At 40.0% G+C, this 125,597-nt stretch overlaps 6 protein-coding genes across 9 annotated transcripts in view; 4 read left to right on the top strand and 2 right to left on the bottom strand.

The window, feature by feature from the left end:
* The first annotated feature begins 8,085 nt into the window (after positions 1-8,085).
* LOC138200823 (voltage-gated inwardly rectifying potassium channel KCNH7-like) lies at positions 8,086-46,931 on the top strand. 2 transcript variants are annotated; one of them, XM_069153733.1, is made up of 15 exons: positions 8,086-8,475; positions 8,813-9,043; positions 19,426-19,581; positions 24,885-25,325; positions 26,547-26,758; positions 28,368-28,793; positions 31,375-31,774; positions 31,977-32,176; positions 34,597-34,849; positions 37,181-37,386; positions 37,561-37,648; positions 37,807-37,968; positions 39,175-39,331; positions 41,734-41,914; positions 42,981-46,931. In XM_069153733.1, the coding sequence occupies exons 1-15, from the start codon at positions 8,400-8,402 to the stop codon at positions 43,305-43,307; spliced, it is 3,516 nt and encodes a 1,171-aa protein (XP_069009834.1). In that variant the 5' UTR covers positions 8,086-8,399; the 3' UTR covers positions 43,308-46,931. The 2 variants fall into 2 exon arrangements, with proteins under 2 accessions (XP_069009834.1, XP_069009833.1); XM_069153732.1 differs by lacking the exons at positions 37,181-37,386; positions 37,561-37,648; positions 37,807-37,968; ... (1 more) ...; positions 41,734-41,914; positions 42,981-46,931 and having other exon boundaries at positions 34,607-34,797.
* A 249-nt stretch (positions 46,932-47,180) lies between these two features.
* Positions 47,181-59,354, top strand: ifih1 (interferon induced with helicase C domain 1). The gene is made up of 16 exons (XM_069153731.1): positions 47,181-47,722; positions 48,064-48,235; positions 48,542-48,688; positions 49,261-49,311; positions 51,103-51,329; positions 51,940-52,150; positions 53,667-53,884; positions 54,482-54,583; positions 56,309-56,432; positions 56,562-56,777; positions 57,122-57,378; positions 57,466-57,615; positions 57,746-57,907; positions 57,989-58,182; positions 58,274-58,367; positions 58,758-59,354. Exons 1-16 carry the CDS (start codon positions 47,288-47,290, stop codon positions 58,953-58,955), a joined length of 2,958 nt encoding a protein of 985 aa, XP_069009832.1. The 5' UTR covers positions 47,181-47,287; the 3' UTR covers positions 58,956-59,354.
* A 699-nt stretch (positions 59,355-60,053) lies between these two features.
* Positions 60,054-68,533, top strand: fap (fibroblast activation protein, alpha). The gene is made up of 26 exons (XM_069153556.1): positions 60,054-60,169; positions 60,350-60,431; positions 60,804-60,893; positions 61,002-61,096; positions 61,187-61,261; positions 61,384-61,436; positions 61,626-61,698; positions 61,919-62,039; positions 62,118-62,272; positions 62,439-62,536; positions 62,657-62,786; positions 62,929-62,967; positions 63,059-63,157; positions 63,255-63,325; positions 63,421-63,474; positions 63,680-63,804; positions 63,969-64,019; positions 64,885-64,983; positions 65,659-65,728; positions 65,817-66,011; positions 66,194-66,248; positions 66,337-66,436; positions 67,425-67,483; positions 67,596-67,668; positions 67,853-67,926; positions 68,117-68,533. The coding sequence occupies exons 1-26, from the start codon at positions 60,167-60,169 to the stop codon at positions 68,216-68,218; spliced, it is 2,241 nt and encodes a 746-aa protein (XP_069009657.1). The 5' UTR covers positions 60,054-60,166; the 3' UTR covers positions 68,219-68,533.
* Positions 68,534-69,091: 558 nt separating this feature from the next.
* On the top strand, positions 69,092-70,729 carry gcgb (glucagon b). Its single transcript, XM_069153555.1, has 4 exons — positions 69,092-69,157; positions 69,277-69,382; positions 70,057-70,212; positions 70,444-70,729. The coding sequence occupies exons 2-4, from the start codon at positions 69,288-69,290 to the stop codon at positions 70,562-70,564; spliced, it is 372 nt and encodes a 123-aa protein (XP_069009656.1). The 5' UTR covers positions 69,092-69,157; positions 69,277-69,287; the 3' UTR covers positions 70,565-70,729.
* A 1,481-nt stretch (positions 70,730-72,210) lies between these two features.
* Positions 72,211-105,379, bottom strand: LOC138200821 (sodium-driven chloride bicarbonate exchanger-like). Its single transcript, XM_069153730.1, is given in 33 exon segments — positions 72,211-73,461; positions 74,227-74,315; positions 74,447-74,511; positions 74,603-74,722; positions 75,236-75,409; positions 76,411-76,479; positions 76,596-76,847; positions 76,935-77,096; positions 77,682-77,795; positions 78,044-78,205; positions 78,521-78,626; positions 78,758-79,003; positions 79,277-79,410; positions 79,513-79,687; positions 80,530-80,633; positions 80,754-80,900; positions 81,708-81,795; positions 81,925-82,082; positions 84,950-85,038; positions 86,901-87,086; positions 87,341-87,501; positions 87,948-88,086; positions 88,199-88,351; positions 91,526-91,607; positions 94,691-94,755; positions 97,936-98,009; positions 98,044-98,064; positions 101,543-102,328; positions 103,034-103,095; positions 103,421-103,579; positions 103,868-103,989; positions 104,222-104,376; positions 104,621-105,379. Coding segments are annotated over 32 exon segments (5,298 nt in total). The 5' UTR covers positions 105,313-105,379; the 3' UTR covers positions 72,211-73,461; positions 74,227-74,239.
* Positions 105,380-120,340: 14,961 nt separating this feature from the next.
* tank (TRAF family member-associated NFKB activator) overlaps positions 120,341-125,597 on the bottom strand; it is a 6,622-nt gene continuing 1,365 nt past the window's right edge. For 2 of the 3 annotated variants that reach the window (XM_069153726.1, XM_069153727.1), the window contains 7 exons: positions 124,788-124,929; positions 124,404-124,512; positions 124,166-124,236; positions 122,736-122,794; positions 122,496-122,614; positions 121,456-121,853; positions 120,341-120,794 (listed from right to left, as the gene is read on the bottom strand). In XM_069153726.1, the coding sequence (XP_069009827.1) occupies positions 120,624-120,794; positions 121,456-121,853; positions 122,496-122,614; positions 122,736-122,794; positions 124,166-124,236; positions 124,404-124,512; positions 124,788-124,886 (1,026 nt within the window). In that variant the 5' untranslated portion in view covers positions 124,887-124,929 and the 3' untranslated portion in view covers positions 120,341-120,623. The other variant, XM_069153728.1, reaches the window with a different exon arrangement.

The raw sequence follows: 125,597 nt of genomic DNA, 5'->3' as shown, positions 1-125,597 counted from the left end.
ATTATTGAGTTCCTAATGCACTGAACTGGAGCCTCTTTTGTTACACTTAACTGCTGTTAATGTACTATATAGTGTGTGCATTAAAAACAGCTAAGGCAGAGAGTCACATCCGTGGACTCACACCTTTTCTAAAGCTTTAATGCCAAGTTCAGCCCCGAGTGCTTCATTCCTTGGACATCAAAATTCAAAACCTCTGCTTTATTTTTAGTTTGCAGATTACAGATAATGGAATTTGTGCTGCTCAGACTACACTGGATGATGGTGAAGATCTGAGAGAAGTACAGTACACCACAAGGGAATATTCATTAAAAAAAAAATGCTCAGGCAGCTGGTATTGGGGTAAAAAAAAAAGAAAAAGAAACAACACTTTCGCCTTTCCGGAAAGAAGCAATGAAGCAAGATTCAAAGCCTCGTGCCTCCTCTTCTTCACTCTTAATGATTCAGTTACACATAACAGAACCTGCATTTGCTATAGTGTGGTGGGTGCTTATCCCCCCACTGAAAAGGCAGGCATGTAGCTGTCTGTCCTAAATATTCTATAGGCTCTGAACTTGCTTCATTATTTTTATTCCTGGCACATGAGATGCTTTAGAAGTACTCGAAGATAATCTGGGCTAGGTGTGTGTTGGCTTCGAGGTGACGCATGACAACATTTCTTTCATTAAGTTTGGATGTGAAGAAGTACTTATTTTTCCTCGTTAGCTGCTCTCCAGAGACGGCGGTGTGGAAACAGACTACTCACAGTAAGACTCCCTCCTGTGTTCTGCCAACCAGTGATAGACATTCAAACTATTAAGCCATTTTATGATACTGAACACATCTAAGCCTAATCAATCATACCTATACCGTTTATATCAGCCAGCTCAACCTACTGCCTAAAAAAAAAAGTCAGCGCCCAGTTTATTTCTTATTATAAAGCAGTTAATTGACAGGAGTTATGATACACACATTTATAACAGTTATGGGAAAAACACCACCATTAAATGAATACAGGGAAAGTGCCTACATCGCCAGGCGGAGCGGGGCGATGGCACATCTGCTGGGTTACGCCAGTTTCCATGGAAACCTTTGATCACAGAGGGGATAACTGAAACGACGTAATCACCCCATTGAGCCCTGCCAGCAGTTTGACAACAGTGGTAATGAACTGCTCCTCCTAAAACTTGGCAAGAGGGTGGCAATAGCTGGAGCTTTTACACCCAGATGACATTTGTTTTACGACTTTCTCCTGGAGATCCAGTGACGGTGCTGTCACGGTGTCCTTCAGGAATATACTGCCATGCACCATGATATATATAGCATTTTAAATTTATTTAATCACAGCAGGAAAAAGTGAGAAGCTCTGGAGGAGTAGAGACGTCTCTATAATTTGTCATTTGACTAACTGGATGTGACTCATCATTATCAGCTGCCAAATCAAGTACTATTAATGTGAGTGTATAAATGCGATTAGGAGTGAGCTTTTCAGAAACAGCTTTAAACTCTTTACTCAAAGGTATTCAGCACTGTTCGTTGCAGCAGGCGGGAGATACACAAGAGATGTTATTTATTTCCAATTAATGATTCATCTGTAGTCAAATCAGAAGGTCATCAAAGTGATTTGGAATCGGGTTTTGTTTTGTCAGCATCATCGTTGTAATCATTCATAAAGATGAATTGTTTTATAGCAGGGAAAAATCCAGTCATGGTGGCCTTTGCATGTCACCTGGCATTAGACTGCCCCAGGGTAAACCATCTATAATGATGTTTCGCTGTCACCTTGGAGAGCTACAGCCACTGGCAAAAGAAAACAGCATACTGCTGATGCTGATGACCTCAGTGGGAAACTCCTACCATTCGGAGAAGATGAAAGCTTTCAATGGCATGTCAGGTTGTATTACATGTACCCTAATTATTTCCCAGTGTGCGTGATGACTGATGTTACATTGATGTTTTGTTTGGTAATCGGAGGGAAATTATCTCTAACTGGAATAAATACTTCCTCTACCTTCTGTTATTTTCACACAGTGCTTCCACGTATGTTTAATCCATAAATATAATTTGCCCCCAGCAGGATTTGCGTGAGCTTTATGTATCAGGACTAATTCTCCTTCCACTGCCAGCCTGATAAACAACAATGGACGTCTGACCTACAGATGATTCCCTGCTTCGTGATGAATCAGCAGTCACGGCCCAGACAAAGGCGAATGGTAAAGCGAGGCGCACAAGTGGCGATTCGCCGTCAGATGACTTCGTAGCCTGTTTGTGGGTGTCAACATATGGTCCCTGTGCAGAGAGATTGCAGCTGTATTAGCACAGGGCCAAGCAGCGGTGACGCTCAGCACAGATTCTGCAGTATTACTGACCTTGCCAATTAATGAAACATGGGATGGTTCAAAACAATTGTTGTGCACAAGGCAGCCGGAGAAATGAACTGTTGATGTTTTACATAATTTCCTCTAATTTCTTAGAAACCATTTGTTGAAGCCCATTTTTTTCAGCCTACGTGATAGGTCTAGCATTTTTTTTAATAGGACCTGAGGGACAAAGCACTGACCTCTAGCAGATTAAATGATATTGAAGTCTCACTAAGCCAAAAGTGCTGGGTGGCCTTTTTTTTTTTTTTTCTGACATTGGGGGCAGATGGTGCAGAACGTGTGCAGTGGTGTATGGGGTAAGGCACAGCCACAGAAACAGCAATAGCACTCTGGTGTTTTGCAGTAGTGGATTACTCTCTGAGTCAGGGCCCTAATGGTTTATATGAGCAATGTGTAAGCCCTGTAACTGTCCTCCATGGGTGGAAGTGTTTGGGCCACAGCAGCAGACAGTAAAAGGTGGTGAGAGAGAGAGAAAGCGAGACTGAGAGACAGAGCACTGCTGCCGTGAGACCTGGATTAGGCTCTGGACGCTGGATGCTGGATCCTGCTGCCGATGCTCAGATTGCTCTAAATTCTCAGAGATTATGTGCAATGAATGAATGAATGACTGAATAAATGAATGGCAGTGGTGTTTTCGAAACAACTGCATAGCATCTGGAAATGTTAGTTTCCTTTAAAGCTTTAAACAACATTTTTCAATAAATCATGAGATATCTGTATTTTTAGTGTAATAACGTGTGATGTATTTGTAATATGACACAAAGTTGATTTCTATGCAGAAGTTGCGTTTCCACTTTCCCCCTCCACATAGTCGAGCTCAGCTGTGAAACCGTTTCTGTGCCGAGCAGGTAGACATTAATTCTGTTGCTCAAAAGATGGATGTTCTCTGACACACAGGTTTGAATCTGGGTGCTCCTTCTTCACTAAAGTACTGTCCTCCCTTTAAGAATCGCTCAAAGCTACAACTATTGTAACCCAACAGACCAATTACAGGCCACAGAGTGATGAATGCCATCATCTTATTCACTCGCAGACACGGCTGCATGTCACTGATGGAAGATTTAATGCTTTCATGCATCTTGTTTGAGTTGCACCAGTTAAAGATAAAAGATTAGCTAACATGCAATTAGAGTAAACGCTCTCTTAACATCAGCATAATAAGACCTGCATGGTGCAGGTTTGGGGGTTTAATATTGTTCCTCTGAGCTGAGTGGAGTGCTTTCAGTTCTGGTCATCAGATTACTGATCTCAACTTCTATCCTTCTTACTGTAAATTGCACAGCCGTCATCTCTGAGATACAATATTTAAACCTCCTAACATTACATCATGCAATACACTCAAACCACTCAAAATGAAATGTATATGATCGTATCTTTTGTCACTAACTATCAATGAAAGGTCAATCAATGTTTCCTCTACTGCTTGAGATAGCTGTGGTAGAAGAACATATCTGATTTAAAAGTATTTCACCTCACGGTGCAGATGCAGCGTGAGGTGATGCAGCGTGAGGTGAACGAGCGTGCTGAAGTATCTGTACACCACAGTACGTCTTCACCTGAGGCACGCAGCTCTTCATGGAACATTATTTCCCTTGTGTGCAGCTCTGTTAATATCACCCCTCACCCGCCCATTGCTCCTCTTTGCTGCAGTCAGCATATATGCCAGTAGAAGTCAAGGATGTTTCTACATGCGAGATGCACACAAAAACGATATTTCTCACATTTGTCATGACGCGTTAAGTAAAAGTTTAAAATCTGGGTCCTTTCATGGACAATCAATCAAGTGAATCTCAGGATGCACAGTTAAACAAACAACAGTAAAAACATTATTTTCTAACTTGATTGTTGGTGAGTTATTGCTGTCCTCTAAAAGGTTCAACTACGGCTGTTTTGTGAGCAACAGATACGAGCTGCAGAACCGGTTTGATGCAACGGTGATTTGATCAAATACAGCAGACAAAGCGCAGTGGCCTGCAGAGGTCTTCATTTATGGGTACAGGAGGAAGAGCACGGCAAGATTATCCGATATAGTATACTTGCAAAATCAAAAAACTAAAATCCAAGCTGACTTTTGAAGTTAACTCTTTTCCCAGAGCGATGCAAAACAAGAGAGCAGATACTGCCACAAGTGTTTCCTCCCCAAGCTTCAAATGTAGGCCAATAAAACAGAAGACAAAAAAAGATCTTGAAGTGTTATTTCATCCTAAAACGCACATCTAGAGCCGAACACAAGCTCACGAGAAATACAAAGTCAGTCAACAATATCAAACACCAGCAAAGGTTCATGCGCATCATCAATACTGAACAGTATTGACATTTTTTTCAAACAAATGATGGCATGCAATGCCCCAGAAAATCCCCCAAACTTAATCACATGTTGGATGGTAATTTGTTTAATATTTATAAATATGGAAGTCATTTTGATATTGGAGAAATATGTCTGATCTCTGGATATGATTATGTTATGTGTATTAATACGGGTGTGCTCTCTCTCAGTTGGCCAGATGTTTGTTGAGCTCGAGCTGAAATACTGAGACAGATGTTTCAGGTCTGTAAGTGAGGTTGTGCATTATGCAAACCTTTTTGTTTTTTCACCGCCTGTCAGAAGGCTGCACAGATTACCTGAACTTTTCTGTCTCTGCTTTATGAACCCATTCATGAAAACACAACAAAGAAAGTGCTCATGTTTGTTTGTGTGTGAGAGAGAGAGAGAGACAGAGAGACAGAGAGAGAGAGAGAGAAAGGGAGAGCGAGAGAGAGAGAGAGAGGAGAGAGAGAGAGAGAGAGACAGAGAGAGAGAGAGAGAGCGACAGAGAGAGAGAGAGAGCGACAGAGAGAGAGAGAGAGAGAGAGACAGAGAGAGAGAGAGAGCGACAGAGAGAGAGAGAGAGAGACAGAGAGACAGAGAGAGATAGAGAGAGAGAGAGAGAGACAGAGACAGAGAGAGAGAGAGAGATAGAGAGAGAGACAGAGACAGAGAGACAGAGAGAGAGAGAGAGAAAGGGGAGAGCGAGAGAGAGAGAGAGAGAGAGAGAGAGACAGAGAGAGAGAGAGAGAGCGACAGAGAGAGAGAGAGAGCGACAGAGAGAGAGAGAGAGAGAGAGACAGAGAGAGAGAGAGAGCGACAGAGAGAGAGAGAGAGAGAGACAGAGAGACAGAGAGAGATAGAGAGAGAGAGAGAGAGACAGAGACAGAGAGAGAGAGAGAGAGAGAGAGAGAGAGGGAGAGAGAGAGAGAGAGAGAGAGAGAGAGATAGAGAGAGAGAGAGGGAGAGAGAGAGAGAGAGAGAGTGAGAGGCTGCAAGGACGTAACTGCATATGATTAAGGTATGCGTCAGCTCCCAGAGGACCTGCAGGACCATGGACAGCACCTCAGTCAAACTCCCCTCATGCTAATGTAAACTTTGTACAGCAACTTATCTCCAAACCAAAGAAACTTCAAAACAAAATGTTTTGAAAAAAAAGCAGCTCATTTCATCATTAACTGTGAAAAACAATCCCAGCATGAAATGTGCCCCAAGAGAGAAACTATACATATTAAAGTGGTACCTAATGAGCACTTTTTTGTGCAATCAGATATATTATACTGTGTTGTATATTAAAATTCTACTTTTCATGCAGCATAAATGTATTTTACTCCACTTATATATATGACCTTCTGACAAGCCCAGAAACAACAGCCTAAAACCTGTTAACAAAACAGTGTGGCTGTATAACAAAGATGTATCACATGGGCTTTTCTTGCTGAGAACCAAAAATGTTTTCTGGGTTGTGGGTTTGCCTCCTTTACATTAGTGTTTCCCCAGCTGGCTCTGCTGAGTTCATAGACTTTATATCGGGATTGTATCATACGGATTAAAATCTCTGGGAAGGAAAAGTTTGCAAATATAAAACCGCAATAGATTAAAAAGTCTTTATACAAAGAGGAATAATTGACTTGCAGTTTGTGTCCGTAAAAAGGTTCACTAATGGCACTTTTATCTTGAAAGTTTATGGGCAAAGTACTCAAAGGCTTTTTTCGTTGCAGTATCGCAAGTGACCATTACGACGAATTGGCAGCAAGGCTCAGTGGTGGCACTGCATCCAGCTCCGTCAACATATCCACGCTTGTCACTTCAACACAATGTGAGCGACAGTGAACATATCAGACACACACTGTAGAGCAGATGCATAATTAACTGAACCTAAAAGTGGCACCGGTTCTTCAGCAGCTGTTGTGTAAACAGTTTTAGAAAAGGGTGACTGGTGCTTAAAAGTTTCAACCCACGTGTGCCAAAAACACATCTATGCTGGATTTACATCATCACCTGACTTTATTATCCTCTTCAGCACCATGGACAGCAACTTTAAGAAGCCATTGGCGTCTGAATGATGCCTAAAGTCCCCCAGAGCTAAACAAGTATTTTCAGCTATATAAGACAAATAAACCTCTTCTCGGGTTAAAACTAAATCAAACTACGCTGAAAATAACACGAGATCATCAAAATCTGAATTGTTGAGGTGTAATGTTGTAATATGCATTCCCCCCCCCCCCCCCCCCCCCCCCCCCCCCCCATACAGATGAAACAAAACTAGCAGTGCAGTCGGGGAGATGTCAGTCGAGTGCAGCCTGTTTTCGGTTTGCTGCCTTTCACTGAACCAGATCTGACGATGTTTTAAACGTTTATCCATTTTCAGTTTGCTTCATGTTTTAATGACCGTTTTTAATGCTTTAATCACTGTTTTTAAAATGTCCTTTTCTTTTGCCTTATGTTTTGATGCTTTTTTAATTGCCTTGCTGTTGAAATGTGTTATACAAATACACTTGCCTTGTATAGACCCACACAGTCTTTAGAAAATGTAAGATCGGTAAAAACACTATGAATTCATGGTAGGTGTATATATAGGCCCTTTGACTGTGTTATAGGGAAATATGAGTGTCTGTGAAAGTTGTTTTGTACCAGTTTCATTTATGTGCTCAGTTATGAATTAACCCAACCTTGCTTTCAAAATAAAACAGTATTGCAATTTCTAGTGTTTCCATTTAGTTTCTATCACTCATGCATGTTAATTTAATGTAAATTGCCAACCTTCAGTTAGCTTCATAAGACAGGAGAATAACTGGCTGTGTCCATGACTAGCAAAAAAGAAGTACACAACCAAGCTACTCAACAAAAAAAAAAAAAAAAATCAAAGAAGCATATTTCCCACAGTGCTAAGCCACTTTTCTTTAATAATTACTCATTAATTTATTGGTTAGTAAAAATGATATTTAATAATTAACCTGTGGTATATTTGTCAAATCAGTTAGTGAATCATAATAGTAGGACTTACTAACATTTGTTCATAAAAAAGTGTTCTCTGTGGAAGTCAAACCATGGACTATAGGAATTGTTCCACTGGCATGTGATGGTCTTCATTCACTAATGTTAAAATCACTCCTAATTACGACTAACATCAAAGCTTACCGTGCAAAGTAGGATTTTTGTATGATTGCACTGAGCTTTAAGAAAAACTGGAACAATAATGTCGGATATCGTGTATAGTTTAAAATCACTGTATAAAAGTGTTGTCAGTATGACAGGCAGGATCATGTTGGGTTTTTCCGGGCAGCATATTGTAAGCGCATCTATTCCGATAATGCTCAGTGTCGCTGCACGCGGTTGGGACTTATCCATCCCGAGGTGGAGGGAACTAAGCCCCCTGAGAGCAACGTCACTCCCCCCGGCACGTTAACCACCGGCCACTGTGTGCGCCCAACAAACCGCGACAGAGGACGTCAGGCTCGCGCGCATCCTCAACACGAGATGCTCCGCGAACCGACTCCAACTCCACCGATCCTCCCTGATTCCGCGCGTGTCGACGAGGACGCGTTCACACGCTCCGGTACACGAGCGGGATAAATAACCGGTCGGAGAAGTGGGAAGGTCATTTAAAGTGGAAAGAGTGCTCGTCGAGCATGAGAGGCTGCGCGAGGAGGAACCATCACCGAGGCAACACTTGAACTTCGGGCTCGACTTGTGAAGACGCGTTCACTGGACATCGTGGAATATCGTGCAGAAACATGCCTGTAAGAAGAGGCCACGTTGCGCCACAAAACACATTCCTGGGAATAATTATACGGAAATTCGAGGGGCAGAGTAAGTATCGTCTTCATCTAGTCACCCGAAAATGTTCTTTTGGGAAGGATCTACTAAAGCAGTGGAGACACTTCCATTTATTCTCAGGTTCTTTATTTTAACGCTAATTAGTCAAACCGTTAAATTGTGATTTTGCCATCAGAATTTATAGAAGACAAACAAAAGAGGAGATGAACAAAATGTTTTTCTTATTCTACACAATCATTGAAAGTGTTGGTTGAGTGAACTTAATCAACTCGATTGCTGATTGCTTTTATTTGTTTCATTAAGATGTACCACAGCAGATTGAGTTCATCCATATTAAACGTGTATATTTTGTTCTTTTCTTTTCATGCAGACCGGAAATTTGTGATAGCCAATGCCAGGGTGGAGAACTGTGCAATCATTTACTGCAACGATGGCTTCTGCGAGATGACCGGCTTCTCCAGATCGGACATCATGCAGAAGCCGTGCACCTGCGACTTCCTGCACGGTGACCTGACCGACAAACAGGCCATCGGCCAGGTGACGCAGGCAGTGCTCGGGTCTGAGGAGCGCAAGGTGGAGATCACCTACCACCGGAAGGATGGTGAGTTCACTGACCTGGCAGCTCCAGAGCAGAGAGCTTTGTTGTCCTGAGAGAGGACCTCCTCCTGAACCCACTTCATGATGTGGCCTGTCAGCCGGTTACTAACGAGCCAGAGTCCTCAGAAGATGTACAGCCCTGTAGAGGAAAACAGGGAGAGCAGTCAGCTGGGAAATAACTCTTACCTGCAAGTTTATGCTGTTTGATGCTCCTCATAACGATAACCTGATAACGGTGCAGAGACTTCAGAAGGATTCTTGTACAGCAAAATAAAACATATTACGCAGAGAACTAACAATTAGTGCTGCATTTAATATGCACATTGAAGTGGGGTCGTTTAGTGATATCATTACTCTTTGGTTCCATGTATGTAAGTATAATTAAATATGAAATACATTAAATACAGTTGGTACTTGTGAGAACATATTGCAGTAAAATTACAGGACACGTCTACTGATTCACAGCATGTAACAAAAATAGTGTCTCCTCTTAGTTTTATATTTAACATGCATCATGGAATAGGAAACATGGAGGATAAAACAATAGATGCTATATCAGGTCATAAGAAGAACAACAGTGTTTGTGTTGATGGACTGTGAGAAGCTGTGTGTGTGGGGGGAGGTGGAGGGGGGGTAGGGGGTAGGGGGGGGGGGGTAGGGGGTAGGGGGGGGGTCACCTGCTGCCCTGCTTTCTCTTTCCTGATTCCACCACTCAGTACTTGTTCTGTTTTACACGTTTCCGATGCCCTGGCTGTAGTTGAAGCTCCATGGAGCATTTAGTCATGTGGCCTGGAACAAAGGTGTCCGCTTGCTTTCTGTAGACGGAACATCAAACCGCTGACTTGTAGAAATCGCTGCGCATGTGATTACAACTTCGCATGCTCTCCTTTCAATGGCAGACTTGTGTTTGTCATTTATTTGTTGGTATGAGTCAGAGAGCATTAATATGATGTTACCAAATCCCCGGTTTGACCACCTTCCTCCATCAGCTGGACACACTCCATCCTAACATACTGCTCTGGTGGATGTGCCTTTATTTTTATATTAGATTTATTTTGCACCCGTGTTTGCTCCAATTTCTGCACAATACAGTTCCTTTCAAAACATATTCTTTACTATACTGATAACTTCCTATGCTTGTACAGCCATATGGTATATGTTGAGTCTTAAGTTGGAAAAAAAAAGGGGTAATATTTTATTTAATCATAAGGAGCCAGGGCTTAAATTTTTAATTGTGAGTTTGATTAGATTCTAGGCCATGGATACATGTTTAATCTCCCATCAGCAGTCCTCAGCTCAGTCTTCTTCTTTTTGCTAATCATGAAGAAACCAAAAGCCAGCTGCTACACTGCTAAAATAGATTTCTTTCAGAAACACAACACACTCCAGGGTTCGTTCGTGAGAGCAGCTCGGTTTACGACGAGGAGAATTTTAAAGCAACTTCATTTAGTTCCCCGTCTTCTCATCTGACATGCACGCTCTGAATTCCATCCAAACGGCGGTGATGTTTGAAGCGTGGCGGATGAGAGCAACAGAAACCTTCCAACATAATCGCTGCTCAAAGTCCCTTTACAATCCTCCCTGGTGTGCATCACGGTTTCAAGACACAACTCTTAATACTCCTCAGAGGAATTTGTGGTGAGCGCGTGTGCTCATGAATAAAGATGTCAGGGCTGACAGCGCCCTGACTGGGAATGAGCAGCTTACAGAGGAAATGCATTAAACTGGTATGGAGGACACAATTCACGCTCTCACTGCTATATGGGAAGGAAAGATTCCTGCCACCCTTGAGAGCAGCAGCCTTGTTGATTTGAGACAGTCTGCAAATTGAAGTTGATGGGCGGAAAGTGGATGTATTCCATGTTTCCTCTCCTAACTGTATTACAAGTTAGTTACCGGTCCTAATGCAAATCAGCTAATCCTTTGTATTAAAGCCCTCCATTTTCCATCCACCTACTGTATGTTACAAATCATAAAATAAGCCATCCTTATGTCAGACCGGGTACCAGCCTTCTATTTCTCTCACTTTCAGCCACTCTAAATATTGCTTGAATTATGATCTTCAGATGTGCCTTATATGCAATATATATATATATTTATATATTTCAAGGAATCTAAATATGTAATTTGCTTTTCTCTCCCGTCAATAGCCAGAGGGAGAAATCTTAAAAAGTACGATTCTGGATTTGAGGAAGCCGTGTGACATCAGGAGCAACAAAGCTTTGGCTCTTTTCACTAAAATGGCAAAAAAAAAAAGTTAAGCTGCTTATGTGTATGCTTAGAAATTAAAAGTAAAGGCCTTTGCTGTGCTCATGGTCACATGACATGACCATGTGGTGACCATGAGCACAGCAAAGGCCTTTAGCACTTTTCATTTGTTCCCCTCAGTGTGAAACACCAAGACAGGTTGTGAGAGAAGTTACCACACATGCAGTCTTCCACCAGCTATGATACATAATCAATGAGATAAATGCTTTCCCTTGATGGCTTTGTAAAGCTATCCTATTCCATGGGGTGTAATAATACTTTGTACCTGAATGAGTCTTAACAAAAGGAAGCTGACACCGTGGAGCAGAGAGAAGTTAAATGGATAATGGCTACATAACAGCGGCAGCTTAGCTAGCCGTGCTGAATGACATGTGGTATGCGTGGGTGCTGGGTTTCATAGGTGACTCCCCACCGAGGGGACGGAGGGGACGGAGGGGACTGAGGGGACGGAGGGGACCGAGGGGACCGAGGGGACTGAGGGGACTGAGGGGCTGTGTACCCCTGCTGAGGGTTTAGTGGCGGGGGCTGGAGGGTTGGGGGGGGGGGGGGGGGGGCAGAACACAAGACGTGCTGCAGGACACTTGGATGACGACACTCCAAAAGAGCACATCCATTTTTCATGCTCAGTCCTCTTTGGTGCAGGATGAGGTGAAAACACAGTTTTCTGAAATCTGATTGTCCAAGCAAATATATCATCAGTATATACACACAGTATATACAGTATATATATATATATATATATATATACATAAAGTAGAGTGAATAGTTTGTATGACATGCTATAACTTAATTAAAGTAAATTTCTGGCGCTGTATCGGCCAGCCAGTTTTACTGGTCGATGTTGGCCGATGACAGATACGTCGCTATCAGCATCTATGTTGGCCAATATGTAAACTCTGTTTCCAGAACATAATGCAGAAAAAGATGCTTGAGTAAATGAAGTTGTCTTTTTTCATTATAGTTAAATATAATTATTAAATATCCAGTGAAGTTCACTGAGTCCTCTGAAATCTGTGGACAATAAACTGGACATATCCTGCCTCCTTTATGTATCTTTATCACAACTGTTTGATGTCTACAAATAACCTTGCTGCCCATAATTAGGAGGTGAAACTAATTTATTGGACCATGAGGAGGAGAAATGGAGCTTTGAACACTAATAATACAGGTATCACTCTGCATTGGCTAGGACTAGAAATCCATGCGCTATTTTCATCTTTTCCTCTCCATACCATCTGTGTTTATACCATCTGTGTTTTTCTCCTAATGAGTTACTGTATGTTAACTTACATTTCACCATCCACGGCATCCAATCTGCCAACATTTGTGCTAAATTAAACAGAATAAAATATAATGCAAAAAAATGTCATGAATTGATAAATGTGAACACAAATGAAATTCTGTTTAAGTTGGAGCTGCTAGTTATCCCTGATGGCTCTGAAGACACTGATTGAAGATGAAATTAGACCAGGCTGTGTAGCTTGCGACGGTCTCACTGAGGCGAGATATATTGCCACAAGGCCCAAGGACCCTAAACAAAGGGTTAGCTTGCATGGCCTCTGCCTGCATGCCCTAGTCCTGACGGGCTATGCCCCAGTAATGTTGTGTATTGGCTTAAGCAGAATAACCCTAAAAGAGAAACATGTCAGATTTCGTTATACAAGCCGGAGTACCAGGCAGTAGTTGTGGGGCTGTGGTTAAAAGCTGCAGTTGTGGCTGGTACATTGGTAGAAAGATACCAAAAAAATATTACTCATGTTTCTTCCTAAAGCAGATCAGCTTATGCAGATTAATATGAAGCCTTGATACATCAAAATAGAAAAGCAAATGAGAAATAGCTACTCTTTTCAAAATAAGATCAAACAACGTATAAGAGTCTACTATACAAATATATACACGATGCATTTATGCATGTGTCTTTAAGATGACCTCTGTTTGACCTGTGAGTCATCATTGTAATAGTGTCCAAAGGATCACTTGATTAAGCAGCAATCTTTTAATAATTGATGATGGAAATAGAAACTACGGTAATGAAATTTCCATCATGAAAAGGGAGCTAGTCTTAATACACTGTCCATTCATTCAAGCAGGTGTAAATAACATTTCTTGGCTCACGAGGAAACACTCTGTATAAAGGTCAGCGAACGAACCAACGTTCAGCCCCTCGCTGATACAAACTGCTTTACTGTCAAAGATGTTAACTATGTCGAGCAGCTATGACCATGATTGGATAATAATATGCTGTGCTGAACGCTGGAGATGACACGGAAGGTTGAATCGCCGAAAAGCTAAAAGCTAAATATCCAGCCGTCTTCAGTGGTACATGTTCTACACTATTGCTCACATGGATTTCATTTTATGTTTATGTCACCGACTTATAAACAGTCTCTCTTCAAACGGATTTCATGAGCTGTTCGGTCCTTTGAAGCATACTGACATCTGAAGACGGGGTGCAGAGAGCAAACACCGCGAACTGTGATACTAACAAACGTACAGTGATGCCAATCAATGCCCACCGTGCTGGTTTTATTAACATGAACATGATCAGGCAGGGAAAATATTAAGAAAAATAAACTTAAGAGGAGCAGGCATACAGATCTTTTTTATGAATTATGCAAGTTATTGAGAAGTAACATGAAAAATGAACAATACCCCGGCAGGGACTTGAAAGAAATGTTGTTTTTAATGTTACATAAAGCTTCCTTCACAACTGGAACATAAGGATGAATTTATTTTTTCATGAGGAAAACTACCGTAATGGAATTCTCCAAACTGCAGTTGTGCTCCAAATGTAAAACACAGTGGTATCATGACGTGTAAATAGGTCAAATTAGAAATCTGAAATCTTCCCTCAAAGATTCTGGAAAAGAGCATACGGCTTCTCCTAAAACTGGCTGACCGTTTTGTTTATCATGACACTTGTTCAGAGAAGTTCTGTCACCCTCGGCAGTTTGTTCCTCTGCAGGGGGCGGCGTCACAGATCTGAACTAGCGGGGCGCTCGGGGAGCGCCGACCTCCGCCGAGGCCGACGGCCCACTTCTCTCTGATACGCAAATCTGTAAACACAACCCCCTTTTTACATCTGGATGTTTTCTCTAAAACTATTAGACTTGTGTCAAAATACGCTCGTGCCTACCTGAGGCCACATATCCGAGTTCTCCCCTATGAAACCATATGCTGTATTAACTCTATTATATTCCAGGGTTATTGGTGACTATGAACGTGGATTGTGAAATGGAGTCATCCTATTTCGAGACGAGCTAATGTTTTGTCACTATGTGACTTTACCAACATCTACTGTATTTTTTGTATGAAATTTTGTCCAATTTGATCTATAAAGCACAAAACCACAATGCACATCATCTCGGGGGTTGAAGACCTTACAGAACCCCAAAATACAACAAGTCACATATGAGGACACATTTGGCGACAGTGGGGAGAAAAAACTCCCTTTTAACAGGAAGAACCCTAAAACAGAACTGGACTCGGAGGTGGACGGCCGTTTGCCTCGACTGGTCGTCACGGGTTTGTTTGATGCTTTCTTCAAACCGTCCCCCCCGCTGCTGGCGACCTGGCGGGGGACGGCTAACGGCTACACCGGGTCAGCTCAGCTGCTGCAGCCGTGCTTCGTTACCACAGCTAATGGGATGTAGAGCCGCACTTCCAGTTCAGTAACCCTCGCCTTCGAGGAAGGAAGGTGGAGCAGACAGAAGCTTTTGGTAACTGTTGAGCTTGCAGATCTAAAATAGCACGATAAGTCTAGAACTAGCGAGACATTTAGGAACACGTGTGCATGAATAAATCACGCATGTGATACAAATCAAACTTTACAGATTTCATGTTGGTGAGCTCAGATTAATGAGCCACAATAAATCTGTGAAGAGCAGCACCGCACAGTGCAACGAAGACGTGACGCAAAGGACCGAGAATCAACATGTGTAGCATCTGGTAAATATAGCGGGTTCTCCAACCGACATCCTTCCACGAGTCTCTTTCATATACGGCAAACAGACAAACTGCCCACAAACCACAACCTTCCTGGTGGACGTAATAATGGAACCTTTTCTTATGAATTCAGCTTTTATTCAGATATTTGTGGCTTTAGTTTGACTTAAAATGTAAAGTTTGACTTTGATTGATTGTGTTATCAAAAACTGCCAAATAATGACATTTGGTTTAGGCTCCCATGATTCTTACCAGGTCTGATATTATCTCAATTTTAAATACAGTAATAAACAATGAGTTAGTTTACACAAATATCATTAAATGCTAAAGATATTTTCAGCATTAATTAGCGATGAAACCTAATTGTTGAAACTGCATAAAAATAGAGACCAAATCAAGTCAGCTTGGGGTTCATTTAATACTTTCCAGCAGAAAAGTGGACTCTGCCTCTGTGGGAGGTCAAAAAGAAGATGAATAACGTAGTTGTCCTCAATCAGTGGCTGCGGCCGCCTTTCTTCAGGCCAGTAACTCTGATGATCACATGGTGCACTGCCACTGATTTTAGGAAGAGGAAAGAAAAGCTCTCCCTGTTCTCCTCACAGAGCGTCCTTGTTTACCAGGATCGGAGCACGGTCGGCGTTTACTTAAGTGTACATACATGACGGAGAATATGATGTTGTGAGATCGAACTTAGATCCACACAGCTTCTGCTGATTCAGCGTATCGCTTAGAAGAAGCTTTCCTCTGATCCATGTTGGTAGAGGTGACATTCAGCAGGACACCAGATGAGAGGAGACCCCCATGGCTCAGCCTTTAAGCATGACCATTGTTTCCCCATCTGGTAAGGTATACTGCAGTCCAGAAATATTTCTGCTGAATTTAACTTCTTGGCTAAAATGCACACTAGGTCTCTGTTGTTATTAACAACGATTACTATTAACTGCTAAGTAACATAACTACTCATTTACTACTCCTATTTTTCAGATGGGTGGTTTTACAGCATTTTTCCTCACATACAGCACCTGAGAGTTCACTGATAATGCTGCTACATCATTATTCCTTTAACTGACTACAAGACAAAACATGTTTGTAATATCTGCAGTCTTCTATAAAGAAAAAATTACTTAAAATTCCCGTCTTGGCATTGATTAAACCCCCAGAAACTCATCAAAATTACATATTTTGAAGTTATTTCAAAGACAAAAATGCCCTAATGTCTCAGAGGCTCCGATGTAACCGTAAACCTGGACCTATGTTCAGTCCCTGCCTCCCTCCACCACCTCCCCCCGCTCACCAGCAGCTCCACTGCAAAGCCCCACGGCGCATGTTATTGGTTCCTTGAGTATGTGACGTATGAAACCTTGGCGGTCTGAGTCCGTGTTTCTGACTGTCACTGTAGTTCTGAAACAGAAATGCTCAGCCACGGCGTTGACTGCTAATTTTGCTGTTGTTTTGTCTTCTGACAGACCAAAGAAACATTAACAAGGTCAACAACCTGATTTTCACTGGTAGTGCTCTTTAAGAGAATGAAGACGGTATGTTTACTTGTAAGTATGCGAACATGTAGCAGGGATGCCCGAATGCTGCCAAGAAAAAAAACTATTTCTAATTTATATGCTCTCTGCTGCATTCAGTGAACTTACGTAATTCATATTTAATGGACAGTTCATTGCTGTAATCAGAAAAGCTGATGGCTGAGTGGTTAGGATGCATACAACATGGGTGGAAACGCTCTCAGCAGCCGAGTACCCGGTTTCGACCTTCGCTGTATCAACTGTTCTACACACTTCTACTGCAGCTGTCAAATAACAAAAAAAACAAAATGTAATCTTAAAAAAAAAAAATTAAAACCCTTAGAGTAAGCTATATTGCTATATTCAGAAAAATGCCTTCCATGCTTGAGATGTTTCTCACATAAGGAATAGAAATGTTGAAGTCCATAGTCAGCTGACTTCACCACCTTGCTATATATTGAGGTAAAGCAATCATTGATATCTCATTCAGGGAGGTGTCTTGTTCCTTTTGAAGGCTATAATTTCAAATTACTTGCCATTGACAACTCGCATATAAAAAGTACCATAACTTCTCATTCATCTTATTATTTATCTTATACTGAGGTCTTACATTTCTGTTCCTTGGCAATACCCTTCTCAATATATTGTACACGCAGACCAAGATTTACTGGGAAAACTGCTATTTGCACCCTTTACAATGCATATGCAGTTAGAAACTTGACATCAGATGTGTGATGTCATCATGAATACGCCGTGCTGTTAGTGATATACTTGGAAATGAGGCGATGAACAAAACCTGGGATCCCCTGATAGTTAGGACACATTACATATTGAATAATGTCATCAAAGCGTATTTTTCTGGCTGGAGAACTTTGCACATCATTTCTACATTCTCTCTACTGTCTACTTTAGAATAAAGTTTGAAAGAATGACTGAAAACATCAGTCAGTGCAGATTTTTTTCTTGAGAAAAAAAAAACGTTTGATGCTTTATAACCCACATTTTTTATTTATTCCGGATTAATCATAAAGTTGTTTCTAACATACTGTCTCATTGACCAACTTTTCCTTTGTCTCTGAAAAAAAGAATGAATCGATGTCAGTACCAAATATGTTCCCTTTTACTGAGACAGCGTAGAATTAGGTGAAGGATTTCTGGGAAATGCAGGAAAGTGCTTTTTATGAAAAGGGGATTTTGTGGGGAAGGACTCGCTGCTGTCTAAGCCGCTCTCCTACTTTACAATGAAACATCACCAGACACCCGTCACACCAGTCAAAATGGTTGTGTGTTGTACACCTGCTATTATCCACATATGGCACATGGTATTCTACTGTATGTTGTAGTTCTTCTTACGGTCAACTAATTCGATACCATTGAAACACTGAATATGGCCTAGTCAAACACTTTTGTTGTTTTCCATCTGATTAAAATCACATTATTATACTGTCGGTGGTGACAATGCAGCATTACCTCTGGGAGTTTTGATGCAGAACTCCTTCCAACAGAACTCTGGCATGTTGAGGCAGACCAAGCTTGTTATATTTAGTCAGACAGCAAGTCTACTGCTAATGAATGCTGCTGGCAGGATGACACTGAGCCCCGAGGAGATTATAGTGAACACTGGTAATATGTGTCCTCTGCGAGCAGGAGCGACACAACAAGTCAGACAGAATGACAGACAGACCTACATATGACAGACAAAGGAACAGTGCTACTATTAGACATTTTCATTTTATAGCCCAATTCCAATATACTGCTACCTTTATTATCATTTATGTAAAAAAAAAAAAAGAAAGAAAGATTCAATTAGACTTTATTTGAATATGTAATATAGTTTTATATTACATGCTGAAAACTGTCGTAGATTCAGAGAAAACAGAAGAAATTGTCAACATATCTTTTTCCTGTAGAAGAGATGGTCTCTGTTCCTGGATGTCACCTTTGCTGTAAAGTGGAGATTGTGTTATTGTTCAGAGTCCAGTGGGTAGAGAGTTTTATTGGTGGGTTGTTGTGCCCTCGGGCGTTAATAGCTTCTGCTAACACAGCTATAACCAGCGCGGTTGAGAAATTGTGATATTCCCAGGTTTCTGCGCTGCTGCCTCACACGATGCTTATTTTTAGTGATTATTCCTGTGTGCACACTGCAATCCCTTAAATTGGCTGTAATCTGCCCTGACTGTTAGATCTGTTATACTAAACCATGCTGCTGTATGCTGTGGCTGTTGCATTACACTGACAACTACTTCTGCCAGCTTCGTCATGTTTATGCTCCGTCTCGTTCATTAAAACACGCCTGGAACATGACAGAAGTAGGCTTGCAACGCAGATGAGCACGCACATTAAACATTGTTGAACCTCTGGGCATACTTATTTATCTCAACTATCTTATCTGCTCTGACATGCAGGCATTGACCTTTAAATCGGTTTAGCTTCTGCTCAGTTTTCCTCGACGTTCATGGGAAACCAGAGAAAGGTGCAAGTAATTTAAAAAAAATGTCTAATTAAAATTCTAAATAATGGCCTTTAAAATGACTTGTGTGATTGTGACAGTGCTTGTTTATGAACCTCTCACACGCACAATAACCCTTTTAAAAATGCTAAGCAGACAGGCAATGCATGAATCAGCTGTTTTGGCACTGACTCTTTGTTTCTCTTTCAGGGTCTGACTTTCAGTGCACCACTCACATAATCCCAGTGAAGAACGAAGAGGGCGTAGTGATGATGTTTATCTTCAATTTTGATTGCGTCGCAGACGAGGGAAGTGACAACTCCACGGAGAAGATAAGCCCCACATCTCCCACAAAGTCAGACCAAAGTGAGTATTTGCTATACCACTACATCAGTGACGTACTATATGTACCACGATATACGTTCCTTATTATAAAGTAGCTAAAAAAGCACTTTGATTTCACTACATTTGTCTGAATTTCATCTGCATTTACCTAATAAATTACTGTACACCAGGATTTTCTGGGCAAAAAAATAAATATGCACAACATTGCATTTCATGTGAAGCAGTTGTCATATTGTTCTACGTTTCAAAATTAAACCTGAGCACATTGCGTAACATAAAATACAGACTTCCTCATCTTGAACGAAGGATAGTATCATAGTTAGATGGATCAAATTGTGAAAACAGCCCAAAGCCCACTACATCTGGTCGACACTAATTAAGCACGGGAGATTCTGCTCCCCGTCATGAACAGTCTAACTTCCAAACATGAAGCCAGCCTCTATTATTCTAAAAACTGTGCATTATTTAGTTTGCAGTACAATGCTGTTTACATGTACAACGATGAAATGTACCATGTGCATGCAGGGAGGGAATGGTCTGCTTACATAACCTTATCTTGTAGAAAATGTTTATTGAGAGGAGCGTACACCACATCTCTCTCAGTTTTTATTTGAATGTGTGTCAGGAGGTGTAAAAGTCTGAGACATTCCTGCTCCTTTCTGATTGGAGGCATTCAGCATCTCTGTGAGCAGAGCTCAGCTATCCACTTCACTCAGGATGAATTCCTGCAAGGCTCTGACATTGTGCTGTACTGCGTGTTTGTTTGTGGTAAAGTGTGTGCATGCAGGCATGCGTGTGTGTGTGTGTGTGTGTGTGTGTGTGTGTGTGTGTGTGTGTGTGTGTGTGTGTGTGTGTGTGTCATGTGTTTGTTGTTAACTTTGCTAATCAGAGTTGATTGCTTGTGACGGTGCTTCAGCAGAGGAACCTGTGGGTAAATGAGACAGATAAACATATGATGTGACTTTAGATTAGAGGAGTCAAAGAGACGAAGAGTCAGGACTACATGCACACATCACACTTACAGTATGACCTTAACATTGTCTTTGTCCCTGAGCAGCCCTCCACTAATGGCAGGGCATCACCGTGCAGCTCTATGCTATACTTGGTTTGAATGAGATTTAAAGAGCGGTGCCAATCATTTTGTATTGAGGCTGCATGCTACCGGACTTTATTATGTGCAGATATTTTCTTATATATTGAGCATTTCCACACCACATTATCATTATTTCTCTGGTTGTGTTTAACAGCATTCAGACCATAACTAGTGTCGATAACAAAAACTAGTATGGGCACTCTTGCAAATGAAATTTCTTTCAGGTCATTAGGTCGTGAAATCAGCCGTCTCGTTGGCAGAGTAACTTTGACACTTCACTGCTTTAAGAAAAATAAAGAAACCTTTTTTTGGTAAATAATCAGGGAGAAGATTTCCACATAGTCGAGCCCCGCGTATTTTTGTAGGAGCCTCTGAAAGGTGATTTTTGGACATATAGGGGAGCTAATTATGATCCGGTGTTGACAGCAAAACTGGCAGGTGTCAACTCACACAATACTGAGTGTGACAGAGAGTAATCCCTCGTTCCCTAAACTGCCATCTGAACCATACTGTTGACTAAATTCAGCGTGCCTTCAAGGCCCGAAGGGAGATACAAGAGTTAGAAATTACTCAGCAGAGAGAAACGCTGCTCAGAGACGGTTCAAGCAACAACTGAATGTATCATACATCGTACAATATGATCATTTACATTAAGGTTTACATCTTTTGGAGGGTTTCTCCATCACTATGCTCACATCAAGTTATTCCCACTAAATTATGTTTTTAGTCAGTGACTAACCCAAAACAGGTAAATAGGACATACAGGCAAGAACGAGGAAGAATCAAATTGAGTGCAAATACATTTAAGTTGCAGAGTAAATATAGAAGTTTGTCACTTTTATCTGTGTTTTTCTGAAACTCAGCTGGAATCAGTGAGCTCTCAAATAAAATCCCATCCCAGCTGGTGCCTTCAGTATAAAGGAGGGTCAGTTCTACTGTTCAGGCTCTTCACCACAAATCTAATTCTCTGGACTATTATCCACAGTTTAAGGACATAGCTGGATCATCAAACATTAAAACTCAGGCTCAGGCAGACTTTTTCCAGTACATTGTCCATATCACTGCCACTGTTGCTTTAATCCTCCTGTCAATCTCACGCTCTATATCTTGCCCTCACTTTGGAAGAAGACCATGAGAAGCTCCTTCACTCGGCTCAAGGAGCACAATGGACTCGCAGGTGCTGATTCTCATCCTGCTGGCCAGTTACACTCAGCTGTAAAACATCCTACTGACAAGACTGGACATATATTTTGGGGAGAATATAGGTTGACGTGTATCTCTCAGTATTTTACTTGTAAGAAATTAGCCTCCCTTGTGAGACATTTCCATCGTCCAGGCGATAAGATAATGAGGCATTTAGAAGTACTAAATCGTGGACAACTGGAGTCTCTGTTTTGGAAAATATTTCATCACTGAACCAAGTCTGTGGGAAGTGACCCATTTTTGGACCATTCACAGCTAAAAGGATCATCACAGGAGGATCATTAGGGCCAAACATGACCTGTTAAGATCACATGACAGTTTTTCGTGAGTCATCCGAGTCACAGGAATTAAGGTGTGAAATAGATTAGAACCACCTCTGAAGAGATGTGAAGACAGCACTGAGCTGATAATAGGCTTGTTCAGGGAAAGCTTTGGAAGGTAATAATACAGCAATAATATAACAACTCCAGAGAAACAGCAGGATGAGTAATACAGACATTCTATAAAAAGATCGAGTGTCCAAGAAACTCGGGGGGGGATTTTTTTCATTAACTCAATATCCTGAAGTGTTTAAAGCACAGCAACTCAGGAAGATACCTCTGCACCCTAATAACTATAAAACCAAATGGAAGCACAACAGTAATGAGCTGCAATTCAATTCAAGCAAGAACATAAAGCCACATACGTCAGCAAATTTAACATAGTCCAGAATGGGAGAGCCAACTACTCCTTAACAATGATGAGGGACACCTGCAACGTCACATAATTGTGACACACACACACTTAAGAGTGTGCTGCTAACTTCATGTCCATTCGCAGAAGAGATTCTTGCTTAAATATGAATCTGTCGAGAGAAAAATCATCACAATGTCAATGCAAGTCATCACAAATGAGATGACTGGACAAACAAAATAGCATTTCGCAGCATGCCTTCTTCCTTCATAACATTTGAGAATAAAGCCACCGGCTGAAATAAACCAGTGACGTGTAGAAACAATAGACTATTTATTTTGTAGTAAAGCATGTGGTTTTGAAACATTTGAATAAAGACATAAATAAAAATAGGCTAAGACTCAAAACCAAAAGTCTTGTACACAAAGTGGAAAGGTGGCAATCAAAACCTTAGCAGTGGATTTCCCAGACACATGGATAGTGTGTAGACTGGATGACAGTATATAGCTTAGCTTACAACGGCTTGCCCTGAAGGCTCTGCTTGGACACCTGACCGCCACTGGGCCCTGACGTGATGCACCAGTGGACAAAAGTTATTCCACTCGTTATATGTCTTCAAGACGAATTCATGCCTCGTGTTTCATTTGTTTGTGTGGCTGAGGAACACCTTTCTAGTTTCACTATTTCAGCTGAAATGTGATAATATATTGTTACTTGGATATTTACAAATGCAGTTTTACTGAATTTGCAGGTTTTTTTTGGTATTCAATCAATCTTTGCCTTCCCCGTTTTCTCTTTAGCACTTAATGTTATGGTTTTTTTTTTAACATTCCTAAATATCGTAGGACAAATATAGTATGCCTACAGTTTAGGTTTAGGTTAAGGGCCTACAGCTTGCAGCCATGCTTGGAGCTTTGTAAAGCATTATGGGTGCATGCTATGCTCACAAGGACAATGCTAACATGCTGATGTTTAATAACTACTGTAATAGTTACTATGATCACCATCTTAGTTGGAGCATTGAACATTAGGTAATTGGCCCTTAACATGATAACAAAGGTTGTTAATATTATGGTCAGGAAGGTTTCTGTACTGCGTCCATTTTTATACCACCTATGGGTGACAAATAGAGAGAGTCAAAATATTAGGACTATTGTGGGACGTTTCATACCAACAATTGTTCAGTTAGTTCACATGAAGAGAACCCCAATGGAATAGACGGTGTATTTCAGACCTTGTGGAAACAACACGCAAATACACATTTGTTCTATTTTTATAGGTTACATTGGCAAACTAAAATATAGGAACAACAAGTTTGGATAATACAGTCTACTGCTAAATTCCTTTATGTAGTTCCATGCTATATTTTAGGGCATTATATGTGTGCCAGTGATGACATTACTATAAAATATTGTCTAATTCATATGGAAAGATGTTTTTATAACTGAAATATGTTATAAAGGCATTATATAAGCATTCAGCCTTAGCAGTAGTCCAATGCATTCCCAGTAGACAGTCTCCCTGCAGAGAAGAGACAGGAGGGTCGTCCATCTCCTGGCTCACAATGCCATCAGGTTCCACTCCAGGAAACTTGTCGAGTGTCATGCCTCTATTGTAAGTGGCTGTAGTTGTAACATCAGCACATTTGGCCAGGGAATGGAAACAGATGGCAATGATGTTACATAAGGAGGTTGCTGAGGGATGGAGGACTCACGAGTGAGACAGGGTTCACTTTCACCGCTCTCTATTGTTAATGAGGCAAAACTTTTACTTTGTCCCAAAGGTCATTAACTGTTGCCAGTGTCCATTTAAAAAAAAAAATTGGCTGTGTAAAAAAAGGTGTTCTTGTCTCAAGTAAAGGAGGCACAATAAGGAAAAGTTTTGTTTTCTCCCGTCTATTTGCACTAAAAGGAGAGACAGTATGATATAATATAGTAAAAACAAATCTCTTGCACTTAGTCTTCATTTTCAAAGATCAGTGTAATTAAAAAAATAAAAGATGTGGAGCACTAGTTACAGAAATTGTTGCAGAACTGGCAAGAAGTGTATAACGGGATGAATACATTATCCTGTAACAGATTAGTTTGAAAAAAGTAATCATAGCATGTCACACTTATGAAACCAGGACCAAAATCCACAATTTCCATCATTAATTAGACATGTTTCATGTTTGACCCTTGACTGAGGGTATGTGATGTGAGTCTCGTGTTTTTCAGGCTGAAGAGGGCTGTTATCCAACCATGAATCTAATTGCTCATTATGTAGGAAAAGGATTTTGGGACAATCCTATTTTTTAGTGCTGTCCACTGAAAACTGAACAAGGTTTTCTCTAATTTCATCTCAATTCAATTTTTAGGGAGGAGTAGATTCTTCCGCTTCCGCCGAGCCGCTTTGAGCCTAATGAATACCAACAAGCAATCCCTTCCACAAGAGGACCCAGATGCTGTCCTGGTGGACTCACCCAAAGAGGATGAGGACTCGGTGGCCCTGGAGAGCTTCCCCTCACCCAACAAGAGCATTTGCAGTCCCATTGAGGCCAATGACACGCATGCCCTCATAGGCTCCAGCCACCACTCTTCCCAGGCCAGCGTGGGTCCTGAACCACTTGACCATTCATCGCCTAAATTCCCCTGGGAGAAGCTGTACCAGACAGAGCCACACCAGTCCTCTACCTCGCTGTCAAACACCTTCCCTAGAGACAGCATTAACAGCATGAGGAGAGCCTCATCAGTCCATGAGATGGAGGGATATATCTCTAGTTCCAAAAGCATGTTCAGGGATCGGCACACAGGTGAAGGTACGTACTGCAATATGTGCTACAGTTCATATCTCAGTGATTACTGCATGATACCGTCGTGGCCCAACAACACATTATGATTGACAGCATTATAATGCAGGCAATCGTTAACTCACTAATAAGATAGCTGGGTCAACAAAATAATGCCAAATAGAGTTATTTTTCTTATCAACCTTTTGTATTTTTAAAATGTTTCTCCTTTAGTTACTCTGTCCACTAAATGCTGCCTTTAGACAATAGTGACCATTTCAGAGGTAATCATGTATTCCCGCCTATGATTTCATTGTTCAATCAGCATGAATGCTCCTCAGAAATCCACTTTGGTTGAAAAGGTTGAGTGGGCTTACTGCACCTAATTATGTGACATGATTGTGTACTTAGACCAGTGAAGTCATTTTGTCACATCAGTTGTCTATCAAATAATGTAATAATAGTAATAATTATTATAATGCAATCGCATACACATCGTGTCTGCTGTCATAAAATGCCACTCAAAACATTGCCTGTGGATTAACTTGCATGAATCCTGTAGATGCTTATTATCTGTTAGTGAAATAACTATTGTTCAAAGCTACTGCACAGCCAGCCAAAAAGGAACATCTGATTCTTTAGACACTTTCTCTGCACTCAGAAACTCTTCGTTGCCACACATGATATTCCATATAAAATGATTTCAGTCAGAGATGTACTTCTGCCGCATACACTTTACTTGATGTATGCATAACAGAAGAACACAGTATAGGTCCAAATTTTTAAAAGCTTGTCACAATTTCCTCAATTTTTTTTTAATTTGTTCTAGTTTACAGATAACTTCAGTTCCCAAAAATATTAGCCAGCTGTGTTGTTGTGAATTTTCCATTTGCAGAAGAAAATAGCAAATAATCCGCTGTAGTTCCCCCACTGATGGCAGACTACATTAGTCAGCTGTGCTGTGTAAGAAAAGTATACGAGGCTATAAATAGACCTGCAGTAAACAAGCTCTACTGTTATGTCAACCCTAAAACATGGAAATGAGGTATAAAAATCAGCTCCTTTAATCTTATGTACTTTCATGCATACAAACCTGAAAAATGATTAATCATTATTTCAATAAAGTGTTCATAAACAATATTTACATCTAGATTATTTGCATTTTCAAAACGTATATCCTCAGTGTCGTTGAGTGAACCAAGATGATTTGACCAAGAGCACTCATGTGAGCTCTCTGCTGTGTCCCGCTAGGCCCTTTCAACCATGTGAAGTCCAGCCTGCTTGGCTCTACCTCTGATTCCAACATCAACAAGTACAGCACCATCAACAAGATGCCTCTGATTGCACTCAACTTCTCAGAGGGGACTGATAGGAAGACTCATTCTCCTCCGACATCTGAGAAAGCCATCATAGCACCAAAGGTCAAAGACAGAACACACAACGTCACAGAAAAAGTCACACAGGTGGGTTTAATATTTTTGTATCATATGGGTCGTACTGTGGCATCTAGTCAAACTCATCAGCTACCATTGGGAGACTTGGGGTTCAATTCTTATTCATCATTAGGCCTGTATTTCAAAGAACACAATTAGCAGTGTTTGTAGGTGTCCCCGTGATGATTGCTGATGGTTCGGATGCGTCCAAGGCAGGTTGTGGGTTAGAGTAATACACTGATGTCCAGCACATGTTAGATATTTTTTGCTGGCAGGTGAAATAAAGCAGCTGGTATTTCCATGTGCTAGTGAGGTAGCTCCTGGCCCGTCTGCTGACATCCAAAACAACAGTGGAGAAGTGACATTATCCTGGAAAAGGCATTCTTCTCAGAGAAAGTGGGGATAATAGTGAGCTGCAGGTAACTGATTCAGAAAGGGTGAAAGAAAATTCCACTGATCCCTTCTTGAAGAAATGTATTATTTAATATCGTTTTAAGTCAAAGTTTCATGACATTTTAAAAGTCAGCATGGATTCAGTGTTGTCATACGGTAAAAAAAAAAAAAAAAAAAAAAAAAAAGAAAAAGGTCATATTGTGTCATAATTCCTTTCTGACGAGTCTGGCAGCAAATACCAAGGAGAGCTAGACATGCTAATATTCATCAGTCAACGCCTAACTATCTAATACACACGTTTCATGATGTAAGGCAGAAAGCCAAAATTGTACATGCTCATATTCTTGGGCTTAAACTTTTCTGTCAAATAACAACAAGTTTTTATTTAGAAGGAAAACAACAGTACAGAAAAAACATTGCTGGTAGTACCTGCAGGCAACGTCAGCAACAACCAAGCAAAAACAGAAGCTCAGAAACCTTAAACCTCTTTCGACGCAGCTTTCTCATTCATAAATGAAAAAGAACCATCACAGTGATTAAATGCTTTCCCTCCCTGCTGACTTTCATTTGGAGTTTGGAGACACTGCAGAGATGTGAACGCTGCATCTGCTTCCTGACTGCTAGCATGGGGAAATCTATAATTCATGCGTTGAAGATAGGGTAATGTGCTGAAAAGAATAGAAAGACCCGGTGTCCCTCATCCTCACTCCTACACTAGTTTATGCCATAAGAGAAGCATCTCTCTTTGTATGCCACGGGTTATTAAGCCAAAAGCAGGGGACGGCGTGGCCTTCCTGCTGAATAATTTACCATCTGGCCAGAGATCGATTATGGGGGGAAATTAAAACAAATGTTTGCTTACAGAAATGTAAAATAATACCTTTCAGTACAAACCTACATAGCTTATCATCTGAACAGTAAAGTGACTTTTCCGAACGTAATGCAATGTACCTCTTGCAAATGTAGAACAAGTTTGCGGCACTCCCATTATTCATGGTGCCTGGACAGAGACGTAATGGCTGCCTTTGCCTAACACAGTCTGACTGCAGAGGACACATCGGGTGTCACAACTGCTGTCAGTTCAGTCAGTCAGTTGGAAGTCTGAGCTGTATAAATCACCTTGTGGACTTGGGACCGTCTCTAATCAATTTATTAGGGGGAGAATCATAAAAAAGAAAATAAATCTTTAATAATATCGGTGAATTTTGGCAAGTAAGAGGTTGACCCTGCCCTACCTCTCCTCCAGGTACTGTCACTCGGAGCTGATGTGCTGCCAGAGTACAAACTCCAGACAGCCCGCATTGACAAGTTCACCATCCTCCACTACAGTCCCTTCAAAGCTGTGTGGGATTGGCTGATCCTGCTGCTGGTCATCTACACAGCAATCCTCACTCCCTACTCTGCTGCTTTTCTTCTCAATGACCAAGAGGAGCAGAAGAGGCGCGAATGCGGATACTCCTGCAGCCCTCTTAACGTGGTGGATTTAATGGTGGACATCATGTTCATCATTGACATCCTCATAAACTTCAGGACCACTTACGTAAACCAGAATGAGGAAGTGGTCAGTCATCCAGCTAGAATAGCAATCCATTACTTTAAAGGCTGGTTCCTTATAGACATGGTGGCAGCAATACCCTTTGACCTTCTTATCTTTGGCTCGGGATCAGATGAGGTATGTTATCTTTAATTCATATATTGTTTTTACCTGTTTTTTTTTACCCTCCCACAGAGTTTTACTGCACATCCCCCCACCCTCCCCCAAGCATTTTCTAACTCCAGACTTGTGCCCCTGGGCCACGACTTAAAGCCTGAATCTTTCTGTCTCGGCTCTGAAAGGATTACTTTAAATTACATGTTATTTTTTCTTTTTCTCTGTCTTTCTTTCTTTTTTAATTTTTTTTATTTGTATTTTTTTGGAATGGTCCTCATTCTAGAATCCATTTACACGGATTAATGGCTTACCAAATGGCAATCAATGATGCATTTATGTGAGGAGCAAGCCAGCGGGGCTGTGTGCACAGCTTACATGCAGATGTGAGATGGCCATTGGTAGGCTGGCTGCCAGGCCTGCTGGCTTGTTTGTTGGTAGGATATGTCCCCTAAGGCTCTGGATCCACTTCAGGGCTTTATCGTGCTTTGTAGGCACTCCATTACACCAGAAAAGCTCCTGATTATAAACCATAATCATCTTTTCCATCACTGCTGCTGAGTCAGTTCAGTGAATGACAACAAATCAAAAGGAAAATGGACATCTGTTTCTATCGCAAGACAGTAACGAACAAAACAGTCCTGGGACATTTTGCACCGTTATTTCCCAGTAAAACATGTTCTCATTTACCTTATCAAGACTGTTCGCCACAGCTCACTGGATTTTCAATTGAATTGTTTTTTTTTTTTTTTTTAATTAAATAAAGAGGAAATACTAACTTCTTTTTTTTCCCAGGTCTTTAAATAAGTTGACATATACTGTGATGACATGGCGATTAATGACATCTATTTTCAGACCGAGCACACAAAGTCCCCCTCCAACCGCATCCTCATTCAGAAAATAAAAGCAACCGAGATAGTGGCAGATGGTTTTCACAAGGCTCATTTAATTTAGCAGCTTAATAAGACGGTTTTAACCTACAAGCGCTTAAATAAACCTTTTGATTAGAGTAGTAGTCGAGTTGCTTTCAAAACAACTTAGCCTTACCAAAAGATTGAACATATTGTGAAAAGCATTATGAAAAACTGGCATCATGCAGTGTTTTGTGAAGAACAATTATTATAGAATTAGAAACAACAGATTTATTTCACGCTGTTTCACTGCGAATCTGATGGAAAAGAAGTTGAGTGCTTTGTCCCAACTTGAACCCCTAAATGTTGTTCCCATTAGAGAAGAACAGAGAGAGAGCTGCTAAGCAGCCATATTACATCATCGCCTGTGCAGGTACATTTAATACTTTAATACCATTCAATTCAACTTTTGATACTGCAGATATTTAAATGTAGTTGTTGTTTTTTTAGTTTCTGGTTTAGATAGAGAACAAGAATAAAATCCATCACTAAAACATGACTACTTTATGATCAGCTGAGAAGCACACAAATGCAGATTTAATATCAAACTCTGCGACAATTGGTTGTTTCACTGTCAATCGACTTGCCAATATCCCTAAACCCTAATATTGACCCTCCCATAACAACCAATGACTGCCAGGACATCCCACATGCTCCCGCTGATCCAATCTAACAGCCGCCTTAAGAAAAAGTTAAAAGTTGGCTTGGACAGTTTTCTTGTTCAAAATATAATTAATTAATATTTAAATTAAGTGTTAAACACAAAAACATTGGTTATGACCTTGACACCAAACAAATGTGTTGCGTCAAGTTCATAAAACATTGGCACAGCCAGATTTCCTCCGTTGTTGATTGAAAAAGAGTGCAAAAGATGGTTTTATGTTACACTATAAAAAGGTTGCAAACCTTATAGACGTACACATATTCTTGCTCATGGCATTGTTGTAACAAAGGCAAATTCAGTCAGCAAAGCAAAATAAAAAGATTTTAAAAAGCCAGTTTTATTTACTTGTGGAGATGCTAATTTCTCCAAAAAAAAAAAAGTGCTGGCAGTACTGTGAATGACAATGCCCGTAATATTGGAAAAATTCAAACTAGCATTTCAACAACTTTTATTTTTTTTCCACCCAAAGATCTGGATTAGAAAGATGTCGAATTCTTTCTCTCCTTTGCTTTACCTATAATAAAATATAGTATGAGCAAACTGCTTCAGAAGAAAAGTGTCTTTCTTGCGTAGATATTGACTTCATTTTCAAAGGTCATTCTGTAACTGTCAAGTAAATAAACGTCCACACTAATGGAAATGGCAGTGAGAGTTGTTAAAACATTTCTTGAAGACACAAAGGCAGCTCCAACCTCCCTGGGACTCATCAAGTGAGGGACACTTCTGCTTCGGGTTGAATAAATGAGAATTTATCTGTGGTGTCTTCACTCCTCTGTTAATTTGCCTTTGACCAAAGAACAGTGAGGAGCGGCCATAATAGGGTCTTTGCCTTTTTGTCTCCCTTAAGGAAACTGATTGTCTAAGTTTGTGAAGTGACTCTTGATTCGTCACAGCTTTAGATTTGTTGGTAATAAAAAGAAAACATAAGAACTTTTTGTATGGTGCAGAAATGTCCAACACTGTTCAGTCTGACACACTGATGTTCAAACTACCATTGCTGTTACTAATAAACTCCCTTACTCTACATTAGACCACCACCCTGATTGGCCTGTTGAAGACAGCCAGGCTCCTGCGATTGGTGCGTGTAGCCAGGAAGCTGGACCGCTACTCTGAATACGGAGCTGCAGTGCTCATGTTGCTCATGTGCATCTTTGCCCTAATTGCCCACTGGTTAGCCTGCATATGGTACGCTATCGGCAATGTGGAGAAGCCCTACTTGGAGCACAACATTGGCTGGCTGGACAATCTGGGCGTGTCCATAGGGAAGAGATACAACTACAGCGATCCCAGCTCTGGTCCTTCTATCAAGGACAAGTACGTCACGGCTCTTTACTTCACCTTCAGCAGTCTGACCAGCGTAGGCTTTGGAAATGTTTCTCCAAACACCAACTCGGAGAAGATCTTTTCCATATGCGTCATGTTGATTGGCTGTGAGTATGTTATGGTCTGTTTACAAGAAGTATTTTTATTCAGTACAATCTTATTCTGTTTTTTCATCTGGCACTGCACTGCGCTGTTTATAGCAGGATTTGTGCACATTCATTCAAATGTGTGTCTGTGGATAAGCAGCAATAAACATGCAAATCTGTCTGGTATGTAACTCACCTTTACTGATCACTGTCTGTATTTCAGCCCTCATGTATGCCAGTATTTTTGGAAACGTCTCTGCCATCATCCAGAGGTTGTACTCGAGTACGGCCCGCTATCATGCTCAAATGTTACGGGTCAAGGAATTCATCCGCTTTCACCAGATTCCCAACCCACTGAGGCAAAGGCTGGAAGAGTACTTCCAGCACTCATGGACGTACACGAACGGCATCGATATGACGACGGTAAATAACAGAAATCAACACACTGATCTGTCACCTGAAGGAAATCCAACAAAATAATTGATTGCACTGAATGATCATAGAAATAATGTTCAATCTGTGCAAGATTCTAAAAAGAGCTTTCTTTTTCTTGTGTGCTTTTCATCTGGATTAACTTCTCTTCATTGGTAAGAGCAGGAGGTACATATTTTTATTTTTTGAAATGTTCATGGCTAAATCATGGTCAATGTTTCAGTACCGTTTAAAATAACAACCGCATCATCCATCTTGCTATTAGAATTGTTCATGCTTTTGCATGATTTCTGTGAAGTCATCAGAATTGTTTTACTATGAATGCATAACGGTTTTATTTGCAAATATATGATCAGTCATATCCTTTGCTTTCAACCTCATTTTTTATCAGTATTTGTAGGTAAATACATGGTACAATTTTACTCATTTGACTTTTACTGCACACTGTAGTCCATAACAGTTATCATGCATTAAAAATCTGCATATTTATTTATTACATGTTGAAGTAAATAAACGATAATTGCCATAACTTTAAGATGGTAACAGAAGTGAATGAGGCAATTTCTGTAATTTTTGTTTTACAATAGCTTCAAGAAACAAGAGAAGCCATTTAAGGCTAAATAATAATAGCCACAGATTAAATGCGTAATAAAAAAATACTTTTCCATGAATTAGCCATTCATTTTCTCTATTTTTACCATGTATCTACCTTGTAATATTTAGGGTTTAATAACCCAACAATATGAGATATACTTTATATAGGAGTGAGATAAAGTTGAGATGAGATTTTTTTTCGACTTCAGCTATTTGTGTGAAATAATTGTGCATGCCGTCAATTCTTCTTTTAAGCGCGATGCATACTGTACATCAAAAGTATGAATTTAATCCTTGAATCCCCCAGATAAATGGATTTAGGGTACAAAAATGGTGGCTTTTTTGTAGCTTGCATTTATCATACAGCATGTTTTTTTCCTCCCTCCAATAATATGTGTTTCTAAAACTGAGCATACATTGTGCTGTGTGTTTAGCTCAAAGGGGGGTTACGTAATTCCTGCTGGTCTTTATTTGATATACTGTGGGGTTCAAAAGTCTGAGAACAATAGGGAATAAACATCTATTATGCATTAATTTCCAAAATAATACAAAACTCGTATTACAAATGATTATATATCTTATCAGCAAAACGTTGATCTTTAAAAAAAAAAAAAAAAAAAAATTTAAAAAGCTTGTTTTTCGCATTGATGACCGCATGCAATTGATCTGATGTGGATTCCACATTTGTGCATAAACCGTGTGATGCATGATTACAAACTTCCAAAGAGCGCTTTGTGATATGAGGAATGCTTTTCCCACAGTGCGCCCATAAAGGGTGAATGGGGCTGAGGATTCAAGAGTAAATCCTCTTTTTTTTCCAGTCATCCACTGTGAAATGTCTCAGTCCACCCCAAGCGTCTGGCTTCGTTTCCCCTCCTGAAAAGTGGTTTACAGACGCTACTTATCCTCTGAGGCCAATTCAAGACACCCTTGTTTTCACATCAGTGTTGCTTTAGCAAATTTTGTATCTGTAATGAAGTTACTTTTCTATCTCCCAGTGAGCAGAGTGCGATGTATTGATCTTTTGATGGTGTTTTAGAGTGCCATGCACTGCCCCCATAGAAACCTTCATGATCTGACGCTGAGAAACATGTTTGCGTAGAATTACAATTTGATATCTTACACTTTCACTTCCTTCTACTGCCAGGTTTCCTACCATCACAATGCTCCTTTATAAGGAATGTTATTCTGAAAACATGGGGCGCAAGTATAACAGGCGAACAATGACCGCAAACTTGAAAAAGCTTCATCAAATCCACCTGATTGTCATCTGAATTCTGTTTCAATAGAAGTGATACAATCCAAGGAAACCTGACTTTTGTACAAAGAAGTTAACAAAGTCAATACCACAAATTTGATTACTGACCTGGAAATAGTGCAAAATCTTAATATACTCATTTTATATCAGAAACCTTTTGATTATTTCCAGGTTTACATGGAAATATGAAATATTTCTGATGAGGTCTCAGATCTTTGAACCCCACGGTACATGAAAACTCAACAGTATCAGAAGTTGTTCCATGTTGATATCATTACGATTGTCATCAATCAAAACCATTTTTACATTTGATCTCGTTTTCTCTTTCGATACACGAGATATAATGCATCACTTTTCATTGTGTTTAATGGGTCTATGACTCCATAACATGTTTGATTGCATCCTGTGTCTAGATATCTGTGGTACTATCATGCCTAATTACAACTTCTCTTAGTAAAAGTACATTGATTTTAACACGCTGCACACATGTACATACTTCTCTGAGAATATCGACCAAATATTTTGAGAACTTCCCTCACAGATTTTCTCTGCACCACAGGTGTTGAAAGGTTTTCCTGACTGCCTGCAGGCAGATATCTGCCTTCACCTCAACAAGAATCTTCTGGACAACTGCAAAGCTTTCCAAGGGGCCACCAAAGGCTGCTTGAGGGCTTTGGCAATGCGCTTCAAAACCACTCATGCACCTCCTGGAGACACTCTTGTCCACGGCGGCGATGTGCTCACTGCTCTCTACTTTCTGTCCCGCGGCTCTATTGAGATCTTGAAAGATGACATCGTGGTAGCCATCCTGGGTAAATACAATCCCTTGTTGATTTTGTTAGTGCTGTGTTGCAACATCCAGACGTAAATTATTTAGTTAATCTGATATGTTGTCTCAATTACAATAAGTAACCTGGGAAGCAGGTGCTAATTGATTGGGAGTCTGTGATTTAAATGTATTTTTAAAGCCGTCATTGGCAGAGTAAACTCCTATTTGTCAAGACAGGTTGTGTTAGTTTGACCTTTGCTGGTGTCCGTCATTAGTATTGTGAATGTAGTGGAGTCTGTACAGTACAAAAAACCTCCTTCTCTACCAAGATAACTGATCAACCATCGAAGTCCATCGCCTCCCTGTTGTATTGAGGATCTCAGCAGACTGGCTGTTGAATGTCAGCACCAAACAAATTAAAAACCCTTTTTCTACAGTTTTTGGTCATGGTGAAAAAAAAAAAAGAAAGAGTGGTTGAGGGGGCATATTATTCTGATGTCAATGTTTATTTTGTGAGTTTGCTTTAGTATATAGAGCATCTATTTATTGAAGTTTTGTTTTTTAAATCTAATGGAAGCAAATTCAGGCGAATCTCCCACATGTAAATTCCAGGTACATGGTTGTTTTGGACATATGTTGATTTATTATGAGAGTCTAAGTTAGAAAATTAAAAATAACTTGTTAAAAAACACAGAATGTGCCATTATGTGGGTTTCCACCTTTCCTTTCCTGTGAAAGCACCCGGGTGTTTCTCTGGTTTGAGACTGACATTTCTATTAACTGGCTACATGAAAGGTTGTTTGGCAATTTCAAAGAACACAGTGAAATAGGTGCCACTTCTTTGACAGCACTGGGAAATGAGTTAAAGCTGTAGGGATTATTAAAAACAAGGCTAAAGTTCTGGCGGAAACAACTGCTATCTCTGTTTGAAATTGTTTTTTGCCTTAGTAATATAATGACAGTGAATACTCAATATTCTTATTAGAATAATAAGTATTTATTTTTTTCTTCATGGGTGAACTGTTGCTAGGCGCTCCGGGCTGAACCTGGATTCAATTTGCCATTATTCATGAGATGAATGCTCTCTGAAGCTGCACCTGACACAATGGGGTTTAAGCTTAGCAAAAGTTGCTGCATCACACAAAACACATTATTAACAAACACGCTGGAAGAGCTGCTCATCGAATAGAGCGAACAATTTACATTTGATACAAACAAAATGCAGCATCAGCTTCCTTTTTGTTCCAGTTTGTTTGAGGAATCTTGTGCATTACTTCATCTGCTCTCACCTATCGAACTGCTCTGGCCTCTAACATGGTAGTAAATCAGCCCAGAGTGCTAAAGCATTTTTCTCTTGTAATGATATTGACTCCAACAAGGCTAGTCACATTGTTCCACAGATGAGGAATTAGTCTCTTACACTAATGACTATCTAAATCCGTGTGGTGAGAGCTGCATGTAGGGGACAGATACAGCTCTCTGTGTGAGGCTTTCCTCTGTGGTAGAAAGGTGTCTGGTGCCTGTTGTGAAGGGCTCACTAGCAGCCAACGTATCATATCTCTTTCTCTGCAACCCCTGCTTACGCTGTTGGCATTTACTGAACCCCCACACCAACAAAGGGATTTTTCATGGTGGCCTTTAAACCAGACCTCTATGTACTTTGCAAAATGGAGCCGTATTTCAGCAGAGGAAACGCTTTTACTCCCCAGTCTGAAAACTAAGCCGAAGGTAGATTTTTACGTCTTTATGGAACTGTGCTGAAGAACTGGCTTCATTATACGATTGCCATTATTAACACAAACATTTCCTTTGAAGTGCAAAACAAGTAAAGTGTGTCAATCACAATCAAACCCTCCTTCTACCCTCACATCAAAGTTGTTTTGTGTTGGTAGTTATTCCTCAGCATAAATACCAGATCAAAGATGGAAGACAACTGATGCACATGCCTTGGGAGAACATCTACACAAAGACAAAAAGTTGTCTGATTTTCATTATCCACAAAAACAAACATATCTGCTGCTCTGCAGTGAAAGCCCGGGAATCGTTAGATATGTCCCCACAGAAAACACAACTTAAACTCTTCTCTATGATACACATTGTTAATTTTAGAAGACACTGCTGGTTAGGGATGGGAACTGAACTTCCATACTTTTATGGTACTGACCAAATTTCTTTGTTTAATAAATTCTCTTAATTCTACAATTAATAATGCTTCCTCATTAAAGTGTTGATAGCCAAAACATCCACATTAACACGTGTGTATTTTAAAACAACAAATTTTGCTATGTTTACTCATGAGTTAATCTAATCAGCATCAGTGAGCCACAGCATTAACCTGATGAGATCATGCATTATCTATGTGTGTCATGACTAGGAAAAAATGACATATTTGGAGAAATGATCCATCTGTTGGCCAAGCCTGGGAAGTCCAATGCTGATGTGCGAGCCCTAAGTTACTGCGACCTGAGCACCATTCAGAGGGAAGATCTGCTGGAGGTGCTAGACATGTACCCGGAGTTTGCTGATCACTTCCTCAACAACCTGGAGCTTACCTTCAACCTCAGAGATGAGTCTGCCAAGGTAGGTAATATCAAAACGGTCTAGGACCAAAATATTCAATTGTTGGTGTTTAACAAGTATTCACATTTTCAATTACTACAGTTATATTAGAATATATTTATTTTTTATGATTCAGAATGAATTAAGGTTTTTCCCACTTTTTTTTTATCAATTAACTGATTGTGTTTTTTGTAGCCTCCCAGTGTCCAGGGATCAGATTCAGATGGCGAGGGCAATAAAAGCACAAAAAGAAGACTCTCTTTCACACCAGATGAATCCAACGGTCAGTCGAGATGAACCTGCCGTACCAGCTTGTTCAGCACTATTTGTGATTGCAACTTGTTCTTTGTTATTGTTAAGTGAGTGGTGCTCAGTGAGGCCATGTATTCTGTATGGAATATAGTGTTATTCCACTGACTCCAGTTGATTGCTGTTCTACAGGAGAAAACAAGGAAGTGGTTAACGATGTTCAAAGGGAGGGAGAATCTAACTCGTGCCTGAAGGGATGTTCAGTAGTCCTGGGTCCCTCTTCACTCAACGTACCAGTCCTGGACTCAGTTCTTATTGTTGGAAAAAGCTTGGACAGAAGACCATCTTTTGAAGGTAATAGATCTTTTACAGACAGACTGTAATTATGTGGGTCTCATCTTTACTGTTTTGAGAAAAACATGTAGTATGTTAGTGGTTACTGGTTGTTGCAGGGCAAAAACATAATGGCAGTGTCGGAAAGGTAGTGAGGGATCAGGTCCTTGATGCTGCAATAGCTCCTCCTATTGGGTGGTTGGAGAAAATATATGGAGGGGGCCGAGACCTTCCCCAGGCTCCCAAGGCTGGTTTGAGCAGATTCATTGGTTTATATCAAGTTGCAACCTCCAGGGTGGAAAAGGAGAGGCAACACTGAAGTAAGAAAACCTGCATTCCCTGAATGGCCTATTTTGTCGTCCATCTGCACCATCACAAACTAAAAACTCAACAGGGTGACTAAATATAATCACCATCCAATTATTGTACACAGTTAGTGGAAGATTACAAGGCTCACAAAGTTTTTATTGCATGGCTACTGTAGTTAATAGCATCCGATGTTTTCATGACCACCCCAGTACATTTCAACACTAGCCAATTAACTGACCCATTTTTCTACAATAGAGACATGACTATGATCCAGACAACAATTAGGAGACATGATTTTCAAGATGAAGGTATCCAGCCTGTATAAATGGGCCAAGCTTAAAAGACATGAATTTTCAATAATAAAGAGTGTACAGTATCTCTTACTATGCTGGTATCGTTAATACTGATTTGAAATGCAAGTTAGTCCAAAAGAGACATTACAGAAAAGTGCATAACAAAAGATCATTTGAAAATCAGTGTTTTGTATGGACATGGCATATTCCTTTGATAAGACTCTCTAAACAACAAGTGGGGAAATAAATCTGCTGTGACAGACTGAATCTATAGAACTCATCGAGCCAGTACAAAGCCACCTGCACCATCCCATGAGGTAGTTTAATCACAGAACTAACAATCTCTGTTTAAAACCACAAAAGATGCTCAGCACATATCACTGGACTGCAGGCCTAATACTACCATGTGCCCGACAGAGATAACAGTGTTAGTTTGACACTGGAAAACATTGCAATGATAATTCTCCTGGTACAAAGCCATGATAAATTACAACAAAGATCCTACACGCAGCTTTCTTGTGGAGATTAATTACATTCTATTTTAGTGGTGTTTTTGTTTAGTGATGACGTTGTGCTGACCCACATTGGATGGATGTAAAGCATGTGTGTTGGTTTGGTTCTCCAGATCTGTGCTGTGATAAATGGGCCTGTAAGAAGCCTACAGCCTACCTGGATGAGTCAGCACATTTCCAGGACCTGAGAGAGGACGATAATTCTGCCAGTGAAATCACATACGGAGAGGTGGAGCAACGCTTAGGTCAGCTTCAAGAACACTTAAACAGGTACATATTTCTTAAAGTCAATATACAGATGGTTGATCTTCATCTTACTGTCATGAACTATGAATTAGCCCAGAATGTGACCTTTACCAGTTTAAAGTATACCTGCGTGTTGTTTTTCTTCTTTTCAAGCAACATATTGTTCCAAGTCTAAATGATGGTTTTTCTTTTTTATCATTTTCGTCACTGCTCATGAGATAACATCAGAAAGTCTTTGTCTTCGATGGCCAGTTCAGCAGTCTTGCCTGCAGGCCGTATCAGATAGCGGTTATTATATCTAGCCAGGTTATATCTCTCAGGCCACTTGCAGAATAATTGTAACTGTACCAGATTAAGAAAGAGCAGATTTAGACATAAATAAATTCCGAATGATAAACTGAATGATTGAATATTTAGTAACACATTCTGCATCGTGAGTACTTTTGCTTTTGACACATTTGGCTGATAACACTGCATTAATAGGATTTTCAGTGTAGCACTTAAGTGTTTTTACATTATTGAATATCTATCTTGATGCAAGTAAATGATCTAAATATTTTTTCACTACTGTTTGAAAACTGGTTAAAACAGCTCTCAGTTTTTTGGATCAGTTTCTGAGCCAATTTCCACATTTTCTACTGAACAAGCACAGTTGGAAATTGTTTTCATCAAATTCCACTTGGTCAAAAGACAATATGGTGACTTGATCAGAAACTGTAATTTTATCGTACAAGTCACTTTTCATATAAGCGTCTGTGCAGCTGTCGTCTGCATCGTACAGCAATAGATGCACCTGTGTTGTCTATTTATGTCTTGTAAACTCCATCAACTACAACAAGGGAAGCCAGGAGAAAAAGCTCACCGTTGTTGATCAAACCCACAAATGTTAAAGAAATATTTCACCCGTGCGAAGATGGTCTTTGTACAAAACCTGAGTGTCTATGCAATTCTCAAGAAGGCATCTTGAAAAAAAATCATCATCTTGAATATTTCAGGTACATTAACTGGTTTAAACATTTAAAAGGGATGAAGTCTTGTGACTGAACATTTCACTTAATGTATAAACATCTTATGGCATCACGCAACTTTTTATTCTGTATTCTAAGTAAGTAACAGTTAAATTTGTGATTATTCTTATTTACCCATCATTACATTTTAACCCAATTGTTCTAACTTTCACTTAATGAATATGTAGTGCTTTATTTTCTAAAGTTGTTACCTCCCATACTGCTAAAGTAAGCTACAAAACGTACATGAGTAGGTGGAGGAAAGCAACTAGCTGGCAGAAGCTGAAAACAGGATATAACACTGTAGAACCAGAGTACACTAAACACCAAAATGAAGTAGCACAAAGCTCTGTTCTATATTTGAAAGTAGTACTCAGAAAGCTGAGTGAAAACAAAGTATGTCTGAAATATCATATAATGAGAAACAACATATTGTAAGCCACTTTCTCATAACCTACTTGTTCTGATTTGAACAATTAATATGCAAGTACACTAGCTTTCCAAACTTCATACATCTAATTGTTATTATTTTCTGTCCTGGAGAAACACATTGTCCGTAGTTTGAACAACACAGCTGCAGCCAGCAGCCGCTTGAAACGCACACAAATGAACAGCAGGTGGTATTTTTAGCTGGAATTATCACAGAGTGGCATCAGGGTGCCTGAAATACTGGGCTAGCTCATTTTATTAAGCACAAATAAGAATTTCTTTCCATTGCACTATAGGTGACCTTGTTTTTTTCCTCCTAATGCTGGCTGGCTGCAGGATGAGCAGCACTTCTCTATCGTTTTGTGTTTTTGACTAGTCTAAAAAAAAAAACATGACAGAAAGAGAGGTTGTGTGGCATTCTCTGCAACAGATCCATGTAAATAGCTGAAACAAATTCAGTTCGCTGTCCTAACAATGAATGTGTGACTGCTTTTACTTTATCTCTCACTATCCATATCCTGGGAAACAAGGAACATAAAAAGACTGACAAAGTCCACATATTATTTGATGAGATGCAGATGATTAAAAGGTTTTTCAGCATTTCCCAATTTTGTCTGTTGCCCTAAATATAGAGCTTGGATGAAATCTAGTCATAATTAGATTGACCAAGTGCGTATGATGCAGTCATTTCCACAGTAAACGCTGAACTCACACCTCCCACACAAAGCTCATTATCACTCCCAGCAGGAGCAGCGTCTTTCTTCTACTACTCTGGCAGAGTGTTTCCACACCTTCACCATCTCTTCATTTGTCCACGGTTGAGGAGCAGAAGCTCCATCTAGCGCTCAGTGAAGTACAGCTGAGTGAGTGTTTTAGTCATTATCACACTCAGCCAGGATCACACTTGTCAGAATTAAGCATTCATCTCCTCTTGGCTGGGATTATGTCCTGTCAGTTTGTTCTTCTCACTCTTTCTTTGTTCTTGTTAAGGCTGGAGTCTCAGCTGATATCAGATATTCAGACCATCCTGCAGCTGCTGCAGAGACAGCCAACTCTGGGACCTCCTGCCTACAGCACTGTGACCGCCAGTCCGGACTACCACAGACCTGCCGTGAAGGTTCAGCCAGTCGCTCTGACTGCAAGCCATTTTTTCAGCCATACAGGAACTCAAGTAAGAATATTCTGACTTTATTCAGTTTCTTTACATAGTGAGCCTTGTTATTTTTCACTTGCATCGTGCTGAGACCCATGTGCTGGGGATGTCGCCATCCAGTTTTTTTTTTACCCCACATCGCGGGTCCCAATACAATACTTGTACTTTACTACATAAAACAGCTTCACAGTGCACACTTCAAGTTTATTAACATTAAAATTAATCCTTTGTGTATGCTGTAAAGTGTTCAGATAAATGTCCTGCATCCAAGTGTTCCTTGATCTTATTTTTTTTTTTTTTAATTTTACAAAATAACAATGTAAACAAACAAAAAAATGTTGATCCTATTTCCAATTAGTGCAGCAATGATTTTCATGTTGTTTAACAAAATAACCATTCATCAAACTAAAAGACGTCTATAAATAGCTCATCGATTCCACTGAGTGCAGCATTGAATTAAGAACATATTCAAAATGTTTATCATAATCACAATTCCACTTTGATTATAGATTATAGTGTTATAGCTTAACTTTAACATTTACAACAAATACAAATCACAATTATACTTTATCACAGTTGGCATTAGTGATGTCACTGTATTCCTTGTGGTGTTTATATTTTGGGTACTGATTCAAATTAGTGGCATTGAACGTAGTATTGTACTCCACACATGCGCCACATGCCAAGTACACTTTTGGACGCGGCCACAAACTGTCCATCGATGATACCGGTTTGACTGGTGATATAAAACTAAGGATTGGGGCTAATTATGGCTCAAAATAGGCAATACCGTACAGTTTAAAAAAAAAAAAAAAACTACCTTGATTGGCCCCATACTGATTTTTGAGATCAGCTTGGGATATTTCTTCCTCAGGGTTACCTTTACTCTTTTTTTTTAATTGTTAATTTTGCAAACAGTATTTTCTATTTATATAATTTTATTTAACACAGTTTAATAGTTTTCTGGTAAATATAATTCTACATTTGTTAAGTGAGCATTCTTACTTGGTAATACAAAATATTAAATAGATGCAGATGTTGGATGAATAAACTTTATCTTGTATTGTGAAACTCTTCTTTTCAGGGCCCGAACCACAAACTGGAGAGCACCATTCAGGAATCCAAAGACTCTCTGTTGAGCTTGGCCAACATGAATGTGCCGGTCGAGGAGGACAGCCTTACAGCATTTCTTGTACAGAGACATACACAGCAGGAGCAGCAACAACAACAACAACAACAACAGCAGCAGCAGCAGCAGCAGCAGCAGCAGCAGCTCACAGGACACCACCAGTCAGCACTGATCCTTCTTCCAACTGAAATCTCGTCTCCCTCCCCATCACCTTCTTACTCCAACCTCAGCACCACTGGACTCCACAGACCCGTTTCAGACCCAGAGTTTCCGGGGCCCTGAACCTTTCAGCAACACTGTACACTAGTATAGTTGTTGTAATTTTGTAATTACTACGTAGCAATTTTTCTTAATCAGCATGCTGGCACAGACATCTCTATTGTTAATTTGCAGTGGCTTGGTAATAGAAATTAGATGTTCTTTCATTGTGCATGTGGATAAAACACCTGGACATGGAAATAAGACCGTTTTCTGCTGTTGCAGTATAATAACAGTAGTTACATTTTGTAACAGATTCTCTGTCAAACCAGGATTTAGTCATAATAGTGATCAAACTTTTACGCTCGACAAATTTACATGTGGATGCCCGGCTAATCAGGGTGAAGCTATTTAACCCAGTGGAGACTCTACTTCCTCAATCACTACATCTACCTTCTACTATATCTGCAGGGATGCTGGTTAAAAGGCTTCACCTGGTTGTGACAGGAAAATCCCTGCAACACCAAATCAATTTGGTTTGACTGCAGCTTTTTGCTCTGATGGGATCAGCAATTCATCCTGTGATCCTACTACAGATTTGTATCATGCAGGGACAGGTCACATCAGAGTTGGGCCACCAGGCCACACCCAGCCAGAATTAACACCACGTGACCTACTGTCATGAAATCTGGTCTCAGTTCATAGCCGTGTCAGACACAAGCACCAGTCTATGTAGATTCACAACTTTATTCACAAATAAAAAGGCCTGGTGACCCTGACAATCAGTGGGAAGTACTCCATCTACCACCATTGCTCACTTAGCAAGATGATCTGACTGATCTACCTCACACTAGACAGATTCCAGTGACAAGCACTCCAGACATCAGTGCATCATTGAGTAAGGAGGGAAAGACTGGCTCCTCCCACTACAGGGCCACGGCCAACGCAACTCACGAGTCTGTGCAGCAGATGTAGGACGGCTGAAAGCACCAGGAGGTGCAGTGCCCTACAGGTACGAGTCCAGCCAGCTACTCCTCAACACCCCCAGTTAAGCTGAGCATGCTTGTCAAGTATCCAGAGATACCAAAAATACAAGGACTTGCAGCAAGGACAGACTCTCAAAACCCCGTCCATCGTGGTCTGGTGGAAGGAGAAGGTCAGAGTGGCAGCAGCACCACAAAGGTCTCAACACCTGTTTAGAAGTACCGAGTGTGGACAGAAGAAAAACAACACAAAATATGTCGGCTGACGGACGCAGTGACGGTCGTAAGCCACTAGTCCTTTTGCAGCAAGCAAGAGAGAGGGGTCACCCTCCCATACACCGACAGGAAAATTAATGTCCACCAACTGATCCCGTATTGAAAAGTGTTCAGACAAGAATTTGCCAACAGCCCTGTCAAGCCTTTTCTAACCCTTTCATGCCTGGTCTGAGGAGGGAGGTCATCTCTCCAGCGCCGAGTATCAACAGAGAGCAGCTACAGTATTACTCGCAGCCGCAATTGATCGGTCAGCTTGCTAAACTCCGAGGTAACGGACAAAAAGAGATGGAAGCTTCTGCAGAAGACTATAAACGGTGGATGGAGGCAGCTCTTTGCTTTGACCAGTGCAGCCTGACACTTGGAAACAAGGATGTGAGCCAAACGTAGCGCCCTGCACTGCCGTGTCCTTCATAGATGTGAGAGTACCTGAAGTATGAGGAGGCGACTCTGTCACAACAGGAAAATGATGACAGAGTCATTCTTCATCCGGCCGCTGATGTCATTGCATAGCACCCGACAGACGGTGGAAACACAGACTGTGAACTTCCTCCGCTGGGACAAAGGATGTTGCATGATACAGTCCACATTGAGAGCCTCAACAGTCACTGATGAACCTGGATATTGATATTAGAACCTTTAAAGAGTCTAAAGCCCGAGTGGGTTACATATATACAGATCATAGCATTGAGAAGGCCTGAGCCTGCAAATGAACAGACCATACATACTATTTGTTGCAGCTATTAGTTTAATACAGCATTATTACAAAGGTTTTCTTATCCTTCGTTGTATGCCTGTCTTCTCTGAAGTATGACTCAGGGGTTATGGACAATTGCACTGCGATACACAGTACAGTATCAAGCATACTACAGTTTCATTCTTCAAACAATGTGCATTATTACTGCAATCACTGATGTGCACCCATACTGTACAACATTAAGCCAACAAAACACACCATACACGCTTGTCTGGACAAATATCATAACATGCAGATTTGAACATTGTCTGCTGTTATCCCAGAGCTCGGCCTCCGATCAGCAAGTATGATGTCGGCATTTCTACAAAGCAGTGCATGTTTTTTTTTGTTTTTTATATATAGACATATATATATATATATCTACATATTTACTGTTTTGCACTGCTTATGAGCCCAAAGTAGCACATTACAATATAAAATGATGTCAGCATTCTTGTCTCTTTTGGGGTGGATTTAGAGGATGTTTGGGGATGAGGGAAGATGGTACTTGTGCATAAACAGGCTCCAGGGAGTGTCTTGTGCCTATACAACCAATCCAAATGCTAAATCAGCATCTTTGTGTATAACTAACCATAAATCAACAACTCATATCATTTCCCTATACCGTTTTTTTTTGTGGCAGTGTACATTAAAGGTAAATTATTGTTAGACAGTTGTAGAAAATGAATATATCACATTGCCAGGTGTAAAAAAAAAAAAAAAAAAAGATTTTTTTTTTTTTTTTTTTTTTTTTTTTTAACTGAATAAATTCAGAACGAGAAATTCTATAGAAAAAACAGAGTAGTGCATATGCTTGTTTTGAAGCTGTGGGAGCAATAAATGAAAACACAGTTACAGTTGTTTCACTGGCGTTTCCTTTTTTAAACAGTGTATTTATTGTTTGTGTGTACAGAACAAAGAGATGAACGGATTAATTATTCCAGGGGTCCAAGATGAATGTGTGTCCTTCAGAGAGGTCAGGGATTATTGTACAGTATTATGTTTGCTGCTGTCGTTGGTTGCATTGGGAATATTATCTGGGTTTACAAGGGATGGGCTCTTTTAAGGAGGGATGTAACGCTGAGCATGTGCTAACTTCACATTAACCGATATCACTACTACAGAGTTAAGGTGTAGTGTGAGTTGAGAGATTAACATGGGGGTACTCATGTGGAGTAAAGGGGAGATAAATTAATAGTTTAAAATAAGTAAAACACATCTTCTGTACTAAACAGTAAGATTAAAGATTACGTACTCTTTTAACTAGAAAAAAAATCCTCGGCCTGCAGTGCATGAATTAAACAAATATAAGCAGTGGTGAGTTCACATCATAGATGCCAAAACGCAATCACAAAATATTTCATTAAAAACTAAAAGATTTTGCAATGGATACATTTTGCAAGAAAATCCATCTGAAATGGGACCTGACAGGTTGGAAACTGGTTTAATCAAATGCATTGTGTTGTATTTTAAAATCTTGTTCTATTATCCACCATGTCAACTCTTCATATTAAATCCAACTAAAGCTGTCAAATAAATGTAGTGCAATACAGAGTACAATATTTCTCAATGAAATGTGGTGTTGAAGTATAAAGTAGCATCAAATGGAAATATCCAAGTAAAATATGTTTGGATCAAAATTGGACGTAAGTACAATACTTCGTTACTTTCCAACACTCGGTATGAAAAGTGAGCACCAGATCTCTGTATAACTGTATTCATCCCTAAATAAAGTCATGAAAATACTGTTACAACAATGTTATATTGATGGTAAAAAAGAAAAGACACAAATAGTCACGTTAGGCCGCAGCTTGAATATTATAAACTTAGTGCTTATCAATAGAAGACAGCTGTAAATGCCTCAGTCAGGACATGAAGATGTTTGTAGAGCTTCTTCGAAGTACTACTATGGTCCAATAGCGATATCTAGTGGCCACTTTAAATATTGGTAGTTTGGGATTAAACGAAACTGAAAGGTTTCGCTTTCCCCGACATCAAACTGACTCATCGTACCGGTGGGGTAGTTTCTCCCGACCGGAGCCAGTCCAGTGCTGTCAGTAAAGTGAGCCGTGATGGCTGCTGAGGCCGATGAAACACGGGAGGGCCTCATCAAGGACTTCAGGCCGAGGCTGCGGGAGGCCATGAAGGTGGAGCAGGTCGTGGAGCGGTTGCATTTCATCAAAACCGAACAGAAGGAACAAATCAGACAGAAGTGGCGCACCGAGGGGAACAGTGCGGCTGCAGACGTCCTCATTGACGCCGTCCTGAAGAGGCCTCATGACCCGGGATGGTTCAGGGCGTTTGTTGACGCCTTGTTAAACGCAGGCTGTGACTATGCAGCCGACTACATGCAGTCAAAGATCCCAGAACCTGAGGAGGAGGCGGAGAATGACAGATGTGTCCTGCTGATTCGTCTACTGTCTCCCAGCCTTGTGGACATGAACACAGAAAATGTGTGTCGGCAATGTTTGGCTGACGGCCTCATCACACAGGCCGACGATGACATGGTAAGTACACTGTTGAGTCGGTGAGCTGTCATCTGCTGGTTCATCTTAATGTTGATCAGCTATAATGATCAAAGAACGATGATGAAACGTTTCCAGTAGTCACAATCTCCAGTCTGAATACGTAAAAAAAAAAAAAAAGTGCAAAACTGTTGTCATATGAGCTCTAACTTCTGCCTTTAAACTATTTTTACAATCCAAAATCCCCCTGCATGTCTTTTCGGTTACTGACCACAAGGTGGCAGACCAATGCACCTAACAGTTTGGTTACAGAGGGGGGAGTTCAGCACCTCACTCTCGATTGCGTAACAAATGTACTTCACTTATCATGTTCATGCTTTTAGATTAAAGCTGAAATAACAAACCGAGGAGCGATGAGTGGAGCCAGTGAACTTCTGAGAAGGGTTGTTACAGGTCGCCCTGGATGGTTTTCCAATTTTCTGAAAGTTCTGCGCGTCACTGAACACAAGCATCTGTACGAGCTGACGGGAGGCTCACCTGACTGTCACACACCAGGTGACTAATTTCTACTCCTGGAGCACACACCCATTACAAGAAATACAATGAGGCTTTTGGCAAAGAAAGTCTCAGGGTTTGGTTGATTGTGTAAAGCATATGAGCGACTACAAAAGTAGAGGGCATACAGTATCTTTAATCCAACTTAATTAAACTTAGGGATGGACAATTATAGTGTTATCAGCAATTATAAATACTAATCTTTCATAGACTTAAAGCCACTTTCTTATTACAGTCTTGTAGAATAATATTCTTAATCCCAAAATGGTTTTTTTTTGTGTGTTGTATTTTTCTATTTCTTATTAGTATCAGATGAGAAAGTGGCTCCACTGAAAGATGAAGCTGCAGGAAGTGAATCTGCCACCGAGACGAGTCCAGCAGCAGCTGAAAGCTGTGGCGACCCAAAGGTTATCGACATCAGCGAAACCGAGAAGTCTCAGGATGGCGACGCAGGTCTGTTCACTAATCAGACAAACAAATATATTAAGATCTTGATGCTGACGTGATGAGCACTGATCTGGGATCCAGATTTAGTACATACTGAACAAGTTGACATTCATGCCATCTACAGTATGTCACTCTTAATCTCAATGGGATGTTTCCCTCATCATTTCACATGTAATGGTTCCATAGACACATATCTGACAACACTATTTCAGAAATGAAAACTGCCTACGAGTCGATGTGTGGATTAATATGAGTGACTGGGACGTTGTTTCTGGTCAATGTTTTATCAAATGCAATATTTAAAAGTACTGCTAACCAAATTCAGCTAACTTCCTTTCTATTGAAGAGCCAACATAAATCCCAGACAGACGTGTCTTTAAGCTCTCGCAAGTAAATCTAGAACTATCTGCAGATCCCTAAAAGGGATGGTCAGCAGAATGAAGCGTTTTAACAATTTTGGTGAACTGAGCCTTCCCAGCAGCTGGTGCTGCTGTCACAGTGAACAAGGTTAGGATGCCTCATCTTGCCTTTCACGAGTGTGATTTTTTTTTTTCTTCCATTGGTTCATATCTTTTCAGACCTGTACACAAGCAATGAGCCGCCCAACAGCCTGGAGCCCTCGCAGCCAGGTGGGACTGATTCACCCTCACTCGCCCGGTTGATCATGTTTAAGTATTTGCAGTATGGTGGTAATCTTAAAAAAAACAGTGTTCTTGTTCTGCCAGTAGACCACACACAAAAAACAAGTCATAGCCAAGAAAAATGAACATTAGGTCTGCAGGAAGTGTCCTAAAGGCAGAATGAGTGTAGCTGCAACAGTGGTGGAACATTTCTCCATCCTGCCTGCTTCACACCAATGAATAAGTTCCATGTGTGCCATGATGAACCACATAGAGGTCAGAGAGGACAGAGGATAGCAAGCGCTTCAAATTGAAACCACATGCCAACACTGTATGGGCGAATTGTAAAGAAATGTTAAGGGAACAGTGTAATTGAAGTCACTGTGGATTCTTGCCTTCCTCTGCACCATTAGGTTTATATCATGTTTAATTTGGATTATTTTAATGGCTGTTCCTTCGCCATCACCTCTCTTTCCAGCGTGCTCTTATAAAGTGCATTTCTGACATTGTCTTCACATAAGACATGATTGCTTCAGGGTACATTCAACCCAGAAGATAAATACGGACTAATGAAGCATTTAAAATAATATTGTAAATTGAGGAAAGTCATTTAGGATTTTTTTTTTTCTTTTATATTAGTTTCTCAACAGGCATAAGGCTCTAAACCTTACTAGAGTGGAGGGTTCAAACAGAGCAGATTACATGCAAGACTTCTTCCACCCTGCAGGGCATGTGCACAAATGTTTGTGTTGTGATTGTTTACTTTCCTTCTTGTATAATTGTACTGTCCAGAAACTGCTGTTAAAAGTTAAGGGGGCACATAAACCACCCTTCACTTCTTGTTGCTCTTAAAGCTCTATCTCGCCATCGCTACAGACTTGTATTTACTTTCATGAAGTTTCTTAAAACAACACTTTAACCTCCGGCATACCAATCCCGAGGAGGAAAATTAAAAGCTGTCTGCGCTGAAACAAAAAAAAAAAAAGAACTTTGTGAGGTTTTGAACTCAACTGCAGGGAAACTTTGAGTTGAGTGGAAAGGGTTAGCAGAGCGGGGGGGGACGTGCACATTGTGCACGGTGCCTTAGTCATGTTATTATCCGCTGCCGAGACAGGCCAAATGAGTCACAGCCGGCCGGCAACTTCTAGTCTGACTAAAGTGGATCAACGTAGCTGCAAAGAGAACAATGAGACAAAACGCTGCCACGTACAAGAAACAGGGAGAATATTAATGAAGCGACATGTGATGACGTCACACCAGGACGATTTCTAAGTACATGCAGTTCCCTGTTTTATTGTGACTTCCCGTTTTAGCGTTATAATGATGTCATAAAAGGTCAGATTACGTATATTGACTTGAACAATTGCATGTGGCGCACACATTGGTCTGCTTTTGGCAGCGTTTTTAGATCTATCAGCGGTATGGTTCGCGTTAGGCAAAAAAATGGTCCAATAGTGGCTCTCTGACATGATTTATAGTGCACAGTGTTCATACCACAACGACACACAACGTGGTTTTAAGGGTCCTCCATTCAGTGCTTATGTTCGTTCATTGTGGTTTAAAATCGGTCATTCAACAATGAGCAATTGTTTAGTGTTCAAGCTTTGAATGGAGAGCATCTTGCATGATACAGTTGTATAAGGTATGTGTATGTTTTGTCATTTTAATAGCAGCATTAAGAGGACATTCCACTACGTTACCAAAACCACAAGCAGTCTTTTCCTGTTGGTAACGTCTTTAATGTGAGTCGCCGACATGGACACGAGTTTCGTCTGTCTGAGCCGCTGCTCTGCGTTGCAGATGGAAGCGACTTAGGAGCTGCAGCCAGAGGCCCAGAAAGAGCTGATATTGTTCTTCGAGATTATCAGATGGACGTCGCTAGACCTGCCTTGGAGGGGGAAAACATCATCATATGCCTCCCGACAGGAAGCGGTAAAACCAGAGTTGCAGTTTATATTACCAAAAAACATCTGGACAGCAGGAGGGCGGAGGGGCAATCAGGGAAAGTGGTCATCCTGGTGAACAAGGTACGACCATCCCAGTCAGCTCTACCTGACTTATGGGTTTGTACTATTATGCTAACCTACTTCTGTCCATTTCAGTTCTAAAGAAAACATGCAGTCAATTTGCACATGTGGGCCAGCTCACCACAAATTACATGCCATAAGGTTTAGATATTCGCCTGCACTTTGTTACTATCTGGCACATGTGGGATCTGCTCTGAGCTGGAAAAAAGCCTCCATTTTGGATTAAAGGTTTTCCAGCTATAAAACTATTTAGTTTTAAAAAAGCAGTTATCTTATATGACTGGAGCTGATCATAGTGGTTCAGTCTTCACTACTGAAAAGAGCACAACAATAACTTGTGACTGCGTAGAAAAGGGAATGTCTTCTCCCTTTGTAAAAATGAACCATAAAATGATTTTAAATCATTGCCAAGCTAATTTGAAACCAAACCCTGCCTTAACCAAAGTGTGAAACATTCCCAGACATATTTATCTGTAGTCACAAACAAACACCCCCTTAAATCATCGGGAGCTGTGTAGTAAAAGAAACAATGCAGATATTTATATTTGTTGAATTTTTTGACTATGTGGCATCAGCATCATAAAAGTTCATGTGCTCTGGTGCCCTGCAGATTCCTCTTGTTGAGCAGCATTATTCCGCCGAGTTCTTGCCCTTTCTGAAGCACAAATATAAAGTGGAGAGAGTCAGCGGAGACTCCCAGCTCAAAATCTCTTTCACAGAGATTGTGGAGAAAAATGACATCATCATTTGCACGGCTCAGATTCTGGAAAACTTCTTGGAGAGGTCCACGAAAGGAGAGGATGAAGGAGTGAACTTGAGCGGTATGACTTTTCAACAGGATTTCACACACACAAGTTAATCTAACACAAGAGGAAGGGGGTCACAATCATGAAGTTTTTAGTTGATGATTAATAACAATTGCGATTAATGCTTTTTCTGTTCATTTTATGCCACTATTATTGTGTAATCCTAATCATTGTTTAATACAATTAATGAAGAAGAGCCAATTATTGGCATAAAAAAAAAACATTTAAAATTGCCTTTTAGGGTTTGTAAACAAAAAATTGCACAGGGCAGATATGACCTAAATAACAACTTTATTTTACAAAGCCTATCACTAAAATATACAAAGAAAATACTGACAATGAAGGTGCCAATAATCAAAATAAACCATGTACTATGTACTGTGGGGCTAATTCTCCACACCATTAAAATAAAGAAGAGGGCACAACGAGAGGACATCACTAAGAGTCAAACCTCAAATGGGGGAAAACAACATAGGAAAACTAGAGTTTGAAATATAATATGTCTGTTAGTTTCATCCAGCTGTTGATACACATGAATGGAAACCATTCTAAAGGTTATGCAACATTATTCCTGTCAGCTCAAATAATCACAATCAGGCGGTTATGTTATAATTGCGAAAGGCCTACCAAGAGTTTCGCAGACCAATAATTTCCTTTGATTTCAGTAAACTTAGTCACACAAAGACTAATGCACACTCAAGAGTAAACAGGGTCATAACATCTCTACATTTAAAAAGAATCAAATAAAAAATCTTTTGTTAAAATCTGTCCTGGCTTAAACTCCAGACAGTGACAGGCTCTGGAACAGAAAGCCGCCCAGAGGACTCGGAGCAGCATCTCCCCTGACAGGATCTTGTCAAAGTCTCTGCTGTTCACTCCTGTTGGCACTCACCAGTCCAAGGTGGAATAGCCACCTCAGTGGAACATATGCTGTTTGTTGAAACGCCTGAAAGCATGTCGGCTTTTTTTCTCTCTCCTGGTTTCCAGGCCACACGTCTGTTCAAGCCATCAGTGTGTGGCTGATCAAACTCACATGAGAGCTTCCATCTCCCTCAATACATCAAGCTGACACTCTCCATACTCCTTTCCTCCAGGGACACATTTGAATTACTCCGGTTAAAACTTCTACATGTGAAAGATGCACCTTGCGTCTACTTGTATAAAACACAGAATACCTCAAGTTATTTTTGAAGCAGTTTTCCAACACGCGTGTTATTGTGTGGCTTAAACTGCTGCGTCAAAAGTTCCTAGAAAAGTGCTGGTTTGTGTGAAAGGATCTCACTTCCAGAGAGATGCTATAATCTGTGAGGGAAATCACCCGTTTTATTTAAGAAACATAAATAAATAAGGTGGTGGAAATTGTAGGTATTTGTTTTTAAGATTTGAGCAGCTTTGTAAATGTTTTTCTTTCAACAAAGCAAGCAGAAATTAGACTAAACAGCACTGTCCTACCAAAGAACCATTGAATAATATATAGTGAAATACTGCCCGTTCATTTATATGTTTGGTTTTGTCTCTTCTGCTCATGTAGATCTGACACTGATTGTAATAGATGAGTGTCACCACACTCAGAAAGGAGGCGTCTACAACCACATAATGATGCGCTACCTGAAGCAGAAGCACAAGAACTTGAAGCTGAAGAAGGAGCAGAAAGCCCCGTTGCCGCTCCCTCAGATCCTGGGCCTAACTGCCTCACCGGGGGTCGGGGGGGCCACCAAAATGGAGAAAGCTGAGGAGCACATACTGCGCGTAAATACTGTTTTCAGCTTTCAGTCCGCACCTAAAATTGTTAGGAAATATGAGCCTGCGTGGGCCAAATATGAGCTAATGTTATCTAATAGCAACGACAGAGGCTGTGGTTTTTTAAAGTCTGATTATTATATCCCATCTGACACAGTCTGAGCAAAAATTGGTCATCAGCAGAAGAAAAATTATTGCAGAGCTTTTTTACTCTTCTGCAATAAATTCATTTCCATTTTACAGTTCTTGCTTTAACTGTGTCCAAACCTAATATATTTACATGCCAAGATAAAAACCTATTCTTTTGTTCATGTCACTTTTTCTTCTTTTACTAATTTAAGCCCTGCCACAGTTTTTCTGCCACAGTCATCGAGGATCTTTATTCATCCAGCCAAGCTGTTTCCAATGTTCCACACTGCCTCTGCACACAGGGAAGCCATAAAGTTTCCCGCTGCCACAAAAGTTTAAAAAAAACCTTAAACCAACAACGTGGTTTTAACTCTGTTGGACACACAGAAATGGAGTAAACACATTCTGTACCACTAAAATCAAGAAGTAGGATTTTCATTAATTCTGACACTCAATATCTTTTTATCTCCTTTATAGATTTGTGCAAACTTGGATGCTTCCAAAATCATGACAAGGGGCCTCGGAGAATTCAAAAAGGAGCCAAGGAAAATAATTGTAAATGTTGAAGACAGAAGAGAGGTACAGATTTTTGGGAGATTTTCCTTTGGTGGTGCTATGGGTTAGCTCTGCTCCAAATTAGTCCTCAGTTATGAGAAACATGTTTGTTTGCTTGTTGATTACTCCTTATGGGTTTATTATGATAATCCTTTTTCATTTTTGGAGAGCACTTAGTAAAAATGTGTTCTTGGCTATAGTTATTGTTACACGTGATTCATATTAGTTACTGTGCATGGGCAGTTTTTGAGGCCATGTAATGTACAAGTGTAAAAAAAACAAGGGTTTCATTAGGAGCAAGTTGGCTCAGTATGTGCTGTGGTTTCAGCTGTATTTACATGTAGAATATAACTTGGTGAGAAAGTTAGAAGTGACGTATCGTTGTCTCAAAGCGTAAAACCTCCATCTCCAACTGACACCTGCCTGAATGAGCAGAGAACCTCCGCCCACCCGTTTCAGTCGGGTTGCCAGGTTGTGGTGACGCCTTTCTAAGTTGTCTGCAGTGTGTGGACCGTGTTTGTGAACTGGGATTCATTAATGATCTGGTGACTCCCGGTGAGCCTCGGCCAAGCATACAGAAGTCAGAAACTCCCCGTGTGACGGTTCTGCACATAAAGTTTCAAGGCCGTTAACCCTAACCGGCGGCCTCGACATCCAGGAGGGCCGGGAAACGCTGGAGGTTTGACCTTTCCACTCAGGGCTCTGCTGCCAGTCACCAACACCTGGACCAGTCACCAACACCTGGACCACTCACCAACACCTGGACCACTCACCAACACCTGGACCAGTCACCAACACCTGGACCACTCACCAACACCTGGACCAGTCACCAACACCTGGACCACTCACCAACACCTGGACCACTCACCAACACCTGGACCAGTCACCAACACCTGGACCACTCACCAACACCTGGACCACTCACCAACACCTGGACCACTCACCAACACCTGGACCAGTCACCAACACCTGGACCAGTCGACCTACAGTCCCACACACCTTTTAATGGCGTCGTCATAGACGGAGAGCGAAATCACGGCTTACCGAGTCGGTTTGTGTGGTTGAAGCCGTCCTGTCGGTGTCCGGGCCGGTTCTCCGGTTACCAGTTCCAGAGTCAGGCAGTAGTCTTTGGACACGCAGTGTTCAAGTCATCCACAATAATCCATCCAGATTTTCTTAAAACGTCTCCTGAATTGTCGTGCGCTGTACTCGTGAAGAACCGGGCCTTCACCGGAAGGAGTCCCACCGAACCGGCCGGTGACTTCATAACGTGAACATTAGCTATATTAGCCGTGTTGATCCACAGCCGGTGTTTCCAGGTTGTCTTTGGTTCTCTACATACGGACGTTCACTGAGGAACAAACGGTCTATTGTGATAGACCCACCGAGCTGAGTTACCAAACATTTGCGCGCGGGCTAACAGGAAGTGGAAGTCAGGTCAAGGTTCAACGCGGCTGCGCTCATTGGCTGAATCAGGTCACATGTCTTGTCTTTATGCTTTTTTTTAAGTTTGGTCTATTAATTTAGGCTATTGATTCATTTTCAAGTGGTAATTCATAGTTTTTACATATTGAAAAAAACAAAACCCACGAATAACCTTAAATGATAAATAATCCCCTCACCTAATAGTACATTTGTTTAACAGGACTTTGTTTTATGGTCGTTTTTTGTTGAACATTACTTTAGTTTCATTTTAAATCAGTAGTGTACTTATTTTTGATCGTGTTTTAATCCCCCCCAAAAATTCAGGATCCTTTTGGTGATGTCATCAAGAAAATCATGAATGCCATTCACACCCATGCTGAGCTGACTCCCACCTGTGACCTTGGCTCTCAGAATTATGAACAGTGGGTTGTTCAAAAAGAACGACAAGGTGAGCACAGATTGTTTTGCTTATCTTGAGAAACTAACTGTCTGTTCAGCCTCCCCCTTTTTTTTCTTCCTTACTGATAACAACAAGTTGTTCTGTGGGGATCTTAAAATGTTTCTCACTCCATTTTAGCTGCAAAAGAGGAAGATCAGGGAGTGCGAGTGTGTGCAGATCACCTTCGACAGTACAGCGAGGGCCTGAATCTAAGCAACACCATTCGCATGCGTGATGCCTTCAGTTTCCTGAACAAATACCAGGAGGAGGAGATGAAGAGAAAAACAGCTCCAGACGAGGAGCAGAACATCCAAATCACAGATACGGAGAGATTCCTCTTCAACTTGTTTAAAGGTATTGTGTTATATCACCAAGAAAACTGAAACAAACTCGTTTTTATGTTTTTTAAAGTAATAGTTTGATCGGGGAAAATACTTTTTTTTGCTTTCAATACAAATAAATTTCAGTGGTGGCCCGGTTACGTTACAGCAACAAAAAGACGTCAAGAAGTTGCTTCCAGCCAAACAAAGCTTGAGTTTAAACACATCATTTACAGGAGGGAGCTCTACATTGGCCGGTCATTTTGCTAAGATGAGCTAACCTGCTTATGGCTGAGACAGGAGATTTAATTATTCTGTAACTCTTAACAAGAAACACATTCTTTAATGATTCACTTCTTTAAAATCTATGTCCTGCAGACAACAAGAAAGAGCTGGAGGCGCTCGCTGGGAACCCAGAGTATGAAAATGACAGCCTGTCAAAACTGAGAGCTAAAGTTCTGCAGGAGTTCAGCAGCAGGGAGGAACCCAGAGGGATCATTTTCACCAAAACACGTCGCAGTGCCATCGCTCTGGATCAGTGGATTCAGGAAAACTCCAAGTTTGCTGACATTAACGTGAAATCTTCATATGTTATTGGAGGAGGAGACCAAAGTCATGTCAAACCAATGACAGCTGTGAGTGGACATCACACAAAGCACCCTACAGTTGCACTTCAGATTTAACTTGCTCTTAACCTTTTTACACAAATTTGTGTAAATCAGGCCGAGCAAAAGGACGTGTTGAAAAAGTTTGGCAACGGCGATGTGAACCTGCTGATTGCTACCACAGTGGCAGAGGAAGGCTTGGACATACCAGCCTGCAATTTTGTTATCCGATATGGCCATGTGACAAATGAGATCGCCATGATTCAGGTCAGTGATGTGATGACATGTAAGTCAATGATCATTACTTCTATGTCCGGTAACTAAAGCATCTTCTTTGTATTACAGTAAAACATTAATGCAGTTGTTTATTATTGACTATATATATAAACTATTGCAGGCTCAAGGCAGAGGACGAGCTGAGGGCAGCAGTTACACTGTGGTCGATGTGAAGAACTCCGGGGTGGCTGAAAAGGAGTGTGTCAATGAGTACCGCAAGAGCATGATGGACAAAGCCATTGACAAAATCAGAGTCTTAAATCAGGCGGACTATAACAAACGGGTATGTTCACTCAAATGTTCTGAAACCTGTTCAACCAAAGCCCACATTGCGGTAAGAATGTTTTTTTTTTCCTTTCATAAGATTAACGAGTTTCAGATTCAGGCCATAGTTGAGGAGAGAGTGAGAAATAAAAAGAAGAAGAAGAAGGACATGAAGAATGAGAACCCGTCTGATGTGAAGTTTAGCTGTCGAAGCTGCAGCAAACATGTCTGCAGCGGTGAAGACATCCAGATCATCGAAGACATGCACAGAGTCAATGTTACATCCCAGTTCAGGTCAAATTTACAATTCAAAACGGACTTCAACATCATTCTGAACTGTTTTTAATTGTGCTCAGATGATTAATTATGCTGTATTTGTTTACAGTGATCTTTTCATTCTGAGAGAAAACACTTCTCTTCAAAAACGACTTCTGGATTATGAGACCAACGGCGTCATAGCATGCAAAGACTGTGGGCAGGTAAATTTATTTCAGACTTTTCAATTGTTTGGTACACTAAGTTTTTTTAATTGGGATTTTTGCTTACTTGCATATAACATACATGCAGCATGGCAGCATTCATACCCACTAGTTTCTACGTTGGTGTGCAGCTTTTTCATCAGAGTAACAGAAAAGTAGGAAATTAGTGAAATGTTTTCAGCACTAAAATTGTATATTGAGAAATGTGAGTCAGACAGTCGCATGACATACAGCTGCTATTATGATTACATGTGTTTTATTTGAGCCCATGTTTCCATCATTTAATTATTTTCTGGGCACCATTTGACCAACTAGCCTCCCTCACTTGATGAATAGATCTGCAGTGCCGTGTTGCTCCTGTTTTGTGTTAACGTCTATCCTCCGCTGCAGAGTTGGGGATCAATGATGGTGTACCGTGGGATCGATTGCCCCTGCCTCCATGTGAAAAACTTTGTGGTGGATTTAAATGGAATAAAGATTAGCAAATGCACCAGGTGGGGGGAACTCACCATCAAGTTTCGTGACTTTGACTACGCTGAACATGGAAGCCGGCTGGTAGAGGGTTCAGACGATGAGGAATCGATGTAAAGTCACTAATAATCAAGCCGACACTGATTCCTGTTGTGTTCTTATCATAACTATGCAGCTTGCACAGCATGAGTGACTATACCCATCACACTGGTACATGCACTTGCAATGCTTTGAGTGTTTCCTTATCAAGATAAGTGATGCTAATGGTGATGGATTTCAATATGTCTGTTAGGACAAAATAGTTTCCCATTTTATTAGCAAAGGTATTATTGAAAAATATAATAATAAACACATTGTCAAACAATTAATTTGCACTGAGATTGCTTGTGTAGGGGATAACATAGTATGTTGGATTCAATACAACACTGTACCGGTCACTATGTATTTGTGTGAATGGTGTAAAATGAACTGGAAAAATGAATAATAATAAAAAAAAATCCTTGTTTTCTTCTCAAACCTCTGGTCTCTTGAGATGGAGCCACTGAGCTTGTGATCGCCCCTCAGAGCCCACCTGTCAACACACATGCACACAAACAGGTGCTGTTGATTTTCCAACAGTTAGTGAGTCACAACTATGAAATAGCAGCTTGGCTATTTTTAGAAGTATTTCTTTCAAGCATTGTTTCAGCATACAGAAGCTGTGTGACCTGATGGTGTGGAACAAGCATAAGCATGCAAGTGGAATATCTGAGTTCACTTTCTGGTTTCTAATGCTTCTTTTTATATTATGAATTCTGTCACAATCTCACAACTGTCTCTTCCTTAACACCTCACTTTTTCCAGACGGTGAAAAAAACAGCACAATTATTATGGTTTCTCTCAATCCAGTTTAGACTGTAAAATAATCAACTTCAATGGAGTCCACTGACAGTGAAAATGTTCCTTTTTCTGCAACACAGCCAACTTTTCCTGCTTTCCCACGTTTGTTGCGTGGATGACTGGCTGCCTCGATGAAAAAGCCACTTCCTAATGTCAGTAAGTTGTGCGCTCTTGGAAAGTTGGGCTGCGGGCTTCAGGGAGGCATCTCCGTCTGGTGTCGGAGTCGTCTCAGGAATGCAGCGGGAAGTGGAGAGAGTCCTTCGACTAAAGTGGGACGGAGCTCAGTTTTCTTATGTCGCTGTATTTAGTTTAAAAGTCATTGTTGCGGGAGTTCTGCCGTGAGAGTATGTTCACCAGGCTGCGTGTCCAAGAAGTGACTTTAGACTTCACGTCAGCGACCTTTAAGGATTATTAAAGACTGAGAGCTTCGCGGCGACTTCATCTGCATCATGGTCAGTAATCCATTTACCATCAGCTTCAGTATTGAAGACTGTTCAACTCGGGACTCCATTTAAGAGAGCAGAACTACTTACTGGGTCTGTTGTAAAGCTTTGGATAAATGACTACAGGCTCTGCTTGTGTTTGCGTGATTTCAGAAGATGTTTGTGCAACTTTTGTGTCACCTTTCCCAGGGCTGCAGCAAGGTGATGTGGGGGGTGATGGGGGCGGCTGTCGTCATCACTTTAATAACCATTCCAGCAGTTTATTACAGCAGTAAGTTAACGCTCTGGCCTATCACTAGCCTTCTCTCTCTCTTTGTGTCTGAGCTGCCTGTGAAAGTTCAAGGTGAAAAAGTGTAACAGTAAAGACTTAAAACTTATATTACAAAAAAAAAAAATGTGTTTGCACTTGATTGATTAATTTAGAGGTGACTTTTTCAGTTTTGTCTAAATGTGTGTATTTACTATGTGGTCATTTTATTTGGGCAGTAAGCTTGTGAATGAGCACACAAAAGGGGATTGTCAGTGGAATGGCACACTGTTTAAAGTCTAAGCAATATAAATAGACCACTGCATGACAGAGATTTTACATTTGTGATGTTGATATATTCAACACATTTGAGTAGTAGCATGTGGATCATTTCAGAATCTGGTGACGTCAAAAGGCCTTTTAACCTTGAAGATTACTTCAACAACACCATGAGATGGAGATCCTACAATTTGTATTGGATATCAGGTATTAGCTCCAGTCAAATCACCTTTGCTGTGTAGTGTTGGGCAACATATCCTCTCCCATATCCTTGTTTACAAATTAAAGTTTACTTATCATCCTTTGTGCCTGCAGATAAGGAGTATTTGCATAAAGCAAGAGATGGGAATATCTTTCTCCACAATGCTGAAACAAAGGAGGAGTCATTATATTTGAGCAATTCAACATTTGTAATATAGTCCATAACACTATTTAATTTATTCTGAGTAATAATGGTAATATGTTTTACATAAATGCTTACATGATCATTGTTATTTCAGGCCCAAGTGGATGCTACTGATTACTTGTTGTCAGGTGATTATAAATACATCGCTTTCGAAAGCAATTACACAAAGGTGAGACGCCCCGATGAGTGTTCCAGTTAGCTTTGTATGTTTGTTTTCATAGTAGATCAGCTTTTGAAGCTGCTCTCTGTAAATGTCATTAAGCCTGAAGTTTTGTGTTTGAAATCCTACAGAAATGGAGACATTCATTCACAGCTTCGTATTCTATCTATGACAGGGAGAGTTCGTAAGTCGGCCTGTTTTTGTTGAGATATTCATGAATTACAGGAAACTCAAACAGCAAAACAAATGCTATCATAGTAATCTGTTAAAATCTTCAGTGGTCCTACATTATTAGGACCATTAATATATTTTCAGACACATCGGACTCATACAAATAATTACCACCCATCATGTTTTTCATGTTTCATCGTAGAACATTTGTTACACTGGTGAATCTGCCACCTGTCGTGCAGTACTTTGCCTGGGCACCAAAAGGAAACCAATATGTGAGCTTACATCTTTTGATCCTGAACTCTTGCCTCCATTTAAAGTGAACAATATCGCAACTACTTTAGTATCAATGCATTTGAAATTGATGCAAAAGTTGTTGTTTTGGGGTAAAAAAAAAAAAAAAAAAACTATATTTGGTGCACAAAATTTGTGACTTTGAGTGTGGACATAGATTATATTTGTATTCACAAATTACATCTGCTTTGTGTTTTATAGGCCTACGTCTTGGACTTTAACATTTTTCTCAAATCCAGTGTCACTTCTGAAACCGTACAAGTGACACACAATGGGAAAAAGAATGAGGTCCTCAATGGTGTCCCTGACTGGGTATATGAAGGTAAGCAACATCAACTTTTCCAGAAGTGTGCATCCGTGTGCCTGTGTAATAACTATATTTTCTCCAACATACTTTCAGAGGAAGTGTTTGCATCAAATGGGGCAATATGGTGGTCCTCAACTGGAAAATACTTGGCTTATGCTGAGTTTAATGATACAGAAGTTCACAAAGTGGAGTTCTCTTGGTATGGATCGGAGCAGTATCCTGAAACAGTGGCTGTTCCATACCCAAAGGTGGGATCATATGATTTCTCAGATATGAAAGATCGTTTTCACAGACAACATATCTAATGTATTTAGTATCATTTCTGTTCACACTGCCTACTCTATAGTTTAGCTTCTTCACACTCTAGTTATATGAACTTATTTATTAGTATTACTTTATTTCTATTGTGCATAGGCTGGATCAAACATTACCAAAGTGAAGCTGTTTGTGGTTGATACCACAAATCCATCGCGCCGTACGCAGTTGGTTGCCCCCGCAGCTGTTGCTGCTGGGTCTGTATATTCTTTAACTTATATTATAAATCAATCATACATTTAAAGCAGAGGGAAATGCAATATCTTCATGACCTGCCTCATGTGAAAACCCTGTCACTTCCTGTTGCCTTTCCTCAGTGATCACATTTTGTGCTCAGTGACCTGGGTTACAGACGAACGCGTCGCTGTGCAGTGGCTCACCAGAAAACAGAATTACGTGGTTGTACAGATCTATGACTTTGATGGGAGCAGCTGGAAAGAAAAACAGGTAGCTGTCACCTCTGTGGTTACCTGTCAGGTTGGGAAATCATGACCGGTTTCCAATCAGATGAGGATCACGACCAATACTGACTGAATGTGTATGTGCTTAGATGCTAATTAACTGCAACCGATTCCTTTACTTTCTATAGAAATTTGAGCAAACAAGCAAGACAGGCTGGATCGGCCATGTAAGTTTCCAAAAAGTGACCGCTATTGATTTAATTGTTATTCAGAACTGGATTTGATGTTTGACTATGAAATATTCGTTTTTCCCTTTAGTACATGCCTTTGCCTCTCTTCTTCAGTGAAGATAAACTCAGTTTCTACAAAGTGATGAGTGACACTCAGGGCTTCAAACATATTCATTATGTGAAAGATGTAAGTATGTCTAATTTTGTTTATGGAAAATGGATTTTGCGATTTCTGCCATCATGTCTTTGGTGTCATTGACTTACTAAAGGCATTTTTTTTTAAGGGCAAAGCAACACCTATTACCTCAGGGAAGTGGGAAGTTATCTACATATCCAAATTAACAAAAGATGCCATGTGAGTGATGATACCATATAGTTTTGGGAAAACTGCATAAACCTTAAAAAATATGAGCAAAAATATATAAATCCGACGTAAATTCTTCTCTACAGATATTTTGTGAGTAATGAGCACAAAGGAATACCCGTAAACAGAAACCTCTACAAGTAAGGAATTCTTCCTGTCTATGGTATGACTGAATTGCAGTATTTTACATTCCTTATATTAGTTTTTTTCCGTGAATGTCTATATGTCTGTGTATTATTGGAGCCCAGAAAGAAGACAGACAGTGACAATAGTTTAAGCTAATTGGAATCCAATCCAGTTATTAATCACATAACTGACCTGAGTTGCTGCTCGTGTTTTCATCAGGGTTGGGATTGTAAGCAGCCCATCTGCCCCCGAGTGCCTCACCTGCAACCTCTATAAGGACAGGTGTCAGTACAACTCAGCTTACTTCAGCTTTGACGCCTCTTACTACCGAATGGACTGCTACGGTCAGTTACCCATCCACGTTTTGTCTCAAGCAATAACTCACCCATGTGGGGATTATCTGAGGTGGGGAACAGCTGTGAACAATCATCAGAGCTGAGACCAGAAGATTTGATGTGTAATCAACTACTATTTGTGGGTTGTTTTTTTTATCTCTTGTGTTGAACAGGACCTGGATTGCCCCTCTACACACTCATGGACAACAGAGGTTCAGGTGCAGGTACATATACTTACCTACGTACCCCAAGCCCATCACTAAATTATTCATCACCATTACATCATTTTCAATTAAAGGATAGGTCAACAATTATTCAAGTTGGTCATATAGTTAATAGTCATTATGAGTATTAAAACAGATTTTGCTTGCCGTCATCATTCCCCTTGTCCAGGCAGGCCATACTAGCATCCCTCACTAATGTCCTTTCAATGATGGGGGGCAAAATCTGAAAATAAATGTGAGGTTTTAATACACTATTAAAACAACAACAAAGCAGATATCTTTTAAAGTTAGAGGCTTTTTTTAGAGTGAAAATCCTGTTTTCCTGTACTGAAAAAATGTTAGAAAAAAGAGGAATTTGCTTCAGAGAACTGAAAGATAACTTTGAAAGACATCCACTTAATTTGTCAACTTGGACTATTGAATGCTCATGTAAAAACTAACTGTCGAATGGGGGTTAATGTGTTGTGGGGATTAATTAATGAAGAATGTTTTATATTTTATAGACTGTGTAGTTAAGTAACTCTCACACATTTATTCCCCTCTGTAAGTACATCTCCAGGCCACAACAGATTGGTTTAAATATAGGTGCAGCTGCAAACACAAGATATTAGGTAATTCATGTGGCCCCCAAAAAAGGAGGGGCAGTTTAGAGTTAATTAAAAGGCACTTAAGTCCGTGCCACACCTTAACCTGCTGGTGAAGATCTCAGAGTTACGAACAATGTTTCAGTGAAAGGAAAGTTCCTCAAGATTGTCAACACTTTGATATGAATTGAGATATGAAGAACCCTTGTTAATAGCTTATTTGCACACTACAAATCTGCAGTTTGACAGTAATTGTTCGACTGTCTTTTGTTTGTTTTCAGAGCTCTCTACTCTTGAAGACAACAAGGAACTGGAAAATATGTTGTCCAAATTCCAAATGCCGACAATGCAATATGGCACCTTAAAGGTGGCAGGATTTGGTGAGACAATACACGTTTAGATCGCCTCCAGCTATTTAGAAATTCATAAAAGCACATTTCTTCCTTCTTCTCCTTAAAAAACAGGACCTATCTCTGTGTAAATAAATATTTTATCTTTAAAAAGATATATTTATTGGAAACAATGAGCATCCTGCTTCACTGAAAAGTTCATTTCGAGTGTAGGTGACCTGGAAGTTTACAGTTTCCACATTATTCTTGCGCAACAGTGAAATTTGTGCTACAATCGACTTCCGAACCAGTTGGTAATGTTACGAAATCATGTTTGTACGTATAAACGTTAAACTCGGGTCTGGGTGAGAACAGAGATCCTTGTCCTTCTCAGCGGAGGAATTTGAAAACACATGAAACTCTGCACATTCATTTTTGTGCACAGTGAAGGTGAAATATCCGAGTAAAGCAACTATAAGCAAAACAAATGCTTGAATGGAGTAGGACTTAAGATATAGACACAATTTTATCATATGAGAAGTTCCAAATACAGTTTTTTTTACTGTTAGTATTCAGGAAAGTGACTTTCTCCCTTTTAAATGTCCCTTATAAACTTCTAACTTCAGTTGAATGACCTCTGATAACAGAAACGTTTATGTCTATCAGATTCTGTAATGGCTGGAACATCACTTGTCTCTTTTCTAACTATATTTTTGCCACCAACAGATCTTTGGTATGAAATGATGTTACCACCAAATTTCAAGAGGTCTAAAAAATATCCTCTCCTTATTGATGTGTAAGTGAACACTCCTCAGGGCTCTTACTAAAAATCCAGAAATCTTTTGTTGTGATTTGATCATTTATGCTGTTGCTGTCCTGTGCAGTTACGCTGGCCCCTGTAGTCAGAGTGTGGAATATCGCTTCAAGCTGAACTGGGCCACGTACCTCTCCAGTTCATTCGGGATCATCGTCGCCAGCTTTGATGGAAGGGGAAGCGGTTACCAAGGCGATGAAATATTGCACTCAATCTACAGGCGACTCGGGACGTTTGAAGTGGAAGATCAGATAACTGCTGTGAGGTAAGTCTGTGAGGTGTCTTTCAGTCACCTCAGAGATATTTGCAGTTTTTACATTACTGAACAAAAAGCAAGGTTGTCTTATGTACATAAATGTATCATGATACAGGCAAATTCTGATTAAGTGGATTCACAAATGTGTTTCTCTTTTTTTTCCTTGACAATAATTGATCTCTGTTTTACAGGAAATTCATTGACATGGGTTTTATAGACAAAAGCAGAATAGCAATGTGGGGCTGGGTAAGTTGTATTTTGTCTCGCTGTTTTCTCTTCATCTATCAAATACATTTTATTTCCTTCACTAAATCTAATCTATTCTGACCTTCAGTCATATGGTGGTTATGTCACCTCAATGGCCTTGGGTGCTGGAACTGGACTCTTTAAGTGTGGGATTGCAGTGGCTCCGGTGGCCAAGTGGGAATATTATGGTAAGTGTACATGTCTGTATAAGTCTACAGGCTGCTCTGAGAGCAATGTATTTCTTTTTTGACATCATATCTGCTGTAAACTTAAAAGAACCCCTCACAAATTTAGCACTGCATTTCTGTACCCTGAACAGTATCCTTGAGAGAATTTCTTCAGATTTGACCAAACATTGCATTTGGACTCAACTGATTAGATTTTGGTTGTCAAAGGTCAAACGTCACCTTACAAAACACATTTGTTGTGATAATTCAGGAATTGATATACTAATTATGAGGAGATTTCACACAAACGCTTAATAGGATAAAATGATGAGTGGGTGACATTTTATATCTCAAAGGTCAAAGGTCAATTTCACTGTGATGTTATAATTTTGTCCAAAAAACCTTTTATTATTGAACACCATAACTCAGGAGATTGCGACCGTATTTCACATTTGGTTGGACAACGAACTCGTGACTCTAATCGTGGGTGTCCACCTTAAATTGTGGTCTTTGTAAACATCTTCTAAGATGTCAGATTGAAGATCTGCATGACGCATCAGCGTTTTAGAATTTGTCGCATTTTTGCGGCGTCTATATTTGAAGCATTGTCCACCGTCAATCAGCTTTATTGGCCAAGCATCTGAACACATTTAAGGATTCCCTTCGAGGTCTGTTTTATAAGAGTCACACAGATATGGATGTAAACTGCAACTTGACTGGTTGGCATACAACCGTAAGGTGGTAATTCTAGTTTTATTCCATTATTTTTCTTTTTTCTAGCCAACACAATCAAACTTTATCTTTCTCCACAAAGAGCTTTCTACTCCCCAACACCTGTGCATACAGACATTGATGCGTTAAATCACCAGAGTTCACCTTTAATGTTTCAAATCTCTATTTATATGTTGTTTTATAACTTGTTATATCTTCCTCTCTGGAAATCTTGTATTCCTGTGTTTGTATTGTATGCTCTTCATAAAAGTGGTATAAATTTAGTTTTCTTTTACAGATGCAGTTTACACTGAACGCTACATGGGCAAACCTACAGAGAATTCAGACTCCTACAAAGTATATGTCATACTAGTCAGCTCTGTTACAATAACGTGTTCAAACTGCAGCATATTTCTGACTTGAGATGTATGTATGTTATTAACTGTGAAATTTCTCTTTTATTTTACAGAATTCTACCGTGACATCCAGAGCAAAGAACTTCAAAACAGTAGACTATCTGTTGGTTCATGGCACAGCTGATGGTACGTTCACTCATTTCTTTCAGTCATTTCAGTTTTTGATAAGACCTGAACATAGGGCAGTCCTTTTTCTCCTCGGGGTACCAGGTAACCCAGTAAAGCTGTGAACAAATGGACTCTGTTTGCCTTGATAGAAACTTAAACATTGATGTTCAGTCACGTAGTGAAAGCACTTTCTTTCCTGTAGACAATGTTCATTTTCAGCAGGCCGCACAGATCTCCAGAGCTCTGGTGGATGAGCAAGTGGACTTCGAGGCGATGGTAAATATTGGCTCAGGGGAGTGGGTCTAATATTGGCTCTGATGGTGTTGATTTAATGAAGGTTTCAAATGGAAAAAAGAACAGCATGGATTATTATTCACAAAATTCAATGTTGAACGTGTGTAATTCAAAATGTGTATAATTTGATCTTGTATTCTGCGCACTAAACTTATTTTGGTGTTAATTTCAGTGGTACACTGACAGAGACCATACCCTCAGAGGATCAGCCTACCATCACATATACACCCTCATGAGTCACTTCCTGCAGAAATGCCTCGTTCATCCCAAATAGATGTGAAGAATGTGACGGCATTTATAGTGAATATTACTACAGTTTTTCTTTTCTTCTCTTTTTTAAATTTGCGTGTTTTTCAGTATTATGAATATTCTGAAGTGTTAAGTTGAACTACTTTTTTTTTTATCATTGTTTTTATGTGCAACAGATGTTGAATTGCTCACACAATTGAGCCTCTATATTTTATGAGGAAATTTGTGATACTTTGTCAAAATATTTGGCATTTGAGAATAAAAGCCATTGCATGCATTTATTGTTGAAAACACTGATTTGTTATGGAATAATGTCATTTGTGTGGCTGTAATGTTTTAATGAAGGTGAAATAAACATTGTTTTGAAATATGAGTTTCTCCATTTTTTTCTTATTAACTGTGTCAAATTTTAAAGTAAAAATAAACTGCAATTTACAAGAATTAAGTTCTGTGAATTTTGTTTCTCTTAATGACCAATAAACATTTCTTAATATTACTAAATAAATAAACACTCTTCAGAATAAAAACACAAATGCAAATTCCTTTATTTCAATATGCAAATTTTTTAAAACCAATACTACATTAAAATAATATATCCAAAATGACCAACTGAGGAGAAATAACTTAAACATATTGTGGATATGTGGATATATTCAACAGGGCAGAGGTCACGTTTGACGCCTAAAAGTAGCAGATTTTACCACCTACGTAAAACTGCTATTTTTTTAAACAAAGTCAAATAGATTCAGGGGACTGAGACGGAAGCTGACTAATGGATTGAAACTAACAGAGGATAAGCTAAGGTTTCTGTGACGGGGGGAGTCACCTGGGAGAGCGCTCCTCAGCTCCGCTATATAAGACCAGGCACATCAGGAGGGGATCATGAAACAAGCTCCTGAAGCCAGAGAAGAAGAAGAGCACCAATCAAAACACCTTTCAATCCCACTCTCAAACACAGGCACAGGTGAGATTTTTTTTCCATGCCTTATAAAATCTAGAATACCCTCTAAAGATTAAGTTTAATATGCCTAATTGAAATATTTTCACAGTGTTTCTCTGTCTCTATCTTTGTTCATTTTTCAGAGGCTCAAACAATGAGAAGTGCTCATACTTTAGCTGGACTCCTGCTCCTCATCATCATCCAGAGCAGCTGGCAGGTGCCTGACCAGGACACAGACCGGAACTCAATGTAAGTTCAACATTCAGTTATTTGTAGTTCACAGTGGTCTTATTATTAGTATCATTACTTGTGGTAGTAGTATACAGGTTTTTAGTTGGCCAAACATTTCTGAAAGAGTGCAGTCAGAGAATACTTTTCAGACTGCATCACCATTGTCAGCCCCATATGCTGCATTAATGGATAAAGTACCAGCTGTTGGCATAATGGGAAATGATCCACAATGCTGACAGACAACATTTGATTATCAAAAATACATTTTACAAAACGTTAATTTCACTTTACATAAGAGGGGAGTTATGTGAGGTATTCCTAAATATGTTCATCCAATGAGTGCCTTCACGGTAGTATTATGTTTATGTCATTTTAATGCTTCAGTGTTTATTTATAATGAGGTTTCCCCCAATGGATGCAGGGAACTGTAGCATTTGTTAAAGCTAAATCTTTTTTACAACAGTAGTGCATTGTGTAATTGAACATTCAGGTTCAATAGCAGATACCAGATTTATGAGTAGTATGAAGTATATGAGTAGTTGTTGGATGAGAATGATTTGGCAGAATAAAGATTTGTAGAAGCATTCGGTAAAATATCAATCCCAGGCTACAGGACATGAACATGCGAGGTGACAGGTATGCAGAGGAGTGTCCTGCTCTGCTCAGTGGTTTCCATAATGTGTCCTTTTTAGGCTGCTGACTGAAAACTCGATGCTCAATGAGCCCATTGAGCTCCCAAACATGAAGAGACACTCAGAGGGAACGTTTTCCAACGACTACAGTAAATACCTGGAGACAAGAAGAGCACAAGACTTTGTCCAGTGGCTGAAGAACTCAAAAAGGAACGGGTGAGTGCCTCCTTTTTACAAAATCACCTAACATGGTGATGAACTATGATATTTTTCAAATATATAATAATCAGGTTTGTAAAATATTGGGAAAACTACAAGGCTGGATTTAATACATCAATATTGTAGATTGCTAGATGTCTCTGATTTCTTTTATGATAATGTGAATAGTAGTGTTTTGGTGTTACTTGGCCTGCTTCACCACGATTACATGTGCTGTTACTGTGACAGGAGTCTATTTAGACGCCATGCAGACGGCACCTACACCAGCGATGTGAGCTCCTACCTGCAGGACCAGGCAGCCAAGGAGTTTGTGTCCTGGCTGAAGACCGGCCGAGGCAGAAGAGAATGAACTCCTCCGGTTGCCGCCATTTCCCAGAAATAATGCAACTATTCACACTGACTCTGTGCCATTATATGTTTCACAATCTGTACATGACTTTTTTTCTTGGTAATGCTATTAAATTCCCCTCACAAGAAGCCCTGTTGGCCTTCACTGGTTAAAGGAAATATTGTTAAAAAGCAAAAAAGTTACAGTATGTTTCAAATGCATCTCAATCATAAAGGCTGTGACTTTTTATCAGGCATTCACATCCTGATTCTTTTATTCGCATTTCACATTTTGCCATTTTCCTCCTTTTCACATGAATTTGTAAGAGTATATAGCAAATCACATTATTTATCTGAAATGTGGGTTCACTAATTACATCTGTAGATGATCTCAATCCCTTTTTCTTATTATTCTGAAAAGTCATATTTAGTTTTCAATAAAGAAACGTGTACAACCCACAAGTTCCTTCTTTAAAAAAATGGAGTCCAATGGAGAAGTTTAACAAGTCTAGTCAGAGCTCTCTATCAGAGAAAAAAATGAAATAATGTCTTACAAGGATGTGATGGGAATCATGGAGCTGGTCTTACAGGAAGAAGGCTCAGGGGACCATGTCCGAAATATTAGTTGACTTTCCTAATCTTGGAGAGTCAGAATAACAAGATAACAACACTCCCTGGCCACCATTAAAAGCCCCACTGAATGAGTACATCTCCGGATAAGGAGAGGAATCACCCTCAGCCTTGAAACCTGCTTAATCTCCTCTAGTCAAAACGGCTCTTGCATCTTTTTGCCGCTTCATTCAGTGGCTCTTATCGGTGTTCTGAGGTCGACCCACATTGCAGGAGGTCAGAGTGACCGCAGAAAGAATGCTTTCCCTCCCAAAGCGAGCTGATGAAGGAGAATTCCTTAACAAAGAATAAAGAATTAAAAAATGTTATATGTTAAAGTAATTTGAATCAATAGCAGTTTTAAGAGCATTTGTTTCACATAACTGAGTGGTAAATTGGAATATGAGACCTGCTGTGTGTCTTCATCCAATTTTATAGTCGGTGTTAACGTTTGACCAAAAAATGTGATTCTGCAGCGAGCACCACTGTTTTTTCTGTCCTGTTCTCTTAATCCGTCTGTTTGTGGAGGCAGAACAGAAATCAATAAACCCGTTACTCTCCTGGGAGAAGTGTTCTGTGGGATTTCTACCAGGTAACACGATGATGTGTGTCACCTGTCAGCTGCTCACTGGAGAAGGATTTCCTAGTGATGGAGGGTTAGGCTACATGAAGGGAAAGGACATCATGTCAATCAACTGAGTATCCGACTCGTTGGGAACAATGACTGGGTCGACACTCTTGAGTTCCTCCTGGCACTGAGACAAAACAGTAATTCACATGAGCCGGCAGCTTGACATGCTTTGGGGTGTGCCACCTCTCTCAGCTGTCATCTGCAGCACATCAAACCATCTGTTGATTACAAAAAACCTCTGCCCACTTCATCCTGTTTGTAGGCCAAATCTATGGGGGTTGGAAACGTGCATTTGTGCTTCGCAGCATTGATAGTGCATATCCCTAACATGTCCAATGAACACATTATGTGCTGCTGCCTCATTTGACAGTTGATCTGATTATACTTTAAAATAAGGATACAAAACACTGTTTAATAAATGCAGAGCATTTGGATTAGACGTGATGATTTAATGCATGAATTCAATATCAGGATGATGTCTAAATTTATTAATAAAGGCAACAGGAAATAATCAACATTTCTCTCGATGTGCCAATATTAGTCAGCACCTACAGAGATGTGATGAGATGAAAAAAATGATCAAGCAATGATAAGATCACTACGGCTTTTTGCAATGAGTCCATGTTTAATGGATTATCAATTACAAAATGTTAAATCTCAGTAATCTCGTTAAATCTATAGATAGATAGATAGATAGATAGATAGATAGATAGATAGATAGATAGATAGATAGATAGATAGATAGATAGATAGATAGATAGATAGATAGATAGATAGATAGATAGATAGATAGATAGATAGATAGATAGATAGATAGATAGATAGATAGATAGATAAGAATGCTCATAAAAATGTATTAAGTTTAGAACAAGGACAAGATATACATAATAAAATTGCTTCTTAGGTATTTGTAAAAAAAAACATCCCCAGTTTTTCCTTGTAATCTTTAGAAGTGTAACTGTACTGGGATGTTTGTTAGGATTAAATCTGTTGTTATTTATGAGTCAATAAACTTTATACAAACATGAAACACATTAGGATCATTTGAATAAAATCTACATTTACATTATAAGCAATACACTGACACTGGAAAGCAAAAATACTGCAGGTATTTGTAGGGCTACCATGTATTCTGTAGCAAACACATCCATTTCATTCCACAAGATAAATACAGCTAAATAATGTCTTCTATAAATAGAGTATTGCCAGCTATTGCATTTGGTTCCTCAGAGATGTATACTGTATTTATTAAACAGCTTGAAGCCTTCATGCCCGTCAGTCACAATCATAACGAGATTCAAAACGCTCGTGTTCCATAAACAGGCATCATAAATGTGCGCTTTTGTAGTTCACATTTAATGAAGCAATACAGTGTCCAGATTTACAAAGTAAAAGTCATCATTAACAACATGAGGAAATTAAAAAGCAGGTTTCATTAGTTCATGAACAAAATGTCTAAAACAGATCAGATAACACAGTTATTCACTTACACAGAGATTTACAAGACGAAACTGAAAGGATCGATCATCTGCAGTACACGCTGCAGATTAGTTTACGTACACAGAAGGAACAGCGACAAATACTCACAACACCATCAACACTGTCCTCCGTCCTCTTCATCTGACATTTCTCATCTTCTTCTCTCATGTTGTGGGGAAATACTGTGACGGTGTATTTAACTTTCAGAATGGAAAAGAAAAGACAGAAGTGTAATTAGTAGATATACAAAATGTAAATACTCTTCATAGAACAGAATTTTAAGAACATTTGCACATGATGAAACCAGATATCTTCAATACTTTGAGGTAGGACATCAGAAGTGGTGAAAGACATATTCAAGTAACAGTAGATTGCACTTGTATGAGTACGGAGGTATAATTTGAAAAATATTCTTTGAGTAGTAAAAGAAGAACTCATGAGGCAGAATGGCCTCTTTCACTCCATCTATTAAATTATTGAAACTTGTGTTTTGAAAAGAGACTCTAGATTTACCAATTAACAAGTACAACCTTCTAAAATGACACAACTCCCAGCCAAGAAATAATCCTGAACATTACTCCCTGTAAAAAAATGGGATTTTTAAAGTTTCCTTTTGACTTGAATAAACTAAATAGATATAATGTATGAACCTTTAAAAGGTGCTGGTAGGTGGATTTTGTTAACCTTGCAAGGCCACCTGTTTCCAGTCTTTATACTAACCTAAACTAACCATAGCTGCTGTCTATAGCTTTAATAAATAAAAATACTTCCTACACTGGAGTTATTCTCTTTAACCTTAATCAATTCATGGCCAGAGGGCTCCCTGTTTGTATTTGAGTGAAACAGATGCTGCATTTGTATCTCATGTTGACAAACTTTTAAAATGTCATTTAAAAACACCATTTCTGAGCAATTTTTCTGTTAATACAACAATGAAATAGTCCTACTATATGTGTTTTTTTTACCTTTTTGTTTTACCTAACTGTTGGCGTTCCAGGTATTTCCAAAAGAAGCTTTTGACATTTCATCTGTGATGTTGATGATGGGTATTCCTCTGTGAAAAGAGAAGCCAGAGGACAATCAAAGAAATGACAGGTTAACATATAATGTTCATGAAATAACAGTTGACATTTGCGCAAGAATTTAAACGTAACACGTAAAACTTTAACATTGTAATAAACTTACTTGCACCCTTGTAATGGCACTTGCACTACTCCTTCATCTTCTGCCAGCATACTCTGCTCCTCATCCTGAGGTTTGAATAAATAATAATCATTCAGTTTAGATGCCTGTGAATATTGATAAAACAGCACAGTTATCTGTTTATGAGAGCAATCGCACCTCTTCAGAATCCTCAAGCTTCTTCTTCTTGCTTTCTGGCATGAGGTCATCCAGCCAACTCATCTCCCTCTTGGTGAAGACGCAGTCCATTAACTTCCTGATAAACACCAGAGCCAACACCTGCAGAATCGACACAAAGTCAAAACCGCTCCATTCACAAAGATCCTGTGTGTTAATAATAGTAATTAATAGTAGGAGGATGCACTGCTACAAATGGAAATGAGTAGGGAACAGACAGTAGTGCAACACTAGAAGCTTTAGATATTTTTGCTGTGATTTATATGACATTACATCAACTATACATTTTCTGAATTCTAAGAATTAAAAGCATGAGCTCACTAAGAGAGCTTCAAAAAGACCAAACCATTTGTGGGAGGTGCAATGGTGAACAAAACTTGTGGATTATCATCAACGGGAACATTTAGAAAACTAAAACCAACACAGAGAAAGTGAAAAGTCCTTTTATTGATTTACATTAGTTTGTGTCCCTACTAATAAGCTTGGCATTAACCGTTTAACACATTTCCCTTTTTGTTTTCCTTAAAGTAGCATTAGGTTGAAGCCCTCACACACGAGTCAGGTTGCTGCCTGTGTAATAGTCCTGAAGATGTAATAGTTGGACTGTTCACTCACCATCATTGGAAAGACGATGGCCGCCTTCGAGGTCTTGATGACCCAGAGCAGAATCAAACAGCTGAGCTGGATGATGGTGAAGAGGTGCACCTTCCTCAGCGGTACGTGTCGTAAGTAAATGAAGTCTGGCTGGTGCTTGTTTGGCATACCGAACAATCTGAGACGGTCAAACAACTGCAGAGAAAAAATGATAAACAATTTGGCGCTTCATAAACATAATGAAGCATAAGGATTTAGGCATAGTGTGAGAATGATTGCAACACAATTTCAAGACATGTAATGGGAGATGGATGCATTTAAAGCTCATTGTTTCATTTTTACAAAAATATTTCATGTTCGGTCGAGTCAGCTCTTATCAACCGAGCAGCAGCAGGAAGCAGTTTTACCATATAACATACACTTTTTACACTTTCAGTTTTTATTAAAGCAGCTTTAAGGTTAAGATCATCATCTCCCTCAGTGACTGACAAATTTTCCCGTTTTAATAACCAAACCACAAGAGCTTTTTATGAGGAAACAATAAAGCTTTCATAAACCAAAAATACATTGCATCTCCAGAATCAAAGAGCACACAGGCGAGACCTCGGACTAACTAGTCGAGAAAGTCTGAACTCAGGCAAGCTAAAAAAAAAAAAAAAAGTTGCTGACTAATGGATCTGCAACAAGGTGGATCTCCTGACAAGAAAAGGAAAGTAACTTTCAGGTTTTGTCAATGCTGGGAACAAACTAGAGGCCAATTAATTCTTTTAATCTTGCCTGCCAGACATCACCAAGACGATCTCCTATCATGGCTAAACTAGAATTAAACAGCCTATTATCCTGTAGACGAGTGAAAATGTGACCAAAACATAACTAACTCTCTATTTAACTTTAAATTGAACTAATGTTTGATATTCAACAATAACACTCAGCACTGTTACATGTGCAATCACAGGAACCTTTTGTGATCTCTCATGTAATGACATAAATAATCAAGGCTGCGGTAAAAACTAGTGGTAGGAAAGTGTATAAAACGCTGGAAGGCTTTCATTTTTGATTAGAAACTGATACAGGAAGACGCAGCATTTGGCTGACCAACTTTGATCACTCAGGGACACATTCCTGTTTATGTGGATGGCACTGCTGCTGCGGTCTAAACAGATGCAATAAATACAGTGAAACTCAAAACATTTTACCTGAATGCCTCGGAGAGAAGACGCTCCCATGTAAAGGAATACTCCGTACAACACAGGCATAGGAATGAACTGAGGTACAACAAAATAAAAACAATTAGACAGTGACACTTTGAGTTTCATAATACTGGGATCATAACTGCACAATAATCTACAGAGACAGACAACAGAATGCCAAAGTGTCCCACCTTAAGCGTTGATGTCATGAAGACAGAGGAGCCCATGAGGGTGAAGATCATGAGGCCAGTAAAGCGTTGCTCTCTGATACCGAGGAACTTGGGCTGCTCCCCCGGAGCCGAGCACTCCGACTCCAGTTTCAGGCTGTTGACGTGGCTGATGGAGAGGACGGTGGCTGCCACAAACCACGGCAAGCCCATCAAAGAGCACACGCCCAGCATCACCCCGACCATGAACAGATCCAGGTGGTATCCACAGCCTTTCTGGAGGGGGAGGCAGCAGTGATTAAAGTTGAACACTTTTGGTGTCACACAGGTGATCTTAAGTCTGCAGTCAAAGCAGAGAAGTACCTTGAGTTTGTGTTCCTTCCTGTTGATGATGACGGCGGTGATCTGCTGGTCCATGAAGATGAGGATGGTGCAAAGAACAGCTGGGAGCACCGTTATGACCGCCGTCCACCAGGGGTTGGGACCCAGCGGGTTGATGAACCAACCTCGATCATCTCTGGTTGGCTGACAACAATTTATTGTTTTTTCAGTTTCGTTGATCAGATGCTACTGGGACATTACTTAAAGAATATGATTACCCTTTTTAAATCTTAAAACAGCACAAATATGTCTACATACTGCAGGATTTGCTTGATTTATTCATCCCCATTATATTAAATATTAAGATCTACTTTAAAAGCATTTTCGATGTTAATCAGTGGAAGTCCAAATCTACAGTACCTGTGCTATTCAACAGTGTTTTCCAAAATTCAACTGAAGCCAATACGAGACTTAAGACATTAGTTTCAACAAGTTGTTGCATTTCATAGGTACAATCTTCTTCGTACCAGCTGTTGAGAACAACAACATAAAAAACAAAACAAAACAAGAGATGCCAAACACTATTTGATCAACACAGATTGCTTAAGATCATATTAGTCTGAACTTTGGGATGCACAGAAAGACAGATTTTCTGCATAGACAGGAGCAATGCTCCACAGCTGATGGTCCTGTAACTCCAGCATGTATATAGAAGTAGTGCTTTGAAATAGACCTCTGTCCACCTGACCTAACAATCTGTTTCTAAAATGTAGAACTGGTCTTGCTCACCTTAAACACACTGGGGACCTTTAGCTTTGGTGAGGGGATCCCTAAGGCGTAGTCGACCAGGACCATGGTGAGGATAGTGAAGAAGACGGCAAAGTCACTGATGATGGACCTCACCTGAAAGAGGAGGCCTGATGAAAATGACTGAATTGTTTCATTACTTTTATCCAATAGTAGACATGATTCCTCATCTTTTTGTTCCCCTTTTGATCATGCAGTACTTATCTATGACCACTAGAGTGTACCACTGTACTGCGCTACATCACCAAACCGAAGCCGTGCTATGAAGAGTGAGCACCTTTGTCTTTATGTTTGACTCACAACGTTAGTGCACGAACATAATGATATTGGATGATGTACTGTACCTTTGTGGGAAAGTAATTGCTGAACTTGAACTCTTTGAGGAAGGCAGACATGAACACAGTGGAGAAGAAGAGAATGACACACCAGAAGAGAACATCAGGAACGTAGGGACCGTGAGGGCCGCAGGCGCTGCCCACGAACTCCCCTCGCTTTTCAACGCAGTCCTGCAGGGGAGAAAAGCGCAGTTAATCAGATTTATATTAGCAATACACCAGCATCAGTAGACTCACAAACAAGGTTTATGAGCTTTCATGTCCACAAAAAAAACTTAGTAACTCAGTGCAAAAATGTGCTTTTATAGTGATTTGCAGTGCAGTTTGAGTAATCCAATATAATCCAGCCCACATGCCCTTAATCTCCTCTGTTCAGCTTCCTCCATCTGGAAGAGCATGCCTTTTTAAGGTAGAAAACCTAAATATATTCTTTCCAGGCTGTCTTTGTGCGAATAAATCTCCTTTATTATTGGTATTGGGTTGTACCTTGACCTCCATTGCTTCCCAATAGATTTCTGAGGCAGTGATGTTGTTGATCTCCCAATACTTCAGGGTGCCATTGGTGGGGTCGGAGGGCTCAACGCATGAACATCTGTGGAAGCACATGAACATCTGGGTAACTAAATAATCCCTCATCTGTCAGGGATTTACCATACCTCCAAGAAATGTACTTTCATTCATTCATTTCAACTCTACCTTGTGCAAAGATAAATGTCCACTTACGAGTATGTGGTGAGTTTGTCCAGGTTGTTGTTCTTGTTAAAGGGATAGTGTTCTCCCAGGTGGAAGAGTTTCTCCATGGCCTCATAGATGAAGATGATGCAGATGAGTGATGCAAAAGCTTCCTCTGTAAAACGTGTGATGTAACAAACGAGGGAACTGGCATCCGTGGCCACTAGCACGATGCAGAGGAAAGCCGTCCACAGACCGATGCAGGTTCTCAGAGACAGATAGGACAAGCCATACTCTCTGTGGAGATTAAGACGGAGGAAAAAAGTGATTATCTACGTTTGAAATGTGGTGGATTGAAAGAGGTCATTATCATAATGAAATGAAATCCTTTTTGTCTGTGTAATTGGAACATGAAATGCTCAACGGGAGGCACAATTCTGAGTCATTCATGTTCACAGACAAAAATTACACAGCAGCAAACTGATAAACATCAGACGTTGTAATTACAAAATTATGAAATGCACCAATAAAATTGACGAAGTTATTTAGTGAGGTCTTTTACATACATACTTGCAGAATTTGAACAATATCTTTTCAAACACAAGCACTGGACCCGTGCTTCCCAGAATGGTAAGGGGCTGCCCAGCAAACAGGGAATAGGCTATCCCAGTCAGTGAGGCTCCAAACAATGACTCAATTGCACTCTGAGGGATGGGAAAGTATAAAGAAATGTTTAGTTAGACATGGATCTTAAAAGATATTCACCATTTAAAATGTAAATGTCTGGGAAAAGGCAGGTGATTTACTATGCGTCCTTCTGTTGCCTCGCCCAGTAGTCCTCCAAAGGTGATGACGGGGGACATGCAGGCACAGTAGAGGAATAAGAAAGAGGCGACACACTGCAAACTCAAAGCATCAGTGTAGTCCGACAGGTAGTGGGGGGCCTTGCGCTTTATGTCTAAAAAGAGACCACCAAACCACCTGAAAAAAAGAAATGTTATTTTACCGTCAAGTAATACTTTTTTTTTTTGGAACAACAATATAACTAAAGTTTTATTTTGACCGTTTTTTCCTTTAAAATGTGTTTTTCCTCCACTACCTCCTTTCCAATGTTCAACTCTTGGCTGTGTGATAGGTCCCTATGATGGAAAAGTCGAGCTGCAAATTGAGATCTCGAGATAGGATGTTTCTATGGAAACCACTTCATGACTGCAACTAAAGACCAAGTTTCCCCAGAAATAGCCAATCAGCATTACAGTGCACATGTTGTAGTTTACTGGCTTGATTTTAGGGCAGTTTGTGTACATTTAGAAAAGATTAGAACAATAAGATTAAGGCTGGTGTCACATTCAATGACACATTTATTATCTCAAATAATCCAAACTTCTATTTGTTATATTTTATAGGCCTAATTTAATCACCTTAAATGTGTCTACATGGCAGACATTACTGTAGTGCTCGACACCAACATGAGTTTTTTTCTTATCAGATACCCAAGATGCATGTTTTTCACCAAAGGAACAAATCTAAGATCTGAAAAATATCAGTTTTAGAAGCACACTTACAACATCATTCTCTATTTTACTTCAGTGGAGGCTCTTTCTATCTGGCTTCTAAAAAAACAACAAGTAAATGTAATGCATATGAAGCTATTATGCTGAGTAATCCAGTAAATTCTCTGCAACAAAGTGCTGGTTGCAGTGAGTAGGCTGCTTGTTATACTGCTACAGAACTTCCTTTAAGTCTGTAAACAGACTTCAGGCTCGTCTACTAGCGATCAGAAATCACTTTAACCAAAAACACAGTAAGTGTGACTCTCTTACCTTCCAGTACGCTCCAGTTCTGGACCCCCATGACCACCGTGCTCTTCCTCCTCTTCACCCTCTACTAACCCATTTGGTAAAATGTTACTTTTCTTCCTTTTCTCCTGTTTAACAAAAAATCCACAACAGGTTCTTTTTCGAGCCCAAATTCTTACGATTCACAAGTTGTAGAAATAATTTTTTTAAAAAACATAAAGCAACCAACTAATTAAATTCTTACTAACCTGAGAAGGTACATTTTTCGGTGGCTCTATCCGTATGGACGGGTCCCATTCTCCTGGAGGCAGGACTGTCACTTGATCAAGGAATTCATCAACACCAGCAATAAGATCATTTCGGTCTTTAGCTTTATAAGCAACATCGTGGAAAACCTGGAAATAGAAAGGTATGTTTGGCTTGTAAGTATATAGTCATAGCGTTGACTGAGTGTGGTGCTGTGTACATGCAGTACAGCGCTGCACTGTGTTGTGGACCTGCAAAATGCAACAGCGTGTTCATACTAATGGACAGTTTAAAGTCTACAGCAGCTTGAACTGCAGGACCCTGGACAAATTTGAGCCCATATAATCATGGAGATCAGGAGTCTCCAACGTTTTTTCCTCCGAGGGCTACTTTGACAAAAGGACAATGTCTGGGAGCTGAGTTATTCACATAGCTGAGCTCCACCAAACCAGCTGAGACAGCTTCTTTTATGTGAACAATAACAAATTGATAATCAAGCTCACAAGCTACTGGTTGGAGACCCCAGATGTAGATTATACTGTACAAACTCCATAGACAGAAGTAAGACTGTGATATTAAATCCTGGGATCTGCAGGTCCCGGGATGTGAAAACAACAATGTTCACTAATCTCCGCTGGAAATAGGTTTCCTAGAATCTACTTATTTCAAATGGCATAATAAAGTCCAGACATTAATAAAGTGGATTTATCCACTGTCATGATGGATGAAAACCTAAATTTTGAACGGAAAGGAGGACATGAGTGCTGACTAATCCCCTGAACTGCGTTTCATGCAGAGAAATGTTCCATCGCTTTAGGAATTTGTTGACGTCCGCTGTGCTGTAAACTTATGCAAAGTGCATCTTTGATATTTAAACCAGTCCACCCAGTTTACTTAAACATTAATGAATGAATAAACCTTTAAGGGTGATAACATGGTAATTGGTGAATTTTTACCTCATCTGTCATAAGTGTTGCAATGGACCTCCCGATCTCATGATACTGAGGCCCTCGACCCACGGGCCCCAGAAGGATGAACAGAAATCTAAAGGGGAAAACACGTCATCCTGATGTCATGGTCAAATTCAATTTGAATCACAGTTGTTGCTTATTTAAATCTCAAAGTTAAAAAACATATATATTTGTAACAGAAGTTGAACTGGTGTTGTTGAACCTTGTAGATATTGGGACTTCAGTGAGCCCACTGAGATTGACGGCAGGTGAAAGGCGGACAAATGCCACCACGGGCTTGTTCAGAAATTCCAGCTCTCCCACCAGCACGTTACACGCTTCTGCTCCTGCCGGGATCTTCTTCATGAAATGGAGGTCTATCTGAAAGAGGTCACACAGTACAGTGTTTCAAAAATCATATACAAGTACTGATATAAGCACTGATATAAGCACTGATATAAGCACTGGTTTAAGTACTGGCCAGCGCTTATATCCCGGGTGTGTGCTCTCCCCAATGCTCTTCTCCCTCTACACCAACAACTGCACCGCAGGACACTCATCTTTTTTTTTGCATCTATAATGCTGCTGTAGTGAAAAAATGTCATCCATCCATCCATCTATCCATCCATCTATCCATCTATCTATCTATCTATCTATCTATCTATCTATCTATCTACTATCTATCTATCTATCTATCTATCTATCTATCTATCTATCTATCTATCTACTATCTATCTATCTATCTATCTATCTATCTATCTATCTATCTACTATCTATCTATCTATCCATCTATCTATCTATCTATCTATCTATCTATCTATCTACTATCTATCTATCTATCTATCTATCTATCTATCTATCTATCTACTATCTATCTATCTATCTATCTATCTATCTATCTATCTGTCAAACTCCTGAAATTTACATACAACACAACAGTCATTGGCCTGATGAGTCTGCATACAGAGGTTGAACAGCTGGTTCTCTGGTGCAGTCAGAACCACCTGCAGCTGAACCCACTCAACACTGTGGAGGTGACTGTGGACTGCAGGACGACCCCCCCCCCCTCCCCCACTGCCCCCCATCACCATCCTCAACAACACCATGTCTGCTGTGGAAACCTTCAGGTTTCTGGGATCCACAATCTCCCAGAACCTGAAGAGTCCAACATCACCTCCATCATCAAGAAAGCACAGCAACGGATGTACTTCTGCTGCAGCTCAGGAAGCTCAACTGCCCCAGGAGTTGCTGATTCGGTTCTACTCAGCTGCTGATCCGGTTCTACTCAGCTGCTGATCCGGTTCTACTCAGCTGTTCTCTGCACCTCCGTCACCGTCTGGTTCGGATCGGCCACCAAACAGGAAGCGACTACAACGGACAGTCAGGACTGTAGAGAACATCATCGGTGCCGACCCGCCCTCCATTCAGGACTTCTACACATCCAGAGTCAGGAAACAGGCCGGTACATCTCTGCAGATCATCCCACCTTGGACACCTGCTGTTCCAGCTCCTCCCCTCTGGGAGGCGCTACAGAGCACTGAGCACCAGAACCACCAGGAACAACAACAGTTTTTATCTGCAGGCCACCGCTCTGCTAAACACTTAATATCTTCAAAATGACTGAACCTTTTAGAACTACACCCAACTCCATCAGCATCATTTACACGAGGTGCAATTGCACCATTGTTTTAGCTGTATATATGTATATACTTATTTCTTAGCTGTATATACGTCTATTTATGTTTTATAGGTCTATTTATGTTTTATATATCTATTTATGTCTGTCTGTTTGTTTTTTGCACACTGAAGAGCTGAAGTTACAACTGGAGTCAAATTCCTTGTATGTGTTAACATATCTGGCCAATGAAGCTGATTCTGATTCTGATAAGGGCACATTAGGCCCTAATGTAAAGAAGTTTAACTGAATACTGTTTAGTCCAGCTATCTGAGCTTCATAACTGTCAAAAACATCAGATGTGTGAATCTGATAATACAAAATACTTTTAAAACAAAGATGTTACTTTGATTTGTTGCATAACGATTTATAAGAATGGCTTATCTTTCATTTCCCACATATAATAGGCTATAAAATCCATCCCCGAATATAAAACTAATCCTCTTTCAGTTGCTATATCTGCTCTCCACTCTGATAAAACTAAATTGCGTTGTACAGGAAATTTTGGAGGTGGTGACTTTTCAGAGATAATTGTGTGGAGATGACAGGTTTTGACTGGAGTGTTCCTTTACACCGTTCATTACATTGCTTTACGGCTAACCCCATCAAAAAAGACACTGTGACACTTTGATGGATCATGATTTGCATAAATAGTTACAAGTTAAAACAAATTCCTTTCTTGTATCAAGTGAATAATCATCTCCATCTGTCCTAGAAATATAGAAGTTGTCAGAAAATGAATAGAGTCAAAGAAAAATGCTCCTGTGGATGATTTCACTCATTAATTTCAAGAGTTATTAAAAAGTCCTCCTGAAAAACAAAAGACATTTAATAATTGTTTCATTGAACAGGACGTATCAGTTGAGCTGGAAGGTTAAATGTATGTAATACATAATGCAAAAGGTTTCAACAAGGATTTTATCTTAGTCGTTCATCTGTGTGCTTTTATTTCTCATCTGTGGTGAATGACTTTTTTTAATACGGGTCATATTCCTAATCCCTCACTGGATGACCTCTCCATTAAAAATTCCCTCAATTTTACTGGTCGAAACACACAATTAAATAATCATCATATATGACATGCTTTTTTTCAAATGCATATATTCATCCTGTCAGAAATGCCAAACTAAAATTCCAGCATTCACAATGCACCTGCAAACATTTTATCTGCATATCATACTTCAAATGTACAAATAGAACAACCTCTATGACAGCTACTATTATTATTATTATTATTATTATTATTATTATTATTTGTAGTAGTATTATTATCATTATTGATGAAGCACTGTAATGCCAGCAGTGGAGCTACATTTTAATAACTTCATGCTGTTGGGTATTATATATATATACATATCTGTCATATTTCATAAAGACATATTTTTGTATGTAAATGTTTTTTTTTTTTTTCAAATTAAATACCTACAATGTGGTAGTCTAATGAAAGCAGCAGAGGTACAAGATTCACCTGAAATATAAAGTATAAAGTTGTATGTAAATACTTTGATATTATGCATATCATTTTAAAAACATCATTCATTACACGGCGACTTCACAACATGTGTATCGTACCTTGCTGAAGTCCACAGAACTGTTCTCTTTGCTGTAGTCGCTTTTCCCATCTGGACCCGCCGACTGCGACGGAGCGGCCGTCGTCTGACCTGAATAATCCACATCACAGTTATCAATCGATTTCAAACATCATCCAACACAACTGAAATTCAAATGCCAGTTCAATTCAAATGATTTTGAATTGAACAATAAAAACTGAAGTTATAAAAATATTTTACAAATTAATGAATGAGTCCACAAATACAAAGACTAAATCAATGAGTATTTCATTAAGTGGAATTTAATGGGTAATATAAAGAAGAGTTATGAGAAGAATTTACAAATGAAATACCAATAAAATGAAGAAAAAACCAACATAAAGCAATGGATAAGTACATCATTTAAAAACACATGAATGAATTACGAAATAAATAAGTGCATTTGTAAATGCGGTGATAAAAGACAAATAAATAACTAAATTCACTGATGATTTCAAACAATAATTTGTCAAATCTATAAGTGAATTCTGATTTCATTTTTCAATTACATCAATTAAAGCATTGCAAGTTCTACGTATTTCTGCACATATGGTCGTCCACATTCAGCAACTGATGATTTCACTAAATATTGATGAATTAAACTGATCATCTTCTCTACAAAGGAAGGATGTTCATCACTTTGAGATACTGGAGCACAACTTTTTCTGATGCTATTCTGGATAAAACCCCTCAAATCTTCAGCAGTTTGCTGTTTAAAAAAAACCCTCCAAGCTCATCAACGTGATCACTGCCAAGCGTATCGAGCCTAATTTCTGTATTCACTAACCAGCAGGGTGAAAAATGAACAGTAATTACAGAGTCTAATGTGCTCACAAAGCATGACGTGGAGCTTATCAGAGATTGCTGCTTTGAAATTAGCTTGAAAATGCTACACCAGTTAAATAAATTGCTCATGATGCACCACCGAGACACATAGTGAACTAGAAAACCATTTAACAAACAGTTTGGTGAGTTCTGCAACTAATTTTGTTGTGTTGAATTCTGGCATGCCTGAAGCTTATGAAATGGAGCTGGCAAAGACATGAGCAATTAATGCTTCCAATTACAAGACTAAAATTAGCCCAGAACAATTTAACCAAATAGCTGTTGTACCATGAAGACAAACAGCAAACAGATTTGTACATGGACTTTAGTCTAACAAGAACAATTTACTCTGAATTGCCGGTGACAATAGAAATTATGAGAAAACTTAACAATGTGTTTTTTAAGTATATTGTATATTAACTCATAAAGAGCATAATGTAACAACCAGTATCAGTTTACCTCTGTGGGTATATATTCTGTGGCAAGTGGGTGGGCAGATCGTGGGTGGTGGACAAAATAAGGAATCAAGAAAAGATGGAATACATTTACATATTATCCACAAATACACACTCAACTCCCTCTGGCTGCCTGCATACTGTAGAGTATGTCAACATATTGTGACCAGTTCAACCAAAGAGCGATTCCTCTCGTTTTGGATTTTTTTTTTTTTCTTTAGTTAATTATAGGTAGTGAGCCAGAAATTCATAAGAAGAAATGTTCATTTAGAAAAAAAGTATTTTTGTAAACCAAAGGTATGTTTTTCTGCGGTCCTATTTTATTAATAATTTCTCCCTTTCACAACCTTTTAGATCAGGGGTCACCAACCTTGTTCCCTCTGTGAGCTACTGTGACAAAATGAATGAGCTCAATCTGAGAGTCTCTCAGATGCTGAAATGGATCACCAAATACACCAAATACACCAAATACACCAAATACACCAAATACACCAAATACACCAAATACACCAAATACACCTGGGCAAGTCTTTGGGAAACTCCAGAGAGCTACTCAGAAACAGGTAATGAGCTACTAATAGCTCCCGAGCTACGGGTGGAGAACACCGTCTTAGGGAACCATTACAATATAAGACAACTTTGTAGTTTTCTCACCGTTCTTGTCCAGGTGGAGCTCTGATGCCCGTCGACTCATGTCAGCTATGGAGCGTACAATCGGCAGGCGGTTAGCCAGCTTCTTCTGGTTCTGGTGATGGTGCTGCTTCAGCAGTGTTTCACGAACTTTCTTTCTGAGCTCATCTCCCAGAGGCGAGTATAACTCCTGGTGGTCTAAGACCATGTCTGAGGTGGAGGAACACGAGCCGTTTGCATTCAGGTTTCAGGTTCAGAACAAATTAAATCCAACACAAATGATGAATCAGCTAAATTACAAATAGTTAGAGGCAAGCAAATGACTCCTTCAAATACAGATTTAAAGCAACTTTAAAATGGAAGTAACCGTAAAAGAAGTAGTTCCAAACTTTTCTCAGTTCAGATGCCTTAAGTTGACAAAAGCTATAACTTTGTTACTCGCTGTGTTTCGGTACAGCAGTTACCTGCAATCTCTTCAATGGTATTGGCCCTCATATCGAGCAGCACGGTGCTGTTGATAATGCAGCTGCGCAGTTCAAACAGGCTGTGCAGAGACAGTGTGGCTACGTAGGGTTTACTCCATCGCTCTCCTCCATCCTCAACATCCTCCTCAAACTTCAGCCACCTGAAACAGGAGTTAGAGTTCCTGTCAGGAGAGGCCAGCAGACGGCAAACAGCCGGCCATCTGTTCTGGCTGCAGGAACAACACTCATTCATTCTGGGTCCCTCTCTCCTCAGTTACATCTTATATCTCTTTCTCTCTCTGGTTTACTCATTTACTCTCCTTCCTTATTGCCTTTCATCAGGGTATTACTGTAAATAAAATATGTCTAATTTATCTGTTAACAGAAAAACATCATTTTGCAAAGTCATGTGATAAATAAACATCTTGATTAACACTGACGACTATCAACGAGATGAAGGAAACAAGAAAAAATATGCCAACAATTACAACAATGAATTGCAATTACTTAATGTGATGGAAAAGGAAACAGGAGACGTTTAAATGCCCGTTCAATCAGACCATGACGGTGTGGTGATGCTATCAGGTGACAGGAGGGTCGAGCGTACCTGGCACTTTCCCTCCACTCAGAATCATCTCCATCCCTCGCACAGATCTCGTCCATCTCTGTGAAGAGGTCGTGAGGAATGTGCTGCTCATCATCATCCTCGGTGCCCAGCAGGAACTGCACCCTCTGGGAGGGAGTGTCTGGAAACAGAAACTGCTCTGGTCATACTACATATCTTAAGTTGGTCAAATATAATGAACAAAATGCTTCTCTCTGTTTTAAAACGTTCAAAGCCATGACTGTGGGCGCTACCATAAACAGGAGACTCCCGGCCCTCCACCAAAGGGAGGGCTCGTCGCTCCTTGCTCCTCCTGCAGTGTTTGTTTCCATGGTGGTGCCGGCGGTGGCTGCGGTGCCTGGTGCTGCCCAAAGGGACGTGGACCCCGATGTAGAGAGTCCTGTGGCCTGGAGACAACATCAGAGAGGTTAGCACAGGGTCAACTACTGTGTGTGTTTATGTGTGTGTGTGTGTGTGTGTGTGTGTGTGTGTGTGTGTGTGTGTGTGTGTGTGTGTGTGTGTGTGTGTGTGTGTGTGTGTGTGTGTGTGTGTGTGTGTTTTAGAAAGCTTTACAAATAATAATGATGTCACTGATCATGTCTGGAGCTTCCTCTGTTTTCCTCCATGAAGCTTCATCATGTGTTTCTACGACATGCTGGCTGTTTTTACAAATGAAGTGCAGCACTGACAGATAATATATAAATATAATATACGGACTGCTGCTGCAAGGAAATCATGATTTGATCTCTTGCCGATTTTGTAAGTTTGCCACTGACAAAGAAATGAACGGTCTATAATTGTAATGGAGGTTTATTATAACAGAGACAGAATATTAAAAAAAAAAAATCCAGAAAATCACATCATATAAAAGTTATAAATTGATTTGCATCTGATTGTGTGAAATAAGTATTTGATCCCGTAGCAGAACATGACTCAGTACTTGGTGCAGAAAGCATTGTTGGCGAGGTCAGAGGTCAGAGGTCAGACGTTTCTGGTAGTTGGTCTCCAGGTTTGAACATCTCAGGAGGGATGTTGTTCACTCCTCTTTGCAGATCCTCCAAAATCCTTCATGTTTCCAGGCTGTTGCTCGGCAACAGGAAGCTTCAGCTCCCTCCTCAGATGTTCTCTGGGATGAAGGTCCGGAGACCGGCTCGACCTCTCCGTGACCTTCATGTGCTTCTTCTTGAGCCGCTCCTTTGTTGCCTCGTGGTATGTTTTGGGTCATTGTGGTGCTGAAGACCGTCCACGACCCGTCTTCAGTGTCCCGGCTGAGGGAAGGAGGTCGTTCCCCAAGATGTCCCGGTACGCGGCCCCGTCCGTCCTCCCCTCGATGCGGTGAAGTCGTCCTGTCCCCTCAGCAGAGAGACACCCCCAAAGCAGAATGTCTCCAGCTCCATGCTGGACGGTGGGGACGGTGGGGACGGTGGGACGGTGTTCTCAGGTTCTAGTCAGCATTTCTCTTCCTCCAAACACGGAGAATCCAGTTGATGTCAAAGAGCTGGATTTTTTTACAGGTGTCTTTCATACAGGTGAGTTGAGACGGGTGTCTTTTATACAGGTGGGTTGAGACGGGTGTCTTTTATACAGGTGGGTTGAGACGGGTGTCTTTTATACAGATGGGTTGAGACGGGTGTCTTTTATACAGGTGGGTTGAGACGGGTGTCTTTCATACAGGTGAGTTGAGACGGGTGTCTTTCATACAGGTGAGTTGAGACGGGTGTCTTTCATACAGGTGAGTTGAGACGGGTGTCTTTCATACAGGTGAGTTGAGACGGGTGTCTTTCATACAGGTGACCAGTTGAGATTCTGAGTCCTTTCTTAAAGTGAGAGGACGAATCTAACTGGTCTTTGGGAGACAGAATTCTTGCTGGTTGGTCGGAGATCAAATATTTATTTCAAATGCAAATCAATTTATAACTTTTATATGATGTGATTTTCTGGATTGTTTTTTTATATTCTGTCTCTGTTAAAATAACTTTGTCAGTGGACAAACTTACAAAATCAGCAAGAGATCAAATCATGATTTCCTTCACTGTATAACGTCACGTTGAACATTAACCTCATGTCATCTGTTGCGGCTGTGCAATGAAACATTTTCAGACTCTGCCACCATTAAAATAGTTTTTGAGGGTTTTTCTTTGTGGTGAAGTTTGATTCTGTTCAACAAGAACACAACAAAAACTGTTCAAGTTATTTTTGGGAGAAAAGGTTCTTAAAAAGCACCTTTTGCTGAAAGATTTAGTGAGAAGATATTTCAATAGTGGGTAGTTCTTTTCTAATAGAAAATCTACAGAAAGTGTAACAAGCCATAATAATCTACTGCACCTTCATGGAAAAGCCTTCTTCTATATATGAACAGTCAGTTCAGCCCAGTTCATTATGATTCTTTCTCTCCCGTCTTAATAGTCGTATGTGTATCGACCTTCATACATTGCACATTAAAAGTTTCCCTGAATTTGTGCTCTTTTACTGGCAAACAGTTTAGTAATTAATGATACATGTGCTCGAATAAGTTTTTAAAAAGTTGGGAATATTTAAAAATACATATATATATATTACAATAGTATTTTTGATCAACAGAGTCACATGAAATTATAATTATGTATTTAAAAACTATAAAAATTAAAGCATTGAGCATTTTATTACATTATTGGATTCCAATACAGTACGTGTTGTTTCTAAAACATTGTATTTGCACTCATGGCTTTTGTGAATTTGTGTTGCTTAGATATGAATTCATGCAGGCTTTCTTTTTACCTTTTAAAAGTGATAATTATGTGTGTTTATGCAGGTGTGAGAGGGAGAGTGAGCATGTCTGTGTTTGTGCTCAGCTCACTGCAGTATGACGCGAGGCTGCAGGTACACATCGTCTCCACAGCGGCGGTGCACCGATGGCAACATGCTCAGTGTACGAATAACACCAGAATTTAAATAAGGTATTTTCTTATGGGGAGAAAAAAAAACCTGCTACAATGATGTTATTGTGAATATTCAATTTAAGTAAAAGTTACTGACACCCATTGAAACTTTTTAAAATTAATTTGTTATTCAGTAATTCAATCTAGTTTTCAAGTTGTTTCTTTATAAACAACAACTAGAGTGATGATGGTTCATTTGGTATTTGACAGGGTTTTGTTGATTTTTAGCTGGTATCTCCAGAACTACATCACAACGGACCTGATCACGACAGCATGTAGCCTCCAAACCTCAAAATCGTTTTAGGGTTGTTTTTGTTTTTAGTCTACTGCATTATAAAGTGTACATCTGCGTTTGTATTCTGCAAGGAGCTGCAGGTGATGAGAGCTTCTGGCTTTCAGTTACTCAACATTACTCACTGTGTGTGTCTTTGTTTTGATTCTAGCCGTTTTTCACTGATTATAAAACTACTGGTACAAACGGAGCTCCCCCACAGTTTTAGCCTCCCACGCTGCTCTTATCTTCTAACTGTAAAAAAAAAAAAAAAAAACTGTCAAGAGGAAAGCTGCAGTTGTAAGGACAGAGTAGGCGGACTCCGCTGCAGCAGCCGCTTACTGCTCGATGTATTTAGTATTCTGGATGCATTTTAGTGTCCGTCCACGTACCTTCAAGATCTTCCTGCTCAAAGTTGGTTCCCTGCTGGCTCCGTGTTCCTCCCCTGTCCACCACAGCCTCATCATCATTCCTCTGACAGACACACAGACGCATGCACAAACACATATTCAATATTATAAAGATAATAGAGCACAGTTATAAAGTATTGTATCAAAGACAGGTCTGGAAGTGGAGGATTTCATGCAGTATACCACCCTGGAAGCAGCATGAAATCAATTGTTTGTTGACTTGGTGTTCCCTTACAGTCCAGGGCATTATGAACAAACACATTATCCAACTGAATAGCGCAGTTGCCATGGAAACTAATTGCATGTCTTATCTTGGAAAGGAAAGAATTTCATGTGCAACAGAAACCTTTTCATAATGGGAACAATAAATTACCCATTTACAATTAAACTTCTACCCCTGTGCAAGATGCTTCCTTTGCAGTGACTTCGGCTCTGTTAAAGGGGCCCGAGCTCAAACGTCAAAGTAAATCACTTCATTTTAAAACGTTAGGTCAAGTGTGTTAGTATTCTGGCTATAACATTGCAGGCTGATCTTAGTCAGCTGGAGCCGAAGACAATGGACCAAGTTGATATTCAGATCTCAGAGAAAACCATCAGTCTGTGGTGTGAATGTCAGCAGGCTTATGTAATACTTGTGAACAAAGACGGGAGTGAGGAGGTGGTGAGATGCAATCGATAAAAACCCGCAGAAATCATTATTTATCGTTTAACACTGTGTGCAAGGACAAAACTCAAAACCAACTTTTACCTCTTGGATAAAACCTGAAGGAGTTTTTATGAAAGATTAATTTAGGTTTTGAAATTTTTAAACGATGCACAGACGGCCACAGCTGCACTTCAGTCTGTAAAGAAACAAAACCCAGAGCTCAACACACACACACACACACACACACACACACACACACACACACACACACACACACACACACACCAAATGACTTTGGCAAACTTCTTGAGGATATTTGCTCATTCAGCAGATATGGTAGATTAAGTTGATGAAGTCCATTATACTCTTGCCTCTTACAGTTTTGGTCTTCAGCAGAATATCTACTGTGCAGCATACAATAGCCCTCCGCACATATGTATAGGTTTTATTGTGGCAGAATAATTTACCAGTGTGTGTGGAGAGTTGTAAAAACTGTCTCTCAAGTTGTGTGTGTGGAAGTAGATTTGTGCAGGAATATGCAAATATGTACTCAGATTTGTACTGAGATTGGTGAATGTGTAAAAGAATGAAAATGTGTATGCACATATTTATTTAAGAGTAAAGGAATATACAAAATGTATACACTCAAAAACCAGTTTTTTATTGAGATTCATCATCTTCCCACAAGTAAAAGAAGAAGATTGATACCTCTGTTGTATGTCACCATTCAGAAGCTACGGCCACAGATGAAGTCAATCTTCACATAAGAACTGGAAACAACTAGCCAGGCTCTGTACAAAGGTGACAAAAGCCCAGCAGCACAAGCTCCCTAATTAACATGTTAAATCTTGTTTGTTTAATGTGTGCAAAGCCAAAGTGTGAACAAAACAACTAATCTGCAGTTTTACAGGTAGTTAGTTCAGTTAAACGCGTGAAAACTGGCATCTTAAAAAAATAACCTATAAATACATTTAAAGCTTGAAGCCTTTAACTGATTTCTTTAACTCAATTTCATAGCTCAACAATCTGTGAAATACCTGAACACAGTTAATATCTAGACATGATTACTGATCACACTGGGCTGTACTGGTGTTGATTGGTGATACAGTGATTTGGACTTAAGCGTAAAGCTTATTTGAAAGCATCATTTATTATAAATCCAAGCAGCAACAGCTGGTGTATAGAAACACACATACAACTGCTTGTATTGCTGGACACAGGTCTGCATGACTGTCTATCTAGCTCGCTTAATAGCAGCTTTTCCCCGATCCACCATCTTGACCATCAGTTGACCATCAAAGCATTACGATAATGAAGGGCACTGCTGTTCACAGCTGCAGTGCCACATGGGCTGGGGCCAGGGCACGCGGCTGATTTTGATAATCTGGCTACAAATACACAGGCTACGGATCAACATCCCGCTCAGATTAAACTGCCAGTATTTGTTATCAAAACACATTAGCCCATACTAAATGTTCTCTAAGTGTACTAAGTGTTCTTTGCTCACAAGCAATACCCAAAATTTGAAAAACATTTTTAATGTCCAGGATGTTGACGATAAATGATATATTTTATTTTCATTAGGGAAAGTGTCTCCAGGGAGGAGCTTGTACATTTTGCCCACAGTGCACCATAATCAGTAAATCCCTCTGCAAACAAAGGTCCACTCGAAGCAACTGTTATTCTGTGTAAAAACATATGAACCGACTTGTACACAAAGCTGTGTGTGTTTATGCTGTTTTTTGCAACTTACAGGGTCAAACAAGGATTTAAACATATAACTATGTTCAGACTTGTCTTCTGACTGGAATAAGATCAGATCAATAAACAAAGCAAACTATGACCTGAAGAACCACAAAAATCAGTAGAAAACTTTTAGTAGTTCTTGTTCTCCTCAGTAAAAACTCCTCCTGCCCCCCCGCACACATTCACAGACACATCTACACAGACTAATGATCGCTACCCATCAAAATCTAGTTAGTGAACTGGCAAACCACACAGCTGAAGTGATCTCACAGGAAGTGGCACATACTTGGATCTGATCCCTACAGATGGCTGTGGCAATTTTTAAACCATCAGTGGCAGCAGTATCATTAAATGCACCGGCTTTCATGTGGCACAAAATGCACTGTAATCCTTAAATGTTTCGGCCCCAAACTTCAACTTCCTGTAAGAGGACACATTAGTCCTAAATTTCTTTTTTAATGTTTTGAGCCGATTTAAGGTGTTCTACAGCTTTAATCCCTCATTCTGACCAACTTAATATCACCATCCATCTCCAAGCTGCAAAACTTTTACACTCGTATCCCTTCTGTCAGGTTTTCACACTCATTTTGGACAGGAAGAAGAATCTCTAACTACCCTGTAGCTCACATTCCTTATTCTCCGTTAACCACCCTGCTATTTGAATATGTCTTCCATCAAAGATACCTTAATATCATAAAAGCATGTCACACAATAACCCTATGTGTTATAAGACCCTGAATCAAGCCTTGTCCTACCTGATCTTTGAAGAACCAAGGAGCCTCTAAGTTCCCAGAATGCATGAGCTTTCTCTTTGCGTCCTCTGCTATAATATCAGTTTAGACCGAGTGAAACGCAGCCGACAAGCTGAGCTGTGCGCTGACTCCCGCTGCCCTGCCTCACACCATGTCTGGTACAGGCTGATGCCCCTCTGGTGTGCCAAACAGCTGTAATTCGTGATCGAGCATCTATCCCCAGTGCCACCACTCTCTCATCGGGAGATTATAGTGGTGACATCATCGCTGGTGCCCAGCAGCATCTTATCGAAGCTAAAGCTTGGTCTAAACACTTTCTTTTCTCTCTGCTTTCTATGTACATACGGTGGTGTGAAAAAGTGTTTGCCTCCTTCCTGATTTCTTGGTTTTTTGCATGTTTGTCACTTAAATGTTTCAGATCATCAAACAAATTTAAATATTAGTCAAAGATAACAAGTAAACACAAAATGCAGTTTTTAAATGAAGGTTTTTATTATTAAGGGAGAAAAACAATCCAAACCCACATGGCCCTGTGTGAAAAAGTGTTTGACCCCTAAACCTAATAACTGGTTGGACCACCCTCAGCAGCAACAACTGCAATCAAGCGTTTGTGATAACTTCCAATGAGTCTTTTCCAGCTGTGGAGGAATGTTGGCCGACTCATCTTTACAGAGTTGTTGTAATTCAGCCACATTGGAGGGTTTTCCAGCACCAACCTCCTTTTTAAGGTCATGCCACAGCATCTCAACAGGATTCAGGTCAGGACTTTGACGAGGCCACTCCAAAGTCTTCATTTTGTTTTTCTTCATCCATTCAGAGGTGGACTTGCTGGTGTGTTTTGGATCATCGTCCTGCTGCAGAACCCAAGTTGGCTTCAGCTTGAGGTCACGAACAGATGGCCGGACGTTCTCCTTCAGGATGTTTTGGTAGACGGTAGAATTCATGGTTCCATTTATCACAGCAAGTCTTCCAGGTCCTGAAGCAGTAAAACAGCCCCAGACCATCACACTACCACCACCATATTTTACTGTTGGTATGAGGTTCTTCTTCTGAAATGCGGTGTTACTTTTACACCAGATGTAACGGGACACACACCTTCCAAAAAGTTCAACTTTTGTCTCGTCAGTCCACAGAGTATTTTCCCAAAAGTCTCGGGGATCATCAAGATGTTTTCTGGTAAAAATGAGACGAGCCTTAATGTTCTTTTTGCTCAGCGGTGGTTTTGGTCTTGGAACTCTGCCATGCAGCCATTTCTGCCGAGTCTCTTTCTTCTGGTGGAGTCATGAACACTGACCTGAACTGAGGCAAGTGAGGCCGGCAGTTCTTTGGATGTTGTCGTGGGGTCTTTTGTGACCTCTCGGATGAGTCGTCTCTGCTCTCTCGGGGTAATTTTGGTTGGCCGGCCGCTCCTGGGAAGGTTCACCGCTGTTCCATGTTTTCTCCATTTGTGGATAATGGTTCTCACTGTGGTTCTCTGGAGTCCCAAAGCTTTAGAAATGGCTTTAGAACCTTTTCCAGACTAATAGATCTCAATTACTTTCTTTCTCATTTGTTCCTGAATGTCTTTGGATCTCGGCATGATGTCTATCTTCTGAGGATCTTCTGGTCTACTTCACTTTGTCAGGCAGGTCCTATTGAAGTGATTTCTAGATTGAGAACAGGTGTGTCAGTAATCAGGCCTGGGTGTGGCTCGAGAAATTGAACTCAGGTGTGATAAACTACAGTTAAGTTATGATTTAACAGGAGGGGCAAACACTTTTTCACACAGGGCCATGTGGGTTTGGATTGTTTTTCTCCCTTAATAATAAAAACCTTCATTTAAAAACTGCATTTTGTGTTTACTTGTGTTATCTTTGACTAATATTTAAATTTGTTTGATGATCTGAAACATTTAAGTGTGACAGACATGCAGAAAAATTGGAAATCAGGAAGGAGGCAAACACTTTTTCACACCACTGTAAATCAATCTCTATTGATGAGGTTGTTGTGTTGAATCTGATTAACTTGGTTCCACTAAATGTGTTCTGCTGATCCAATTCTCTACATCCAATGAATCACAATTTAATTTAAGAATAGTCTACTAAATGAATGCAACAAAAACATTCCACATTTAAGAGATAGATGCCATAAAGTCCAGAGAATAACTCATCAAACTTCTACACCCGACTGATGAGTCAAAAGAGGAATTAACCTGGAAGATAAGAAATCGTTGCTTGAGTTCAACCTGAGGTTCAGAATCACATGAATATATTTCTGTATCATCAAAAAAGTTTCAAACTTGACAACTAAAACATTTTCACGTTCAAACATCTCTTGCTGACGATCAAACCAAAGATGACATAAATGTTCAGAGATTTTTAAGTCCAGGTTGCAACCTTACATTTCAAAGCCAAAGCTACTTGGCCTCTAAAAGTGGCATCAGAGCAAAGACACTCTCAGCCAGCCTTCAGCTAAATGGGAAAATCTGTTTTTATATAGAGAGAGTGGATAATGACAACAAATCTCCTCCAAAATGATCAGCGAAGACCAATTAGGCCAAGCCCTCGTCGCTGTTAACATCCTCTGGGAGACTTTAGCTTAATTCCTCTGGGTTGGATGTAAACATTTCAGTGAAAGAAATGCTAAAATAGAGTTGGACGCTGTGAGGATCTATGGCTGGTGTGTACAGATTAGTGCAGCCTGTAAGTAGAAGACAGACGCCTCACCTCGCAATATTTGTTCAAAATTAATTTGTCACAATAATTTAAATAATATGATGTTTAAAGGTCACTTCTGCCTAAATTTACTCTGATAATAGGAAATCTGTGACAACAGACAACATCTTGTTAAGTGATGTCCAATTACTTTGTGCTATATATATATATATATATATATATAGCACAAAGTAATTGTTCAGAGTTAGAAAATGAATTCACATTTTGGTTCACTAACAGTATTAATTAAATATGCAAACAGGCATCCTGTCATTCCTCTTGAACAGAGACAGACTCTCTTTCTGTAGGTGAGCTGAGCTCCGCAGGTGGAGATCCGCAGGTGGAGCTCCGCAGGTGGAGCTCTGCATTTCATCACCTGACATGCTAAACTAAACATTTTTAATCTGCCCCCTGAAGAAACTGCTGCATTTTTTTATAACATCTTTTACACTTTACCATTAGTCGTATGCAGCACATACATAAAGCTTTGACAGCCGCCCTGAAATATTAATCTACAAAAGTAAATATTTGACCCAAGAGGAGAGAGCTCTTTACCGGTGGCAGCAGCGGCTCTATCTGGGCGCCCTGATCCGGGGTCTCCATCTTCAGCAGCAGTTCACCGTCTCGTAAAGATGGAGCAGAGCCCTCCACTGTGTAGTATAGTCCCGGCAGGTGGAGCAGTAACTGAGCGACCACACCGCGGTCACGTGTTTATACCGTCGTCGGTCAGCTGCTTGCTGGTGATTAGCGCTTCTCTGTCCTCGTTCATTAAAAAAAACACATGCGCATCTCTGGCAGCTGACGAGGACGCGTCACTCATGACATGCTTCTGCCTTTGTCTGCAAGCACGGAGGTGAGAAGACTGAAATATGATGAACATGGAAACATTGAAAGGTTTTCTCTCCACTTTTCTTCTGAGGTGTCTTTGAATATCGTGTTTGTATTCGACTCAGTGACCAAAGAACTATGTTAGCAGGAAAAGCTGCAGACCAACATCTGGTTAAACTTAAACTTAAATAAATTAAAACCCAAACAGCCTGATCAAAAGTGATTGACAGACTATTTTCTTTAATTACTACAAATAAAAAAAATATGATCTCATCCGTAAATCAGTAAATTGCTGGCCTGTATATTTTTTGAATGACAGTTAATGATTCTCTGGATATAATTATGCTGGAAAATGTTTCCTCTGTGGCATCCTGCAGCTTTACCTTAAAAAGAAAAGGTTTTTGTTTTTTTTATAAAATTGTAAACATAAGGTTTGTTTAGCAGTCAAGTCACACTGCTAATAAAAACCGGTGAATGGGGCCAAAGACACACTGAGATCCAGACAGGTTTGATCCACCTCCTTGGTTGGTGGTAAAGCAATAAGAGCATGCTTACTGTATCACAACAACAGGATAATTGAGTCATATTGCTGAGGCCCCCTCCTGGATGATGTGTGTCATCTCCAGCAGTGGCCCTCACCTTTTGACCCCTTTTGTAAATCCATGGTGACTGTGTAATTGGCACATTTCCACCCTGCTGCTCCTCCTTCATCCAGGGGTGCTCTGCCAATATCTAATTATTGTTAAAACAGCCCATCGGGAGGGAATCGGTTTTGTAAAAGTTACTAAAGGGAAGAACAGACTTTGAAGAGGAGAGCCTCTTGTCCTGTCTGTGCCAAACAACAGTTTATATAGGGAGTTTCTATATTTGCATACGTGGAAATGGTGAATTTGTTTGCTTTCCTCGAACTGCAGGTTGGAGTTTTGTTGAATAGTTTGCTTGTGTTTACAATCTTGGAGTTCATCAGAGCTTCTTGAATGTTGCTGAAAATATTTAAGCCTTTTGAACAGCATGGGTTCCTTTAACTGATATAAAAAAAATAGTAAAGTATCGCCATCTGGTGTAGATCACAGCATGTATCGTGGAATCCAGAGGAAAATTGCAGAAAGTCCTTTAATTGAGTCACAAATAGAAGTTTGTTTCTGAAAAATAATCCATTTTAAACAAAAGGTTTTCTTAAAGATTCAGCTGGCTCTGGAGTGATAACCTGAGAGCTCTGGTCCGACCACCAACTGAAGAGCAGTTTGAGTGCAGGAGCTGCATTCAGTTATCGCCATCTGCTGTTTGTCCCTGAGAAGGCCTGTAGCTGACAGAGTGAGCATCATGAGATAAACGCTGCACCTCTTATCGACAGCTGGGAGCTTCTCCTTCACACTGAATCCCAATTAAGTGCAGAGTGAGTTAATAATGAATCACTTTTAATTATATATAATTCTTAAATTCATTAAATGGACATCGGTGTTTAATATGTGTTCAAATGATGCAATGAAATATCCGAAGATTTTAACAGGGCATAAATCTGTAGAGGTTAAGTTATTCAGTCTGCAATTAACCAATCAATCTGCAGGAGATCAAATCAATCAATCAATCAGCAACCAGTTATTGTAAAAAAAAAAAAAAAAAAAAGAAAAACGAAAGATATCTTACATTTCAGTCCACATTAGTAAAATGTGCTGTGAGGTTGAACCGGTCTCCTGCAGTGTTCCGGATCTGTTCTGATCTTTTGCACATTTTCACACAGTGAAGATTCTCTTCGTGTCATTTCTGTTTTTTTGCCAAATAGAAAAAAATTGTCAACTTCACAGTTTTTCAGTGTTTGCAACTATGACCAAAAAAAGAAAACGTTTTCACTGTAGGCTACACTTTCCAACCAAATGCTGTGTAGTAACAATTCATAGTGTTGCGTTTATGTGACGTCAGTTCCAGGCTGGTACTTTACATCCCTGCTAACCACCTCTGAATTAGGACGGATATAAAAGTTACACATCGACATATAAAAGCCTGGTTCCGTTCAGTGCTGCCTTCATTAGTGTCCCATTCTGTCCCCTCTTCACTTCGAGGTGGGGTTTTGTTGTTGTTGTTGTTGTTGTTGTTTTGGGTTTTTTTTGGGCTGTGCCGCTTTTGCCACGTGGAAGTCTCATTAAACTTTGGCCACGAGCAGGTTGTTTTTTGTCCCATATTTCGGCCCATCAGTGGACACAGGAGGACACGCTCTCCAATTTAAAACGCATCTCTTGTGGGACGAGAACAGCGGTGAGGGTGGACTTCCTCCTTCACACTAATTGGGATCACTTCTAATTATCACAGTAAGAATCAAGTATCCGACTTTTTGTTCGTGTTTGGAAACTTTTTATCGATAACCAGCTTTAGTAACCTGATTTTTGAATTTCTAGAAAGATGATCCACGTGATGCGTTCAAGGAAAATAGCCATTTATAAACAATCCATTTAATCCATCGATAGATGCTTCAAATTTAAACCATTTTGATTGGATGGGATTAAATGAAAGCATGTCCTAATGACAACATCATTTATTGTGTTTCAGTCACATTACAGCAGATACAGAGATTTTCACAACAGCATAGCGTACAAGCTATGAAAAATAAATAAATAAACAAAAAATAAATAAAAGACCCCACGTCTACATTACCAACATTTATAACTTCTTTAACCACATGTATCATGGATGTAGTAGTGATCGGTAACCTCATTTACACTTTTGGTAGCCTACAGCTTTGATAAAGTACAAAATACTTCTTTTTTTCCACTGACAGGGATTATTATGTCAGTTTCTGCTACACAAGAACATTCTCAATATCTTTTGTTACTAACAGTTTAGGCTACTTAAACAGAAGAAGGTTCGCTTTTTAAAACACTACTTATGAATCAGTTTGAATCTATTTTGTGTACATCCAATCACTATCACCAAATGTCCAGTATTATGTACATTATATTCATAATTACAGTGATTCTGACGTAACAGTGAGGAAACAAGGCGCCAAATTTATGGCGGAGCTGAAGAGTCGAAGAATTTACACTTTGGCCATTAAGTGTGGATGTGACAGTCCTTTTCATCGTTTTATGATTAATAGATAGATAGATAGATAGATAGATAGATAGATAGATAGATAGATAGATAGATAGATGGATAGATAGATAGATAGATAGATAGATAGATAGATAGATAGATAGATAGATAGATAGATAGATAGATAGATAGATAGATAGATAGATAGATAGATAATAGATAGATAGATAGATTCGCCTCTTCTTCCTTTTAACTGTGAGTGTAGAAACTGTAATAACCAATGTCCTTTGTGCAGTTTTTCTCACACTCTCTCGGTGCCAGCAGCTCCGATTTTAACGGGGACACTGTCTCTGAAACCGGTGTGGCAGAAGGTGAGATTCTCCTCCGTTTGGCCTGTTCAAAGATACCAGAATCGCTCGAATCGATGGACTTAATGGAGGACGGCGTCTCTATCCAGCTCGACTCAGATGTCATGTCTTTGGGTTTGGTCTCCTCCGAGCCACCGATCGGTGACCTCTCCGTGGTGATGGAGTCCCCCTCCTCGGACAGGTAGTTGGTGCCTGCTCTGCCACCGATGGAGTTGGCGGGCCAGCAGGAAAAGACCGAGCTGGGTTTACTATTTACGCCACAGTACTGCGGTGGCGTGCGTCCTCCCCAGCCAGACGGGTCTGCGTAATAGCCAAGAGGCCGGTTGGAGCAGCCTGCAGTCGGCAGGGGAAGAGCCTTCACTCCGGCCGCTGCGTAGGACAGCAAGGTGGCCGCGTTACCGGCAAAATCAGCGGCGTCGTATGCCGAGGCAGCAAAGTCCAGTCGGTTGTTGGCAGGGGTGACAAACCATCTCTGCGGGGTGGTGGCAACAGTGGGCTCCTCGGTTTGCTGCGGGGATAGCAAGCTGTTGCCGAGTGGGACGCTGCGCTCCGTGCCAGGACCAGTCCCCACGCCAGGGTGAAAGCGAGATTTGGCATAAGTGCTGACAAATTGGTCCTGCAGGAAAGAGCTAGGCATGGCATATCTCGCACCCGGCACGATCTGTGAACGCGGAGAGTCACCCGGTGATGGAGTTAGGCGGTCAATGTCGCAGCCTGTGTAGACACTGAAAAGATGGAGAGACAAACAGAAACAATTCAGACACTGCGCTTTACTCGGTTCTCTCAAAGTTAAAGAAAAATAGGTCAACGGGGCCCATCGAGGCGACTTTATTCCCCCAACTTAGTATGGACCCTCACATCTCATACTTTCTGCCTTTCTGGAGGGAAGAAAGCTGCAGTGGTCAAAATATTTAGCAGATCCACTTCATGCAAGCTCGAAATAGACCTTCTGTCTTTTAGAAAAAAAAATAGGAACATCTGCAGTAACGAAAAGTTATTGTTTGGTTTGTTCCGTTGTTTTGAGTCAGAATGTTACAGTTTAGTTTATATTTCTATCACTCATCAATATTCATTTACATTAAAAGATCAACTGAATTCGACACCGGGATCAATAAAAAAGATTACGACGGAACTTTAACGAATTCTATTTGAACGGGTATTTATAGCCCGATATTGTCAAACATTTGCATGACATTCAAATTCCAATTCATTGCTTCAGATACACATTTTTAGACCCAATTATTTTTGTAACTCACACGAGCCCCTCCAGTCTAAATAGGATTCAGCAAATATCGTTTAAAAGCCACTAGAATAAAACCTTTTAAATAAGAAGTAACCTGATTCGTGATTTTGTTTTTCATGGACGAGCAGCATGGAATTAAACACAATAAAACAACAACAACAACAAACATTTTAAAAACAAAACGTACGTGTCATAGTTGTCCCGAAATCCTTTGGCAAATGGATTGTGGTCAATTTTCAGTTGCGTAATCTGTGGAAAAAAGATGCAATAATTACAGAAGAAAAATGAGTGTCTGAAATTCAGCACAACGCAGCGTCAAATAATAATTCGTTTTATTTGGTATATAGTTTTGTTTTTGTGAGAAAATGTGCCAAAAGAAAGGAATAAATCCCAGTAAACGTCTTGTTAAAATCTGAGGACGTTTCTTTATTCACATTCTCACAAATATTGTTCTACTTTGTTTTAAAATACAAAAGTAGGATAGCCAGTATTTGAAAATGCACAATATCTGATCTCTTGATGAGACGCTTGTCTGGGGGACATTTTTTCGGTGTCTGAGCTGAAGTGGTCGTACATCGGTATTCTGGTAAGCTGTGACAGCGATGAACTGCGTTTCTGTGAAGGTGAAAGTCTGCACTCGTCCTGCTTGGCTGGTGTCCTCTGTCCCATCCTCGTTTACTTCCACCACATGGAGCCTGGGCTGGTACTTGTGGAGAGACTGGAGAACCACCATCTGGAGATGCAATTAAAGACTCACTTTCAAAGTTTGGAAAGAGGATTTAAGCAGGAAACGGATTTAGCTGAATTTGTGTTATTATTTTATGGTTATTAAATCACATTAAATCATGTTGCTGCGCTTTATAGGAAACAGATACAACAAGAATAACTAGTCCAGATGAAAAATAATAATTAGGCAATGCAATAAACGAGAAAGATTAGAAGAAAAAAATTTTTTCCAAATGATATTACATATAAAAATGTAGGCTATATCATTGAAATATTGAATATAATGTTGCATTACCTGCCCCGTGTTGTTGGAGGCACCTTTGTTGTTTGTAAGCTTTAGCTTTCCAAATGATATTTCTTGACGCATCCAGTGCGCGCCGGTGTTTGGAGAGTCCGGGTGCATGTAAACCCTGTTGCCTACAAAAGGAATGGAAGGAGCAGAAAATCAAAGAATATATATGACTGGTAATTTATAAATAAATGTGTTTACCGTAAACATTTTCAATCTGAATTTGAATCATTCACTGCAGTAACAAAAAACGTATCGATACAAACACACTTTTTATTATGGGATTTTAATTGTGCATTACATTTCATAACTCTTAAAAAATAATAATAATAATAATAATAATAATAATAATAATTATACCTATCACGTTCGTGTCTGCTTTTCCACATGGCACCCACTTTCCTCCTTGAAATCGCCAGTGATTAGGATCAGCCAATATTACATCTACAAATATATTGTAGTGAGCAGTTGGATCGAGGCCAGAGATGTTGAAGCTTAAAAATGGGAACATTCGTCTGCGGAAAAAAGGAACACGTTTAGAAAACGCCTCCGATAACAGAAAACTACAAAAAGATCAGATAAGCTTGTCTTGGTGTGATCTCAAGACCGTTGTAATTTTTTTATTTTGGAAAAATAGCGATTTGAATTTAAAATGCTGAATTTAAGATTCTAAATTTCCACAGTTATGTAGGCAAAAAAACAACAACAACAACAACAAATTCTGCAGGTGTTTGACAGATAAGATGTGCGCGTTCTTACCGTCCTTGCTTTGTGATGATCATCTCCGTTTGGTGTCTGTGAAACTTCAGCCACAGGGCCCTGTTGCACAAATACACCTGCGCTTTCCCCGGAACCAGTCCTGCTTGCGCCGAGGAGAACTGGTAAAAAGCCCCTCCTTGGTATGTGTGTCCATACTGTTGCGCGTACGGGTAGCCCGCTGTCGGGTAGCCTTGAGGAGAAGTGTTAGTTAGAAGGCTGTTGTATGCTCCGTTAGTTATGACCGGGTGATGGGCCATGTAACGACTGGGACTTCCAATAGAAAAAGCCGGGTGCGCTGGTCCATGCTGGCTCGGGTAAGGGAACATGGCACTGGGAGCTGCTGCGACTGACTGTGGCTGCGTAGAGGGAGAAAAGATGCACCTTTCTCCTGCAGATCCATCGAAATTATGACGGATGTCAGAGACTCCGTGAAGATCAGGAGAGAGTTTGCCCCTCTGGACGTCCCCCGATGCGTCCTTGGAGTTGGGAAAATTGTCTGCCTCTGACTGATTCGTCATCTCCCCAGAGTTTTTTTTCAGAGGTGAACTTCTCTCCAGGTTGTCACTTGCAGATATTATAGGATGGTCCTGCAACGAAAGCTCTGATCCATTGGAGCTCGAAAAGCCACTGCCCACATTCATAAATTTCTTGGAGAGATCACTCGCCGGCGAAATGCAATTCTCGACCTGCATTGCTGAATAGGAAGCCGGTATTAGCTCAACCTATATCACAAGTGTTTGCACACGCCTTTCCTAATCTAACACTATGAAAACGCCTTGCGATGACTTGAGGTAGCGGAGGCAGCAATTTAGCCAATTGACACCATCCTGCAATCAGGAAGGATTTTCTCTCCATCACTCTCCCTGCTTTGCTAATGAAACAAGTATTGCCATTGGTTAACTCAAGGCTGTAATTTAATTAGACAGCTCTTAATTAGGACAATGTGAAGCGCGCTGTGAGCATAGTAATTTGTTTGTAGTGTGACATGGGCCTATATTTGATTAAAATATATGGACTTCGACTGTTTCTTCTCAAGAAACACACCACAAAAAAAACACACACAAAAAACAGGAAAGAATTCTGGTCATAAAGATTGTTCTCTTCCTCCGGCTGCGTTATTTACCTTTATCCGCGTTATTTACCTATTTATGCGCTATGAGTGCCAAAGTATGTCTGCAGAAGAACCCAAGATATATTATTAACACACCAAAAATGACAGTCCATGACAGGCAGCGCATCTGATGCCTTAAAATGTTTGTGATACAGCGTGAAATCATGGCGTCCCACTGAAGATGTGTTTATGAGTCCCAGTGCTGGTAAATATTTGATGCACTAAAGTTATGAACCAGTGCACTGATAACGGGCTGCTGTGGCAAAGATCTCAAGACACAAAATATGTTTGGGACTGTTGCTGTAGTACAATTTAGTGGATTACATTTGAGCCTTTTCTGAGAAGTCATTGCAAGAATAACCATCAGAGGCCAATTAAAGCTCTTGTAAATTCTGACTGGTTTAAAAAAAAAAACAACAACAACAACAACAACAACTCCTGAAGATGTATTCAAATAAAAGATTAGATTTGATATCAGGAGGGTGCAGGTCTCACAGGTAAATAACAATAACCTCTTCTCATTGTTCTAATTGCCAGAGCTCAGTAAATCAGAAGGGGAGGAGGAATGTGGATCCACAACATTTTACCCAAACTATTCCAAAACTACCTGAAATCCTCACTGCATGGATCTTATAATGAATCACTGTTGCTTGAGAAGATGAAATAGTGTCAGAATGTCTGCGGTGACTCGGTCCGGTGCAGAAACTGCAGCTGCAGCCAGAATAAACGCCTTCAGTTTAACTTGCTAACAAGGTTATTACCAAGTTAACACGTACTGCTGTTCAAGGGGAATAGTTTGATATACATTCCCCCAGATCCACGCATGATTTTGAGGCCCCTGTAAATTGCAGTGGATTTCTGACTGTTCTGATCACTGGGACACCAGAACAGTGAAGCATAATGCAAATCTTTATTCAGATTTTACTCTCAAAAAGGTTTTCCTTCAACATCATTTTCTTCAGCGATCTACTGCAATATTACTAATTATAGGTGTTTCTCATTTCTGTCCTTGTAGGTGTGGACAATATCAAGCAGGCCATAATAACATCACTGTGTGCAGCCTCAACACGATCATTTCTGCTTCACTGAACAACTTCTGGTTTAATCATTCTGCAGGGTGATTAATGTGCAAGTGTGCACACAAGTTGAGCAAACAACAAGAGAGGCCTGTTGCATCGGTGGGTTCAACCACCAGTTTGAATCTCTAACGAACGGCCACGAATCTCTAAAGCTAACAAGAGGGGTCGTTAACGAAGGCGACGGGGTCCAGCAATCTACTGCTGTGAAACATGCAAGCGCAGGCTTGTCTGTACCCGAAGAAATGAGGCCACTGTGCTCTACTCATTACAGGATCATGGTTCACCTCCATCACTGATCCTTCATAAGCAAAGTGGACTTGCTTTTCTTTTTTTTCCACAAACCAATTGTTGAATCACCCGTGCAGCAACTCGGTGTGTTTCCCCAGGTGCTGCGTACCTGTTTATCAGACTAAGTCCTCTCTTTATTGGCTCAGCTTGCAAGTGGACATAACCAAAGAGGAGGGGGCTGATTTGTTCGGCCTGTGGCCAGCATTGCCCCCCGGGGGAGGTTAGGGTCTCTGCCTCCTCCCTCCTACTAACCCTCCAGCTGAGCATAATGCAGTGACTCACTGTGAATAGTATTCATGGCTATTTTTATTTCAAAATTATATTCAAATGCTAATATGTGTTTTAAAAGGTTTTATAATAGGCATAAAGAGCTTCAATAGAAATACCCTTCAAAAATCTGTTAATGCACTCAGATATATGATTATAAAAATCACTGTCACAAAACCAGGTCTTTTTTTTAATCATGTTCATTTAAGCATAAAACAATGTGTTTTTATTCAAGCACTCTATCACCATTTTTTATTGTTGTGCCAAAGGAATCTGCTCACCACCTGGGTCTAATCCAATCAATGTGAATGACAAGGAGAGAAAAAGCCTGAAAGTGAGCACCAGCTTAGGGACTTTACCTAATGCCCAGCACTGTCACTTCAATGATATGATCACAGCACACAAAATGACAACAAAATTATAGCCAGCAAGGATATGGGGACATAGTGTGCTGCTCCAGTCAGGTGAAATTGCTTTTTCTGACTATGAAATGGCTTGTCTCTTGTCGGATGGGTAAACATTTCCTTGTCAGGCCAGTAATAAGGAATGAGGCACACTGGGCTGAACTAAGAGGATAGAGCCAAGGTTATTTGGGATTCATGACAGGTAGTGGCTTATATTACAGCGGCTCTAAAAATTTCATGGGAATGCATTTAAGATGGCCTTTAAGTTATTTATATGTTGTTTGCTAGACGTCACATTGCAATTTCCATCAATAAATCAAAATAAAGGATTCACTTCCTTCTTTTTGGCTCTGATTTTTTTTTTTTTTTTTTTTACAACAAAACCTGTATTTACCTTAAGTCTTTAATGAACTAGCATGACCAATCCGATCAAGTGTTGTGGTGCTTTGTGCTATGCTAACATAACTATTGCCCCCTGTGGTTTGCTGCCATCAGTGATCTGCTCTGTCAGAGGGAATCAGGGTGCTTTCTGACAGAAAAGACAGCTGGAGGCCTGCTAAGGGGCGCAGTGGACAGTTGTGGCTTTTAAACCCTTATTAGCCGTCCTCCCTGGACACACCGAGACACGCGTCTACGCAGAAGTGCACTCCTCCACCTGCTCATTATTAATGTCCTTTAAGGGTCGCCCAGTCAGACCCGACTCAAACGTGATTCTTTACCACAAAGCTCACAGCAAATTAACCTCAGGACAGGTGATCATGAGGTTCAGTGGAAATACAATTGACATGGCTGCTGTGCTTTTCCATACCAGGACTGCTCTGTAGGGACTTTTAACCCAAAACAACATACGTGTTTTTTATCAGGAGCAAAGTACAGTAAAAGAAACATGATTCTATTTAAATCCTGCCTTTCAAGACAGGTTCATTTCTTATTATATATTATTATATTTTGTATTCCTGCGGAATTGTACAATTTAAATAGATCCTGTAATTAATTTCTTATTAAAATAATACATTTAAACTGCCTTCCAAAACAATTCAGCTTTTAAGTGCAGAGATGGAAACGACAGAATAAAGCATTGCATTTTTTTTATTATGTAAAATGTAAATCCCATCGGCAATGCATTTATTCATAGTAATTATTATTTATTATTTGATTAACGCAAACAACTCAAATTCACCACATTTTTTATTATTCAACATACAATTTGTCACAAGGCTACATCAACACTTCTGTGACAGATCATTACTATGCTATTTTATGTTGGATGCAGTTGTTTACCATATTTATTTATCTCTTAAATTAGGCAGATGGCAAGGCGCATGATGTTGTAAGTTACATGTTACATCCCCGTTGGTTGTTTCTACATCACAGGACCATGACAGCGCGGCAATTAACACACTCTATGGAAATAACAATATGATTTTATGAGTTCTCTACACCGCTCCGCTGAGCTCCCCCATTATAAAAAAACTATGTGAATAGAGAAGATGATATGTAAAATTCATGCATAATTATAGATGTGTGAATTTTGTCTTATACCAAGTCTGCAGCAAAGTAACACTTGGGAGATATTGTGCTCCTCTGGGTGCTGCAGTCCCTGAGAACAATGCCTACAACTGCTTCGTGCACTATCATATGTATTATTTGCCTTAAATTGCGAGGAATAATGTCAGGATGTGCAAAGTTAGTTCAAGGGCTAATGTCCCTACCAAAACTTCTTTTATCACCTGCTTCTGACCTGTTATCAACTGTTTGGTTTGTTGTTAGTCTGTTTAAATATGAAGGAGTCTGTGTGACCCAGGGAGTGCAGTTGGGGTTTGTGACCATTTTGTTATTTCTGCTGCCATGCACTGTCAGATGTCTGCAAGTGAAGAACATGGCCACTGTCCCCAGTAAGCCCACGGCATAAAAAATTCAGACTAACTCCACTTTTTAAGCCATTTCTGATGAAAAGCACGCAGAAATGAAACTGACTTATGCCAAATGAATATCATTGAATCGCTGTGATTGTGAGGCTGATGTTTGTAACTTTGAAATTATTTATAAAACATCAGTTCCATTTTAAGAGTAGCCATGCCATGAAGTGTGCACTTACTCCTTTGAGAATCCTCTCAGGGGTTTTTTTTCCCATCAGCCCGAACCTGAACAATAGAAAACAGAAGGCTTCAATCCAGTAGCTTAGCCTTTTTTGATGCGAGTCTACAGTGCAGTGCTTAGACAGGAAGAAAAGAAGTACTAATTATCCAGTCACAGCTGTTTCTGCCAGTGTATTGTTTAATCGATTACTAGGTTGACACGATGATGAATGTTTAATCCAAAAACAACAACTCAGAAACCAGCGTTCTCTTTTGGTACCTTGATATCTTAATTATAATGTCTGTGACAAACTAGTGTTTGATTACACTAAAAATAATTTAAAATAAAACACAAACGGTGCTCAGATCTCTTGAAAGAAAAACAAAATTCTCAGTTTGAAGAGAAAATATTTGGGGGAGAACAGGAGCAAACAGGCGACTGTCGTGTTACAAGAATAATCTTCATTAAAATCACAGGCAACAACACCAGGCCAACACACAGCTCATTGGGAATGCAGTGTGAAAAGAGAGGCCCACAGATTATCACTCTACGTAACTCATGTTTAATTTATCCAGGAGCAATATTGTCAAGAGCCCTACCGTTCCAAAAGAACGAGACGCTGATAAAAGCTGGAATGAGACTTAGAGAGGAGCCCAAAAATAACACAGGCTTCGAGTAAAATGTCGCAAACTGCAGTGAGCACACTTGAGAGGGAAAGCATTAGAGACATCTTCGATATGTTTAGCACAGCTTCACAGTAGTGTAATATAACTGCTTCGGGGTCGTTAATATTTCAAAAGAGGAGGTCTAAATGGAGTTGGAGATAAAGTGTTCACACAACAACCAGACATGATACGCAGCACTTAACCTTTGCTCTGATTTGAAACTATACTACAAAAACCTGCACATTCACAAAAGGCACAAATTCAGATCCTCAAATCACTGAAATACAAGCAAAAAAGCTAAATAGTCTTACATTCAACTATACGAAGTAAACCTAAACCAATTTCCATGTGCTCTATAGTGTGCTTTTTCCCCTCCTCCTCCTCCTCCTCCTCCTCGTCCTCCTCCTCCTCTTCCTCCTCCTCCCCGTGGCTGAGTGAAATGGAATTGCCTCTCACATTCAAAGACAGCTCTAGGAAGGTGATAATAGAGCTACTCCCTGCTGTCTGCAGGCAGGAAATAGGAAAGTGGCATATGGGGCCAGGAACCAAATAGAGAGGAAATGTGACCAGGCAAGGGAAGGAACTAAAGGAAAGGTTAATGATCAGCTCTGAATTCTACAGGGAAGAGAACTATGTTCCAAGTTGAGAGGAAAAATAAATCTGACATGATTTACGTCTTCGCCACTCACATCCAGGCTGTCACAAACAAACACATGGAAACCACTTCATTTTTTTCTTGACAAACTTTGCTGATGGTAAGCCTCATGGACACAATAAAGAGTGACCCATTTAATTTGTGTTTGTCTTAGTATGAATGTTTCATCCATGCAGCTGCAAAGTGCTACAGGACAATACATGCTGAAGACAGGGTATAGAGAAAAGAATACAGCGACATCATTTCACACTGATTAGAAAGAAGTGACATACAGACAATGCCGTATAATCAAAAAAGAGCAAATCTCCTGAGCTTCACCCGTGTGCTCCAACATGTGTGAACTACTGGCTGATGTCCTACTGTTGCCTTTATCGCAACACAGCTCGCACACTGGGCTGCAGCATCTCAAAGAGCCTTCAGGAACCCATCTACTCTTTAAATAACCTGAAAACGAAGCCACTACACTGAGAGTTAGACACTGGACACTGCCGTCCACAGATTTATGTACGAGAAGAAAAGAGGGGGGGAGCAAGAAAAAAGGTAAATCATAGAATGACTAAAAACATTTGCAGCAAATGTGATTGAAAACATGAGAATTCCTGCTGAGTGCAGTGCGGTGGGTGTTTTATCATTACGGCGATGTAGGCCACATTAGCGGGGTGGGAATTTGCTCTCAAATTTTCACCCTGTTACCACACCTTGGTTGAAAAGAGTTTGTGCCCATTCACCACAAGTCTGGATTCCCACCCTTTAACTATCAGTTACATTTGCTGCTGCTGCTGCTGCTGCAAAAAAAAAGAACACATTTTGAAGCAATTTGCACTTGGTTTGTGCTGCTATGAGCTTCTGATAACATTCATTATAAGTTGTCTGTTTAATTATCTGAGTGGATGACACCAAGGTAAGAATAGGATGAAAACGGACAGTGGATTTCAGACTCAACTGTCGTGCATCATGCAGAAATATTTTATGAATAGCCACACATCTGTTGACGTAGGTGCACAGACACACATGTAAAATAGTACATAGTAGAACTAAATCATCACTCAAGCAGATTAAACAAATCTTAACATACAAAAAAAGGAAACCACTGGATTCAAATACCGTGCTGGAACAGTATGTTGCTGCAACAGCTGCACATTAGAGACAAAGCAACATCACACACGCCGGCTTTTTCCAGATCTGACAGCTAGATCATTTGAAGCTGACAAGATAACACTTAAATGCAAAGGTGACATGACAGTGTCTTCAGAGCCAGATGGATCAATACTCAGCTTGGCTCGTCAGGATCTGAGCAGTGGTTCTGCAGCCATGTTTTGTTTTGTTGTGTTTTTTTCCCGGATTTTTTTACGCTGCCGTTGAAAATAGGCTATCGCTGTCTGGCACAATATCTGGTATGGTATCAATGAGCAGATTTCCTTTCTTATGCTGTGACTGAAATATTGAGTCATTCAATTTAACAAAACAGCACGAGATTCCAGAGGAGACCCACAACCTTTTACTTATTTTAATATTTTGGCCTTCACAGCACGATACGGAAACTTGAAGTGCAGTTTGAGCTCTGGAGACGCTTCGCAACGTGGGATGAGAGAAGAAACAGCCACAAAACAGATAAATGTTGAAGGGATTTTGAAATTCTAAACTAACTGGTACACATAATTGTGCAACTGAAATGATCAATGATCTGTCAACTCATAGTCGCAGTCAAAAGGCGCACGAAGTAGCACACTTTTCCAAAACGTCCCCCAGTGATACAGCCAAGAAGTCCCGTAGATCAGTTAGAGAAACTCGGCAAGTTGCCTTGGTGACCATCCAGGCTGCACCGACTGGCACCATCTCTATTTTTTTCCCCTTCTCCCATCCACATCTATACACTTAAATAAAAAAAAATCAAATCTATGTTTCAAATATTCAACAGTCCCTTTTCCCTGGGAGAGGTAAGGAGTATTGTTGAATAATGCAGCCAGACGGGGATCTCCCAGAGCTGGTCTATACAGGCATCACTGAGTAGGTCTGATCCCACTGGAGGAGCATCTATCACGGTGACATCATCATTCACACAAGGAGATATGATAAGACAGTAGTACACTACTCTACTACTTGAGCCAACTCTAAAGCAGGCAGTGGTGTTACTCATTTAAACCAATCTACTGGCCATCTGTTGATGCTAAAAGCACAGTCTGACTGCCATTTCCAAATCAAACACCATCAGTATGCCTTTATTGCTTTCTACTGAACGCGAACATGTTTTTGAGGGAAAAAAATTGGTAGCTTGTGAGACACTCACATATTCTGTTTTACCTTGTGTGATTGTGGTGGGTGTGTAAATGTAAAAACCACAGGGACGGAAAAAGAAAACAACATCTACATGCGGCAGCAGCAGGTCTCTACCTTGCAGATTAGGGCACTGGGAGCACTTTGCAGGTTGTTGTCACAGGTATGACGAGGGAGAACTGCGCTTGCTATCCCCATGTTACACAAGGTGTGAACAAAATATGCAGCCAATTTGTTTTGTGCAGAATTAGACGAGGGGGAAAAAAAGATTACAGCAGGATGCTTTGGTTTATCTCTATCTTTCTCTCATTTGCTTTGGTTTCCTGTTTACTATGTGACTTTTTTTTCTTCTTCTAATTTTCAGTTTTATCAGTAGCTTGGAGGTACAACTGAACACGTATGTTCTGGTTCAAATGGTTACTTTAACCGGACTGCAAGTGACATCAAATCAACAACTAAACAGCAGACAGAGCATCACAAAGAAACCAATCCAACAAGCTCAATCAAATCACAAGGACAAAGAGAGAGTGTGAGCACTGGCACAGGAATTATCAATCTTGGGGGAATTGGCAAGACCAACAGCAAGCAAGTGTATTACATATGGCGTGCCATTTTCACAGCTTCCACAAAGAGAACACAAAAAGTGTTATATCTCACTATCTAAGACTAATAAACAACCAGATACACTGAATCTGTTCAATGCTGCAACAAAGACTCGAGGTAACCGGAGCTCGTGGAGGACTTTTCAGTTCATAACTGAGCTTGGAGTACAGCGAGATGATAAGCCGTGAAGACTGAGCTGAGCAAAGACAGTAATTTAAGCCGTCCTCCCACTAATTCTATGAGGTGTCAGTCAGGAAACTGGCCTGCCAGGATGACTTTCAGCTCTGATCAAGCCAGATGGTTTCTTAACACTGAATAAATGAATTGATTCGTATGTAGCATCTCTAACAAGGTTCGTATTCTTCTACACATGACACAAAGATGGTCAGCATGAGAATAAGAGCGATGATCTGCTAACCTCGAGGAAGGACGTTGTGAATCTCTTTAGTCCTGCGAACGTGAACATGACTAACATCTTCGCAGTGTTTGTAGCTGTTATGTTGACAAAGTGTTATGACGAGCCCTTTCTCATCACAAATGTACACGGCTCACACCTCAAGTGGTATCATCTTCATCCCAACCCACTACACTTTATTGCTATCATTAGATGGATCGCTGCACTTTCCCTATGGTGTGAACTGCTATCAATTATGCAGCCGTCTTTCAATTATTGTGTATTGCAAAAGTACTGCCTAATGAATTGTGAAACTACTGTGACGGTGTGATTGTACTGGGCAATAACCAGCTACTGTACACGTAGGCACCTTTTTTCAATTACATCGGGGTGGTGGTTTTTCAGTCATTAAGCACATTTGGTGTAAGGAGGTCCACGTTACACTTTGCCAAAGGTGTTTCTGCAGTTGCCGCTAGCCAGCCGTATCTCGGCCCCAATGCAAAACCACTGCTGCATGTAAGAGGACTCCAAAGACAACACAGGAGTTCCCACTGTGATTTTCACTGGGGATTTTGATATTCACACCTGTACTAGGTGTTGTTTGGGAGTCTGATAAGCATGTGTGAAACCAGAGGGGTGACTAGATTGGGGACCTTATTTGGAGGGAAATATCTTTTCCTGATACATCTATCAAGGACAGAACTGTTGTCTTGTATTTTCATGTATAACAATAAGAGGGGACGAAGCTAATCGAGCACGGTGTATCTTAGATACCAGCCATGTGTCTAATTGAAGCTGCACATTGCCATATGGCTGTGCGAAAAATAGAATGCCCAACTACAGGATTAGGATAGGATTCAAGCAGCAGATATTTCCAACTGCACTGCCAGTCTGATAGTTAGTGAGCACACAGCTCATGAATTAAGGGTTTATCTCAAAGCTAATGCATCAATCCTTACAGAAAATTGACCAAACTGTGTGTAAGGCTAAATACATTTCTGTATATGAAGAAATCAAAGACCTTATCATTAAAGGATCAGAGGCTGAAAAACAAAGCATGAGAGTTGCTCCTCCTTTCTCCACACTGGTGATGTTCAGAGGCAGCCTGTTATTGGAGGTGTTAATTGGCAAATTCAGTACAAGTCAAGAGCGTGTTCCCTGTCGTCCTCGCCCGGCAAGGCTAGGTCATTAAACCGAGAATGGATTCTTTCATGCTGCCTTAACCCTTGAATTGCAAGTTACCATTCTGCAAACATCCCCGAGCTCAAACCCACCCCCATGTGTCAAGGAGAAAAACAACCTACACTGATTTAACAGCGACAATAAGATAACAGGAGGATGACACCTTGAGAACAAGACTTTCAGTTGTACAGTTATTTCAAATTGGCAGCTAAATGTCTTCAAAAAGTTCAGAAGTTTAGAAATATCCAACACCCTTCCCCTCGCCATGTAGAAATAAAAAAGTAGTGTCTGGTGAACGATGTGATTTTCAGAACAACTCCACTGATCAGTGCTTTTGCGTTCTGTGTATTGAACGAACCTCACCCGCCTGAAATGTGAGCCTCCTTTGGGGTTCTGGGTGCGATCTCACCACTGCCTCTGTCATCACTTGCTGTGACTGCCAAATCTCTGCTCCAGAAATCAGGGCTCTCAGACCAGCACTGAAACAAACACAATGGAGAGGGGCTGTTCTGAGACTTAGCACAGGCAGCGATGGCTTCAACACATTTAATCGAACACAAAGTCAGCTCCACCGCTTCTGCACAGAGAGCTCAAGGAGCCCAACGCATGGCAAGACAACTGTGAGGTGATACTCTGAGCTCGCAACGCCATGAGAGTTGGCAGTCTCTCATGCCAACGGTGACCAGTGCACAGACAGTTGAATATGCTTCTCTCCTAAGTTGTTAATTATCTAAATGACATTGATGTGAAGAGGACATTGAAGCCATGTGACCTTAATCCACTTGCTATCTCTCTGTGTTGTTTTCGATTTGATTAAACCCTGTAACAATCTCTCTTTTTTCCCCACTCGTGTTACATCTTCTTGGCGATGGCACGATCTAATAAACATTGTTTAAATATTTAAAGAAGTAACTGTTGAAAATAATGATTTAGTGGAATGGTGCCTCATCTGTCTATTGTCTACTTCAATTACTATCCAATTACTGGCCAATACAGAAAAAGGTATGATTGTTTCATACAGTTGAGATATTTTAATTATATCAGTTAATGTCACAAACCAAACACAGATGTGATGTGAAAAGGAAAACGAGAGAGAAACTTATACATACTGTAAATTATGAATAGTAAAAAAAAAAAAAAGGATAAGAGAAAAAAAAAACAGGAAGAAAGAATGAGTAATGGATAATAGATATTTACAAGTGACAAAAAATACTTTTGTAAAGGACAAACAGACCACATTAAATGCAGGTAAGTTTACACACAGAATAAAGATCTTTAGTTTAAGACTGAAAATTACTCTTACAAACAAAAGACAGAAAAATCAGCTTTTTTCACTCTTAAGTGAAAATGTTTTTTTGTGAAAATAAGTGGTGTCTGCAACCATTATCAATGTAAACGAACAAAAAAGCATCAGAATTAATAGTAGTTGTTGTCCAATGATAATACTTGTGTATCTAGTTCTGTCAAGCTGTTTGTTTCAATGTCATATTTTTGCTTTTGTGGTTCCTCCCTTGTGAACAGCTGCATTATGGATGGCACAATTAATCTAATTGTGCCATCCATAATGCAGCTGTTAATCTAATTGTGCCACTGTTAGTCAACATTGAATATTACACGTATTTGATTGAACAAAACTAATGTTTTAGACTGAGGTTGTGAAAATGTTGACAGAATCAGTGACTACATTTTTAATGTCCTCGATCAAAAGCAGTAAATCATGGCTGTGTTCTCCATCTTTAAACACTACCATGTATCCGCCCTGCTTGCAGGATATCATTGGACTCACTTTGAACAGGTGAATGTAACTTGCAAAGCCAGTAGCATGCTAAGAGACGTGTGGCAGCCATATAAACATTTCTTTGTTATACGTGCATCCTTTTTATGATATAGTAATGTTGAATCCAACTTGATTGTTTCTGCATTTTTCTGCAGTGCTTCCTCAGAAAATGAGGTCAATTACTGTATCTCTAAAAATAATTTCCTATGTGCTTCTTAATGGTCATTTAAATTATGCTTTTACTGCTTACTTTACTCTATTAGTTGTTTTTGTTATTGTTCATTTGTATTATTTTATCTTTAATATAATGTTTTAGACACCAGGTGCAAACTGAAAATGTCAAACCTTTGGGTTTAGAAGGTATTAAAGTTCAACTAAAAAAGACTTCACGTCAAATCTTATTCTACTAGTTTTCATTAAAGTTAATTGATGCCGTTACTCATGTATATTGTGCCTCACACCATATCGTGCCCTATCTCTCCTCCATAAGCACTTAAAAACACTCAGCACTCTCAGCAGTACAATAATTTTGCAAGTACAAGCTGTTAAGACCACAGAGAGGAGTCTCTGCATAGGACAACCTACAAGCTCCAGCAGGCAGTGGTAGAGTGCCAACAACTATCCCGTCCGTCAGTTTCCTCCCTCTCTTCCTTAGTTGGAAGTGACTGTCGTCCCCTGAAGCCGGTGACTTCCCCGTCTCCCCGATCTCTCTGCAGCACCGACTGGTGGTGCAGAAGCACTGCTGATTAGCATGCAGTAATGATGGTGAGCTGGGCTCCATTGTTCTAACACCTCCCCTCTCCTCCGCACCAATCTGTCACCATTCAGTGGGCTAGAGCTGCTTCAAATGCTTCTCTCCACAAATGAGATGGATAATTAGTTGCCCCTCACGAATGCTGCACTCTTCTCACCCCTGATTGCTTTCACCTTCTTGCTCCTGGCAATTTTGACACCTTGTAATCAGCCTGCTACTTCTCCGTCTCAATCCATATCCTTCTCCTTTTTTTGTCCTCTTTCATTTTTTTTACAGCTCTTAAATCTATTTCAAATCTACTAGCTGTGGCAGCAAATGTCCAAAGGAGAGAGATGGATCTTATAGTGTACCGAAAATGATGGGAAGAACAATGCCTTCAAGCTAAAGTGGAATTTTTCCAAACAGCTCAAAATGCCGTATACACAAGTGAGTAAATATAGTGTACGGAAATACACCAAAAAAAATCCTAGCTGTCAGTGCGAGTTTCTTCTTCCAAATAACAATGAATGACAACATAATTATGAGCAAGCAGCTGTTCATGATCCCTGAGAGAAAAGCATGCAGGCTGCACAATGTTTGACTGTTCACAGATTAACCAGAGAGGATCATTAGGGATATGTATTTGCCAAAAAAAAATCTGAATAAATTCTCCCCTCAGCGTTTATGAAGCGATGTGAAACGAAGAATTATGTGGTATATGTCACTCCAAAATAAACATGCATTATGTTTGACACATTACATGAGATCAATATGTAATATTCACCTTTGTATAGACACCAAATGGCACACATTTTCACTCTTTTCATTTAAGTAGATGTGTTGTGTTGCAGTAGTGCCATTCCATGTTCCTCTGATGACTCATTTCATGAGAATAGTTGATAGCATTATAACATCACATTTTACACCCTTTCTGAGCTCTTCATGAAGCACAGACACAGGCTCAGCATCAAACACAACTTAAGGTTGAAATAACAAATCAATCAGGTCTGTTAGGGGTATTTGATTGTTGGAAGTGAGTTATAAAACTCTGGTAAAGAGAAAAAAAATAAAATAATTTGTTTACGGTGTTCACACCAGCTCATCTACGCAGCACAAGTATTACAAGTCCACAGCTGACGGTCTGCAAGGCCTCACTGCACGACAAAGTGTTCCAACACACACGAGTCCCCGTTTCCTCAAACATCACGCTGAAAGGTGAAAATCACTGCAATGTTTGAGATGGTGTGAATAAATGCCACACAAGTCATAAGTCGTTGCTGCTGGTTAAAAAAAAAAGGTTTCAGATGTAGTAAAATGACAAGTAGTGTACACTATAAAATATGTGCTTTTCACACAATGAACAGGATATTTAACAATTATTGTTACCTGTGATTCATTGCTTAGTGTCTAATATTTCATTTTCAAAGTGTAGCCTGTAATGTAATTATTATTACTTTGATGGAGTGAAATAATATCATGTTTATATCATCATAAGAGTAAATGTGCCTACATAAATGCAGTTAAATATTGTGAAAGATAAAACTGTAGCTAGACAGACCTCATCAAATTTAACAGGAAGAGTCTGTGCAGGAAATCTTAATGAACACATGGCATACTAACTTTTAAACTGATTTCAAAGTTGGAAATAACTCCACACCAAGAATAACACAGCTGGTACAAGTTATTCTGGCTGAAGAACACAACGTGGAGGAAGGATGGGAATTCACCTGGAAATAGTGCTAATCAACATCACCATTGGAGAAATGCCTAATTGGTTAACGTTTGAGTACTTCGATGCATATTGTTGTCATTTTTAACTCGTAACATGGTTTTTCTGAGATATAAAATCTCAAAGCCATCATAAAAGGGGGTACAAAGGTGTCTTATTTCAGCAGAAATTGTTGCAACTTTCTATTTATGACCATTTTTCCAATGGAAATGGTTTCAAATTAAGTTTTCAAATAAAAAAAAATTAAAAAAAATGTATAAACGTGTTAAGAAATTCAACAACCTGTCTTTATGTATAGATACATTCACTGGCATATTGACCTGTTTATATATATATATGTATATATATATGTATATGTATGTATATATATATATACGTATATATATATATATGTATATATATGTATATACATATATATATGTATACATATATATATGTATATGTATACATATATATGTATATATATATATATGTGTTGAAAACAATTCAAAAGATAGCAAAATTATTGTAAGAGTAAATGTGGGTTTATTTGCTCATATATGCATCATCATAAAATCTTAGCGTGATATTAGAAAAATATAATGGGCAAGAAAATGTACCATTCAATTCTTCAATGTTAAATAAATGAATTCAAGTCTTATTGCAGTGTCATTTCAAATCCAGTACAGCGCTTATACTTCATGGCAGGCCGGACGAGACCATGAAAACAGTAAAGTCTTGAAGTAGTTGAGGCCTTTCGCCCTGTCAGTCTCTGCTTCCACTGTCAATCGTCGGCTTCATTCTGAGGAGAGAAATGCAAGTAGAGGTGGCTGTTCATTCGGTCCTGAGGAACCACAGCGTGGCAGAAAGCACATTTATCAGGAGTGCCACTCTGAGGCGTCGCCGGCTCTGTCCCCACGCCAGCAGCATCGCACAGCTCAGGGCTCCACAGAGGCTGCAGAGAAGGAGGCAACCAAAGAAAACTCGGGATTATTTATGCTCTAAACAATCCTTACACTCACTTCATTAAAGTGTGCCGGACTACTTGGCCTTGAAGTTGAAGCATTTGTTGCTTTAACGAAGGCAAGTCGATGTCCTCTGTCAACTCAATCGCCTGAACAAATACTGAGTAGTCGTGAAGGCAAAATGCTATTCTCAAGTGTTTAATTATCTTTCTATTTATGTGTTCATCCACACCATCAAAACAGTCATCCCTCTTATAAATGCCTGTATCTGTATAATCTAGAGGAGGGAATCATATAATAAAAAATAGACAGACTTTCTAATGCAGTGCAGGTCATTCATAATTTCTTATTAAGCATTTACACACATCAGCAATAAAATCCCTCTTAACCATCACACTTGCTTCATCAGATTCAGACACTGTGGTGTGCTTCCATCTGGCTCACACTTTCCAGCAAAGATGCCAAATATAACCAGAGCATGCACGCTTAAGTAAAAAAAAGAATCCGCACACACTACACAGTAATGTGTTTCAAGTTTAGCCGAGGGGATATTTCTGGACTTCACACCGTTTCACTCCTCCATTAGCAAAGACCAATCAGGAACTGATAATTTGCTACTAGTTTTGTCAGACCTTCGTCTGTGATTCTCACCTGCTGGGGTCCCCGTACGCTCTCCTGGGAGAGGGAGGATGATGTTGAGTGGGAGGGGGATGTGGGGTAGACAAAAGGCATGGGCAGCTGCACGGGCTCCTCCTCCGTCAGTGTGGAGGAGACGCTACCGACAGGCCGCTTCATGGGCATAGCCAGACCGCCGTGTCTCTCTGGAGCACTGTTCAGGAAGTCATATTCACTGTCCGCACAGGGCGGGAATTTCACTTTGAGTTTGGTGAGAGAGTCTACCAAGTCCCTGTCCTCCTGGCTGGTGCCGCGGGACGCCAGAGATGCAGGCAGCGGAGGGACGTCCACCGCTGACCTCGGAGCTGACGAGAAGGGTCTCTCGGCCTCCGCGGTGCGGTCGGTGCACTGGATGGGCATCGAGAACCGCTGGTCTGTCACACGGCAGGAAAACAGGAGATTTTACAGTTCTTCATCTTCCTTTCTCAATCAAGATGCTGACGTATTGTAGGTCTGGCTTTCAGGATATTTGAGCTTGACAACAATTTGAGAAGTTACACACAAAACAAACAAAACAAAATATATATATATATATATATATATATATATATATACTGAGCATTCCCATATTGGTTCTTTCAATGTGTATAGATTTTTTTTGAATTTAGTTTTTATTAAAAGGTATTAAGCTGGATTCTTTAAATATACAACATAAAAATATTTGTATCACACTTTACATTATTATATGAATAACTATGTTATATCATTAATTAAACAGCTCCTATCCAGAGCCAACATCAGGCATTTGTCAGTAGAATTATTGAATGTGTCGATCCACATTATTTTCAGGGTTGGCCTGCTACGGTTCAGAGGGTAAACAGGCATTCATCTACGTCCTAGTTAAGGTCTCGGTATCTCATTAAAGTACAAGCAAAAGTTATTTAACGCTGTTACGAAAAACACAAATCTATCAAATCAACGCGTTTTCATTAAGGTAACTAAATTAAGAAAACCACTGCAGTAAGGTTCAGGCTGTGTAAAAACAGAAGGTAATATATGGTAAATATTAATATTACCGTTTGCTGTATCACTTCCTCCGTGGAATCTTTTTAGGTGATCTTTTTGTCTTCTGGTTAAAGATCGAATCTGGCGGAATTTGCCTTGAATCACTTCAAATGCCTCCAGCATGTCCTGACTGGCAAATAAACCAAAAAAAGTGAGGAAAAGAAAATCCACTTTTTAAATGAAATTTTGCATGATAAAAAAAAAAGAAAAGAAGAAACAAAAAAAAACAAAAACAAAAAAGAGACACATACTAGTCAACGCTGCTGTTGACTGGTAAATTAGGAGCAACAGCAACAGTGCCCATATTCTCCTGAAAAAAGACACATTACATTTATAGTGAACGTTAATAACAATTATCCAACAGCATATTCTTGATACATCTGCAGTATTATTTACACATCACAGGTTTCTATTTAATCGTGAAAAATATTTCCTGCTTGGATAAAATAATGAACTGCTGAGCTGAGCAGTGATATTATCCTCTAGCACCATCTGGTGAAGTAAAAGCAGGACACACCGAGCGTTGGGTGGAGTCTTCAAGCAGCAGCGCAGGCAACATCGATGTTTGAATGAGAGGAGAGCAAATCATTGGACACATGATGAACTTATATGAAAAAAGAAGAAGAAATCATCCTGAAAGTAGCTGCAAACTGCTTCAGAGCTCTTTAAATACGAGTCATAAACACTGAATGAAATGTTATATTTGTGCGTGAGCTGTACAGCCGGAGAGGTACTGAGATGAAAGAACAAGTTACTTAAAGCAGTGGCAGAAGAAGTATTAAGGTCCTTTACTTAAGTAAAAGTACAATGTGTAAATAATAAGTGCAGCATTCAAAATCGCACTTAAGTAAAAGTATAATTAGTGTAACCTACAGGACTGCATCGATTCTCATGAGATCATCATGTTTATATCCTTTCTGTTCTGGAAGAACCACGTATCTCTAACAAGCCAACAAGCTCAAAAAAACAATGCGTTTCTAGATAACTCAAGTGGGCTTTACGAAGTACTCCATTTAGCTTAAACAATAGTCGAATTTTCTCAGTACAAAAAATTAACATGTCTTACTTCAATTCAGATTTAAAATCACCAAATTTGGAGATACATGGATTTCACTGACAGAACCAGTACATCCAATATGGCCTATGCCTTTAAGTCTTTGTGTCCCATTTTTATATAGATATATAAATAATATTTATACTATAAATAGGGTAAAAAAAAAACTTTAATCTTAAAAGTAACTAAAGCTGTCAGAGTGGTAAAATAGTAAAATGTCCAATATATGGCTCAGATTCAGGGGAGGGGATGTTTTAAGTTGTATAAATAAAAATACTCACGTTAAGTACAAATACTTCAGATTTATACTAAAGTACAGTACTTGAGTAAATGTACTTGGTTACATTCCACCACTGCTTGTAAGTAGAGACCTTACACGGAGACGATGCCCGACAGCACGCGTCAGATAGATCAACAATATGGCACGCTTCGTAGTTCGTAGTGCATTCGCTGGCAGCTACGTGTTCCTCTAACAACCTTTAACAGAGACACTGATGCAGCAGATTTAAGCAGAAGTACGATCACTTCTATCTCGTATGAGAGAGGAAGCTGTATGTAAGCACAGCCGTAGTTTCGTGAAGCCTGTTCACAGTGACGATGTACAAAGAGCGTGTTATGGAGACGTACCAGCTTCTGTGTTTTCCTGGAAGTGCTGGCTCCTTCATGGAGATGGTTGCAAGGCTCACATTTCATCTCTCCTAATAATCCAGAACAGTTCAAATGAACAGTTGGTACAGGACGCAGCACCAGATCAAAATATTCAGTGGAAACTCTCCCTGTCAGTTACAATTAGTTGTACATTACAATGCGATGAGTAAATGACCCCGTAAGCGTACGAGCAGATGATCATCCGTGTCTCACTAACCTGATGGTTGTTTTGTTGCTGACAACTTTGCCTCAAGTTCTGAAATCAGCTGCTGCTGGTCTTCGATCTGCTTCTGAAGTTCTTGAGTGTATCGCTCATAATATTCAGTCTGTAAACATGAGGTTTGGTTATTTAGAGGTTAGTATATTTGATACGGATCAGGCCTATAGATCTGCGTGCGTCACATTTTCATATACATGGATAATTCATATTTTAATCATTGCAACATAAAATGAGTAAACAAACCTTCAAGACACTTATAAAAGCATGTTTTGTGAAGCTGGCAGCACCGGCTACTCGGTGACGTGTTGTTTGTGCTATATTGGTGCTATTTGGCTCATTTCAAACTAAACGATTGCCAGTCGTTCTCCTTTGTGTCGTTACCATTTGCTGCAGCTCCCTTTTAGCATTGTCCTTTTCGATGGAGACCTGTCGATAAGCTTCGAAGGCTTTGTTGAGCTGGTCTCCGATGTTCCTTTCCATGCCTCGTGCTCCACGATCATCACTGACACAGCAGGCATGAGCCCTGTGGGTGAAATCAGTGGTTTACAATTTTACTTCCAAAAATAACACGCTCCCAATGACCTCTTTAAGATGTAATAACCATCTTTTTTACAAGTGAAAACACATGAAGATAACCACATTTATAATCAACGGTTAACTTGTACTTACACACTTTAAAAACAGGAGTTTAAAAATGGCAATAAATCCTTAAAATGCAGCCAAATTGTTTGGCTGTTTTAAATAAGCTACTTATACAATGACGAAACTAACTGGGTAAACATTCCTCATGATATCTGCTTATTATTACCAAAGAATATTGGCAGGAATCAGAAATGATATTCACATTTCAGTTGACTGCCTTGATCTCAATACAAACAAGATGCCAAAGAGGAACTATGAGCAAGTAAAAGGTCATTCTGAATAAGTGAAGTTTTAGCCGATGTCACGATGTGCAGCATGTTGTAGTAAAACTACCAAGTCTTTCAAATGTTCCCTTTTCTTCTTTGTCCTGATGTTCAGACAAGAGTTGAGTAACTTTGGGAGATCTGCAGCTCCATCCTGACTGATGAGGTCACAGGTTGTTGGAGACGCTGCATCACAAACAGGCTGTTTCATACACCGGACTCCGACAGCTGCTCCAGGAGTCCGAGGACAGCACGACCCACCAAGACCCACCACGACCCACCAAGA

The sequence above is a fragment of the Embiotoca jacksoni genome, unplaced genomic scaffold, assembly GCF_022577435.1.
Source record: "Embiotoca jacksoni isolate LCO1_2020_lvr unplaced genomic scaffold, fEmbJac1.0.p SCAF_2, whole genome shotgun sequence".
In the NCBI taxonomy this organism is placed as follows: Eukaryota; Metazoa; Chordata; class Actinopteri; family Embiotocidae; genus Embiotoca; species Embiotoca jacksoni.
This window is presented reverse-complemented; position numbering and strand designations above follow the sequence as displayed.

Bases quoted from the DNA above. Each gene is read 5' to 3' on its own strand.
- LOC138200823 (XM_069153733.1), top strand. From the start codon at position 8,400: ATGCCTGTAAGAAGAGGCCACGTTGCGCCACAAAACACATTCCTGGGA. The intron at 8,476-8,812 runs GTAAGTATCGTC...CTTTTCATGCAG, and splicing joins ACGGAAATTCGAGGGGCAGA to ACCGGAAATTTGTGATAGCC. The intron at 37,969-39,174 runs GTAATAGATCTT...TTGGTTCTCCAG, and splicing joins CAGAAGACCATCTTTTGAAG to ATCTGTGCTGTGATAAATGG.
- ifih1 (XM_069153731.1), top strand. From the start codon at position 47,288: ATGGCTGCTGAGGCCGATGAAACACGGGAGGGCCTCATCAAGGACTTC. The intron at 57,616-57,745 runs GTCAGTGATGTG...AAACTATTGCAG, and splicing joins ATGAGATCGCCATGATTCAG to GCTCAAGGCAGAGGACGAGC. The intron at 58,183-58,273 runs GTCAAATTTACA...ATTTGTTTACAG, and splicing joins AATGTTACATCCCAGTTCAG to TGATCTTTTCATTCTGAGAG.
- fap (XM_069153556.1), top strand. The intron at 61,097-61,186 runs GTAATATAGTCC...TTGTTATTTCAG, and splicing joins ATTTGAGCAATTCAACATTT to GCCCAAGTGGATGCTACTGA. The intron at 62,968-63,058 runs GTAAGTTTCCAA...TTTTCCCTTTAG, and splicing joins AGACAGGCTGGATCGGCCAT to TACATGCCTTTGCCTCTCTT.
- gcgb (XM_069153555.1), top strand. From the start codon at position 69,288: ATGAGAAGTGCTCATACTTTAGCTGGACTCCTGCTCCTCATCATCATC. The intron at 69,383-70,056 runs GTAAGTTCAACA...TGTCCTTTTTAG, and splicing joins GACACAGACCGGAACTCAAT to GCTGCTGACTGAAAACTCGA. The intron at 70,213-70,443 runs GTGAGTGCCTCC...TTACTGTGACAG, and splicing joins AAGAACTCAAAAAGGAACGG to GAGTCTATTTAGACGCCATG.